This window comes from Xenopus laevis, chromosome 8S (genome assembly GCF_017654675.1).
Source record: "Xenopus laevis strain J_2021 chromosome 8S, Xenopus_laevis_v10.1, whole genome shotgun sequence".
NCBI classification, from domain to species: domain Eukaryota; kingdom Metazoa; phylum Chordata; class Amphibia; order Anura; family Pipidae; genus Xenopus; species Xenopus laevis.
The window spans coordinates 27,575,543-27,718,510 of record NC_054386.1 but is presented as its reverse complement, the minus strand read 5'-3'; the positions used below and the strand labels follow the sequence as shown (position 1 = coordinate 27,718,510).

The 142,968-nt window shown below is 44.4% G+C and overlaps 8 protein-coding genes across 13 annotated transcripts in view; 7 read left to right on the top strand and 1 right to left on the bottom strand.

Annotated features, from left to right (window-relative positions):
* Nucleotides 1–2,595, top strand: part of fcn1.S (ficolin 1 S homeolog) — a 4,477-nt gene extending 1,882 nt beyond the window's left edge. Inside the window, exons 4-9 of one of the 2 annotated variants that reach the window (XM_018231823.2) lie at nt 1–22; nt 209–242; nt 473–602; nt 1,077–1,206; nt 1,469–1,603; nt 1,933–2,595. The exon at nt 1–22 is cut by the window's left edge and continues 14 nt beyond it. In XM_018231823.2, the coding sequence (XP_018087312.1) occupies nt 1–22; nt 209–242; nt 473–602; nt 1,077–1,206; nt 1,469–1,603; nt 1,933–2,183 (702 nt within the window). In that variant the 3' untranslated portion in view covers nt 2,184–2,595. 2 annotated transcript variants of the gene reach the window in all.
* A 1,332-nt stretch (nt 2,596–3,927) lies between these two features.
* On the bottom strand, nt 3,928–14,972 carry tesk1.S (testis associated actin remodelling kinase 1 S homeolog). Of its 2 annotated transcripts, none has more exons than XM_018232540.2 (9): nt 14,748–14,972; nt 9,036–9,229; nt 7,286–7,407; nt 7,010–7,058; nt 5,414–5,563; nt 5,158–5,331; nt 4,873–4,956; nt 4,576–4,662; nt 3,928–4,463 (listed from the first exon to the last, which is right to left on the bottom strand). In XM_018232540.2, exons 2-9 carry the CDS (start codon nt 9,213–9,215, stop codon nt 4,362–4,364), a joined length of 948 nt encoding a protein of 315 aa, XP_018088029.1. In that variant the 5' UTR covers nt 9,216–9,229; nt 14,748–14,972; the 3' UTR covers nt 3,928–4,361. The 2 variants fall into 2 exon arrangements, with proteins under 2 accessions (XP_018088029.1, XP_018088028.1); XM_018232539.2 differs by having other exon boundaries at nt 14,672–14,971.
* An 18,143-nt stretch (nt 14,973–33,115) lies between these two features.
* On the top strand, nt 33,116–38,588 carry LOC108699886 (suppressor APC domain-containing protein 2). 3 transcript variants are annotated; one of them, XM_018232537.2, is made up of 6 exons: nt 33,124–33,589; nt 35,460–35,593; nt 36,328–36,462; nt 36,636–36,734; nt 37,555–37,668; nt 37,754–38,588. In XM_018232537.2, exons 1-6 carry the CDS (start codon nt 33,220–33,222, stop codon nt 37,880–37,882), a joined length of 981 nt encoding a protein of 326 aa, XP_018088026.1. In that variant the 5' UTR covers nt 33,124–33,219; the 3' UTR covers nt 37,883–38,588. The 3 variants fall into 3 exon arrangements, with proteins under 3 accessions (XP_018088027.1, XP_018088026.1, XP_018088025.1); XM_018232536.2 differs by having other exon boundaries at nt 33,129–33,589; nt 37,552–37,668; XM_018232538.2 differs by lacking the exon at nt 36,636–36,734 and having other exon boundaries at nt 33,116–33,589; nt 37,552–37,668.
* Nucleotides 38,589–56,321: 17,733 nt separating this feature from the next.
* Nucleotides 56,322–65,023, top strand: entpd2.S (ectonucleoside triphosphate diphosphohydrolase 2 S homeolog). 2 transcript variants are annotated; one of them, XM_018232532.2, is made up of 9 exons: nt 56,322–56,728; nt 59,198–59,315; nt 59,675–59,825; nt 60,907–61,066; nt 61,767–61,994; nt 62,581–62,850; nt 63,464–63,583; nt 63,673–63,807; nt 64,175–65,023. In XM_018232532.2, the coding sequence occupies exons 1-9, from the start codon at nt 56,330–56,332 to the stop codon at nt 64,376–64,378; spliced, it is 1,785 nt and encodes a 594-aa protein (XP_018088021.2). In that variant the 5' UTR covers nt 56,322–56,329; the 3' UTR covers nt 64,379–65,023. The 2 variants fall into 2 exon arrangements, with proteins under 2 accessions (XP_018088021.2, XP_018088024.2); XM_018232535.2 differs by lacking the exon at nt 62,581–62,850.
* A 4,765-nt stretch (nt 65,024–69,788) lies between these two features.
* On the top strand, nt 69,789–105,100 carry npdc1.1.S (neural proliferation, differentiation and control, 1, gene 1 S homeolog; the record flags this gene model as incomplete). The annotated part of the gene is made up of 9 exons (XM_018233704.2): nt 69,789–70,032; nt 89,631–89,771; nt 100,189–100,284; nt 100,485–100,625; nt 101,769–101,835; nt 101,934–102,018; nt 102,146–102,225; nt 102,433–102,532; nt 102,884–105,100. Coding segments are annotated over 9 exons (1,029 nt in total), but the record flags the coding sequence as incomplete, so codon positions are not given.
* Nucleotides 105,101–110,296: 5,196 nt separating this feature from the next.
* pou5f3.1.S (POU class 5 homeobox 3, gene 1 S homeolog) lies at nt 110,297–115,857 on the top strand. Its single transcript, XM_018232531.2, has 5 exons — nt 110,297–111,311; nt 112,009–112,120; nt 113,183–113,313; nt 113,900–114,064; nt 114,283–115,857. The coding sequence occupies exons 1-5, from the start codon at nt 110,652–110,654 to the stop codon at nt 114,556–114,558; spliced, it is 1,344 nt and encodes a 447-aa protein (XP_018088020.1). The 5' UTR covers nt 110,297–110,651; the 3' UTR covers nt 114,559–115,857.
* Nucleotides 115,858–130,898: 15,041 nt separating this feature from the next.
* Nucleotides 130,899–134,484, top strand: pou5f3.2.S (POU class 5 homeobox 3, gene 2 S homeolog). The gene is made up of 5 exons (XM_018232529.2): nt 130,899–131,944; nt 132,493–132,604; nt 132,699–132,829; nt 133,309–133,473; nt 133,644–134,484. Exons 1-5 carry the CDS (start codon nt 131,255–131,257, stop codon nt 133,917–133,919), a joined length of 1,374 nt encoding a protein of 457 aa, XP_018088018.1. The 5' UTR covers nt 130,899–131,254; the 3' UTR covers nt 133,920–134,484.
* Nucleotides 134,485–136,266: 1,782 nt separating this feature from the next.
* pou5f3.3.S (POU class 5 homeobox 3, gene 3 S homeolog) lies at nt 136,267–140,853 on the top strand. The gene is made up of 5 exons (XM_018232530.2): nt 136,267–137,132; nt 138,300–138,411; nt 138,733–138,863; nt 139,254–139,418; nt 139,513–140,853. Exons 1-5 carry the CDS (start codon nt 136,509–136,511, stop codon nt 139,777–139,779), a joined length of 1,299 nt encoding a protein of 432 aa, XP_018088019.1. The 5' UTR covers nt 136,267–136,508; the 3' UTR covers nt 139,780–140,853.
* The last annotated feature ends 2,115 nt before the right edge of the window (nt 140,854–142,968 follow it).

The window sequence follows — 142,968 nt, the reverse complement described above, 5'->3', positions numbered from 1 at the left end:
TCTGGGCCAAAAGGACAAAAGGGTAAGTAAAGGGTCCGACTTAAACAAGGGCAGACTAAAACTAAGCAGCCCTTCTGCCTGTGGGTTTTATAGCATTGTCCTTTCTGGATTGGCTGGTTGTTTCTTTAGAGTGTGACTGATTGGCTGTTCATGGATAGAGAGAGATTATCACGTGTATTAAACAAGGAAATGTCATTTCCATCTATAGGTGACAAGGGGGACCCCGGAATCCCAGTTGTGGGAAGAGAGTATCCACTTATAAACCTCAACAAGTTGTGGGAGTCTCTCCCTGAAGCAACGGTACTAGCAGAAACATTATGTAGCTTCAAGGAAAGGCCAGATGTCTTTTTAGCAAGAGGGAGTATGGAAGGCTGCTTCACACAATTGCTGGAGTGCTATTATATGAGAAAAAGACTGAACTCCATGGCCATGACCCTCAGCTACAAGAGTGCTAGTGTTCTTTCTCTTCCCTAGTGGCACAGAACTGTAAGGAATGGCTTGACCAAGGAGCTTCAATCAGCGGCTGGTACACTATATACACCACCAATGGGCTTTCCCTCACTGTACTCTGTGATATGGAAACCGACGGAGGGGGGTGGATAGTAAGTTGGGGCTTTGTCTCAAATACATGTAAATTTGTGAATATTCTCATGCTCTGATTGGCTACAGATTGCCCTAGCCTTGCCAGTTTTCTCATGCTCTGATTGGCTACAGATTGTCCTAGTCTTGTCAATGTGCTCATGGCTACAGATTGTCCTAGTCTTGTCAATGTGCTCATGCTCGGATTGGCTACAAATTGTCCAAGCCTTGCCAATGTTCTCATGCTCTGATTAGCTACTGATTGCCATAGCCTTGTCAATATTCTCATGTTCTGATTGACTACAGATTGTCCTAGCCTTGTCAATGTTCTTGTGCTCTGATTGCCTACAGATTGTCCTAGCCTTGCCAATGTTCTTGGGCTCTGATTGGCTACAGATTGTCCTAGCCTTGTCAATGTTCTCATGTTCTGATTGGCTACAGGTTGGTGATAACATCTAAAACCAAGTGTTTTGGGGGTTCTCTCTTTACCCCCTCAGGTGTTCCAGAGACGCATGGATGGCTCGGTGGATTTTTTCCAAGACTGGATTTCATATAAGAGAGGTTTTGGCCGACAAGACAGTGAGTTTTGGTTGGGGAATAATAATCTCCATCTCCTCACAGTAACAGGTGAGTGACACTTATGCTCCCTAGTCTGTAACCCCTGTAATAAAGTGGGCAGATTAGTCAGAGGATCAGTTGGGCTTTAACTGGATGTCATCAGTATGTAGAGGAGCCTTATAGTAACACCCCCACCTCCTGTTACCTGTAGAGATGGGTTAGGGTCCTGTAAGAAGCCGAGCTAGTGGCCCCATGGATAATGTCAGCAACAGGGGAATAGGGGCCACATATGCCCCCATTATGTTTTCTTTTCTTTTCCCTACAAACACAGGGAGTTTCCAGCTGCGGGTGGATCTGACAGATTTTGACAACAATCGCACTTCTGCCTCATACAGCAACTTCCGCATCGCCGCAGAGGCTCAGAACTACACCCTGAGTCTGGGCACTTTCACTGGAGGAGACGCAGGTACACATAACCCCCCCCCCCCCGTTTTATCTGTTCTTCTTCTATCCACTGCCATTCTCCCATAAGAGATGGGGATTTACATAAAACTATGGCAACATAGGTATTCCCCTGTACTAAGCATAATTCAGCAGGAACAGCCCCCTAAATTTGCTCATAGCCTGTATAGAGAGATCCCATAAAACTATGGCAGCATAGGTATTCCCCTGTACTAAGCAAAACTAAACCCCCTATCAATCCCCATTGTTAGCACTTATACCTATCACCCAATTACAATGATCATTACCAGTAGGTGGCACTGCTCCGTGACATGACTATTCCTGCCCCTACAGGTGACTCCTTGTATGGCCACAAAAACAAGGGATTCAGCACCAAGGACAGAGACAACGACTCTTCCCCCGCCAGCTGCGCAGAGAGGTACAGGGGCGCATGGTGGTACACCTCCTGCCACTCATCCAACCTGAATGGACTCTACCTGCGGGGCAATCACAGCAGCTTTGCCAATGGGGTTAACTGGAAATCAGGCAGGGGGTACAAATACTCCTACAAGGTATCAGAAATTAAGTTTCGTCCCCAGCCCTAATGAGATTCCTGGGAAACCATAGGAAAGAGTAACGGGAAACATTCATCTGCAGGAACAATACAACCTACTTCCCCTTTAACTAAGGGCAGGGTCTGCAACTCAACCTGAGCAGCTGCTGCTGTGCCTCTGGGAAATGGAGATTTAATTCTCTGCTGATGAAAAGCTTTTGATCTTGGGGATATTATTGGCTGTACTTATATGGAGTAAATTGCCCTGTTCTAGAAACCCATAGCAACCAATAAATGCTCCCTGCTGATTGGCTGGTAAAGGTTACTAGACCTGTACCAAATGTTGAACATTATGTGTGTTATTATTATCATTAGTATTATGTGTTTCCAGCCCAGTCATCATCATTTATAAACTTTCCTTAATGGATTTTCTCTGTTTCCAAATTATAAATAAATTTTTTCATTTAAAAAAAACAAAAAAAAAACTCATTCTAGTTTCTATGCCTTAATATGCCATACATTTAGCAAATACGCCCATGTTATGGTTTTGGCATAATGACGTAAAAGAAGGAAAACTATGGGGAAAAAAAGTTCTCCTTTAAATCATTGAGTGATTCATTGATGGGGAGGAAAGGAGATATCACCATCAGCATAGGGGTTCTTTATTGTAAGGGCAGTCAGGTTATGGGGTTCCCTACCAGGAAAGGGGGAGTGAGTGATTCATTGGAGGGGAGGAAACCCCCCTTTTCCACCTAAAGTGTCAAATAACAACACACACACACACACACACTTGCCACCGTATTCTCCAAAGTGGCCACTAGGTGCTAACCTTGCCTTTAGGAGAATCTTTCCTCCAAAGTTGCTGGTTTCCAGATTCTCCACCAGGCAGTGCCATTATGATTCTGCGACGGATAAAGCAGAACATACACAACTGCCTGAATACAGATACAGACTGCAACCCCTCTGCCCAAGAACCACTCTAAATTGAGATTTTAAAAATTGCTTTATTTCCTTAATTGGCCACTATGCATCATGTTTGCCTCTGTATTTCTGTAACGTGCCTAATCCTATATACTTTTATGTGCATATATATAATATATTACATTCTCTTGTGGAGAGGCATAGATACCAACCTGGAGGCTTTTGATCCCTTATTCCCTTGAAGAGGAGAACAGGAAAAGGAATAAAGAGCCAATTATATCAAATAAACATTGGGTTTCGTCTCTAAGGCAACAGGTTCAAATGAAAAAAACAAATAACCAGGTACCCGGTGCTTTGATCGAGATTAAAGGGAAAACGACCACATGAAAGGAAATTATTATTCTCAGCAACTTTCCCATCCACAATCATTACACAGTGCCATCCCTTTCTTCTCTCTGCTTTTACTCAGGAGCAAGAACCAGCAGTGATATATATATATATATATATATATATATATATATATATATATATCTCGAAACGGCACCATGCACGAATAAATATATTTTGATACACAGCTGATGGTCATGGCCGTGAGTGCTTTCTCTGGACTATTATATATATATATATATATATATATATATATATATATATATATATATATATATATGAATAAAGTACCCCCTCTTGTAAAATATAAGGATATTATAAGTTACCGAGGAGTTTCATGACCATATAAAAACACGAGGCCGAAGATCTTACATTTAAAAAAATTTGTGAAATGGTAATACATACAAAAGAAATTGATTTTTAATGTAAAAAAAAAAAGTTGCCCCATGGCAGATATTGAGTATGAATTAAGTCAAACAACCACCATGTCTATTATTTTTTTTATTGGAGCCATTAGAACATATATTTTCAACAAAGCTGGGAGCTGCCATGTTGCTTCCCTGAGCCGAATCTCCACAATCATCAGTGCAACAGCTGCCCCTGGTGGTTGTTGATGGAGATTGATATTTTACAGACAAACAACTGGGAACATTAAGGCCACAGATAATTCTATTGTTTCTTCCCATGGATCCATCAACAGCCTCTGGATGAAATCGCAGCAGCTTGGCGTTTAAGAGGCTCCACCCCTGCAGAGCCGGAAAACAACCACATCGATGCGCGAGAAGCGCAAGGAGGGAATTTATTCACAAAAATAAAATCCAATTTGCTCAATAAATACCAGTCCTTATTATACACAAAGGGGGGCTCAGATGCCGTCTCTGGCCCCAGTCTGTACACTATATACAGGTGAATGCCAGTCCATTCAGCAAGAGTTCTGATTGGACGCCTGAGACTCCAGCACTTCGGCCAGGTCTTCCAATTGGTCGAGAATCTCCCCAAATGAGGGTCTTTTAAAAGCTTCAAGCTGCAACAACCCAAGGGAAAAAGCATTAGAAAAGAAGTGTAAATCTGCCCCAGTGAGGGGCCCAATCCCAATTAATATACAAGGTGAGGAACCATGGGAGAACTTTCCTTACCCGGCAACAGCTGGCGGCCAGGTCCAACACTTGCGTGGGGCACCCTGGGAACATCTCCTTGAACGCCACAGCATCCAACCCAAAATCCTAAGAATGGGAAGATTGATGTCACAATGTCTTTCATTCTCACCCCATTGTGGCGTCATATACAACAGGAGAATGGGGGGGGGCTGGAAGTTCTAGCACTGCAAGCAATAGATCACCCCCCCCCGGGGATATTACATCATAGGCAAAAACATTTATTTTTGCTTGTTCCTTGTCCTACTATCGGCTCAGGCAGCAAAGGAGGGGTCTTACCCGCGTGCGCGGCAGGATCTCTGGGTCGGCAGGGATCCGGCCCAGGATTTCACACAGAACGATCCCGAAGGAAAAGATGTCGACCTGAGAAAGACAAAAAAATTGCAGATTTCAGCGCTGTCAACATAATGGGTTCTAACATGTGTAAGGGGTGCCAAATTGGGCCCCTTAGATGCATGTCTACTCTATGTAGGCTGGCAGTGAGTAATGAGCACCTTGGGCCTTCTGCGCCCCAAAGCTTGTGTATCCAAATGGCGTAATGACCAGCTTCAAAGTGCCGCCTACCTTTCTATCATAAGGCTCCCCCCGCAGCATCTCTGGCGCCATCCAAAAGGCGGATCCAACCAGGGACAATTTGCGTTCCCCATTCTTCAATGACATCTCCCCAACCTCCCGAGCGAGGCCAAAATCCGTGACCACAGCCTCCCTGCCTCGTGGGGTAACCCTGATCAGGCAGTTCTGTGAAACAATCAGAACAGAGGATAGAAAAATGTGGACATCCATAATGGGGCAACAGAATGTCCTGTGTAGGCACCCGTACCTTGGAATTGAGGTCCCGGTGGTAGATATTTTTGGAGTGCAGATAGACCATCCCCCTGCTGATGTCACAGGACAGTTCCACTTTGTGTCTCCAGCTGAGGGGGATCTCTTTAGTCGCCAATAGCTCTTCCAGGCACCCCCCATTAACATACTGCAGAGAGAGCAAACGGGGAAGAAAGTAAGCTAGAAAGGTAACTGGGCGCCCCAGTCTGTTTGACCCCCAACACATTATTATAGGACACAGGGCAAGGCCCTTTAATTATGGATTGAAGGGTAAGTTGCAAGGGGGGTTAGACATTGAATAAAGCCAAGTGGGGTCCTCATTTCTCTACAGCTTTGGGATGCCCAAAAAAAAAAAAGATTTCGCATCGGGGACCCAAACTTTTCTGATGCAGCCGAGAGAGATGATCTAATACTTTGTATGTAGCAATTACATGACACTTAGTGGAGGAAACAACAGAAACCCTGCATCTCTTAAAGGAGAACTAAAGAAGTAGCTAGAAATGTTGTACAATATGTTTTGGGCTTCTGTACCAGCCCATGGCAACCACAGACCTTTAGCAGTAAAGATCTGTGTCTCCAAAGATTCCCCAGTAGCCCCCATCTACTTTTCTGCCGATTCACTGTACATGCTCTGTGCTGCTGTCACTTACTGAGATTAAGGACCCACTCAGAATATACAGTACACATAGAATAGAAATGTCACAATATAAGGCTATGTAATAAATACAGATAATTACTACATGGTAGCACAGAAACCAGTGCAATTAGCATCAGAATTTAATAATCAGCCCTGTAGCATCAGCTTATATTACAGGCAACCTCATTTTCTGCTGGTTAATTTGTGACGACCCCTAAGCTTAGCTTCTCAACAGCTGCTCAGAGCCCACTGAGCATGTGAGTGTCACAGACACTTTCCAAGATGGTGACCCCCTGTGACAAGTTTGAAGTCCTGGATCATTGCTGCTATTGACAAGCTGAAACTTTAGGCTGGTGCAATAAGTTCAGTATATAAAATATGGCATTTTTAGCCACATTCATTTTTAGGGTTTAGTTCTCCTTTAAGGGCAATTAGCTTCAAAGCGAGTGAAATTATCTCAGTGACCAAATCCCTCCCCCCTCCCATAAACGGAAAACTCATTTTAGGGATTTGGGTTTGTGCAATTGCATACCTCCCAACTGTCCCTTTTTTCGGAGGGACAGTCCCTCTTTTGACAGCTCAACCCGCAGTCCCTCATTTGTACTGGAAAGTCCCTCTTTTCTCTGCACTGAACAGCCAGAAAAAGAAACAAAGTTTCTCACTTAATTGGCTTTTAGCAGAGAGCCCAGAACACCTAACAGGTGCAAATAAGATACTTTGTAACAATTTTGAGACACAAAAACACAGTTTAGATAAGGAGAAATATTTTCAAACTTTCATAACCTGCCAAATTTTGTAAAACAAACATGGTAATTAGGGGGTGTGGCCACAGAAGGGGTGTGGTCAAAACATTGCTGCTCTAGAGAGAGTAGGAGCAGAGGCTGCATTAAATACATCTAAAAGGTGTGAAAGGGGTAGAACAAAAACAACCATTTAAATTTCTCCCTCATTTCCCACCTCCAATATCGGATACAATTTCTCATCCTTGACGCATATTCCAAGATACCTAGAAATGAACAAAGCAAATTAGCGTCAGAATGACCCCCCCATGATTACTGGGCTCATGGGGGGCAAATATATAACGGATAACGGATACAACATAACAACTTTATGAAACACTTTGACCACTAGGGGGCCACCCCCACCCCTTTAAATCTGAACTATAATTACTTACTAACTGCCGGCTTAGACAATACAGTCTGTCTATGAATGCTGGGAACTGTAGTTTCTTACCTCACTATATTAGGATGAGACAATTTTTGAAGCAAAGTGATCTCTTGGACAATTCCCTCCTCATCGACATAATTTTTATAAATTTTAACCACCATCGACTTGGATCCCACGCCATTTGTCACCTGATAGACAGACAGAGCGACAGGGGTGAGTTAAAGCCACCCAGGTCAGCTATAAGCAATATGGCACCTCCTTCCTCCCATATGTATAAATACAAATATACACAAAAGGAATGTTCTGGGCACACAATAAGATATACCCTCATACTGTACTGTCTAAGGGAATCAATATGACACCTCCCTCCTCCCATATACCCTCATATTGTACGATGTAAGGGAAACAATCAATGCCAGGGTGGTGCAGGGCACAGAGAGACAAAGCTACAAACACACAGTCAGCAGAAGTGAGTTTCAGTTCAACAGTGGCAATGCAGCAGGAATTATACAGGGAGGCAGCACAGAGATCAGCCCTGTAAGTGTCAGTGACAGTGAGGGCCCCGGATTAGCCTACTGTCGGCATGGGGCCAAAGTGGGACAGACAGACAGACACAGATCTCTCAGTACAACACCGGGAATGACGCAGGGTCGGCTCAGTAGTAATCTGCATGGAGTTGTTTCCTTAATGGAGCGCAGGGTCACCCACCCATTCCAAGGGGCAATTATAGGCTAAAGAGCACCCAAAGCATTAATCCCACTAATCACCTAATGATCCCAATCCCACATTAACCACTTATTAACCATGAGCCCATGAATCCCACATTAACCACTTATCAACCATGAGCCCATGAATCCCACAATAACCGCTTATTCGCTGTGCTCCCAATACTTTGGGGTTGACTACAGCCGAATAGTGAATTTGGGGGTCTGAAACGTCCCTGAGTAAAGTTTCCTTCCCAAAGTATGGCACGTTCCCAGCCAATCCTGGAGCTGAAAGCAGGAAGGGCAGGGATAGGTCGGAACAGACACCCCACTCACTCACCAGGGGCCAATTAAAAGCTTTTCTTGTTTCTTCCAGAGATGCCCAGGCCTGATACTGTACAGTCAGTAGGTTGCAAAGTGCTGGGGGGGAACGATTAAAAGATGGGGGGGGGGTGCAGGGAGTTTCTTACTGCTCTTGTTAATATTCTATAAATGGGATATTTTGCCTGCCAGCTGGGCTATTAAAGGGACAGTAGCACTCACCTGTGCATGATTTAGGTGTAAAATAAGCCCCCTAAGCAGCAGGTCATTTTAACCTTTTCATTATCCAAACCCCCCCCCCCCCCAAGTCTTCAGGTATTTTAGACCTGCCTCTAGGGATTAACAATGACCCAATCTCCCAGATTCCTGGCTCCACCCCCTTTATGAACCGGAATAACAGCTCTAACTGCACTGAAGGTACAAGAGAGGGGCAGGTATTGCCCCCAAGCTGCCCTTGTGTTTCCTGGTGTTATTGGCCAGGAATGTCCGACACCTGCAAGTGACCCCCTAAGGCTCCTCTCCCTCATTACTTGCTCACTGCCTGTCCAAGAGCTATATGTGTATATATATATATATGGAACACTGCACCTACTCGTGAAGTCATCATGTAACATGCCCAGAGCATTCCCAGCAGGGTTCCAGTTCTCCTGGTGCATAAGTGTGGCTACAATGTAGTGTTACAGAGAGAACTGGCCTACTGAGTGAGGACATGTTATATTCATGGAGCAGAGCATAACGGTGGGAGGTTGTAAAGATAGCACAGGTGCCCCCTACTCCCATTACCATCTTACCTTATAGACCTTGGAAAAGAATCCGCTGCCGATCAGCTCTGCGGTGAAGCTTTCCCAGAATTCCAGCTTCCTGACTGCGGTGCGCAGTTTCTGCCAGCGGTCGACATGGAAATAGGTGTCCGAAGATTCCCCATAGAATGGGCTGGCGGGCGAGGAGGGGAGGAGGGCAGACTCACACATCGCTGACACCGCCACTAAAATGCAGAGAGAGAGTGGCATAGGGGTTATGGTGCAGTAGCTGCCATAATGATTCACTTCATACAGTCACAATGCCACCTGGGGTGTATGGATGGGGGGGGTCTTTGTCATGTTACCGTCATCATTTCATTCCATAAAGATGCTGCAGAACATCTTTTTTTTACGCTTAGTTATGAAATGTGTGTCACTCCCCAGACTCTCAGAAGGAGAACAGACTGACCGAACCATCACTCCCAGCACAGAGGGGCATTCTGGGAAGGGGCAGACTGGCCACGGGGGTGAGAAATCTCTCACTATTGTATAAAACAAAGTAAAGGGTGATAGGGCACATTATGACATCACTCAGTATACTGACCCCTCTGTCCTGTCTGTGCCACCCTCCTCCCAATCCAGTGTATTGCTCACTGCCTCTCCATCCAGCGACCAAATCCCCCCCCCCAACTCCACAGGAAGTCCAGAAACATCCACCTGTCTGAAATGACTTACTGTACATGGGCTTATTCTTTATTTGTAGGTTATCTATATTATATATATATATATATATATATATATATATATATATATATATATATATATATATATATATATATATATATATATATATATATATATAAATATATATTTATTTTTTTAAACAAACAAGCTAAAATGCCACTCCTCGCCTTTCTTATTGGGTGCACGTGGGCAAGGCTTAATTTACATACTAAACAAGGTAGCCCCAGCACTCTCAATATATAACCCCCTGAAAAAATATTCTTCCACAACTGAACTGTAACTTTCTTAAAAAAGACACTTTTAATTACAAAGTTTGTACAAAGCATGCATAAGCTGACGCGCCCCATCAAAGCAGTGTCCATGCGTCAGTCCTATCCTAAGTGGAAAAAATAAAGTGTTACCTTTGGGGGGGAGACAGACCATACCTGCTTTTCTCTTTATTTAGCATGATCTCTTCCAAAGACACCATTAGGCGGGGGCAGGTCTAGACTGAGAATTTATTAGGCCCTGGCATTTCAGGTACACAGAGGCCCAAACAGCCCCCACCAGCCTTACTGACTTTCCATGGCACCTTATAGCAGACCCTCTGGCATTTGACAGAACCCACAGATTGCCAGTCCGGGCCTGGGCGGGGGTTGGGAGAGCGAGCATTTAAAGGGATACTGTCATGGGAAAACATTTTTTTTTCCAAAATGAATCAGTTAATAGTGCTGCTCCAGCAGAATTCTGCAATGAAATCCATTTCTCAAAAGAGCAAACAGATTTTTTTATATTCAATTTTGAAATCTGACATGGGGCTAGACATATTGTCAATTTCCCAGCTGCCCCAAGTCATGTGACTTGTGCTCTGATAAACTTCAATCACTCTTTACTGCTGTACTGCAAGTTGGAGTGATATCACCCCCCTCCCTTTTTCCCCCAGCAGCCAAACAAAAGAACAATTGGAAGGTAACCAGATAACAGCTCCCTAACACAAGATAACAACTGCCTGGTAGATCTAAGAACAGCACTCAATAGTAAAAACCCATGTCCCACTGAGACTCCTTCAGTTACATTGAGAAGGAAAAACGGCAGCCTGACAGAAAGCATGGCAGGCACAAGTCACATGACTGGGGGCAGCTGGGAAATTTACAAAATGTCTAGCCCCATGTCAGATTTCAAAATTGAATATAAAAAAATCTGTTTGCTCTTTTGAGAAATGGATTTCAGTGCAGAATTCTGCTGGAGCAGCACTATTAACGGGTGTGTTTTGAAAAAAACATGTTTTCCGATGACAGTATCCCTTTAAGGAGAGAGCCACCTCTTATATGTTGAGAGTGCTGGGGCCAGGCCTGGACTGAGAATCAAAATAGGCCCTGGCATTTGGGTCCACAGACCAAACAGCCTCCACCAGCCCACTAAATAGTGACAGTCTATGGCATCTTACAGCATCCCCTCTGGCATTTGCCAGAACCCACAGATTGCCAGTCCGGGCCTGGCTGGGGCTACCTTGTTTAGTATGTAAATTAAGTCTTGCCCGCATGCTCCCAATAAGAAAGGTGAGGAGCGGCATTTCAGATTGTTTGTTTAAAGATTTTATATTTTTTGGGGAGGTGGCTCTCTACTTGTGTGCCCAGAACATTCCTTCTCTGACTTTACACAGTCTAAGGATGGGGGGGGGGGGGGGGTGCATTTCCACCCTAAACATTAGGAGAATCTCTGTTTATTGTCCTGTTACCAAGGCATTGTCCTTGTTCTCCCCAGTATCACTAGAGAATAAATCAAACCCCCGCCCCCGGCACAACTTGGTGCCCAGAAGCTACATATAGAGCAGATGAGACATCCATAATGCTGTCACTGCACAATACCCTGGTCAAATTCTACCCTTTATTAGTGCAAGTAAGAGATGAAGTTGCCATACCACCAACACTGCACTTACACTGCATGAACCTGCCTCGCTCATCTTCTACCCATTCTGCTGCCAATGGGAGAGACCCCCGCACTGCTGCCTGGGAAGCTTAGGGAAGGCAGAAGAAACAAAACCCAGCAGTGGAACCATGTCTATCATGGGGGGGGGAGTCAGTGTGACATCCCCCTGGTACTGCTGAGGCCCCAATTGTCCCTTTGTGGCGGAGAGAATTCCAGGAGTTGCATCACACAATGGAAGCTGCATTCTCGGAGTGGGGCAATCAGCATGGCAGCTCCTACTTGTGAATAAATACAAATATGCAGAGTGGATGTACATCCCCCCTTTCCTGCCCCCCATGAGCATTGATATTATTCCTTACGCCACAGAGCAAGGACTTAGGTTTCACCCTGCAATCGGATCCCTCAGTTATAAGGTGCCTACAATTGTGACGGCACAATGGGCTCCTCTGTGCCCCTGGAACTCCATTCATTATTCATTGGCTCTTCTTGCAGATGATTGTGGCTAACAGAGTTTGATACACAGCCAGTTCCCCACGTGCCTCCACCTTGGCACTGTACAGTCACCCATCTGCGCAATATTTACAGGCTGGAGACTCTCCAAGAAAAGCAGGAGGGCCCGGGGGTATCACAGACAGCGCTGCAGCCATTAACTGATAAGGTGCTGATATCCTAAGCTAACAAAAGCCTGTACCCTGTGACGGTGCTGCATGCAAAGGGCAAATCTAATGACTGTGATACACGGCCTATGGCGTTCAGCCTTAAAGTGCCCTCCTGCAGCCCACCCTGGGTTATTAGCATATTACAGAGTATTTGCCTGAACTCCCACTCCCCCTAATGTAAGGTTACTGTAACTCCCAGCAGATCATACAGTTTGTGTCACAAAGGGAAACTGCTCCTGTTCCCCTAGTGTAAGGCTACTATAACCCCCAGCAGATCATACAGCAACCAAACCCAGTTATTTGCATGTCAGGTTGTTATGTCACAATCACTTTAACATCCTCTCCCAGTGACCTGTCTCCCCCCCCATACTTGGCCCCTAACACTTACCATGCTGGCACACATTTCCTACCAACGCCCGATGGGCAGAGTCGCCCAGAAGCATGGGGGTATATCTGCCCTGGGAAATGTGCCCACTCTCCTGTGGTTGGGAGGAATTTGCACCATCTGGTGGTTTCCCACAGTTCCACCTGCTTGAGTTCACTATTACTCAGTAGTGCAAGACTAGAGGTGGGTGAGTTTTCATTTTGTGCAGTCTGGTCGCTATTTGTACTGAATGAAGGCTATATAGTAGAGATGTAGTAGAACTACCTCGACAATTGCCCCCACGCAGCCCTGGAGCCCAGGGAAGGTGACTCCATGGAAGAGAAGGAACTTGGCTTTTTAATAAGGGCAGACGGGATCATGGGAGGAAAGAAGGGGGGGGGGGTTAATCCTGGGGTTATCCAGGGATCTCCCTAAATCCCACCTCCCGGGAACCTCTCCATCTGTTTCACTCACTGCCGGGTGCTACTGATTCAGACACAGTAGGAAAAAGTTGCAATCGCCAGTGAAGGAGGCAGTGGGGAATGATGGGGGCGGCTCATATGCAGAATTAGCTATTCTTATAAGAGGATTAGTTCCCCTTTACAGCACTGCTGGCTTGATAGGCTGGGACAGGTTTAACTAGCAGACTGGCACATAAGAAAGCTTGTCTGAGGCAAAGCAAACAAAACCACCAACCCTTTAAATTACACAGTTCTGACTTTGGGTCACTCCATGTGTGGCTCCATATCCCCCCCCCTCTATAACCCTCATACAATGTCTTTTTATTTACCCTGCAATTAACCCTCTCAATTCCCTGTTTATAGTGAGAGACAATGTGATAAGCAGTTAAAGGCCCTTCTATTCCAGGCCGGACAGTGAGGTTCTAGGGGCAATGAAAGGGGGGGGGTATTTGTTTGGCCTACCCTGGGCACTCAATTCTAATATTGTTACGGCAGGAGACAAAAGACCCTCTGCAGTCTGGTACTTTGTTTACTAATCTGCCCTGCAACCTGTTCATTGTATGGACATAAACACTCACTAACTCTTATTGCCCCAGACAAATACCCCCATTAACATTCAATACTTCCCTCTGCTGAAATAAACAACCTATTGTTATCCAGAACAGGGCCAGCCTTAGCAAACAACCACTCTTTGTGACCTCAATAGCTTACACTCTAGCCCTTAGTGATGGGGTTGGGTGGTTATTTGGGTAGCAATGTATATGGGACAGATGGAGCAGGTGGCTGGAACTTTCTGGTCCCAACTCCAACAACCAAAACACCTGTGTGAGCAGCCGCCTGTTCCCCCTGCAGAGCCACATGGCAGCACCGGCACACTAGGGAACCAATGGACAGTCAGGTTGACCTGTGAACTTACTAATTATCCTTAATAGGAATTCATAGGACATAGCCCTGTTAATGTGCAAGGAGTAGAATAATCAGGGTATCACTGAGAGGGGGTTAAGCCCATTATGGCTGGGGAATGTTCTATCCACATTGGAGTCCCCCCCAATATCACGAATACATAATTAGAAACTCCCTGCCGCTGCCTGCACTGCCTCCCAAGTACCATTGCTGTAAGGGGGGGGGAGGTTTAGACTCATTAGCCATCAAAGGCTCCTTGTTTGTTTCTGCTGCTCTTAGGGTTACTCTTTAATGCAGGTCTCTCCCCAAAACACAGCAAGAGTCACCCCCTCCCCAGTATGTGCCCAGGGGCTATCCTGGCCCCTGGTACCTAGTGGGGCGCTGCCGCCTGAGGCCTCAACTTGCCTCATTGGCGAAGCACCCCTGTATGTGCCCCTGATTTCCCAGGGGGAACAGTCAGCTCTTGGGGTAATTAGTCTGGAGGGGCAACTGGCACCTGCTCCACAGCAGAGACTGACAAACAATATTAGCTCAGCTGGGGGGATCACAGAGCAGTTGGGGGGCAGAAAAAAAATCCTATTATTAATTACCCCACAGACAAACAGGCAGTTGGACTCCCAGTCAGGGAAAGAAGCAGAAGGTACCTACTTGGTGTTTGTAGGGGCACAGCCAGCCCTGGGGAGTGCAGGCAGCAGGTTCAGTAGGAAGTGGAAAGGAAACTCACATGTTTCTATACAGCAGGTTGGCACTGAGTGGCAGAGCACCCCTGAAATAAAGCCCCCTTAGATATAGTGAGTTGGGGAGCAGTGTGTGTGTCTCTTTATTCAGAGCTGGCAGTTGGCACTGAGTGGGTCTGTCCCCTTATCCAGAGCCGGCAGCAGTGGGCACCATCCTCTCTCCCTCAGTACAGACAGCAAGTGACCAGCTCTGGCTGGGAGTGAGTAGGACAGAGCAATAAACACCCTCCCTCCCTGAGCATTGTGGGAACTGTAGTCCTTCTTTCCTCCCAGCAGGGGGAGACAAATCTCAGTGTTTCCTAAAGTCACCCAAAAAGCAAAGGCAGACAGAGCTCACTAACTGCCCCCTGCTTCTACTAAAGGGGAAATTCTCCCAGGCATTAAATTGTTCAGTAAGAAGTAGTTGCCAGGGTCCCACTTACCCTAGAAACCAAGCAAAGCTCTGCTGACAGTCTGGAACAAAATCAAACATAAGGGATCCAGTGACCACCTCTGACATCTCCGATGGGGGCCTCGATTTTTCTGAACTAGAACTACGAGCATGCTGTAACCTTAGTTTTTATGGTGACAGTTGTAGTCCAGCAACCTCTGGGGCATAATTAGCTGAAAAGTTCATTTTAAAAGACAGGTAAAACTATAGGGAAGTCGTTGTGTCCAGCAGAGGCTGGATGAGACGCAGTATGGCAGCTCCCACTCAGGTAGGTGTATATTAGTGACAGTCAGGCTGCAGGCTCAGGTGAGTCAGTGGATGCAGAATTTGGGCCCAGGCCAGGCAAGTGGAGTCACATTCCAATACGCATTGTTGGGATGTCTGGCCACTTACAACCTCTTGTATCAGGTGAGAAAACAATGTTTAACAATACTCCAAGCTGCACGTGACTCCAGAGCAACCGGCACAGGGACAACAAATGTGCCTTTAAAGGGCAAATAAACCCAAAAAACAAAATGTTACCTAATGAAAGCAAACCCCATTGTAATAATGATACAAATCTTATTTTAGCTGTAAGTTTCTTATGTCCCAATTGAATGTGGGGGGGCGTTCTTTGTGTATAAACAGGCAAACAGCTGTCACTGGGGGGGAAATGACACACGTAAACAGCAGTTGTTACTGGGCCAGCGCTGGGAGTTGCAGGAGGGGCCTTGTGGGTTCCTGATCCCATATGACACCCCCTCCCCTTTGTTCTCAAATGTGGTCCCAAATATGCCCATCAGTGTCACAGGACCCCCCCCCCCCATGAGTGGGAACATCATTTCCTGCATTCTGATTGGCTACGAGGGCCATTGCCTGTATGTGTATATGTTATTATAACACACATATATATGTGCAACTCCCAGATACCCTGTATATACACAGATGGGAGTACCTTTTCTTAGCACCTTAGGTGCCACTTTTGTTGGAGCCGGAGTGAGAAACCGGAGTCTGAATATGTCTCAATGCCTCTGGGCCACAGCTGGGCAGGAGATGGGTTGGTGGGGGGGTTCTGCCCCTGGCCTCAGGTTTTCTATATAAAGGGTCTTTCCATAATTTAGACACAGAGCAGGTACCTATAGGTGTGGACACTGGGCCCCCTGGGCCCTATATGGAGTACCCCCAACCTGCTCCATAGACTAAACCCAGTGTGTGTCAGTCTGTTCCCCTGCTGGTGCATGAAAGAGCCAAATTCTCAATTGGATATTATGGGTCACAACTGCTTCACCCACCCTGCATGAATTTACAGGGTTAATCCAATTGCTGAGCCCCCCCCCAGTCCCAGATCAGGAGTGAGTGGGAGTTTGTCAATATTTCAATTGAATTATTTCCCAGGATCCTCCTATTCACAACGTTTGTTCTCTCTCCTTCCCACAATTAATTTAACTTGATGAATCCGGATATTCCATGAATCAATTATACAGAGACAGTGGGAGCACTCTACTCTGTCACTTCCGACTACAGAACAGCTTCTGACTACATACATTGGTAGGGAAATGGGGGTCCTGCTGGAAAGGGGAGTGTGTCATAATAAAGTAGGCCAAGATGGATAAAATACTGATCATTCCATAACTCAAAGCCAATAAATATACAGAGAAGGGAGCTCTGGGCACACAATAAGCTATACTCTCATACTGTACTGTCTAAGGGAATCAATATGGCACCTTCCTCCTCCCATATGTATTAATACAAATATTTAGAGAAGGAATGTTCTGGGCACACAATAAGCTATACTCTCATACTGTACTGTCTAAGGGAATCAATATGGCAAATACAAATAATATAAATATAAATATACAGAGAAGGAATGTGTTGTGGTAGGCTAATGATTAATATATTAATGGAGTAGGGGAAACTGACCTGGTGGAGGTTCCCCAATGAACACTTAGTTGTTACAAGAAAAGGAAACTCTGTTGGAAAACCATGAAGGCAGAGGCGAGAGGTAACCTGCAGGTTTCCCAGGTCATTCCAGTTCTACATACCAGTGACACACCCAGTGACAGACTAAGGATGTTGGAAGTTGTGGACCAATTACTAAGTTTAATGATAAGATAATGTGTCTCTGTACAAAATTATGTTTATTACATGACTTAGGGGAAATACTGTTTGGAGGCCACTGTGGAACCAGGACAGTAGAATGACTTACCTCATTTCATCTCTAATCTCCAAATACACTCCTTCACGAAACCTACGCTCTGCTTCAGATCTACGCCTCACTTCTCCTCTGGTCACTTCTGCCCATTCTCGTCTACAAGACTTCTCTCGGGCTTCTGCTTTTCTCTGGAACTCTCTGCCACAAGCTGTCAGACTTTCTCCTTCCTTCCAAACTTTCAAGCGCTCCTTAAAGACCCATCTGTTTAAAGAGGCCTATTCGATGTACCTTAATTAATCATTGCTGTATCAAAAATGACAAAGTGTTTATATAATCCTAATGTCTCAATTGTACCCTAACCTTTAGTTTGTAAACCCTATTGTACTCTGTTATCCTTGTCTGTTATCCACCATTTATTCCCTGTTTGCTATAACTGCAGTAAAGCACTGCGTATCTTGACAGCGCTATATAAATAAATGATGATGATGATGATGATGATTTGATGGATGTTTCCCTGTTGAGTCAAATTGGTTTTGCCCTCCGAGAATGAACAGGAAGTCATTGATGAGCGCAGCACAATGATTATAGACTGGCACACAGTTCAACAAGTTCCAACCACGTGCTCCCACCTTGGTCTCCAACGTAGATACTTCCACAGACCCCAGACTCAGATAACCAGCAGCCTCTCTGTGCTGGACGTAAAACTGCACATGATAGCTAATAGCATCTTGTAGGTATCTGAAGCAGCTTGAGTCTGTTTTCATGATGGACATCTCCTTAACCTGCTTCTGGTGGTCTTCAAGGGGAACCGTATGTGCCTAAGGACATCCTCTGCCTTGACAACGCTTGAACTATCAAACCTCAGCCAAGCCACAGCAAAATTAAACTCGCTATATTCCACCATACCCTTCCTATCCAGCATCTCACAAAGGATGGTCTTGTCTACCTTGCCAAGATTTTGTCAGTAATGTTGACCACCGCATCCAACAACCTTCTGCTTTAAGTCTTCTGGGCCATGCTTCTTGAACAAATTTAAAGGGGAACTATCGCAAAATTCATAATGCTTAGAGAGCACCCTTAAAGTAAAGTTAAGAATTTCTCTAAATACTTTTCTTTAAAAATTCTTTATCGTTTTTTAAATATTTTCGTTCTTTCTTCCTCACACTGCTCTGAGCTTCCCCTCTCAAGCAGCCTGGCCTCTGAGTCATATGCAAATGAGTGACAGGTACAGCTCCTGTTTTATTGGCTAGTCTGCTTGTCACTCAAAGGCAATGTTGCTAGACTGATCATGCCCAACGACTTTCCCTTCAGCAGCTCCAACGCAGGCTTTGCTTATCAGTGGCAGCAGGGACAGAGCTGCACAGTCACAGCCAGCAGCTCCACAAAACCCTTAGATGAGCGCCTTTCCCAAAGTTCAGCTGCACCTCTTGGTTTCTAACAGCACGACTGATCGGATTACATTACATCTTTCATATACAGATATTATTGCTGCAGCTTTGCAGGCAGAGAGGCAACTGATACAAAATGCATGGAGTGAAATAGGAATGATCCTGGTGAGGGTTCAGGGAAGCCTTAGAGAAGGGGATCGGGTGATGATGTACCTATCTCCTTCCTGTTTTCTGCACGAATCTCACAATAAACCAAGGTATTAGTCACAGTAACACTTGGCAATACAGACCAGAATAATGAATGTACTGTATTCCAAGTAGTATACACAGTTATGCGATTACATGAACGGTTCTAACCTACTAGCCTGGTGTTTTGGGAGATTAGGGGTTAAGGCTGCAGGATGTCGCCTTATAAATTTAAAAATGAGTGGTGTGTGGGGATCCTGCAGGTTTGCACATTAGTGTGTAAATCATTAAATAATTAAATAAATAAATCATTCTTATCCATAAAACTCCTGTTCTATAGTTTCTAATTTGAGTTTGAAGCAAACTTTGCATATTTCTTTCCACTAATTTCTTGTTCTAAGAAATGTAATGGAAAGGAATAATTCCCAGTGGAGATATTGGTGAGGGGGCGGCAAGAAAGGACCCCCCCCCCCATAAAATATGTTTCAATGTTTCTCTGTAATTTGAGGAAATATAAGAGAAATCACCTGGAAACTGCAAAATTCATTTGGACCATGTAGGCCACAGATTAGAAGCGAAGGCTTGTGCCGTAGTGGGATCTGATGGACGCTCACTAGAATAGTATCCTGAGCAGGTACCAGGCCCGGACTGGCAATCTGTGGGTTCTGGCAAATGCCAGAGGGGCTGCTATAAGGTGCCATAGAAAGTCACTATTTAGTGGGCTGGCGTGGGCTGCAATGTGACAGGCAACACATCTAAAAAGTGTTGTAAATGCAAATTTCTGAGGAATTTAGCATAATAGTCAGGATCCACTTCTGACATTGTGGTTGAGAAATATGAAATAAGCAGGGTACAGAGTGTGTTCAGGACAGCAGCCCGTTTCCCTGCCAAAATCAACACAATTTACTCAGAGAACAGAACCTGTTTTCTTCAGATCCATCACATGGCGAAGGCAGACTGGGCGTCAGGTGGTTTCTCCTAAAACATAAACTGGTTTTCACTTCTTAGACTCCATTTTACCCGTCTCCGAGCAGAAATCTGAGTTTGGGATTGCGAAAGACAAGGTCCAGCTGCTAATATGGTACATCCTTTTTCAAATGAAAGGTAAGAAACTGGAACGCATGAGAAAGTAATTTCAAATTAATTGAATCTGATTTGTAAAGATCTTTATTTCTCTGGAATCACATGGTACAGAGAACCGGACATATTTCTTAAACACTGTATATCACCTGGCTTATACACACCTCAATTACATTATTTTACATATAATAAAAAACACCTCTCTTCCAAAGGAGCCTATGAACTAGTCAATGAACCTCAAATCTGTCCCAACGCTGGACTGGATATAAAAAGAACATATCCTCAATCCTCAATCTTGAACAAAAATCCGGATATCATCTATTCTTGTGGGTCCAGGTTCAAAAATATGTATTACTTAATTTGTCACATAGAACTGCACTCCAGTTTTGCAGTGAATCAAATCACTTTTATTAGCATGAATATATGTGTCCAACGTTTCGGCCCCCCTTGGGGCCTTTTTCAAGGATAAATACATGCAACAGCGATAACATATTTATACCATCACCTTCCCCAGTGTTTTTGGCACCAAATCTGACGTCATACATTCCAAATACCCACGTCATTAATTGTCCATTTCAATAAGGCATTTTAAAGAATATACAGTATATATAATCTCACCCCTTGGTGTCACTGTTGTACAGTGAAATAGAAACCAGTCCATTTAGATACACTTTCTGCCAAAAAATCTTGTGAAATGTATACAAATAAAAATCTTAGCAACATATGTAACAGTGTTATCTTATTATGTGCAAATATACAAATAAAGCAACAATTTATTTTCGCCTTTATCAGGGTTAAGGGCTGCCCTGATACTAGATCTATGCATGCCCATGCGCTCATTTAATTGCCGGATGGTTTTCCCACAATATATTAAACCGCAGGGACATTTGATAATTTATATGACCATGGAGGAGGTGCAGGTCATTCTCTGTCTGATGTCATATTTTTTACTTGTTTGCAGGTGGGTGAAACTGTCCCTTACAATTAGGCTGCTACACAAAACACAGCCACTACATTTGTATACTCCGGGATGTTGTGTCACAAAATGCTGTTTTTGGGTAACCCTGTATTTATCGATGAGGTCAGACGGACTAAGACTTTCTTTTAGATTTCTTTTAGATTAGATTACTGACCCGCTGATAAAGGCAAAAAAGAGAAAGATAAAAATAAAAAAACAAGAGATATCACAACTAGTGGCGAAACACTGGGTGGAGGCCAAGCACAGCCCAGCATCATTCAGATGCATGCCCATTGAGCAGATCTTGATAAGAAAGGAAGCTGATTGGATAAATGAACTTGACTGTGTGGCTCCCAAAGGTCTCAACGGGCAGTTGGTTATTAATTGTTTTTTGCATTAAATTCCCATGTTGTGCGGCTAAGGTAAAAACCTGAAACACAGTGTTCTAAATATATTGTAAGTAAATGACAAACAAGGTTCTCTTACAAGTTCTTATTGTTTTTAATTACATTGTTGCTTTATTTGTATATTTGCACATAATAAGATAACACTGTTACATACGTTACTAAGCTTTTTATTTGTATACATTTCACATGATTTTTGGCAGAAAATGTATCTAAATGGACTGGTTTCTATTTCACTGTACAACAGTGACACCAAGTGCTGAGATTATATATATATATATATATATATATATATATATATATATATATATATATATATATATATATATATATATATTCTTTACAATGCCTTATTGAAATGGACAATTAATGACGTGGGTTTTTGGAATGTATGACGTCAGATCTAAAGCCAAAAACACTGGGGGAGGTGATGGTATAAATATGTTATCGCTATTGCATGTATTTATCCTTGAAAAAGGCCCCAAGGGGGGCAGAAACGTTGGACACAGATATTCATGGTAATAGAAGAAAAACCGGCACTCAGAGCTCGATGCATGCGGGCAAAGCCCTGCGTGTTTATTACAATGTAACGTTTCGGGAGCGGGCCCCTTCGTCAGACAGCAAATCACACCACAAAGTGAACAGGCAGCTAGGATACCATTCACCACTGTATTTGATTCTAATGCTAAAATCATTAAGAACACTGTGTTAAAGTATTGGGGGGTGGTAAGTGCTGATGTAAAATATGGGAATCTTTTCAGTGCACCTCCATTATTTTCATATAGGAGAGGACGATCAGTGGGGGACCTGGTAAAACAAAAGGCGGTTCAAGGAACCACATTGCAAAGTACCCTTACAAGTATCAAATTACAGGGTACCCACCCTTGCCATAATTGTGGACACTGCAGTGGGATCATTGCAGGTGACACGGTTACACATCCCCTTAAGGGTTCTAAGATCAGGATTAAGGGTTGGTTCACTTGTGATACTAAGGCGGTAGTGTACTGTATAAAGTGCCCTTGTGGACTCGCTTACGTCGGACAGACGAGTAGAGCAATAAAATTACGCTTAAATGAACATAAAAGTACAATACGCAATTACCATCCCCCGATAGACCAAAAGGATGTAAATGAAAGTAATAAAAAAAGAAGGGAAACTGCTTTGGCCAGACACTTTTTTGAGAAAGGTCACAGGGTGTCACAACTAAGATGGTTGATTCTCGAAAAAATTACCCCAGCAGGACAATAAAAAATGATTATTACAAAGGGAATGCCACTGGATCTGGGCATTGCAGACAAGGGTCCCACGTGGACTGAACGAGGAATTCAATCTAACTTGCTATCTCTGAGATCCCTTGCCACTTTCAAATATCAAAAAGTTGTTTAAAATGTTAATATGTTGCTTCTCCTCTCTATTTTTGCAGATATTGAAAAATTGAATCGGTTTGTTGCAAAGGGCAAGGTAAAAAGTAATCTTTGCGATAAAGATAAGGGCGAGATAATGTTTCAAGCTTTGGCAGAATGCCACAATGTTTTTAGGTGTTTTAGCTTTATTAAAGGAATGTTTTAATGTTTATACTGAAATACTATTTAACTTTGTTCACAGGATTTGCTCTGTATCGAAAATAATTTTTCTACATTTTTTCTATTTGTTTAAGGTCTTGGGAACTGTATTTGGACTTTTTTTGAACTTTTTTTGAACTTTTTTTGAAGTCTTTGTGTATGATATTTTCACTGCTGATGTTTTATCCACGAATGGAGTTGCTAATTGTAGTAACTATGGGTTAAATTACCAAACATGTGTGGGTTAATTTATGCATAAGTAATGTTTAAAAGGTTCACTTTGTGGTGTGATTTGCTGTCTGACGAAGGGGCCCGCCCCCGAAACGTTACATTGTAATAAACACGCAGGGCTTTGCCCGCATGCATCGAGCTCTGAGTGCCGGTTTTTCTTCTATTACGCTGACTACAATTGGGGTTGCCGATCCCTTCTGACTGTGCACCGGGCCAACTTATGCTGGAGAGGCCAGGGTGTGCTGGTGGGTTCTGGAAATTACACAGATATTCATGCTAATAAAAGTGATTTGATTCACTGCAAAACTGGAGTGCGGTTCTATGTGACAAATTATATACATATATATATATATATATATATATAATATATATATATATATATATGGAAAAAGCTAGCACTCTCAGATCTTAACAATGAATATATTGGTGTTTATTAGAAAACAAAATTGACTAACGTTTCGGCAAACACTCAAGCCTTTTCTCAAATATATATATGGTACAATTTTCACAATGTTTCCTAAGAAAAAGTGGTTTGTTGAAATGGTGGCCCTTTCTGTAGGCAAGATTATGCTGTACCTGTTTCCCAACATGACTTACATATCCCACCCCCTCTCGGAGCTGATGATTTAACCAATACATATATCTCTAAAACCTACAGAGCTCTAAGTCCTGATAATATTGTGGTCTGTTTCAATGTGATCCAACAAGACATTGTTATAATTCACTAACAGTTTGGTTTTCACCAGACAATGGGCATGTGTACCCTATGTGTTACATGAGTGTTATAGCATGTTTATAGTATGTTTCTAATGCAACACATGATTAAGACAGGATACGACCCAGAAGTGTCATTGGCTTGTCTCCATTTCTACCATTACTGCCAACCCCAGATTGGTCTCCTTCATAACAAATCAACCCATGCTCAGTTGTCCAATTTAGATGTTTGTAGTTTTCAATGGTAGATGGGGCTTGGCCTCTGGACGTATGGGATTTGCGTAGCCCTCTCTGGCCACAGGTTTCAAGCAGCGCCACATGGAGTAAAGCAGGACGTCCAGGAACAGTTCAAAGAACTCCGCCAACATGCAGAAAGAGAAACCCACCCAAAGTCCAACAAGGCTGCCCATGTTAGAGATTAGTTTGATTTTGAGAAAGAGGAAAACATGGATTGAAATGCAACGTAATCAGTCCTTAAACCTTCTAGTACTCCAAGTAAAAGGGAGAAGAAACAGCATTTGAACCAACAGGAAAAGTTATTAGAACCTTCAAATAATTCCTCCTTACCGTCATGGAAGGCTCTTCCTCTATCAGTTCGAGGTTGAGCTGCTTGAAATAAACCACAATTTTCACAAAGTTATCCCTGAAGGAGAAAGATTACACATATATATTTATATTTAGTAACATCTGCCTAGGTCTACTAACCCATAACACAATGGCACTCAGGTCGTCCTAGGTGTGATCCTAGCCAAGATACTTTGGAGTTTCTTGGCTCCCTACCTGATCATAAAAGGATTGTCTGCAATCTCTCTCATCTCCCCCCCCCCATCTCCTTCAGCTCCTGTGAAAAATGTTCCTGAAACATAGTAGAGAAAAAATGTTTATATATTTTCCATTGGAATTATTTTTCAATGGTGTGGAATGAACTGAAAAGGAACAGTCCCAAAAAAATAAACCTTTATTTGAGCATAAACAAACCAAGGTAATTCAGATCCACTATCTCCCCAAAGCCTACACATTAGAAGAAGTGGGTGCACATGATTTATATGTTATCTAAACAATAGCTCAATGGTGCCTGTGTGTTCTGAATGAAATCTTCTTTACTTACAATAAATGGTGGACAGCCATTGGGATCCAGACATGGGTAATCCATACAGTTCTTCGCTGAAGAAGAGAATGACCTTTGGTTAGTGCCGTCAGTGGACAAATGGTTAATGTTCCCTAAACTTATACATATTGTTGAACTACAAGATGAGCTCTGGGACCACCTGTGTTTCAAGTACCTCCTCCTGTCTCCCACCCTTTCACCCACACTACAGAACACAGAGCATACTCTGCATGTACAAGTTTAGGGATCGATATTACCCTTATATCTTTATCCGGTAATTTTAATATACACCACAGCTTAAGGTAGTTAACAATGCCGATATTCTCTGTTCTAGAAAATTATATTTTCACCTGCTGAGCTCAGCTAAAAACAGCTCTGATGGGGTGTATGTCTATCCTGTTCAGGGGTCAGTCACATCATGTGATCCTGAGATTGGTTTTCTGGCTCAGGGGAAACGGCTTGGGGGAAATAGATACTTCCTTGTCTTGTGCATCTGAGTCATGTACAGAGCTGTTCTGTGACAAGGATGCTGGGGCAATATCCAGAATACATTGCACCCATTTAGATTGTAAGCTGTATAGGAAATATACATTAAAAGCAGTCACATTGCTGGTCAGATTGAATTAGGAAGCAATGGCTCTGTGTTTCCCTTTGAGGTGTCAGCTTTGCTTAGCAGACCGTGCCCTGTATGACTATGTGTCACTCTCTCTAATCTGTAAGGGTTAATAACCATGTAATGATCAAACGAAACCCAACACCTTGTTGATGTCAAACACAAGGTCTCCCCCTTCCCAGAGAGAGGGGGCAAAGGTAAAACCAGACTTACCTGGTATCAACTAACCGCCTATGAACATTGCAAGGTGCACATTCAGACCTCCTCTCAATTAGTCTTCCGCTCTGATATAATAATCTATATGTATCCATAAAGTAACTGCTACCTAAATAGATTACAACCACCATCGTACTCAGTTTGTCTGTTTGTGTCTTTGCAAGTTCAAGAAAACCAAGTAGTAACTCAGAGATACTGTATCTGCAGCACTGCAATGCCCTCTGCTGGTAACAGAACAGCAATGCACCAGGTGTGAAAAGCATAGGGACAGGAGTCATTCTGGGTTTAGATGTCAATAAAATGTTGTCCCTATAGTAACATTTATCCCTCAGCTTTGTTAATAACTTACTCCTTGGCAAACATTTTACCATTAAAGGAGAAGGAAAACTAGCAAAGCAGTTTATTGCCAATAGATTAGCCACAATAGTGCAAGCTATAACACTATTTATTCTGTAGAATGCTTTACCATACCTGAGTAAACAGCTCTAGAAGCTCTCTCTGTTTGTTTAGTATAGCAGCTGCCATATTTAATTGGTGTGACATCAATTCCTGTCTGAGTTTCCCTGCTCACTCATAGCTCTGGGCTCAGATTACAGCAGGGAGGGGAGGAGGGAGGAGCAAACTGAGCATGCTCAAGCCCTAGGCCTGGAGGTTTATGCTGAAAACAGGAAGTCTGATGCAGAAACCTGTGAGTACACAATAGTAGGAAAGAAATGTGGTGTTTCTTTTGACAGAGGACTCAGAGCAACATTACTTTGGGGGTTTACTGGTGTATTTATATAGACCTTTCTGATAAAACATACTTAATTTTAGCCTTTCCTTCTCCTTTAACATTTTCATTTGAAGAATGGGCCTAAAGCTACAACTCCCAGCACCCCCAAAGGTAAAACTCGAGTAAAGTATTTTTTCCTACTGTCTCCATCTCAGGGTCTGACTGGGCCCAGACCCGCTCCATGCACCAAGACGCTGCTGTTGTTTCTGACCTCCCTACCTTGTCCTCACTGAGGCCGCAAGAAGAAAAGGATACACTCTGGGGGCCACAGGGGGGTTGTGATTCAGGCAGTGGGGGCTGAAGCAGGGGGTCCGGGGTTCCTGAGGCAGTGGGTCCAGGGCCCCCAGTTCTACACTGTTTCATCTGCTCCAACTGTCTCCATCTCATCCTGCTGACTCCATCTTTTCCTAGTATCTCCATATTGTCCTATTGCCTCTTGTTCTACTGATTCCATCTTATCTTCATGTCTCCACCGTGCCTGGTGTCTCTATCTTGCCCTGTTGTCTCCATCTAATCCCACTGTTGTTACCTTGCCCTTCTTTCACCATCTTGTCCTAACCTCTTCACCTTACCCTGGTGTCACTACCTTGTACTTCTGCCTCTATTTTGCCCTGTTGTCACCATCTTGCCCTACTGTCTCCAACATGACTTACTACTTCTGTCATGTCCCTGTCTCCCAGGGCTTGTCCTAAAGCCACTCATTTGGCATAGCTGGGAAATTACCACTCTTTCTTTTTCAGCTTGTCCAATAAATCCATATATAAAGCCATATATCTGAATGACCACATACAGATGAAATCAGTCTGAGCTTCTTTTTATCGTCTCTTATCAATGTTTATTCTCATGATCGCCTCATTCTCATTGACCATGGCTGGATACATGACTATAGAGAGGTCCTATTCATAGAACCTGTTACCAGTCTAAACAGTCGCAGTGTGTTAGATCCGGGTTTAATTGTCATTGCTATGGGGAGATCAACCAGTTAATTTATTCTAAAGCCAAACTCATTGGTTCCCCTAATTTGAAAAAAGGTGATGTGGCAGTTTGAAATAACAACATTTTGCATGTTAAATTACCAGCTCAGCCCAACCCTACTCGAGCCTCCGGCTTCATAAGTTGTGTTTCTTCCTATGCAAGAAGGATGAAAAATTGCAAAAACATTTTTTAAAAAATACAATTTTGCTTGAATATGACGTTTGCTATAGAGTATGTATTCATCTCTAAGTGAGAGGGACCAGCAACGGCTGCCCGACCACACTGCGTCCAGTCATAATATTTACAAAAAAAAACCTTTCCAAGAATATGTATTTATATTTAATAAGCACAGGGAAAACTGTCACGCTATGTACAGCGGGTGCTTCTAACCATGCCATGTCCTCATTAATGTAGCAAGAGAACCGGCAGTCTCCTCATAGAATATTAAATGCATAATACAAATATACAGAGAAGGAATGTTCTGGGCACACAATAATCTATATCCTCATACTGTACTGTCTAAGGCAGGGATCCCCAACCTTTTGGACCCGTGAGCAACATTCAGAAGTAAAAGGAGTTGGGGAGCAGCACAAGCATGAAAAATGTTCTTGGGGTGCCATTTAAGTGCTGTGATTGGCCATTTGGTAGCCCCTATGTGGATTGTCAACTTATATTGAGACTCTGTTTGGCAGTACACCGGCTTTTTATACAACCAAAACTTGCCTCCTAGTCTGGAATTTAAAAATAAACACCTGCTTTGAGGCCACTGGGAGCAACGTCCAAGGGGTTGGAGAGCAACATGTTGCTTATGAGCTAGTGGTTGGGGATCACTGGTCTAAGGGAATCAATATGGCACCTCCCTCCTCCCATGTGTATACAAATATACAGAGAAAGAATTTTAAGCACAGGGGGTACCTTCATAATGCCAATCTCAGTTCCTGGAGGGACAATGACACCTTCATCCTTAGGAAAGGGCATTTGGGCCTGGTCATGGACAAGGAATCAGATGCCGGCAGCGTGGGTCATATCTCGCACATACTCAACCTGCTGGATAAACAGCTCAAGTTGCAGACCTGTTGGAATGACCATTTAATTATCACCATGTCATTTTTCACCCAAGTACATAGAAGTACTGGCAGCCATTAGAAATCAAGCTGTATAGGTTTGTTAGTAGGGATGCACCGAATCCACTATTTTGGATTCGGCCAAACCCCCGAATCCTTTGAAAAGATTCGGCTGCATCCCGAACCAAATCTGAATCCTAACTTGCATATGCAATTAAGGGTGGGAAGGGGAAAACTTTTTTTACTTTCTTGTTTTGTGACAAAAAGTCACGCGATTTCCCTCCCCGCCCCTAATTTGTATATGCAAATTCGGATTAGCCCACAGATTTGTCAATTACCATAATTATGTGCGATTGCCTGATTCACTGCTGCCCGACTATTGTGTTCTATGGGGCAGAACTGTGCAGCACTCTCCAATACCATTTCTCTCCAACAATCCAGATGGTATTACACACATTATATAACCACTTGGGGGGGGGATAACTATTTCCTATGCTGAAGCAGGCAGCGTCGTTGTGGTTCTTGCCGTATATAAAACCAGCCTTGGTGATGTTGAGTGGATCTACCCTAATCTGGTTCCCTCGGATATCTATGGACTTCTGGGAGTTGAACGTATAACAGTTGCTGAATTAGTTAATGAACCCAGTGAAGAAGCTGCAAGGGAAAAAGGAGAAAGAAAAAGAGAGCAACATCATTTCTATTCCTGCCAGCAGGGGGCGCAAGCACAGTACTGATCAGATTAAAGATACTGATTACTGGAGCAAAAATGCAGATCCCAGTAGAGTTCAGCTTGTCCTCAAGCCACTCCCCAACAGTGCCTATTTTATGGACAGGGACTAAGGGGAATCAAGTGTGTGTGTGTGTGGGCGGGGGGGGTTGTATCTCCAAAAAAAAAAAACTAGCCCAATACTATCTCCTCCTGGAAAGATGTAACACCATCAGTGGGGGGAACTGAGGACAAGCTTGGAAGCTGTTGTCCTTACTAACAGAATTAGAGAACCAGAAAGGAACATTCTAGAAAAAGCAATTTGCAGATAACATACTCATCAATCCCTTTGGTGCAAGAGTCATCTATAAGTAATGAGATTACAATGCAATTAGGCAGGTGCTGCAGGAGGAGCTCTCACAAGGTGTGGGCACCACGGTATTAAATGTGCACTAGAAAATGTATCTGTCATAGAATCCCCACTGTATAATGATGTCCTATTTACTGTATACTAGTTGCACTTCAGATGGACCCCAGTGAGTTTCCACCTAATTTGCAGCTTTGTTGGTATCACTACCATTCCTTGGATAAAGGTTCTATAACTCAGCTCCACTTGGGTGCACTATAGGATTTTAGTAGGCACTGGTTCTAAGAAAAGAGATGACTGGTATCCACTCAAACCTCCCAACATTAAATACAGTGGTACAAAAAAACCACATAAAGAAGCCAAGAGAGGAAACATTTGGGGCTGCAAAGTCACTCACTGGTTTCATATTGTTGACATCAGTGGGCCCCTTAGATTGGCTTTGCCCCAGTGTACCAATTATATTTACAACCCACCAATTTTCTTTAGTGATGTGTTTGTGATGTGTTTGTTTCCAACTTAAAAGTTTATAATAGGTGGACCTAAGGTAATTCACCTTCAAACTCCACCATATTGGAAGTAGGAAGTCTAAGGGGTAAATTTATCAGTGAAGAGTGAAGTTCCACCACTAGAGTGAAATTCCGCAGCTCTCAATTCCTTTCTATGGGATTTTGAAAGGCGTATTTATCATGGGTGAAGTGAAAGTTCACCCTTTGATAAATACGCCTATAAAAATCCCATAGAAATGAATGGAGAGTGGCGGAATTTCACTCTAGTGGCGGAACTTCACTCTTTGATAAATATACCCCTTAGCTTCCACCATATCCCAAAATGTAGCAGGTGCCCCTAAGTATATCACCAGGTAATTGGCTTCCCAATTCCACTAGTTTTCAGATATTGACAGCACCAGTCATGGATTCCTTTGCTTAAAATGTCTTTATTGAGACATGGGTTCAGACCCCAATACACTTGGCAATGTTTCAGACCGCCATCGGTCTTTTATCAAACCCAAGTTACAAACATCTCTATTTAACTAAATAACTTACCAAATTCCTGAATATCAACCCTTGAAATAGATATTCCTGAATTTTTGTGTAATATACATGGCAACCTAAAGTATATGGGTAACTGCCTGCCCCTCAACAGCTCAGTCCCAACCCAAGGGGGTTAATATGCAATTGCCCCTCCCTTTGCGGCTCTAACTGCCCCGGCACTTCTGGAAAGGTTCCCACTAGATGTTGGAACATTGTTGCTGGGAGCTGTTGCTGCTGGGAGTTGCTTCCATTCAGCCACAAGAGCATTAGTGAGGTTGGCCACTGATATTGGGGATCAGGCTCACAGTTGGAGTTCCAATTCATCCCCAGGGGTCCAGTTGCGATAATTTCTACTAGTCCCATCTCAGCAAATCTATTCTGTATGGACTTGGCTTTGTACATGGAGGCATTATTGTGCTGGAACATGAAACTGTCCCCCCCCCTTAACTTCTTCAGCCAGGGCTAGGGGGCAGCATTTGCAGGGAGCACAATTGCCCTCTCTGCCCTAAAAGAATCATATTTCTGATTCATGAAGAAGTGGATGACTATTTACCTACTTGCCCCATTCTCCTCTTCCTCTCTGGGGCCCCCACATACAGAATTGGTGTCTTCACTGGTTAACAAGGATTGTCAGTGTGCCCGGCCAGGGAAGTGCATTAAACTGAATATGAGAGTAGGGGATTAACAACACCAGCGCCTGTTCCAGATGAGGAAGAAATCGGTTTATCAGAGAGGCAGGCGGGGGGGGGGGGTTACCCTGAGCTCTCCCAGGAGATTACCCACCCTTTCTCTGAAACAGAGCCAACTGGGTCAGATACCCAGCAACCACCTTCCTCTTCATTAGATGGAGATGTGGATCTTAAGAACAATGCCAGACCCTTGCTCCTATGAATAAATCAGGCTAATCGTTGGGTGGCAGTGCCCTCGTTAGATACAGACCCAACATAATCAATTTTAAGCTGCTGCTCTCTGTCTATTGGGTGCAATTGGCAAACACTGGGACTCTGTGGGTCTGTCATTATGTATGTTTCCAGTAAGATGGAACTAGATGGGGTTAACAGATAATCAGGGGGTCCAATCAGCAGAGTTGAAACTGTGGGGGGGGGGAGGGGCTGCCTATAATCCACAAGCACCATTGCTATATTAGAGTAATCTAGAATGTGTAAGTGAAATAACCTGAATTTAAGCATGTGACATTGTTTAGATTTTCCTCAAGCTTCTTTAGAACCTCTGCACCCCCACACAAATTTCTAGGGCCACACAAGCAGCTAATGAAAGGGGCGGACACCATTTCAACCCCCCAAGTGGCAAATTTGTAGACAAACTACAATAAATTGTTTTGTAAGTGGGAGGTTCAACAAACTATGACCGGGGTGGTCCCAGGCACAGCCTTGATGGACAGTAGATGGGTTTATCCTCAGAGGTGTGCCTGTTAGCGATCCATTGTGGTGTCAACACCAAGGTGGGGAAGAGCCAAGCAGAGGGTAGAATCAGGCCCGGACTGGCAATCTGTGGCTTCTGGCAAATGCCAGAGGGGCTGCTATAAGGTCCCATAGAAAGTCAGTATTTAGTGTGCTGTTTGGGCCTCTGTGGGGGCTCATTGGGCCTCTGTGTACCTGAAATGTCAGGACCTATTTTGACTCTCAGTCCGGACCTGGGTACAATCATCATTTTTCAGTTGAGTGCAAGATGCAGCCCCCCCCCCCAAGACCTATTGAGAAAATTCCATAAAAGCCCATGGATGTGGCCCCCGCAGAGATTTTAATATTATTACATTTGGGTGGGGACTGTACCTGTAGCAGCTGGTTGGAATCTGAGGACACGGATAGTGTTACTGGCAAATATGCAGACGTGTCCGGATCTGCTAAGCCTGGATGGTGCTGGGCTGCTGGTACTTAGACTGGCACTTGAGGTCCAAGGCTGGTGCAGATAGAAATAACTGCCAGCTTGATCTATTGGTAGTAATAATGGGCAGGAATGAGCTAAAGCCTAGAGTGCAAATCCCATCTGTGACTTGCTGGACTGCAATTCCCAGCATCCTCTGTTAGCCACAATAGGAGAAAAAGAGAGAGGGAATCTCAGCATTGTAAGTGGTGGGTGACAATAATCAGGTAACTATGTAATTAAAGGGACACACTCAGACACACACACACACTGAGCGCTGATTTGGTTCTCAATCCCTTCTCCTTTTAGATTGTAAATTCTTTTGGGCAGGGCCCACTTTACACACACACAGACACGCACAGTCCTTTCCCAGCTCCCCTGTACCCTGAAAGAGGCCCTTTGACTGCAGGCTGGCAGTTAGTGCTGGCAGGGGACTGGGAGGGAGAACCATATGGATCCCATTTCATTCACTTCCTCCTGCAGAAACAAAAATCAAACTGGAAGGCTCCTGCGGTCTGACCAATCAGCGCAGGATGGGGTGTAGCGGCAGCCAATGAGAGGCGGGAGGGGCAGAGTTACAGCCAATGGGAGGCGCTGGGTGCTGGTGTCCGGAGGAGTGAGATTCAGTCCGGCCCGGGGATGGAGCGGAGTGGGGAGGCAGGTACCCTGGGGCTGCCCCGGGCCTTTCTGCACAGTTTGCGAACACTCTTCGATATCCTGGATGACCGGCGGAGAGGCTCGGTGCACATCGCGGAGATAGAGAGCCGCTGGCAGGGTGCGGAGACCCGGGATCTGCCCCCAGGGGTACTGCAGTGTCTGCGCAGGGTCGCGCCCCCGGATGGATACCTCACCTTCGATCGCTTCGTGCTGGGGCTTCGCGCGTCAATGCTCCGGCCTCCACCTGGAGCCAACGCCGAGAACTACAGGGAACCGGGGGGCCAACCTGCCGGCAAGAGCTGTGCCTGCAAACCTCCTCCTCTGGGGGTGCGTTACCCAAATGTGCAGCAGGGTAGGTATCTGGGGCTGAGGCCAGTGTTGGTCCTGGGGAGGAGGTGTTGGGGGGGGGGGGTGACGGGGCTGGGGGCAAGCACATCACTTCTCCTCGATGCCCAGTCTTCTTCCATTGACCCTATAGAAACGAGGTGCCCCAGTGTCAGCACTGAGCCCATATAATATATCCCACAAGTCTCTGCTCATACCATCCCTCACATTCCTCTTGTGTTGGGGTTCTTGTTGTCCCCCCAACTCTCTGATAGGTGCCATGATGTAGCCTCCCCCTGGCACAGCAGTAGCCACCCTGTTCATTGCAGATCTATACAGTTGTGCCACGCTGCCCTTGCCCCAGTGTTATACCAACTAGCCATGAGAAGTCATTGGCTGCATTGGTCACTGAGTGGCAACTAGAACTGCCCTAAGATTTCAGTACCTGCAGGGGTGTGGGGCTCAAAAGGGCACAATTTAGATCCAAGCCCAGCTTGGAAGCAGCAGATTGTGTTTGGAATAAAGGAGCCGGTATCATCTGGTCCATAATAGTCATGAGGTTGGCATGGGTATAATCCCTACAGCTGGCATCCCTTCTCAGGGCCTGATTGGAGTCAGATGTTTCACTGCCAAGTGTTACTGTGCCATCTGGCCTGTGTTTCAGCTGAGCCTGATCTTTCCCTTTCCCTAAAGCCGTGAACTCAGGATTATCCAACAGTAGGGAGGGGGGTACTGCCTCTTGTGAATGCCTGGCATTCCTCTCTCCACTATTCCAAGTGTAAGTGGATCTTATCTCATTAGCAAGGAGGAGAAATACTGTATGCCCCTATCCTCCACTCTGCACTCATCTGCATAGAAAGCAATGGCTAAACTGGAACCTGCCTCCCACGCCAATGAGCTTCAGGGGATGCTGGGAATAGTAGTACATCTTATTGACAAGAGGCAAGCTTCATTCTTTCCATTAGCTCTGTGAGACCTGACGACAGAGATATAGACTGTTGTTTCTCCGTCCCTTCAATAATAACAGGGGATTGTGCAAGGGAAGGGCAAATATTTACTTTGGGAAGTGGTGAACAGGTTGCGAAAAGGTCCACCCTGGGGAGACACTAAGGAGGGGAGGGTTCCAGACAGAGACAATGGGTTATGGGCAGGTACAGAATTGCTTTTAAACCGATAGTAATGTACAGTTGTTGAAATACAGGGGGTTGATCTCATTCCAGTGGCTTCCGTCTTGACCATGAGAAAGAGAGCAGGAGCAGGAAGTACAGAGAATCAGAGCTCTGGGTAGGTAGTGGGGGAGATTGGATTTACTTACTCAGGGGGAAGCTCCTGTGTGGCCATGGGAAAGAGAGCAGCCTAGGAGCAAAAAGTACAGAGAATCAGAGCTCTGTATCTGGGTAAGTAATGGGGGAGTTTGGATTCACTTACCCAGGGGGAGGCTTCTGCCTGACCATGGGAAAGTGAGCAGCCCAGGAGCAGGGAGTACAGAGAATCAGCCCTGTACCTGGGTAAGTATTGGGGGGGGGGGATTGGATTCACTTACCCAAAGGGAGGTTCCTGTCTGACCATGGGAAAGAGAGCAGCCCAGGAGCAGAAAGAACAGAGAATCAGATCTGTACCTGGGTGAGTCCAGTGGGAGATTGGATTTATGTACCAGGGGGGGTACTTTTTATGTAATAAAGAGAACATTTCTATCAGTTCTCTTACAGAGGCGGGTCTGGGAGTGAGCGTTTTGTTTTAATTGGCTGGATCCCACTGCACCTAGACTAAATTTCCCAGGCTAAACAAATGTCCCACTCCCTTGGGGGATCAGGCATATCCTGAATTCCTGTCAATCCATCACATGTGCTCACATGAGTCCATTTATCTCTTCTCTTCCATGTTCCCTTCTGTATCAGGTGGGGAGGTGAAGGGAATGTGCCGGTCCCGCAGCGAGGCCACCAGAGACGGACTGACGGACCAGTGCAAACACCAGCGCGGCCGAGGGGAGCCCAGGAGACACACCATTACCAATGGGGTAGATTACAGCTTGGTGAGTGCGACTGTTTCTCTCTCTGTTCTGTAATTGCATTGTCTGCTCTACCAGACAGAGGGGCCCCACAGGGTGTCCAAACTCTGTGCATATGGAAGATCCCTATTAGCATATGAACAGGGCCCTTTGTATGCAAATGCTTCATTATCATGCATGACAAGCCTCATGTCTGGCCTGTGGGTGGTCCCAAAGGGTGGTGTCTATGCCAAAACTGCATTACAAGAGACTTGGCGGCTTGATTGTCCCCATGCTGTATCTGAAAAAACCCTTATTTACCAGTTGCAGTACCACTTGCCACCAATATAAGCCAGTGATGCGTTTTATCAATAAGGCTGCAATGGAACAGCGCCAGGACCTGCCCAGCAGAGTAGACTTCGGTGCTTGAAATGAAATAAATTTGAATTCCCAAAAAATAACGGGACCCTGAAAGATGCCTTTTTTTCCCAATGGTTCATATTGATCTGATATGTCTTATTCTGTTTTTACTGATGTTACCAAATAGTAATCCCCTGTGTGGCAACTTTCCGTAACCTCTACATTCCCAAAAGTTGATACATTTAGGAAGCACTTTACTCTTATGTGTCAGTAATGTAACTGACCGCAAGGAACTTGGTAACTGAGTTTGGGCAAGACTGAGCCTCCCACAGCACCACTGACAACATTGGGGAAACTTGTATTGAAGAGAAAAGGAGAGTCACTGCCAGATTCCACCTGAGATTCCTCTGTTTTCGCAGCTGAAGAAGATGAAAGAACTTGAGCAAGAGAAGGACTTCCTACTGCAGGGGCTGGAGATGGTGGAAAGAGCGCGAGACTGGTACCATCAGCAGATCCACATAGTCCAGGAGCAACAGAGGAACCTTGGCAAAACTGTGAGTGTCACTGGGGTATATAGACTCAGGGCTATTGTCTACCCCCCCCCCCCCAGTACTGCCTTATGTCTGTCCTATCTAGTCCTGTTCCTTTCCCTAAGAGAGTGTCGGGGGGTAGTTACAGGGGGGATATACTGTATATTATTCTAACAGACCATTGCATTATATTCCAGGATTATAACTGTGAGGTAAAGTCCAGTTCCCTAAACCAGCGACTCCCTAAATTACAGGAGGTGAATCGTTGCCTGGGGGAGCTGGTTGCCTCTGGGAAGGTAAGTTCCTACACACCCTCTATACAATAAGAATAGTGACATGTACCCGGGCAAATGTCTATTGCTGTTTTGCCTATTGTATTGATGTCCAAACAATCGCATTGTACAGAGCAGATGATAGAAGTAGATAAATAGAGGCCCCATGTCATTGCTTCTATATGTTTAGGGAGTGTTAGTTGTTCCGCTGCTGTGCAGGTGATTGTATAGAACATCTCTAAAGTAACCCCCCCTCCTCCTTTATTCAAACACGTGTCCTGCAGGTTTTCCTTTGGTGGCTGGATCCTTGTGAAAAACCTTTGCAACCAATAAAGCACCTTATCAGCACCCAGGGAGAGGCCTGTGCCAATTCCTTCTCTCGTTGGCTGGTTTGAAATAGTCGTCAGTTGCACAGCCAAAGTGCACTGAGTAGGGCGTGTATATTATTATTATTCTTATGTCCTTATGTTCAGGTTGAGCAACACAAAGATAAAGTGCTGCTGTCTCCACCTGCCCATGATGCCAACTCTCCCACAGTCCTTGCAACTACAGTGGGCATCACTTATATGGACCCCCCAAAGCACAGTTCTGAGCTGTATCTTTATCTTGAGTTTCCTTAGGGCAGGGATAGGCCACTCCAGATACCTTAGTTGTACAGCTCCCAGCATTCCTCCAACAGCTCAACTCATGAGGCATGCTGGTAGTTGTAGTCTAACAGTGTCTAGGAGGCATGAGGAGCAGAGCCCTCTAGTGGCAGGTCTGGATTGCAAACCTCTTTTCTTGAATCCTTCTGTTCTGATCCAAAGTATCTTTATAATTTGTACTTTTTCTGTGTGTCCAGCAGAGCAGTGCTCCCTCCCCACCTACAAATACAGGACAGGCAGTGGTTCCGGGTGCATCGGGTCAGCAAGTGCAAGCGGTGACCATGCTGAAGGAGCAGAACCGGCTTCTCACAAAGGTACTGGGATCTATTTCCTATACAACCTCCTGCAGAACCATAATATATGTGTGTCTAAATGGCTGGTCTGTCCCTGTGTTCACAGGAGGTGTCGGAGAAGAGCGACCGGATCACCCAACTGGAGCACGAGAAGTCAGCCCTGATCAAGCAGCTGTTTGAGGCCAGAGCTCGTAACATCCCGGAGTCAAACCCAATGGACTCGACATTCATATGAACTGCGGTGGGACTGGCGGAAATGACTGTACCTAGTGACATTTGATTGGTTGTTGAGCAGCTGCTTTAGTGATTGGCTCACTGCATTCCCATGATGCACGACTTGGCCCCACTGATGCCCCTCTCCTTTGTACAACATTGGTCCCATTGCCGGTTGCATTCAGCGGTACAGCCCGTCGGCCAGAGCCTTTCTTGCACCGTCACACTCCCATCTGGTTTGAGACCCAATTGGACCTCACTGATCTTCTTTTTACAGACTGGCATTCTGTATCCGCACAAACTGTCGCCTCCCTAACGATATGGAGGGTCCTTATACAATGTTTACACTACACTTGGACTTGTTTTTTAATCCCTAGAATTTCCGGTATTGAATCGCTAGCAGAAATGAGTAGGCGGAGCTTTGCCTGTGTAAACGGCACAACTTAACTTTGCACTGAAAAACCAAGAAACTGCCTGATCTTAGTTACTGACTTCCTAGCATTGGGGTGATATGGGGGCACCGACCCCCTGTCCTTTCATGGATTCTACAGTATCCCCTATGGCCCAAACTTCACACAGGATCACCATGCTTGGGAGCCTGAGAACCCCATAAACTCTCTGCACATGGACACAATTTCCATCTTTCTACTTCCAGTGGCTTCTGCATTTGTGTTTCTTTGTTTTCTTTTAGACTCTGTTTAACTGATTCTCATAAATATCTCTTTCTACTTGTATCACCTTCATGGTCACACGGGGGCCCAGCCTGAAGGCCAGTTAGGGTGGGGGAATTAGGGGTGTGCTTATTTGTACCCTGGGTACCCCTGGAACTATAGCAGGGTGACTGTTACCCCAATGTTTCTATATATCTGTAACCTTGTTATGAGCTAAAGGGAACCAGCCTGAAGGCCAGTTAGGGGGAGATTTGGGGTGAGAGCTTATTTGTGCCCTGGGTACCCCTGGAAATATAGCAGGGTGACTATTAAGCTGGCCATAGATGTAAAGATTTTCAAAAGATCCGATCGTCATCGTGAGACCACGATTATCTCAAAACGATTGTACGATCACCATTTCAGGCGATATTGCCAGGAAAACAAAGGGTAGCTGCCTGCTTGTCCCTGCAAACATAGATAGATTGCACTGGGGCTGATAAAGATTTTTTTAAATCAATTTTCTGACAGATGTCGGCCGAAAAAATCGTAAGATGTACAGTCGTTCGAATCCCACTAACCGCACGATTGGTCGGACTTCGCTAAAATCGGTCCTTTGGCAAGAGAAATCTTTGCGTCTATGGGAACCTTTACCCCAATGTTTCTATATATCTGTAACCTTGTTATGAGCTAAGGGGGCCCAGCCTGAAGGCCGGTTAGGGGGAGATTTGGGGTAAGTGCTGATTTGTGCCCTGGGTACCCCTGGAACTATAGCAGGCTGACTGTTACCCCAATGTAGGGATGCACCGAATCCAGGATTCGGTTCGGGATTTGGCCTTTTTCAGCAGGATTATGATTCAGCCGAATCCTTCTGCCCGGCTGAACCGAATCCGAATTTACATATGCAAATTAGGGGCGGCAGGGAAATTGCGTGACTTTTTGTCACAAAACAATGAAGTGTTCGGTATTCGGCTGAATCCAAAATAGTGGATCAAGTGCATCCCTACCCCCAATATTTCTATATATATATCTGTAACCTTATGAGCTAAGGGGCCCAGCCTGAAGGCCAGTTATGGGGAGATTTGGGGTGAGTGCTTATTTGTACCCTGGAACTATAGCAGGGTCACTGCTACCCCAATATTTCTATATATCAAGAAGTAGGCTGACCACATTCCCTCATATTCCTGATACTGACCAGCAGGGGGAGCTGTTGTATTCCATTTAAATTCCTCCCAAAAAGCATTGGTTCCCTTGTCTCCTCCTTTACCCATAGTGAATTTGGGAGTTTTCTGTGTGTTACATGGTACTGTCTGAGCCTCTTCTCTACTTTTTAACCTTAGCGTAGGGAAAGGAAATGGATGCTACAGTTCACAAAGGAACATGATTTGTAACCTGCCCCAGAGGCCTGTTATAATGGGCTGGCAATTTCCTTTTACACCCCTCTTCTTCACAAATGTCTATACCCTGCCAAAACAAATGTATTGTAAATACTAACTGTTAATCTCTGGGATTCTCTCTCCTGGTTTAATCTCTTGCTGGCGTCTCCAAGTTGTCAGTTCTCTAAATCATCCTTCTGGCCAAATTTTGTACTGTTTTTTTATTTAAAAAAAAAAACATTTTGTAAATTTGTAAAGGGAATCTCTGTAAAGGAATGTGCTGGCGGCCATAACATGTTCCAGAGCGTTACATCAGTTCCATAGCACATTTAACAACACTATTATTCTTTACACAAGAGCAAGTGTCTGTGCGGCTCTCGTTGATTAGAGGCACGAAATCAAAGCGTTTGTGCCCAGTTCTCAAACCCCCAAAGATGCAGAAAAAGGGATTTTCATGCTCCAAACTGGATTTCTCGATCCCCCTTAACATGTAAACGTCACAAACCCAATCTAATCGTGCTCATTCCCAACCCAAAGAGGTTAATGTGCAGTTGCCCCTCCGTTTGCTGCTATAACTGCCCCCCGTGCTTCTGGAAAGGTTCCCACTAGATGTTGAGACAACGTGGCTTGGAATTCCATAAACATTAGTGAGGTTGAGCGGTGATGTTGGGGATCAGGCTCACAGTTTTGGTTCCAGTTCATCCCACAGGGGTTCAATTGGGGTGAGGGCTCTGGGTTGAGGTTCTTTTTATCACAGCAAACACATTTTGTATGGAACTGGCTCTGTGCAATGGGGGCAATATTGTGCTGAAACATGAAAGAGCCCCCCAAACTGTTCCACTAAGTAGGAATCACAGCATTGTCAGGAATGTCATTGTACTATGTAGCCTTAAGGTTTCAGTGGAACTCAAACCAACAGCCCCAGACTGTTATTCCTCCTCCTCCAAATATTGGCATTATGCATTCAACCACTCCTGGCACTGCCCAACTTTTCCATCAGACTGATAGATGGGGAGATGCCATTTATCCTTCAGATGAAGGGTTCTTATTGCTCTAGAGCCCAATGGCAGTGCCTTTACCGCCCCTCCAGCCTACACTTGGGGTTGCACATGGTGATGGTAGGTTTGTTTGCCTCTGTTCATGCATAACCCCCCCCCCCCACTCTCCCTACAGATTTCTCTTGGCATTTTATATGGAACATCTGGATACTTTGTCCTCTTCTGGAACCTGCTGTTTTAATGGAAGACCGGGAAAGTGACCTTTGAGATTTTTCTCCTGGGCTCTGATAAATAGAACCAGCACAATCAGGAGGGAGATATTGAGGACATTACTACTTGTAGTAGGTAGTAACATAGAGTAGGTGCCTTAGCATTGCTCGGTCCATTCTGCTTTTTCTGTTCTGTATCTGCCCTCAACTCTTTAAATATATATATATTGTATTTTTTGTCCTTTTTCCTTTTATGATATACCCCCCCCCCTTCTCTGGGGATTTGCTCTATTATCCCATACTTTCCAGGTCTGGGAAACTTTACCTTTATGGTTTTTTGCAGCTGTGCCTTATGACCCCTTACACTTTCCATAAAATCAATTGGTGTCTGATGGCTGGGACCTCTGCCCTGTGTTTTTTGTTTCTTTAAGGGACCAAATGGGCTTTTCAGCTGTGCCGGTGGCTAGAACAATACATTCCTCATGCCCTGTATCATTCATGCACTGACATGGTTAAAGAAAGGCCAGGCGAATCACTGTATAGGCTGCCCTATACATAGGCTCTGGTCTTCTCAGCCACTGAATATTTGTTTCAACCATAGCAATTGGAGTAACCCTACACGTTCCTGTGCCAACTAAGATATGTGAACAATTTCAAAAATCCCATGTACTGTATATACTGTATATATGTAACCCACTTGAGATACGGGACACTGGATGTACAAATATCAGCGGGAGATAGGGCCAGTCAGGGGCCCAGATGGGATAGAGGAGCAGTGATATAAGGAACTTCTTCCTTCCCCTCCCAACCCTGATTGAGTTCCTCTGGGATGGGGGGTTTGTGGCTGAATATAGCAGTATACCATGGATACGCATACTGTTTCAGCTTCCTTCCTTAGCAAAGACCCCTATACTCTTCTATACATATATATATATATGTCTGCACTCAACCCATTATCAATATATTTAAGACAGAGACATTTTGTGCATACTGCTACTGAAAAATGCCTTACCCTATAAACAAAACAGGGATTATTTGTCCATATATTGCAATATATTTAAGATGGCCAACTACGTCAAAGTCATCCCATATCTGGCCAGTCCTACGCTTAATTTTCATCTGATTAATTAAGAATTCTATTGCTTCATTACACATTATACACAGGGACTGTGTTTTACCTGCAACTTACTAGCTGCTTTCAACAAGGCAGATACAGTAGGGCAAGAAGGAGGCAGTAGGGCAAGATGGAGACGGTAGGATAAGATGGAGACAGTAAGGCAAGATGGAGACAGTAGGACAGGATTACTGTAGGACATAGTGGAGACAGTAGGACAAGATGGAGACAGTTGGACAAGGAGATACAGTAGGGCAAGATGGAGACAGCACATGATGGAGACAGTAGGAGAAGATGGTGACAGTAGGATAAGATTAAGACTGTACGACAAGATGGAGACAGTAGGACATGATCACTGTAGGGCATGGGGAGACAGTAGGACAAGTTGACTGTAGTGCACAATGGAGACAGTAGGGTAGGATGGAGACAATAGGACAAGATGGCGACAGTTGGTCAAGGAGATACAGTAGGGCAAGAATGAAACAGTAGGATAATATTAAGACATGACAAGATGGAGACAGTAGGACAATGCAAAGACAGATGAGCAGAACGCTGACATTAAAGTAAAACAAAGCGATTCAGTGTCAGTGAACTTAATGGCTACGCTGCCCAAATTGCAGTGCTTGATGTTCTCCTCCCTCCTTTCTGATGTGTGTGTCGATCTAAAATAGCATGCAAGTGAATTACACTGCTCTTTCAGCACTAATGTGCACCTAATTCAATTGTAGTATAATGGTTCTTTGTTATAAACATTCTTCCTTCTCTTCTCTGGGGTTTCTGTTCCAATAAATACCATCCAGAGGGGCTTTTGTGCACAGCCAATGGCAATCTATTTCTCCACTCTTTCTACCCGGAACACAAAAGGTCCATAGATCAAGGATTTGCCGTCATGTCATGCTCCTTTCTTCTTCTGTACTGGTGGCATTCTTTTTAGTCTTGGTAAATGCTTCCACATCGGTAACCCATGCCAGGGCATTGTACCATCTTAAACCCAGCACTTGGCACTGTAACCAGTACATTCCCAGCATCTGGCATTAACAGTCCCAACAGAGTTAACATAAAGAAAATGACAATGCATTGCCCCATCAGTCTTCCACCAGGAAACCCAGTCTTGTAAAATGAGGATACTCAAGGGTGTGCTCAATGGGCACCTATTTTCCCTGGTGTTGGTGACAGTATTGCTCTCTGGGCTGCTGTAGGTGATTACAGGGCACCCTCTCTCTCTTGTGTTGGTAGTAGTGCTCCTGCTCAATGTTCTTCTACTGACTTACAGGCCACACCTTCTCCTTATTATAACATTCATAACCCCATCCTTGATCTTCAATATCATGAAACAGACCCAAGACATCAACACCATCTAAACCTCACAAAAAATTGTATTTTATGAAATGTGACTACACCTATTCTTGTCAAGCCACAACAAGAACAAGAACCTGGCTGACAATTTACCCATAAAGGCTTTACAAGGTTGGTTTCAATTGTAACCTGTATGAAAAGACCCATCTGTCTTCTTTTTCTAAAGGTCTTTTTTTCCTGCTCACAAATGTTTACTCTCAGTCGCATACTTCAGATATAATGAATCTGACAGAAATATGAATGAAGGGATTTCTGTGTGTGACATGATACCTATTTTTTGTCTGTAGTAGTAAAAAGTATCATTAGAATAACATTGGATGAGAAGAGGAATGGAGATCCTTAGTTGAGAGAAGACCTTTGGTTCTACAGGTGTTACTTTTATTTCTAGATATTGTAACACAGTTGATCCATTCTCTATAATGAACAAAACAATCAATAAATGGCGTGGCTGTTGACATAGGCCATTGGCCATTTTCTACTGTCCGAGCCCAGGGGCCTGGTCTTACTGGTTGGAGTGAGGAAGGTTGGAAGCAGCAACAAGGCAGGCAATGGTAGACACAGGGACAAAGCAAGACTTGCAAGGGGTTAGCAGTCTCAGAGTCCAAGTTCAGGCAGATGGTCAAGGCAGGCAGGGTCAAGAACAGGCCAAAGTCTTAACCAGGACATCAAGGAACAGGGCTGTTACCCATGGACAGCAAGTGGACCTACTACCAGCAAGGTGGGGTTTGTAGGCCTTTTAAATACAAATTTGGTGCCACTTATTGGTGTGCTGATGTCATATATGCACCCCTGGTGTCTAGAGAAGAGTCTGAGCCAGTCCCGGCTTCCAAGAATGGTAAGGACCTTCCTTATATTTGTGTGATTCTTCCATATGGGACATTTATATTGTGGGTATATACAGTCAGCCCTAACATGGCATCTGGCTAATGTGAAAGAGTTGGAGCACCCCCTACACCCATCCCTTTATGGGTCTTATGCCTTTAAAAATGAATGTTAGACCCCTGCCCTTATAAACATTGGCACGTAATGATTACTGACCCTTGAAGGAACTTGTTGTTGAGCAACTGAAGGAAAGTTATTGCCGCATCTAAGTCACGCCGTTTCAAAAATAGACTCTAAAGTGGAACCACTGTTCTTTCCTTTGACCTCTAAAAACTTCTCCTTCTGATAAAGAATGTCAATGGTGCACCAAGGCAGAGGCTTTCCTATCAGTAACACTATTTGTATTGGGCATTGAAATCATAGTCCTGAGTTGGAATATACTTAGTGCGGAGGGGAACATTTTTTACTGCTCAAACTCAGTCTTTAGACTCTGCAACTATATCTGAACCCTTTTTTGGACGTCCAATTGAAAATAATAGATGCCGGATACACACTAGCCTCTAACATAAAATAACAGATGGGAATAATATCCTATATGCAACCAGCTACCATGCACCTAATATAATTAAAGCCATTCCTAAAGACCAATTCTTAAGGGCACATAGGATTTATTCCAATAACCGACACTTAATTAATAAATGCAGCTGACAACCTGAAAGAAAGATTCACCAACAGAGGGTATAATCATAAGTCCATTAACAAATATGCCACTGAAGTGTCACAGACAGTCAAAAGTGAAATGTTAACCTATAAGAAAAAAGATATAAATACACAATTGCCTTTTGTTTCCACATTTGGTGCCCAAAGTAAAGAAATTCAATGAATAATTAGGAATTTCTGGCCTATTATACTACAAGACAAAGTTTTAGGAAACTTACATCTCATCAAGTACCCATGTGGAATGGCCTACATGGGGCAAACTACACGACAAATTAAAACAAGGATAAAAGAACATTGTGGTAACAGAACTTTAAAAAATATACATATGCAGAAAATCTGTTTCAAGACATTTCTCAATAACGAAACATAATATAAATCACCTAAAGTGGCTGGTATTAGAAGTTATTAAAGCGCCACCTAGAGGTGGGGACTTGCTCCTAAAGATTCAACTAAGAGAAATGAACTGGATTAAGAAATTAGATACAGTCACTCCGAAAGGTCTTAAAGAAAATTGGAGAATCCAATGTTTTTTGTGAATGCAATATTAATGGATACAATTTTGCTTTCACAGATCTTGAACTCTTGGCCTAGTTGCTAGCTGAATAATGAATCCAACTAATGGTAAAGTATGGTCAAGCGTTATCTATTGTTCTTACAAATAAGCCAGAGCCTCAGATCTAACAGAAATGTAATGAATGGCATGGAAGGGAGCAGGTGAAATACAGAACTGACAAAGCAAGTGGCATGTTTGTTTGCCCGGGGTAACCATGGAGATGCTAAACCCCAAAGACAGAAATGAGAGTAGGGGAATCATAAGCATTTCCTTTAGGTTTGCACAACTGCGAGAACAACACAGATATACTCGCCTCTTCTTCCTCTTCTTTGTATCTCTGTAACCACATGTGCAGATCACTATGTATAAATATATAAGGGGGGCAGTAATGAAATAGAGAAAGTACAGAGATGAGCAATTAAGCTGATAAAGGGAATGGAAGTTTTCCCCCCTTCAGAGACACACAGATCCAATGGAAATGTGGCAGCTTTGATAAGGACAATAGTCTGAACATGTAGGGGCTGCTGTGTAACCTTGTGCTCTGTGTTACTGTGTCTGCCCTCCTGCTCCTACTGAATATTTCTAGGAAAGACAAATGGAATCAAACCCAAGGTAATTCCTTACTCCCTGTGTCACCGTCACCGGGCAAATCCACTCTCCCCTATTCTCTGCTCACAACCTGCCTTTTACTTCCCATAACCCCCCTATTGTGTTCAAAAGCAAGGGATGTAGTGAAAGTCCAAGCAATGAAATTCGAATGGAATACTATGGTCAGCGCTGCAACAGGAATAGCCTTTAGTTGCCTCATAGCCCATAAAGAGAGTCACAGAATTGTTATACAGTAGAACCCCCCATTTTAGGTTTTTCATTGGACCAGGAAAAAATGATGTAAAATCTGGGAAAATGTAAAATCAGGGCAATATGTTAAATAACTTTTTCTTCAAGTACTGAAAGGATATAAGCACAGTAGTCTGTTTTGCTTTGAGATACATTATTTACTGTGTTAATAACAAGGGTTAAGCATTGCAGTGTTAATGTTACACTACGGGGGGCCTGTGCAAGTCTCTCTGTCACATACACAACCTAAAGCAATGTGTGATTTGTGCAGGACTGTGCAGGGGCAAACTAATTGGAATTGACCATTTACAGGCAGAGCCATGGCAAAATATACATCGGGTTAATATTTTAAACCTTTTTATTACACAAATAATAACATTTATAGAGGAAAAAAACAGTTTTTGGGAACATCAAGACAAAAGTTTGATGTAAAATCCGGGAAAACATTACTTAAAATCAGGGAAATGCACCCATTGAAATGCATTATAAATTGTTGGGAACACAAATAAAAAATGTAAAATGAGGAAAAACTTAAAATTAGGGTACTTAAAATCGAGGTTTCCCAGTACTTGTTTCCTCTGAGCTGGTGAGGAAGATAAGCTGTGTATAGGGGATCCCCATCAGCCTGTATGTAGCAAGCAGTACTCTAATTGCAATTCCATTTAATTGGGATTGTGACTTTCAATGTCCAGGGGAAGGGGAAAGCGCAACTGTGCTTTTTTGTGGAGGGGGGTCCTATTAGGTGAGATGTTCCATGGATATAACTATTTCCTTATGATTAGCTCCCCTGCCTGCATCTGCTTAGCATCATTACCCACACATGCACAGTGGCGGAAACCTACATATTCCCCTTTGTTCCTACAAACTCTAGTGAAATCCAATCTCCTTCTTCTTGGTCCCTTGTGTTTAGTGCCAATTTGCCAACTATGCACTAATGTTCCCTTCCCGAATCATCTCCCCACCACACCACCTTCCCAAGCCTTGGAAAAGGCGCCCAGACCTGTTTTCTAGCTTATTGTGTGCCCATAACATTCCTTCTCTTTATATTTGTATTTATACATATAAAAGGAGGATGGTGTCATATTGATTCACTTAGACTGTACAGTATGAGGGTTTAGCTTATTGTGTGCCCAGAACTTTCCTTCTCTGTATATTTGTATTTATACATATGGGAGGAGGGAGGTGCCATATTGATTCCCTTCAACAGTACAGAATGAGAGTATAGCTTATTGTGTGCCCAGAACGTTACTTCTCTGTATATTTGTATTTATACATATGGGAGGAGGGAGGTGCCATATTGATTCCCTTCGACAGTACTGTATAAGGGTATAGCTTATTGTGTGCCCAGAACATTCCTTCTCTGTATATTTGTATTTATACATATGGGTAGATGGTGCCATATTGATTCCCTTAGACAGTACAGTATGAGGGTATATCTTATTGTGTGCCCAGAACATTCCTTCTCTGTATATTTGTATTTAACATATGGGAGGAGGGAAGTGCCATATTGATTCTCTCATACAGTACAGTATGAGGGTATAGCTTCTTGTGTGCCCAGAACATTCCGCCTCTGTACATTTGTATTTATACATATGGGAGGTGCCATATTGTTTCCCTTAGACAGTACAGTATGAGGGTATAGCTTATTTTGTGCCCAGAACATTCCTTCTCTGTATATTTGTATTTATAAATATGGGTAGATAGTGCCATGTTGATTCCCTTAGACAGTACAGTATGAGGGTATATCTTATTGTGTGCCCAGAACATTCCTTCTCTGTATATTTGTATTTAACATATGGGAGGAGGGAAGTGCCATATTGATTCTCTCATACAGTACAGTATGAGGGTATAGCTTCTTGTGTGCCCAGAACATTCCTTCTCTGTATATTTGTATTTATACATATGGGTAGATGGTGCCATATTGATTCCCTTAGACAGTACAGTATGAGGGTATATCTTATTGTGTGCCCAGAACATTCCTTCTCTGTATATTTGTATTTAACATATGGGAGGAGGGAAGTGCCATATTGATTCTCTCATACAGTACAGTATGAGGGTATAGCTTCTTGTGTGCCCAGAACATTCCGCCTCTGTACATTTGTATTTATACATATGGGAGGTGCCATATTGTTTCCCTTAGACAGTACAGTATGAGGGTATAGCTTATTTTGTGCCCAGAACATTCCTTCTCTGTATATTTGTATTTATAAATATGGGTAGATAGTGCCATGTTGATTCCCTTAGACAGTACAGTATGAGGGTATATCTTATTGTGTGCCCAGAACATTCCTTCTCTGTATATTTGTATTTAACATATGGGAGGAGGGAAGTGCCATATTGATTCTCTCATACAGTACAGTATGAGGGTATAGCTTCTTGTGTGCCCAGAACATTCCGCCTCTGTATATTTGTATTTATAAATATGGGTAGATAGTGCCATGTTGATTCCCTTAGACAGCACAGTATGAGGGTATAGCTTATTGTGTGCCAAGAACATTTCTTCTCTGTATATTTGTATTTATACATATGGGAGGTGCCATATTGTTTCCCTTAGACAGTACAGTATGAAGGTATAGCTTATTTTGTGCCCAGAACATTCCTTCTCTGTATATTTGTATTTATAAATATGGGTAGATAGTGCCATGTTGATTCCCTTAGACAGCACAGTATGAGGGTATAGCTTATTGTGTGCCAAGAACATTTCTTCTCTGTATATTTGTATTTATACATATGGGAGGAGGTGCCATATTGATTCCCTTAGACAGTACAGTATGAGGGTATAGCTTATTGTGTGCCAAGAACATTTCTTCTCTATATATTTGTATTTATACATATGGGCAGGCCCGGATTTGTGGAAAGGCCACCAAGGCCCGGGCCTATAACGGCAGGATTTTAGATTTTGCTGCCCAAGCATACCCACATTGGTTCAGAAACACTGGAAATACAATCGTTTTTTAAATTTCCCATGCACCAATCCGAATTGCTCCAGTCCTGATTATGAAAATTTGAGAGAATAGAAGGGAGGTGACGGGGCCTAGGGGCGACAGCTATGTATATCCTGCCCTGTATATGGGAAGGAAAATATCACCGCTGATATTAAAGTGCTGGCACATTTAAGGCAATCTTGTAGTTTCTCAGACACATGTTCATGATGGCCGCACCCCTAGTGACCCTTTCCAAGAGGTCTAAGGAACATCTGCCTCCAGGTGCAGCCAGATCTCAGCAAAGAAGGGCTGCGGCCAAAAACACACACAGTGTTGGAGCGCTCCCTTTCTGCTTTCTCTAGCTAGTGGAAAAATCCCTTTTCCATGACATATCCATGAACAATAACTGGATGGGGGGGGATAGAGAAGGGACCACTTTGTTTGCATACCATTGGCCACAGCCACATAAGAGACTATGACACAGTCTTGTGTCCTCCACTTCTCCTTTCCCCATTCCTGTGCCCTTATTCTCATGTTATATATAAATATGGGCAGATATTGTTCAGGCATCAACTCTGTTATTATTATGTTTATTGATAAAGGGTTGATCTTCTCCTGCGATGGCTGATGCATCTCCTCACTGCTCTTTGCTGCATAATTGTAATAGACAAAGAATTCCTGGAGGATGCTAGGCTTTAGGAATGGTTGTGGATACTCCGGAAGTCTGGATAATGACCTCAGCTAATAAAGCAATAAAGATTCCCAGTAGATTTCACAATGAGGAAGAGTTGTCCAGAGCATGCCATTAATGCATATTGCAAGGAATAGGGTTTCCCTGCAATCCCATTGTGATGAAAGGTTGTCCACTCTGAGCAGTCACATGCCCATGGCTGTATATAAGTGTACCTGCCTATATATTGGGCAGATGACTTTCTCTGGCCCCAGATGATTATTTCTGAAGGACTCTGATGTAAGTTGCTACTTGCCCTTTAAATTGATGCTGTGATGCAGTTTCTCTAATAGAGTTTGGCCTGAAGTGAACACCCCCCCCCCTCATACCCACAACATTCAAATTTGGCAGTATTAGGACAGTATCCCCTCTGATATCTCTTGGACTGCAGACGTTTGGCCAGAACCCATGTTGGAAGAATTGGTTGGGAGGTGTACCATTTGGGGGCTCTTAGACATATTTAATTTACCATCCAGCTTGGCTCACCCTCAATCTCAACCCCCACCCCCTCTGCTCAATGAGCTTGTAATGAACTAGTCTAGTCTAGTCCAAACCTGAGGCAGATATACATGGGCTTCCTGGGGCAGCACCTTCAAGCATCCACCCCCACCAGGGGAAGGAACCAGACTTAAGGAGAAGGAGATACAGCAAGATATCAAAAACCCATTGCAAAGGGGCCCCAAGAGACTTAAAATGTTATGGGACTTGTAAGGGAGTTGGTGGGGTTTGGACAGATTGTATAATTGGCCAGTATCTACTTGTTGTCAGGGTTGGGCCCTGCTAACTTAATAGTATGGGGCCCTGATGATGGTCATGGGTTTAGGGCAGTTAGCACCAGTCATGATGGGTATCACTGAGCACCCAAAAAGATGGCGTTCATCATTTCGCTTCCATCCAGTTTAGGGACAGCTATGGGCTCCAACGATGCGTGAAACACAGCTTTACCGCGCTGCCGTGTAGTGACCAAACAAGTCCTTCAGGAGAAACAAGCCCTAAGAACCACCCCAAGCAGAAACAGGGCCCTTCAGATGGCGCAAGAGTGCTTTCCAGGAACCTGATCCATATTTCACCTGGTGGGAGGACAGCGGGGTACTATTCATAAAATACAATTCCGAGATACACTTAAGTTTTCTAGTTGTGTTGATTGGGGAGTTGTCACATTTGTTTGTTAGTTGTGTATTATCCCCTGTCCTGTGCAGTTTGTTTTTGATGCCCAAGTATGTGATTGTTGGAGTGTCATTCCAGTAACTGCTGTGTCCAACCTTCATCTGCTCGAATGGGGGGGGTTATTGTCTTGTTTATTTGCCCTTTCCAAGGGGGGGTCCAACTATTTGGTTACTTGAGATGAGAACAGGGTCGCAGATATGAGACACACTGACACCAGGAATCCCTGTATCGTTTGTTGTATTAGTTTGTGTGTGATTACACATACACCCAGTTGTGGTTCAGTGCTATGGAATATGTTGAATGATAATGACAAGGTTACAAATATCCTGTAGGGAAACAATTCAGGCTCGGCTCCAAGAATAATTAGGGCTAATTATTGTTTATCCCGAATCTCACCCCAACTGACCTGGAAGAGGGGCCGGTATGTGGATCTAGGAGAGCCAGTAGCATTCTCTCCCAATATGACCCCAACTGACATTGGTACTGCCTCTGCCCCCACTGTTACTGATGAACTAATCAAAAGACTCTACTATAAATATGGGTACCACCTCGCATGCCTGTAAGCAGCTCTGTAGGTGCCACACATTGGCACTGGGGGTTTCACTGATTATCACCCATTTACTGTAATGAATCATCTCTAAACCACATTTTCCTCCAGTTTCATCTGTGACATCTTATTTCAGTCTCTCTCTCTTCTCAGAAACAAACTGCTTTTCATAAGAAAGGTAAAACTTCCCCTTTCACAAGGGAAACAATATTACAGTTCCCTCCTCCCACATGTACAAATATACAGAGAAGGAATGTCCTCGGCACACAATAAGTTATACCCTCATACTGTACTGTCTAAGGGAATCAATATGGCACCTCCCTCCTCCCATATGTATAAATACTAATATACAGAGAAGGAATGTTCTGGGCACACAATAAGATATACCCTCATACTGTACTGTCTAAGGGAATCAATATGGCACCTTCCTCCTCCGATATGTATAAATACAAATATACAGAGAAGGAATGTTCTGGGCACACAATTAGCTATACCCTCATACTGTACTGTCTAAGGGAATTCATATGGCAGTGCCTTCCCATATGAATGAATACAAAGAGCAGATGCTCTTGCGCCTGAAATTATATTTGAACTGCAGGATTCCCTAGGGAAATAGAGGGATAGAAAAGAAAGTCAGTGGATAATGATATTAATGGATCAGTGTGTATAGAGAGGGAGAGGCTGGAGATTGTAGGCAGACTGATTTCTGAGTGAACATTAATGGACTTTACTCAGTTCCAGGCCTCACTATTATACTACAGACCTGCCATAACAGGTGCATGGGAGAGAAACTCCAACTTTGGACTCCATGATGTTTTGTCTTTCTTGTAGAAGCCCGGGGTCCCCTTTTGCAGATACTGGGGAACTACAAGTCTCAGCACTATTTTGTAGTTCAGCAAAAGCTGTGGGGATGGCTGCTGATGTATTGAGATCCCAGGCACTATATTATGCCACAAGTATATATATATATAACAGTCCACGAAAAAAGACAGCACTCACGATAAATAGTATAAATTGCCTGGGTGTAGTATCCAAATTTTTCGATATACAACCAACAGAAAAGATCCGCACTCACAGGTCTTAGGTAAAAAATAAAAAAGTTTTATTGCAAAGATGTAAGCCTAAAGTTTCGGCCTCCTCCAAGGCCTTTCTCAAAGTGACAAATTGTTTGTGAGAATGCCCTAAATACAAGAGTTGGCGGGAAACTATAACTATCTATATATATATACCTAACAAGGATTCTCATGTCATTCATGTCAAGGCGACAGGCTGGCCGAAATGATGCAGGCTCTGGGCACTGGGCCCAAGAGATAAAGGACAGGGAACCCTCCTGTATTCAGGTTGGGTTAGAGGGGGGTTAGTGAGTACCAGTTCTACTGAGTGATAGAGTCAGACAGAGAGGTACAAGAAGAAGAGAATGGAGAAGAGACTGTTTGTGACGCTTTAGATTAAGAGACAGACACAAACAGATATAGAACCAGTGCAAACAGAAGGGCCATTGAGTTCTAGAGCTGGGTTCAAACAAAAAACCTCATTCTAGTTAGACCTAGTGTGTGCCAGTTCTAAACCAAGTAAAGTACCAGCCTATACAATTTCTAGACCTAGTGAGGGGATACAATTCCAATTGTAGCAGTTCCACACCTACTGGAAGGCAAAGTTTCTGTTCTAGACCAACACAGGCTAAACAATTGCGCCAGTTGTGAGACAAGAAGCCAGACAGTTCTGGACCCAGCAGGAGACAAAGGGCCTAGGTTAACCAGTTCTAGATCTGGCTATGGCAGTTTTAGACCTATTGGGAACAAAAACCCACATGTTGCAATTATACCTAGAAGGAGGCAATGCAACAGTTCCAGACCTTGTAAAGGCCATTGCTGGGCCTAATAAGTGACAAAAAGACAAAATATAGCAGTTTTAGACCTAATTCGAGACAGACTGTGTCAGTTCTAGTGCTAGTTCTAGAGCCTGTAAGGAGCCTTGATAGACCCAGAGCATGGCAAAAAGCCAGTAGCAGTTCTAGACCTCGTTTGTGTGAGACAGAGAACTAAATTGAGGCAGCTCTAAACCTAAAAAGAGAGGTGGGGCCCATGCCAGTTCTAGACAGACCATCAATATAATAATAATTATAATAGTAAAGTGGACCTGTCACCCCATCATAAAAAGCTGTATAAGAAAAGTCATTTTCAAATTAATTTTCAAATTCTTTTTTGTATTAAAGCATTCATAGTTGTTGTAAATGCATTTTAATCTCAGCTGTCAATCAAATAGTGCCTGCCCCTCCTCTATGCCTTAGGCATAGAGGCGGAGCAGGCAATTACTTTCACTTTCCATTTCGCACTTACTAGATATCACTGCAATCCCCACATTCCCCCTCTCTCTTTAACATTTAATTGTGTAGCCAGTGCATGGGAATGGACATCATCTCCCCCATTCTGGTGCACAAACAAGATTTTGAGATTTTGAGCAAGGCTTAAATTATTAACAGTGTCCACAAAATGGCGCTTGCCTGCTTGCTATAATTATGAATTCCCAGACCAAACAAAACAAGATTCAGATAATTTATATAGTAATTAAAGTTTATTTTGCTTGACATTTAATAAAATAGTATTTGGAATTTTTTTGGGCGACAGGTCCCCTCTAATTTGGAGAGAGAAAGAACAGATGAATGATGTAAAAAGAAAGAAGGTGTGTATCACATGTATTTAAAGCAAGAAAGAAAAGGAAGAATAGGAGAAAAGCCCAGGATCCTAACTCCTCCCCCTTTAGCTCCCAGGTACATGAATAGGTGGAACTTTCAGCACCGTTATGCTCTCATACCACAAGGTGGTGCGGAAGCCATTTTGTGCTTTAAGTTCCAGTGTAAGAGTGTGAGAGGGCACTAGTATGACTTTCCTTTTGTAGGGACCCCTCTATCCATTTAGGGGTTACCTGCAAAAGGGTAGTGAGTGTGCAGTTTGGGAACCCATTTTGGCCCTGGATTGTCTCCCGGTTTTCCTGGCTGTGTGTATTGTGTTATGTTTCAGCTGGCAAGTTGTGCTGTGGCTTAGGGTTACCACCTGGCCTGTATTTTACCTGGCCTGTATTTTACTGGACAATGATGAACTTTTAGTGTTTTTCTTAGTCTCCCTGATACAGGTATGGAAAACCGAACCTGGTTAGGGTGAGAAGGGCTAAAAGGAGTCAAAAAGCCCTTCACTAGCATTTTACATGCAAAGTGAAGCCTTCTGAAATCAGAAGGTATTTACTTGTCTCATGCTGTACACACACAGCACTGGGTATGGTATGGGATCCTTTATCTGGAAACCTGTTATCTAGAATGCTCCTAATTATGGGCCGTCTCCCACAGAGAATTCTTTTATTTCCTCTGTAATAATAAAACCTTGTTCATGAACACTGCAGAAATACATAGTGGAAGCAAAACAATCCTATTGGGTTTTACCAGTTAAATGAATGGACTTAAGCAGGTCCGGACTGAGAATTAAAATAGGCCCTGGCATTTCAGGTACACAGAGGCCCCCACCAGCCCCCACCAGCCCACTAAATACTGACTTTCTATGGGACCTTACAGCAGCCCCTCTGCCATTTGCCAGAACCCACAGATTGCCAGTCCGGGCCTGGACTTAAGGTATGGTGATCTCTTATCTGGAAACCTCAGGTCCTGAGCATTCTGGATAACAGATTCTAAACCTGTGCTAGATCCCAGATCCCAGAAGCGCATTAGTAGTGCAGCTTCCCTTTCGCCAGGAGATGAATGATGAGTGTTCCAGCCTGTTGTAAATCAACCCCTCCTACTGGTGAAGAGGAGAAACCAAAGTGCTGCCCCTTTCCTACTGGCTCTGGGAGGGGCAAACAGTGTTTTTGGTTGAAAAGGGGATAACACACTAAATAACCCTGTAGGTTGGGGGAGCTGACAATGAGAAAGACTTGGACCCCCAAAAGACAATACTTTATGCCAGATGTTTCCAGCCTAAAGTGCAAGGTTCCCATAACCTCTGTATGTAAATATTTACTATTAACTGCCCCCCCCCCGTATTCTGTTGTTGTTTTTGCCTAACATGCAGGAGAGCAAATGCTTTGTGGGGGGTGTCAAGGCTGCTGATCGCTGACTAAGAATGTGAGTTTGTGCTTGGGGAGGGTCTCCAGAAAAGAATACTGTAGTGAATATGAATGCAAGAGAATTCTCTATTTATAGGGTCCAGACCTCTACAACAAATGGTAAATGAAAAGCCAGAACATCCTGGAACTGAAAATGTGTGTGTGAGCTGCCATGCAGCCTGCTCAGTAGAAAATGGACATTTGAATTCCTCCCCATGATGTCCCTTTTCTTAGCTATTAATGGCATCAGGCACACATTTCCCTCTCATGTGTCTCATTAATTCCATAACAAAAGCACTCCAGGGGTGCGGAGGGGGGGTGTCTATATATACAGTAGATACAGTAAAGGTGCTCAAATGAGCAGGTTCATCATCGAAATGACCACATTGGGGGCCAAACAATCAGATGCAATCCTTAATCCAACAGGAATATCATTAATAGCTACAATGTTACATAAAAACTTGCCCTTTAAACTGAGTTACAATGTTGCTATGAAAAGAATCTGCTTTGTTACTGTGTATCGCTATGACATACACCAGCCCTATGCACCTTCACAGCCAATGAGAAGTCAGGCAGGGCCCCTGTGTCCCCACCCCTCTGTGCTCCTTGTAAGAAGAGCTGGAGCCCTTGCAGCCCTCAGAGGCACTCAGAAGCTCAACATGGCCAACAAGTTCCTAGTCGTGTGCCTGCCCATCCTCATCTGCCTGGTGGGGCTCATTGGGATCCTGTTGGTGTCCCTTCCGGCCAGAGATGTGGGGGAGAAAACAAAGTTTAAGGTAAGTAAATAGGGGCAGAGTGCAGGGGAAACAGGCATGTAGCACATTGCTGGACCCAAATATTCACTATTCTATTGAATGAAAAGTTTCTTGGCCACTCGCTGACAATCACGCTGACAGTGACTGCAGCTTCTTTTTTTGCAATGAGTTCTGCCTTCTGCTACCCCCTCTTATCTCATATCAGTCCTTTAATGTTTAAATATTCATCTCTGCAGTGCTGAAGCTACAGAGGACTTATGCTCAGACCGCAAGCAAAGAGTTAATGCAGCCACAGTATAAAATGTGCATGAGAAGTTCCATCCCTCTTGTTACACCGGAGGTGAAGGTGGTTAAAGTGATTTTACTGCAATAATACAGTAAAGAAATGTTTCTCTCTGGAGTGGGCAGTATTAACCCCTGCATTGCAAGCAGTGACAGCACCCAGGACTGCAGTGGGATCATAGCACAGAAGCCCCTATAGTAACAGTGGGCTAATAGCACAGAAGCCCCTATAGTAGCAGTGGGCTAATAGCACAGCAGCCCCTATAGTAGCAGTGGATAATAGCACAGCAGCCCCTATAGCAGCAGTGGGATAATAGCACAGCAGCTCCTATAGTAGCATTTGACTCATAGAACACCAGCCCCTATAGTAGCAGTGGGCTAATAGCACAACAGTCCCTATAGTAGCTGTGGGCTAATAGCAGAGCAGCCCCAATAGTAGCAGTTGGCTCATAGCACAGCAGCCCCTTTAGTAGCAGTGGGATCATAGCACAGCAGCTCCTATAGTAGCAGCGGACTCATAGCAGAGCAGCCCCTATAGTAGCAGTGGGCTCATAGCACAGCAGCCCCTATAGTAGCAGTGGGCTAATAGCACAGCAGCCCCTATAGTAGCAGTGGGCTAATAGCACAGCAGCCCCTATAGTAGCAGTGGGTTAATAGCACAGCAGCCCTTATAGTAGCAGTGGGCTCATAGCACAGCAGCCCCTATAGTAGCAGTGGGCTCATAGCACAGCAGCCCCTATAGTAGCAGTGGGCTCATAGCACAGCAGCCCTATAGTAGCAGTGGACTCATAGCACAGCAGCCCTATAGTAGCAGTGGACTCATAGCACAGCAGCCCCTATATTAGCAGTGGGCTCATAGCACAGCAGCCCCTATAGTAGCAGTGGGCTAACAGCACAGCAGCCCCTATAGTAGCAGTGGGCTAATAGCACAGCAGCCCCTATAGTAGTAGTGGGTTAATAGCACAGCAGCCCTTATAGTAGCAGTGGGCTCAAAGCACAGCAGCCCCTATAGTAGCAGTGGGCTAATAGCACAGCAGCTCCTATAGTAGCAGTGGACTCATAGCACAGCAGCCCCTATAGTAGCAGTGGGTTAATAGCACAGCAGCCCCTATATTAGCAGTGGGCTAATAGCACAGCAGCCCTATAGTAGCAGTGGACTCATAGCACAGCAGCCCCTATAGTAGCAGTAATTAATAGCACAGCAATCCTAGATACATCTAGGACTAGAACCCAACAGCTGCAGCAGAACTTCCATTCCCAGCCTCTCATCATCCCAGTTCAGTCGTTACTGGCACAGGGTGAACTGGTTTTGGTGCCAATCACTTCTCTGAGGATAGTTAAGCTTCACAATGATGTATCACCCACCTATGTGCCAGATTCACCATGAAATAGACGCAGGCAGTGTAATTATAATGTTGCCTTGGGGGGGCAGTGTTTGTCTGGCATGGACATCAAAGCTGTGCCACCCTCTGTTGGGGCACATGTAGCAGTTCTGGGGCCCAGGGCAAAACAGACTTTGTGTTTGTATGTAAGGAGTTGCCCTTTAAATATCTCTGGTTATATACAAATGTTAAGATTAACATGCCCTTTAATGTAATCAGCCCAAAGATAATGTGTGAGACCAAGATGAAACATGCGGGTTATTTATTCTAGCAGGGGAAATGACTCCTCTCGGGGGTGCAATACAGGCTCAATGTGTGAATTCTATAGGGTTGCCCCCCCCCAGTATGATGTATTCATCTTCCCTATTGTGCTCCGTTAACCAACATCGTAACTGTGTGATCACAAGTCGGAATCAGCAGTATCAATATCAGCTGGTGGCGTTGTTGCACTCTATAGATGAGCTCCAGTATCACTGAGCAAGCAATGAGTAAGGAGCCTGTTTGGTCGCTATGGGCAGGGGCATAACTATAGAGGAAGCAGACCCTGCGGCTGCAGGGGGGCCCAGGAGGTATAGGGGCACCATGAGGCCCTAATTCATATACAATTTCAATAAATATTGGTCAACCTCTAAACATTTTGGGGGCCTGAAAAATAATTTGCTGTGGGGCCCAGTAATATCTAGTTACGCCACTGGCTATGGGTTACAAGACTTGTGGGTGTTGCTTCCCCTAGTGTTTGTTGATGGTACTGCAGTTGTAAGAGAACAAGAGACCCCTGTAGGCAATTTCGAGCTGGTTCTGATTCTCTCCTCTCTGTCCCTGGCAGTATGGAGTCGTGCTGGACGCGGGTTCCTCACACACAGCCCTGTTTGTGTACAAATGGCCGGCGGATAAAGAGAACGACACGGGCATTGTGACTGAGCACAGCATGTGTGATGTGCAGGGTAAGTACAAATGAGCAGTCAGGCAGCTCAGTCTAGATTCAGGGCCCTCGCAAGCAGATCCGGACTTAGAATTAAAATAGACCCTGGCATTTCAGGTACACAGAGGCCCAAACAGCCCACATAGAGGCCCTAACAGCCCCCACCAGCCCACTAAATACTGACTTTCCATTGGACCTTATAGCAGCCCCTCTGGCATTTGCCAGAACCCACAGATTGCCAGTCCAGGCCTGCTGGGGGTACAGTATTTTGTCAATATAATATAATGTGCTTGAAGGTGCCTACAAGGTATTCCAAGCAGCCATGCTGCGCAGGAGGAATGTAGCAGCTGATGCACTTGCAAGTGACCTCTCCTCCCGCAGGTCCTGGGATCTCAAGCTACTGGCAGGACCCCCCCAAAGCTGGAAAGAGCCTGGAGGAATGTTTGAACCAAGCAGTGAGGGACATTCCAGCTGAGAGGCACGTCATGACTCCCATCTACCTGGGAGCCACAGCCGGCATGAGACTGCTCAAGTAAGAGTAACCCCTATACCAGGGGAGCAGGGGGGAACGTCCTTTTGCCTATGCATTTAGCCATTGCAACCTTGTGTCAGTTTACTGACACTTCTCCTTTAAGAGCTATATGGTGTGTGGTTAAGAAGGGTTTAATGTGACCTGAGTGCTGGAGGGCCTTTGGATGTGATGCCAGTCTGTGTAATGGGGAGCAATCAGATCTGCCAATCAGCTGTCACCTTCCTGCGACTGAACCCTGTGACCCTTTGTTAGGGAGATGCACTTTGTTGCTGGGGCATTGTGGGAAAGGCTCCCGCCCCGGGCAGGTGGGTGCATGGGAAAATATTTAACTAAAATCCACCACCTGCACACGAAAGGGTTGTTTTTCAGATTTTATCCTACAGAAGTTAATCCTCCCTGGTTGACTTCAAGGTCAACACATGAATGTTTTTCAGTAAGTACACTTGTAATAGGGGTAAGTCCATTAGGCCTGATCTCTTCCTCATTGTTAGACCAAAACCACCCCCCTGAGAAAGTGAATCCAATCTCCCCCCAGTACTTACTCAGCTACCTAGCTTTTACTCTATATTCCCTGCTGTTGGGCTGCTCTCTTTCAAATGGTCAACCAGTAACCTTGCCCTGGGTACGTGAATCCAATCGACCCCCCCCCCCGTACTTACCCAGTTAGAGAGCTTTGTATTTCCTGCTCCTGGACTGCTCTCTTTCCCATGGTCAGACAGAACCAGAACCTCCACCTGGGTAAGTGAATCCAATCCCCCTTAGTACTTACCCAGGTACAGAGCTCTGATTCTCTGTACTTCCTGCTCCTGGGCTGCTCTCTTTCCCATGGTCGGTACTGGTGGGAGATTGATGGGGAGGAGAGCACTACTGGGGATACCTGGTACTCAATGGAAATAACAGGACCCTCAGATACAGAACTTTGTGTCTTGAGGCAAAATGACCACTGGGACATTAAGGGGATTTTGTTGTCCAGATTCTTTGAATTGTGTCATTAAAGGGACAGTGTATATATGAGGGATAGTTCCCCTTGTAAAGGCTGTTGGAATCTCCGCCCTCTGAACCTGTGTTCCCCTTCCTGCAGTTGGACCGACCAAGCTTCTTCTGACAAAGTCCTGGATGCGGTCAGTGCCACCATTAAATCTTATCCCTTCAACTTCCGAGGGGCCAAAATCCTATCGGGGCAAGATGAAGGGGTATTTGGCTGGGTCACAGCGAACTACCTGCTGGAGAAGTTCATCAAGGTACATTCCCCCTTTTTTTATCCCGTGGGAACATTAGCCACTGGTGCCCAGAGCCAGGAGGGGCCCTATGGATACAAAGCAATTGAAAGGATGCCACCCCATTCTATTGGCAAAACTGGCAGGCTGCTCGCTCCCCTGTGCCAAGCAATAAGTGCAGAACAAAGCCGGGCACGCCCAAGCAGCACAATGCCCCTTTCCTGTATAGAATTGTCCCTGTTATTCCCCCATTGATACAGTGCCTCCTGTCTATCTACTACCCATTGTGCCCACCTTAGTGTCCTGGGCGTGTACCATGGGGCATTGTGGGAATCTTATGGAATCTTTGGCAAAGTTCTCTCCTCTGTGATGTTTGATCCCACCCCGGTCTGGAAGCTGCTTCCACTTTATTTACTGACCCTGTGCCAAAGAGCAAACAATTATTTATACCTATGGCATGTGCTCCCTGCTATTGGATCTACTGTTAATGCACTGCTGGCTCTGACTCCTGAAACAATGTAGCAGTTTCCAAGACTCTGGAGGAGATCTGGCTTCAGCTACACTGTTGCAGGCAGGGATAAATAAACGCTTACTAGGCAAAAAAGTGTTTGGGGTGGAGTTTAAATGTAGCAATTTATAAACCAGTTGGTTTGGATCTTGTTCTCCAGACCCACAATCCTTTGCAGTGTGACCCAGAATGCTTTGTTGTGCTTCCCCCCTGCAGTATAGTTGGATAGGACAGTGGTTTCAGCCCCGTAAAGGGACATTGGGAGCCATGGATTTGGGCGGAGCTTCTACCCAGATCACCTTTGAAACCACTGATAAAATTGAGAATTTTGAGGACGAGGTGAATCTGCGGCTCTACGGGCAGTCGTACCGGGTCTATACCCACAGCTTCCTCTGCTATGGGCGCGACCAGGTGCTCATGAGAATCTATTCCAAAGTAATCAAGGTAAGAGATCCCTGTCCTTTCTTTTCTCTTGTTAAGCTACAACTCCCAGCACCTTACTGCAGGCTTTAGCTGCCTGTAGGTACAGGAAGTGTTGGCATCTAACTATAAAGATTTATAACAGAGCGTCTGCAGCAGTCCTGCCCTGCTTTATGGTAGCTGAGATTCTAGCTATCTGTATAACAGAGCCAGGCCCGGACTGGCAATCTGTGGGTTCTGGCAAATGCCAGAGGGGCTGCTATAAGGTGCAATAGAAAGTCAGTATTTAGTGGGCTGGTGGTGGCTGTTTGGGCCTATGTGTGGGCTGATTGGGCCTCTGTGTACCTGAAATGCCAGGGCCTATTTTAATTCTCAGTCCAGGCCTGACAGAGCATTCTGTCCCAGTGACTGCACAGATCCTATCTGATGCTCATTGGAGGCAGCAGTACTGCCCTGCTTTATGGCAGCTGAGATTCTAGCAAGTGTATCTGTAAAACAGAGCATTCTGTCCCAGTGACTGCACAGATCCTATCTGATGCCCATTGGAAGCAGCAGTACTGCCCTGCTTTATGGCTGATAAATGAATTCTGATTATTCCATTTCTGTACAGTCACAGGGATACAAAGCAGCCATGAATAATCCGTGTTGGCCAACTGGCTACACCGAGAAAATCCTGCTGTCCAGTGTTTACGACTCGCCTTGCACAGCCAATGAGAGGCCCAGTCAGTATGACCCAGCAGCGCAGGTTAACATGACGGGCACAGGGAATGGCGCCGAGTGCAGAAAACATGTGGAATCCATATTCCAATTCTCCAGCTGCAGCTTCTCTTCCTGCTCCTTCGACAATGTTTTCCAGCCTAAAGTCACTGGGAATTTCATTGTAAGTAGCAGAACTCACTCCGGCTGAAACAGCCAATAGCCTCTAGGTGATAGGGGATGCTGGGAGTAGTAGTCCAACCAAACACAGAGAGAACTAAGACCTATTAGGGCAGGTACTTCCGTTAACAATCTGCTTTAATCTTTTCTCTGCCAAATCCAACTCAGCTCTCTATGAATGTGCACCAGTGCCCCCTTGTGGCTAAATAATATAACACATGTGGGAGCTATAGCTGCTAGATCATTGTATCATGTAAGCCAGGGGTCCCCAACCTTTATTAACCGTGAGCCACATTCAAAAGTAAAAAGAATTGGGGAGCAACAAAAGCATGGAAAAAGTCCCGTGGGATGCCAAATAAGGTCTGTGATTGGCTATTTCATAGCCCTATGTGGACTGGCAGCCGGCATGAGGTTCTACTGGGCACTATACTTAGTTTTTATACAATTAAAACTTGCCTCTAAGCCTGGAATTCAAAAATAAGCATCTGCTTTAAAGCCACTGAGAGCAACATCCAAGGGGTTGGAGAGCAACATGTTGCTCACGAGCTACTGGTTGGGGATCACTGATGTAAGCATTGGTTAATCACCTTCTGTTGTATTTTATATATAAATATCAGGCCTTTTCGGCATTCTTTTACACTGTGGACTTCATGAGGACGGTGATGAAGTTGCCGGTGAATAGCATCACTGATCTGGACACCGCAACCAACACCATCTGCAATTCCACTTGGGATGAGGTGAGGGTTGTGGGCGACTGAGACCTGATATGCCCATTTCTGGATATTGGGCACCTATTGATTCAGTGTTAATCTTGTCTTTCCCCCAGCTCATGGCTAAGGCCCCCACCCTGCAGAAGCTGCTGAATAGTTATTGCCCCACGGCCAATTTTGTCTACGAGATCATCAGCCGAGGCTACAAATTCACTGAGGATTCCTTCCCCAACATCTCCTTCCAGAAGAAGGTTTGTCCTCTCCTTGGGTAGAACATTAATGCCATAGGTCCAACCTGATCCAAAGAGCCACACCCTTGCTCCCATCCATTCTCCACTAATCCCAGCCCCTCTATTTGTACTGCCAGTCAGAATTACAGATCAGTGGCCCTAAGCAATGCATAAAGGGGCCCACCGTTTCACCCAGTTTTTAACATTCCCTATTCCTAAAGCAACGATATGTGGCCTTTATACAGTATATGCATACAGGTAATTTATTGGTAGAACCTGAATGAATAATTGAACAGTATGGGGGGGGAGTATGGGGGGGGGCTACAGCAGAGTAAAGTGAACCATATAATATGGGGGGGCACTGGGTGACTGTACTTATGTTTTGCAGGCTGGCGACACGTCCATCGGTTGGGCACTTGGTTACATGCTGAACCTCACTAACATGATCCCGGCTGAGCAGCCCTCCATCTTGAAAGGCATTGAGTACAACTCCTGGGTGGGGGTTATCTTCCTCTTTCTCCTGGTCATCCTGCTCTCCTTGGGGCTCCTCTGTACCTTCATCCGGTTCAAGAAGGCTGGACAATCCCTTTGATTGAGGCCAACAATGGAGAATCTTATTCTTAGGCCTCCGCGGCCAGTTTTAGGAAGGTGGAGGGATCTAGTGAAATGTAACCTACAACGTCTCAGGGAAAATATGTTTCTTTTTGGGAGAAGTGACCTCAGCTTCTAAATTGTGGCTTCTTTTAGCCGTACAGGGTCTCATTTTTACTTTTTTTTTTTCCTCTTGTTTTGGGGGGATTTGTTTTTATTTCCTCTCCCTGCCCCTTTGGGTGCACAAACCTGTGTATTTCACTTGTATTCCATTACAAAACATCAGGGGTTTTAGCTGCAGCTTATCTATAGTTTGTGGCCATGTCCTACTGTGTCCATAGAAGAGATACTTTGCCACCAGCAGGTGAACAATGGTATTGCAAGTCCCATTCTAGACTAACTAGTCCACTCTACAATATATTCAGCTTCGGGAGCCACTCACCTGGGAAGCACTCCATATCCATGAGATCCATACTCCGTAAGATGAAACATTCCTTGAAATCATAACTGGATATTTATTTCATAGGTCCAATATGTTTGCTTAGTAGGGATCTTGGCCCCAAGCTGTAGCTAAATCTCAACTGAACACAATGATTAGGAGGCCAAGAGGGTGGGAGTTGCAATATAAAACTGGCTCCATAGAAAACACTGTTCCGGGCAGGACCGCCATCAGAAATCGCAGGGCCCTGTACGACAAAATTTCCCGGGCTGCGCCCACCGCAAGCCCCGCCTACAGGTCCCCCCTCCCCACCACACAGTAAAAAAACAAAAAAAATATTGGTGGCTAGGGTTCCCACATGTTAATAAAAAAATAAAAAGATATTGGTGGTCAGGGCCCCCCATAAAAAAAACAGTTGTGGCCAGGGCCCTCTATCAAAAAATATTGGTGGCTAGGACCCCACATGAGAAAAAAAAATTGGTGGCCAGGCCCCCCCCCACATTATAAGAAAATTGGTGGCCAGGGCCCCTTAAACGTCCATGCCTTCTCAAAGTCAGCAGTTCTCAGAAAGATTGGGGCCCGGCTGATCAAGTAAGTCTGGCATGGCCGGGCCCCCCTTACCCTTGGGGCCCCCTACAACTCTCCCCCCTGTCCCCCCCTGATGGCTGCCCTGGTTCCGGGTACTTGATAAGAACAGCTGCTATGGCAATGCTGGTGGTTACTGGATTTTGAAGAAAAGAATACACTGTTACACTGGTTCTACAGCAGCCGGCCGGGTGGGGGGGTTTACAGGGCATCACTTGCCTTATTACACACAGGCAACTTTTTAATCTCCCCAGGGAAGGCACCCACCATTGTCTTTCTATAAAGGTGCAGTACTCACTTTGTGCCAGTAGGTGCGCTTATATTCTACAATGAGAAACCCTACCTAGGGCTGAAGCAGGTGCAACAAAGCAATGCACAATAAAGAGTGACAGCTTGTGCCATAGCCATGTCCTTCAAGACCAGAAGATGTCCATGTTGGCATGACCCAGCCAAAAACACTCGCACTGAACATTTGTTTACAAGGATGAAGGAAACCAGTGCATTTGCTGTGAAATCAAGTGTTTTTTTATCATGAAAAAAAGAAAAACTTAAATAAAATTAAATGTATTCAGCCAGTGCCAATGTCTGGTTCCCTTTCTGCTACAACTTCCATTAGACAGTACAGTATGAGGGTATAGCTTATTGTGTGCCCAGAGCATTCCTTCTCTGTATATTTGTATTTATACATATGGGAGGAAGGAGGTGCCATATTGATTCCCTTAGATAGTACAGTATGAGGGTATAGCTTATTGTGTGCCCAGAGCATTCCTTCTCTGTATATTTGTATTTATACATATGGGAGGAGGTGCCATATTGATTCCCTTAGACAGTACAGTATGAGGGTATAGTTTATTGTGTGCCCAGAAAATTCCTTCTCTGTATATTTGTATTTATACATACGGGAGGAGGGAGGTGCCATATTGATTCCCTTAGACAGTACAGTATGAGGGTATAGTTTATTGTGTGCCCAGAAAATTCCTTCTCTGTATATTTGTATTTATATATATGGGAGGAGGGAGGTGCCATATTGATTCCCTTAGAGAGTACAGTATGAGGGTATAGTTTATTGTGTGCCCAGAACATTCCTTCTCTGTATATTTGTATTTATACATACGGGAGGAGGGAGGTGCCATATTGATTCCCTTAGACAGTACAGTATGAGGGTATAGTTTATTGTGTGCCCAGAACATTCCTTCTCTAAATATTTGTATTTCTACATATGGGAGGAGTGACTATGAAGATTTTCATTCATCCAGGTCATGGTATATCTAGTATAGGTAAATCTAAAAACAACTGGACTTGCTGAGTAATCAATGAAGACGTTTCACTACTCATCCGAGCAGCTTCTTCAGTTCAACTGACTGGTGTGGGAAATTCTCGGCATATAAACTCTTCTACTAATCCAATCACAATGGCCCATTGTAACTCTTCAAAGAGGTAACATCTGAAGAAACTCACAGGGGTGTAGATTCTGTGTAGTTACTGTGATAGGATTATCCAATGTGTCATGCAACTCCTAGAAACGGGTGTTACTTGAATGGACGTGTGAAGTGTTCTGAAACCGCCGGGGTACAGATGTTAGAACAGCATTGTATGTAGCAGACAGGTGGTCTCAAAGGCCCCGTCTCTGTTCAGGGATGGTTTCTCCACCTTGACATGAATGAATTGCCTCTTTCATGCCTCGTTCAAACCAGCGCTCTTCTTTATCCAAGATTTGGACCTTGCTATCTTCAAAGGAGTGTCCCTTGTCTTTAAATGTAGAAAGACAGCTGAGTTTTGCCATTAGAGTTCGCCCTCCTATGCTGAGCCATTCGCTTTGTGAGCAGTTGTTTTGTCTCCCCAATGTATAGATCTCTGCATTGCTCGCTACACTGGACTCCGTATACCACATTGCTTTGTTTTTCTTTAGGGGTTGGATCCTTTGGGTGTACCAGTTTTTGTCTCAATGTGTTGCTAGGTTTGAAAAACACAGGGACGTGGTGTTTGTTAAAAATCCTCCTGAGTTTCCTCCTGAGACACTCCAGCTACATATGGGGTAACTATGTTTCGCCTACTATGTGTCTCCGGGCGGTTACTTCTATTGGTGTTCCTGTTGGGCTTGGTTGCTGCTGTTTTGACAAAGGCCCAGTCTGGGTAGCCACACGCTTTCAAAGCATCTCGAAGATGTTTTTGCTCTTTGTCTTTGGACTCTGTATCAGTTGTCACAACTTCCGCCCTGTGGTGCAGAGTTCTAATGACCCCCAGTTTGTGTTCCAGCGGATGGTGGGAATCAAACAACAGATATTGATCCGTATGAGTGGGTTTCCTGTATACTTCCATCTTCAAGTTACCCCCCCCTCTTGGATACATATCAAACAGTCCAAAAAGGCAAGTTTGTTCTCGTGGACATCTTCCCTTGTGGACTTGATGTTATTGTCCACTGAGTTAATGTGTTCAGTAAAGGCCGCCACTTCATTGGATTTGATTTTAACCCAAGTGTCATCCACATACCTGAACCAGTGACTCGGTGTAGTTCCCTGGAAAGTAAGTAAGGCCCTCCTTTCCACTTCCTCCATGTACAGGTTTGCTACAATAGGAGAGACTGGAGAACCCATTGCACAGCCATGTTTCTGTCTATAAAAAAGGTTCTTGTACATGAAGTATGTGGTGTTAAGACACAAATCTAGCAACAAACATACTTGGTTGGGACTGAGCTTCGTTCTGCTGCTGAGGGTGTTATCTTGTTGCAGTCGATTTCTTACAGTCTCAATTGCCTCTGTAGTAGGTATTCATGTGAACAAAGAAGTGACCTCATATGATACCATTGTTTCTTCTGCCTCTAATGCAGTGGTCCCCAACCAGTAGCTCGTGAGCAACATGTTGCTCTCCAACCCCTTGGATGTTGCTCCCAGTGGCCTCACAGCAGATGCTTATATTTTAATACCAGGCTTGGAGGCAAGTTTTGGTTTCATAAAAACCAGGTGTACTGCCAAACAGAGTCTCAATGTAGGTTGACAAGCCACATAGGGGCTGCCAAATGACCAATCACAGCCCTTATTTGGCACCCCGAGAACATTATTCATGCTTGTGTTGCTCCCCAACTCCTTTTACTTCTGAATGTTGCTCACGGCTTCAAAAGGTTGGGGATCCCTGCATGTAACGCCGTGAATCTTAGTTACAAACTCTTTGGCATTCTGGATATGATGCATTGTATTGCCTACCAACGGGGCAAAGATGGGAGGAGGGAGGTGCCATATTGATTCCCTTAGACAGTACAGTATGAGGGTATAGCTTATTGTGTGCCCAGAGCATTCCTTCTCTGTATATTTGTATTTATACATATGGGAGGAGGTGCCATATTGATTCCCTTCGACAGTACAATATTAGGGTATAGCTTATTGTGAGCCCAGAACATTCCTTCTGTATTTTTGTATTCTTACATATGAGAGGAAGAAGGTGCTATATTGTTTCCCTTAAACAGTACAGTATGAGGGTATGTAGCTTATTGTGTGCCCAGAACATTCCCTTTCTGTATATTTGTATTTAAACATATGGGAGGAGATGCCATATTGATTCCCTTAGACAGTACAGTATGAGGGTATAGCTTATTGTGTATTGCAGTTGAGGCAGAAGAGTACATAGATTTAGGCAGGATTAGGTGTGCCAGGTAGTAAAGTAAAAATACCTTTACAGAGACTTTTCCTAAGACATTTCCCCCCCACGCAGCTCAGGAGTGTGATAATGTTGTTATAAATCATTGTGGGAGTTCCCTGGACTGGAGTGGACTGGGCAGGACTGGGAATATTGGGTTATAAGTGGAAGAATAAAAGAAATAGAGCATAGGAGTGAATTTAGAGAAGGTCCTGGTCCATAATAGAAAATAAAATGTAAATGGCTCCAGTTTCAGTCTCAGTACCCGAATTCTGCGCTACAGTAAGAATCTTCCAGCAGGGGGCGCTGCACAACAAGCCCAGTGAGGTACCTGATACAAGAAGAATTATGATACTTATTAATATGCAGCAGAAAAAAAATTGTCTCCCATTGAAGGGAAGGGGGGAGGGCAATGCGTCACCCCAACATTCTATTTGTGGGTGAAACTGTCAGACTCATGCGCAGAGAACAGAGAATAAAAGGGAATATCTGGGGTTCCTGCTTCTGTGCCACTCATTTCAGCTGTCTCTGCTGGTATGTCCCAGTACAGCGCCACGGAATATGTGGCTGCTCTAAATATACGTTACTAATAATATCAACAATACTACTAGTAATAATAACATGAATAATAATTAATAGTAGTAAATAAGTATAAACATACAGAGATTAAAGGAGGTCCCTTGCCCATAGAGCTTACAATCTACAGAAACTGGGAACTAACACAGCAAAACCAAAATGCCCCTAACCCCTCCCTTTCTTGGTGGGCGTGTCTCTGCTGTGCGCGCTCCAGTTGCGCGCGTGCCCCTCTCCCTGTGCCAGTGCGCGCTCCTCCTCCAGTGGTTGCGCTCTCCTTGCTCAGTGTCAGACATGCTGCAGTGTCTCCCCGTGTTTGCCTGAAGGGATGGGGGCTCCCCGAGTTGCAGGGGCCCGGATTGCAGCCCTACTGGGGCCCATCCTATGCTGCTCCCTACTGCTGTGCCGGGTGGCCCTTGGGGGCCCAGGTGAGTGATGCTCATGGGGAAAACAGGGAAGGGTGGGGGAAGGTGACAGTGTTTGTTCTAATCAGGTGTCAGTGGATCTCTCTCTCTATTCCTGTCTCTGTCTCTCCCCTTCTCTCTGTCTGCCAGGAGAGAGAGATGTCTATATATACATATATATAATGATGGTGTGTGTGTGTATGTATATATATATATATATATATATATATATATATATATATATATATATATATATATATTTATTTATTTATATTATTACTCCCTATAGAGAATGGGCTTCTCCCCCTTCCAGTTCTCCTTGTTCTATAACTCCCAGCACCCCACTCCAGTCAAAGCTGTCAATAGGTTGCTGGGAGTTGTATGTCAGCAGCACTCGTGGGACCCTTGGCTGATGTAGAGGGATTTTGTTACAGTAGTAACATTGTATATTTTTGCCCATTGTTCTGTAAGGAGCCTTTGTGTTCTAGGGCTGTTTTTAGTTGGGGCAATAAGGAAGGAAAGGATATCATGTTTTGGGGGTAGTTTGGTGCTCAAAGGCTTGCAATCTATCAGTGTTATGCTCTGAATGCTTGTGATAGGGGACATTGTGTCTCTCTGGAAATTTGGGGGAGGTACACGAGTCGGGTTATGGTGGGACAGGGTTATATGATGGGTGACGTAACTCTGGTTATGGGGGGTACATGAGTCGGAATATGGTGGGTCAGGTTTATATGATGGGTGACATTAAATCTCTGGGTATGGGGGAACATGAGTTGGAATATGGTGGGACAGGGTTATATGATGGGTGACATTAAATCTCTGGTTATGGGGGGTACATGAGTCGGAATATGGTGGGACAGGGTTATATGATGGATGACATTGTATCTCTGGGTATGGGGGAACATGAGTCGGAATATGGTGGGACAGGGTTATATGATGGGTGACATTATATCTCTGGGTATGGGGGGTTCATGAGTCGGAATGTGGTGGGACAGGGTTATATGATGGGTGACATTGTATCTCTGGGTATGGGGGGTACATGAGTCGAAATATGGTGGGACAGGGTTATATGATGGGTGACATTATATCTCTGGGGGGTACATGAGTCGGAATATGGTGGGACAGGGTTATATGATGGGTGACATGAGTCGGAATATGGTGGGACAGGGTTATATGATGGGTGACATGTTCTTGTCGAGAGAAATACATGAATTCTTGGTTGTATGGTGGGTGACATATTTCTAGGTTTAGGGGGAACACGAGGGTCCTATTGTGGAAGGGCATGAGTGACCCAGTTGTTGGCCCTGGGGCCCAGATGATTAGATGAGCCTGTGTTGCCCCATCAGTTGCAGATCAGACAGAGACCCTGTTGTTGGGCAACAAAAGTGCTGCTCATGACGTACTGGTGCTTCTGTCGCCGCTGCTTTACTAGAAGATGACAGTTAGTCACCTTGTTACACACGGTTCAGATCCCTCCTCTGCCAACAACAACCCCAGCACTTTAAGCCTCCATTAATTTGATTGTCTTTTCTTGTTCTTCTGTTCTCCTTTTCACTGATGTGTGTCCAAGCCACAAGTCTCATGCCGTGTGGCGGGGCAGCTGTTTCAGTGGGCTTTGGCTTGTGTTGCCTCAGTGGCCCTCATGTTACTAACTGTCATCTGCTAGTATAGACTCATTTGCTCATTATTGATGATTAGATTTTTACTGGATTTATTCTGTATCCATATAGTGCACAGCCACAAAGGGTTAACACTCCATTTGACACCCCTACCAACCAAATATGCCGTGACTTCACACAATTAAACAATGGCAGGAAAATGTCTGTGGCCAACAAACTCAGCTCCCCCATTCCCGCTGCGTTTTCATAAAGCGCAACTTTAACCAGTTCTTTATTTCAATGAAGGGGGAGTGGCCACCGGAGCTAATTGCATTTGCAGCGCTACTATCCACCAAGGCACAACCTCTAGTCATACTGATTGTGCACCATGGCGATGGTAACCAATAAGCAACAATTTGTTATGTCAGATCTAACATTAGAGTGTTTGCTTCCCCTTAAATATACCCCTCCCCCCATTTGTGGCAGATACTGCCTACTTTACTGTTGCACTGAATACAACGTATGGCTTTCTATGGCACAAGCTACACTGGGGAGTGGTGGACGTTCTCCTATGTGGCTTAGGGAAGCAAATGGATGTTGGTGGTACTTCCAGGTTTCCCTCATATCCATAAGTCAGGACAGACGCATCGGGCGGCAGTCGCAACTATTGGGCTGCGTTCACTTTTGTGACACTGCACTGTCGGTTGTGGTTGCAAATGAGCCCTTATCTTTGGGGGTCTTTGAATTGTGATAAAACTGGGATCAGAGGATCATTCTGTAAATCAAACTATATTTCCCAGCATCCCCTGACAGCCTGATTACATAAGGCAGGAAGTGAAAGGCGATCCATACAAAGCCAGGGAACTTGTTTATCCTGAACTGAAATGCCATTTCTTCATTGTATCCAGGAAAAGGATGCATTTCCTGCTGCAGGTGACCCCCCCCTTATTAAAGGGGATATAAACCCAAATATTAATTGTTGCCCAATATACATTGATTATACAGAGTTCTTTGCAAGTGGCATTGCTACTGACAGCAGCATCTCAGTTCCCTGGCTACAATGTAGCAGAAGCCAGTGGATTACCAGCACATCAATTCATGGCTTCACCAGCCGCCGATTCACGGCTCTATCAGTGCAGCAGTTTCACCTAAATGTAAATATTGTGGAAAGTAAAATAAGCAGAAAATTCTGAGGGTTGTGACAAGGTGGTTAATCCTCAGACTGGATTTTCGAGCTACGGAAGGAAAAACAAATCACCTTTAACCCTTTCTCTTCTTGGGACTTCATCTTAACAGAAGGTGTTTTTTGTGTCGCTTTGTATATTAGTAACAGAGTTGTTTCTTTGCTCCAAGAAGCGTCTCTACTTCTGGGATTATTTCTAGAAAGTGGGACATTTTTTTTTGTTCCATTTGCAATAGAGGGGGCGTGGCTTTATTGAGAAACATGATACAATATGGCCGAACGCCGCAGAACCGATTGCACACTGAGAAAACCCAAAGTTCATCTTTGAAGAAATTATTTTTTTAATGTGCATGGAAAAAGGTTTTCATGATATTCACTTATTGGATCGTTTTCAGCTTCGGTGGCAGTAGCCATTTCAGTATTGGAACCGTTCTGGTTCTTTCGTTCTATTGGAAACGGGTCAGGAATCGGGGGGGCGGGGACTGTTGATGCCTGTGTGACTCATTGCTGTTATCGGCTTGTAGCCCGTGGCTTAGTCAGAGCAGAGATAAGAGCCAGGTGCTCTGTGTGTTACTCTACTACCCCGCGTGACGCCATAGTCTTCTACTCCCCCAATTAGCTCTTAATTGGTAATTATATATATATATATATATATGCCTCTTTCCTCCCCACCAATGAATCACTCACTGCCCTTACCGTAAAGAACCCCTTTGTATGCTGATGGTGAGATCTCCTTTCCTCTCCCCACCAATAAATCCTTCGTTCTCCCCTCTTGGTAGGCAATCACATAACCTGACTGCCCTTACAGTAAAGAACCCCTTCCTATGCTGATGGTGAAATCTCCTTTCCTCCTCACCAATGAATCACTCATTCCCCCTCTCTTGGTAGGGAATCACATAACCTGACTGCCATTACAGTAAATAACCCCTTCCTATGCTAATGGTAAAATATCCTTTCCTCCCTACCAATTAATCACCCATTCCCCCTTCTTGGTAGGGAATCCCATAACCTGACTGCCTTTACAGTAAATAACCCCTTCCTATGCTGATGGTAAAATATCCTTTCCTCTCCCCACCAATGAATCACTCATTCCCCCTACTTGGTAGGGAATCCCATAACCTGACTGCCCTTACAGTAAAGAATCCCTTCCTATGCTGATGGTAAATCTCCTTTCCACCAATGCATCCCTCATTGATGTGCAAGTCCGTTACTATCCTGGAACACCTCTCTACAAGGTCTACCTTATACTAAAAATATATTTGTAAAGTTAACTTAACATTTTAAGGTCTGAACTATTTCTTTTAGTGGTATTTCAGGCCAGGCTTTTTTTTTTTGTATTAATACACATTCCACCTCACCCCTACTGGGATTCCTTCTGCTCCAAACCAGTCCGACTTGTTGGTCCTCCCTAAACAACAACAAGAGAAAGGGCATTTCTTTCTTTTATGGCTCTACTCTTTGCGTTGGTAACGCCACATCTCCAGGTACCAACCCTACGCACCCGGTTCCACTCACAACATTGCTGACATTCCTGTCCCCTGGGAGTGTTTACTAGATCATTTAGTGACCACTAAAGCACAGGTTACCTAAGGTTTAAGTCAGTCCGTTCTCCTGTAGGCCTGTGAATTCACTTGCTTTTACTACCTTGTTTAATAGTCAGAGCCAGTTTTGCAGAGGCTATAAACAGCCATAATGAATTTTTATATTGGGAAGTTGCTTAGAGTGACATTGTTGGGTGCCGTTCCCCTCTAAGTAGCTTCAATGGCAGTAGCCTGGAAATTGCGAGTGCAGTTGCTGGTCAGAGATTGTTGCTTGGAAACACGGCAGTCCCTAGGGCGTCAGTGGAATATTCAGTGTTTGTGATACAGTTTCCCAATGCAGTCACTCTGTTAACCAGTTCAGGCATACACAGAGGCAATATTGCCATTTAAAGGGGTATTGACATATAGTTGTGTAGTGTTTATGATTCTCGTTACGTATTCTCAACCTGAACTGTAATCAGATTCAGGGTCCTGAGATGATTTATGGTGCCTCTCTTCCCAGTTCTGTGCTGCTCCCTAAGGAGGTTTATTGCCCTAAAGGGGGTTGTGTGGGAAACTGTCTACTGTGCTCACAAAGGCAGCCATGTTATATGTGTTATATGCGCGTTATTCATTCTTTCATTAGATAATCTCCCACCTTGTCCTACTGTCTCCCACCTTGTCCTACTGTCTCCACTTTGTCTTACAGTCTCATGCATGTCCTACTGTATCCATCTTTACTGTCTCCACCTTGTCCTACTGCTTCCACCTTGTACTACTGTCTCCACCATGTCCTACTGTATCCATTTTTATTCTCTCCACCTTGTCCTACTGCCTTCCACCTTGTCCCACTGTATCCATCTTTTCTGTCTCCACCTTGTCCTACTGTCTCCACCTTGTCCTACTGTCTCCTACCTTGTCCTACTGTCTCCTACCTTGTCCTACTGCCTTCCGCCTTGTCCTACTGTCTCTACCTTGTCCTACTGTCTCCACCATGTCCTACTGTATCCATTTTTACTTCCTCCACTTTGTCCTACTGTCTCCACTTTGTCCTACTGTCTCCACCTTGTCCTACTGTCTCCACCTTGTCCTACTGTCTCCACCTTGTCCTACTGTCTCCACCTTGTCCTACTGTCTCCACCTTGTCCTACTGTCTCCACCTTGTCCTACTGTCTCCACCTTGTCCTACTGTCTCCACCTTGTCCTACTGTCTCCACCTTGTCCTACTGTCTCCACCTTGTCCTACTGTCTCCACCTTGTCCTACTGTCTCTATCTTGTCCTATTGTCTCAACTGGTCTACTGTCTCCCACCTTGTCGTACTGTCTCCCACCTTGTCGTACTGTCTCCCACCTTGTCGTACTGTCTCCCACCTTGTCGTACTGTCTCCCACCTTGTCGTGCTGTCTCCCACCTTGTCGTGCTGTCTCCCACCTTGTCGTGCTGTCTCCCACCTTGTCGTGCTGTCTCCCACCTTGTCGTACTGTCTCCCACCTTGTCGTACTGTCTCCCACCTTGTCGTACTGTCTCCCACCTTGTCGTACTGTCTCCCACCTTGTCGTGCTGTCTCCCACCTTGTCGTGCTGTCTCCCACCTTGTCGTACTGTCTCCCACCTTGTCGTACTGTCTCCGCCTTGCCCTACTGCCTTCCACTTGTCATACTGCCCCCACCTTGTCCTGCTGTCTCCACCATGTCCTACTTGTATCCATTGTTACTGTCTCCACCTTGTCTTACTGCCTACTACCTTGTCCTACTGCCTTCCATCTTGTCCTATTTGTCTCCACCATGTCCTATTTGTCTGCACCTTGTCCTATTTCCTGCACCTTGTCCTATTGTTTCCACCTTGTCCTACTGTCTCCACCATGTTCTACTGTATCCATCTTTACTGTCTCCACTGTGTCCTACTGCCTCCCACCTTGTCCTACTGTCACCCACCTTGTCGTACTGTCTCCCACCTTGTCCTACTGTCTCCCACCTTGTCCTACTGTCTCCCACCTTGTGCTACTGTCACCCACCTTGTGCTACTGTCACCCACCTTGTCCTACTGTCACCCACCTTGTCCTACTGTCACCCACCTTGTCCTACTGTCACCCACCTTGTCCTACTGTCACCCACCTTGTCCTACTGTCACCCACCTTGTCCTACTGTCTCCACCCTTGTCCTACTGTCTCCACCCTTGTCCTACTGTCTCCACCCTTGTCCTACTGTCTCCACCCTTGTCCTACTGTCTCCACCCTTGTCCTACTGTCTCCACCCTTGTCCTACTGTCTCCACCCTTGTCCTACTGTCTCCACCCTTGTCCTACTGTCTACACCTTGTCCTACTGTCTCTACCTTGTCCTACTGTCTCCCACCATGTCGTACTGTCTCCCACCTTGTCGTGCTGTCTCCCACCTTGTCGTGCTGTCTCCCACCTTGTCGTGCTGTCTCCCACCTTGTCGTGCTGTCTCCCACCTTGTCGTGCTGTCTCCCACCTTGTCGTGCTGTCTCCCACCTTGTCGTGCTGTCTCCCACCTTGTCGTGCTGTCTCCCACCTTGTCGTGCTGTCTCCCACCTTGTCGTGCTGTCTCCCACCTTGTCGTGCTGTCTCCCACCTTGTCGTACTGTCTCCGCCTTGCCCTACTGCCTTCCACTTGTCATACTGCCCCCACCTTGTCCTGCTGTCTCCACCATGTCCTACTTGTATCCATTGTTACTGTCTCCACCTTGTCTTACTGCCTACTACCTTGTCCTACTGCCTTCCATCTTGTCCTATTTGTCTCCACCATGTCCTATTTGTCTGCACCTTGTCCTATTTCCTGCACCTTGTCCTATTGTTTCCACCTTGTCCTACTGTCTCCACCATGTTCTACTGTATCCATCTTTACTGTCTCCACTGTGTCCTACTGCCTCCCACCTTGTCCTACTGTCACCCACCTTGTCGTACTGTCTCCCACCTTGTCCTACTGTCTCCCACCTTGTCCTACTGTCTCCCACCTTGTCCTACTGTCTCCCACCTTGTGCTACTGTCACCCACCTTGTCCTACTGTCACCCACCTTGTCCTACTGTCACCCACCTTGTCCTACTGTCACCCACCTTGTCCTACTGTCACCCACCTTGTCCTACTGTCTCCACCCTTGTCCTACTGTCTCCACCCTTGTCCTACTGTCTCCACCCTTGTCCTACTGTCTCCACCCTTGTCCTACTGTCTCCACCCTTGTCCTACTGTCTCCACCCTTGTCCTACTGTCTCCACCCTTGTCCTACTGTCTCCACCCTTGTCCTACTGTCTCCACCTTGTCCTACTGTCTCTACCTTGTCCTACTGTCTCCCACCATGTCGTACTGTCTCCCACCTTGTCGTGCTGTCTCCCACCTTGTCGTGCTGTCTCCCACCTTGTCGTGCTGTCTCCCACCTTGTCGTGCTGTCTCCCACCTTGTCGTGCTGTCTCCCACCTTGTCGTGCTGTCTCCCACCTTGTCGTGCTGTCTCCCACCTTGTCGTGCTGTCTCCCACCTTGTCGTGCTGTCTCCCACCTTGTCGTGCTGTCTCCCACCTTGTCGTGCTGTCTCCCACCTTGTCGTGCTGTCTCCCACCTTGTCGTGCTGTCTCCCACCTTGTCGTGCTGTCTCCCACCTTGTCGTGCTGTCTCCCACCTTGTCGTGCTGTCTCCCACCTTGTCGTGCTGTCTCCCACCTTGTCGTGCTGTCTCCCACCTTGTCGTACTGTCTCCCACCTTGTCGTACTGTCTCCCACCTTGTCGCACTGTCTCCCACCTTGTCGCACTGTCTCCATCTTACCCTACTGCCTCCCACTTGTCATACTGCCCCCACCTTGTCCTGCTGTCTCCACCATGTCCTACTGTATCCATCTTTACTGTCTCCACATTGTCTTACTGCCTACTACCTTGTCCTACTGCCTTCCATCTTGTCCTATTTGTCTCCACCTTGTCCTATTTGTCTCCACCTTGTCCTATTTGTCTCCACCTTGTCCTATTTGTCTCCACCTTGTCCTATTTGTCTCCACCTTGTCCTATTTGACTCCACCTTGTCCTATTGTCAGCACCTTGTCCTATTGTCAGCGCCTTGTCCTATTGTTTCCACCTTTTCCTGTTGTCTCCACCTTGTCCTACTGTCTCCACCTTGTCCTACTGTCTCCACCATGTTCTACTGTATCCATCTTTACTGTCTCCACTGTGTCCTACTGTCTCCCACCTTGTCCTACTGTCTCCCACCTTGTCCTACTGTCTCCCACCTTGTCCTACTGACTCCCACTTTGCCCCACTGTCTCCTTCCTCTCCGTCCTGGCTGCACTTTGGACTGGGTGCTATTGCCTGGTTTCTAGCAAACAATGGCGGGTTCCTGGTTGCTGTTAGCGCAGGGATAATATTTTCTTGTTACAGACATAATCCTCGCTTTAGTGCTCACGGCAGAACATAACCCACATCAAATATTGAAAAAGTGGCAGCTGCCGGCTTTGTGTGTCGAGGTTGGGGGGGGGGGGTATTGTGCTGGGACAAGGCCTGTATTGTCTGCACATCATCACTTAAGACAATGGAAATACGAAATGCGTGGGGGGCTAATTACATATATATATGTCCCTGGTCAACAGCTGAACCTGTAGATTGGACTAAGCGGAAATTACTGGCGCCTGGAAGGGTAATTGACTCAAATGTTCCCTTTTCTGCTCTTCCCCAGAACCCTCCAGCTTGTTGTACAAGATATTTCCAACCTGTTATGAATTCTTAGTCAAAGTAGCATTTTGCCCTTGTCGGAGAAGGATTCTGGGAGTTGTAGTCCATTGACAACCGGAATCCGGCCAGTCAAACCTCTGAGTTTAATGCAACTGTGAATGAATGATATTGCACTTAGATCCGCCCCCTGGTCCTGGTACTGATCCAATTTATGACCTTCCCTGTGATTTATATCAGGACCATTCCAAGATCACATATGACAAACAGGGATAGACTGGGTGGGTAATGGCTGGTAATGCCCTTACCGTTATCACATTCTTCCACCAGAGTAGGAAACTTATAGAACGTTAATTTGTGTATGGAATAATTTCCACACAATTCACTGTCTGCCCTGCTGTTGCCATCTTGTCCTACTGTCAACATCTACTTTGATCTTCTCCAAGTGTCACCATATTGTCTTTCTGACCCATCATCTCCTACCGTGTACATCTTATCTTAGTGTGTCCTTCTCCTACTTTGTCCATTGTCTCCACTGTCTGCATATTCACTGTCCCTATGTTCTCCTTCCACCATTGTCTACTTCTGTGTCCATCATTTCAGTCTTCTCCGTGCCTTGCTGTTTTCCCATCTTGTCTTACTGTCCCTATATTCTCTTTCTCCACCATTTTCTACTCTGTTTATGGTCTCCTGCTGTCTCCATCTCATCCAAATATCTTCATCTATGTGTATCTCTCTCTCTCTTGACTTACTGTCTCATTTTGTTCTCATAATGTCCTACTATCCCTATCATCTTCTATCATGTCTACTGTCTTCTACCATGTGTTTCATCCTCTGCATTGTCCACCTTCTTCTACCATGTCCATGGTCCTTTACAGTGTCCATCATCTCTTACCCTGTCCATCACCCTTGTCCTGTTTGGCTCCCGTAGTCTCCAATCTTTACCTTCTCCTACCGTGCTCATTGTCTTTTACCTTGTCCATCTGATACTACTGTCTCCATCGTCTCCTTCTGTGTGACTATTGCTCTGCTCCCTCTGTCTTGTGCAGTGCCCCCTTCTTGTTGAAATGTCTGTATTTTGGACTTCTATACTATTCTTCTATATTAAAACTGCTGCCCTGCAAGGCCCTGTAATATTTGTAGTATTTGCATTAATGAAGGAATTAGACTGAAGAGATGACAAGTACATAGTCCTGGATTTCTCCTGCTGTAGGTGAACAGGACTTGTATTATATTAGAAAGAGCTGTGTAGCAATGCAACCTCTTGTCTCTGTCAGAAACGGGGAAGATCTCCTGTTTGTTTGTCTTAGGCTGACAGTTAGACCGTGGGTTGCAGCAGGTAATACAAGTCAGGAATAAATCAATCGCCAACCATGCATAAAAACAGTTTTGTAGTAAACCTTCCATTTCAATGTGGATTTTTACGCAGAAATTTGTTTTTATTAAATACAGATTCTTATACTGAGCAATGTATGTGTAACTGGGACCTCTTAGAAAGAGGTTACAATCCTCATGAGTGAATTGTAATGAAGGCTTGAGGATGGACCAAGCCTCCACAAACCAACAGACAGGGAGGGGGTATTATTGTCCCTGTATTAATCCTGCCATGGTTTCTGAGGTATTATACATGGGATTGGCACTGTAATTATCCTGCTGTGTGTTGGAGTATTATACATGGAATTGGCACTGTATTTATCCTGCCGTGGGTTCTGAGGTATTATACATGGAACTGGCCTTGTATTTATACTGCTGTGTGTTCTGGGTTATTATACATGGAATTGGCCTTGTATTTATCCTGTTGTGTGTTCTGGAGAATTACACATGCTATTGCCCCATGACATATGTCAGGTACATGACAATATTTATACATGCACAGGCGCCTAAAATTTATCTTTGGCTTTTTTTCTTGAAAACCTGATAGATGTTTGTTAGCGAGAGGGTGTTGCCGGCCGGAGAGCAGTGGAGATATTGGGTAAATACAGAAATGACTGGTTACTCAAATATTTAGTCACTACAGTAGGTAATCCGTAGCTCTGTGTGTGTGATATAAATCCTTTTACTTTGGAACACGACTCTAAGAGGAAACATGGTGAAAATAGAATGGTAATATGTAAATCAGGGCTGTCCAACTGACCCCCCTTTGTGTGACCCTCCACATGAAAGTCTAACTGCTGTGTCTGCTTACCATGTGTACATTTTAAAAGGGATTAACTGCATTGTTTAAACCTCCAATTCACACTGTAATTTTCTGTATTGTTCACACATGTAATCCCCCTGCATTGTTCACATTTCTGACACCTCTATTGTTCACAACCTAAAACCCTGTACTGTTCACACCTGAGACCCAGACTGAAACTGCTCACATGTTCATACTTTATTCAGAATGCTAATGGAGCACCAGCACTGTGTCACTGTATATCTTAGAGTGGTCCTGATGGGTTTCCCTGTCTCCTGCTCTATTCTGCCTTCCCTATGCTCCCTGCGTGTGCCATACTCTTATCTGCCCTATGCTCCTTGTGTGTGCCACACTCTGCCTGTCCTATGATCCCTATGGAACATAAACCTGGTATTTATTCTGGGGGTTTGTTAGCATTCGAAAATTATTGTTAGGGGCCCCTAAGGTGTTTAATCGTATGCAGGGGGTACTGTATTATACACAGGAGAGGATGAGGCATATTGATTTAAGGGTATGTCTTATAAGACTATGGGGCAGATTTACTAAGGGTCGAATATCGAGGGTTAATTAACCCTCGATATTCGACCAGGAACTAAAATCGAAGTCGAACGATTTAGCGCAAATCCTGCGATCGAACGATCTAAGGATTATTCGTTCGATCGAACGATTAAATCCTTCGAATCGAACGATTCGAAGGATTTTAATCCAACGATCGAAGGAATATCCTTCGATCAAAAAAACGCGGGCAAGCCTATGGGGACCTTCCCCATAGGCTAACATTGAGTTCGGTAACTTTTAGCTGCCGAACTAGGGGGTCGAAGTTTTTCTTAAAGAGACAGTACTTCGACTATCAAATGGTCGAATAGTCGAACGATTTTTAGTTCGAATCGTTCGATTCGTAGTCAAAGTCGTAGTCGAAGGTCGAAGTAGCCCATTCGATGGTCGAAGTAGCCAAAAAAACACTTCGAAATTCGAAGTTTTTTTAATTCGAATCCTTCACTCGAGCTTTGTAAATGTGCCCCTTAATATGACTTAATTTTTTCTCATATGAGGGACATCCTTGCAAGGGCCAGGGCCAGGCCAAGGTAGTTTGGCTCCCTAGGCAAGAGCTTCAATCAGTGCCCCCTGTCCTGCATTACCATTTCCCTCCTTACCATGATGTTTTAAATAAAGAAAGCAAGAAAGTGTACGCCACTTTTTCATTTATAGTACTGCCCCCTGTACCTGTACAGGTATAGGATCTGTTATCCAGAATGCTCGGGACCTGGGGCTTTCCATATAAGGGGTCTTTCTGTAATTTGGATCTTCAAGTCTTAAGTCTACTAAAAAATAATGTAAACATTAAATAAGCCCAATACGCTGGTTATGCTTCCAATAGAGATTGATCTTAGTTTGGAACAAGTACAAGCTACTGTTTTATTATTACAGAGAAAAAGGAAATCATTTTTAAAAATTTGGATTATTTCATTATAATGGAGTCTATGGGAGACGATCTTTTCTAATTCGGAGCTTTCTGGATAACAGGTTTCCGGATAAGGGATCCCATACCTGTACTAGCAAGTCCAGCAGCTATCCATAGTACAGTCCCCCCATACTTGTGCCAGCAAGCTCAGCAGCCATCCACCATACAGCCCCCCATACCTGTACCAGCAAGCTCTCTGCCAGCCAACCACATCAGTGACGTCATTGAGGCATTTACGCACATCACGCTGCACCACACAGGAGGGTCTATTACTTGCCAGCAAGAGGGAGAAGGTGAGGGAGGTGGATTCCACCCAGCTGAGTGACCATGATTACTGAAACAAACTATTAAATAAACGCTTAAAAAAAAAAATAAAGTATAAAAAAAAGGGCAAAAAATCTGCTTAAAAGTGCGACCCTCAATAAATGCGCCCTAGGCAGCCGCCTACTCTGCCTACCCCTAGTTCCGGCCCTGATCCCTGCAGTGAGCACCAACCATTTGGTTTTTTTGGTGTTCTATTAATGTGGATATGGTCTTGTGGTAACATGGGTCTAAAACCAGGGAATGGCTAACACTGGCTTCCGTTATCGGCCCATGTAGACCAGAAAAATTCCGGCCCTCGGTACCATAGAAGTTGGACAGCACGGATGTAAATGCTTGCATAGTTTTATAAACAATGACAGTCTGTGGGAGGAGTTTGTGTTAAATCAGCAGAAAACTCATCTAAATTTTACCTTGTCTTTGAGCCAGTCCAGCTGGCAGTTGGATACGCCATCTTTATTAAACTGGCAGAGATACAACCAGGAGATACAAGTTCATCACAATATAACATCCCATCTGCCCATTGCATTTGGGCTGCAGAGGAAGGATCCTAAATTGTGTTTGCTCAGGATTAGTGTGCGATCACAGACTTTAAAGATATCCCTTCCTGAGATCTTCTGAAGAGATAATCTACCCTGTCCTACATCTGGGTCATTATGTGATTAGTGAGGGATAGTCCTGAGCCTGGGCAAGTGCAGAGACTATGGATAATAGAGCTGTTTGCTTGTCTGTATACGAGGATGGGCACATATTGCATGCAGGAATTCTAAATTGCCTCATCTTTATTGTAGTCCATTTTAGATCTTTACCATGAGTGGCTGCTTTAACAAGACCCTTTAAGGGTAGAGCCACACAATGCTATTTGGGGTAGATTAGTCGCCTGGTGACAAAGCACCTCATCTTTGAGCGACTAATCTTCCCGCAATGCCTTCCCGCCGGCTAGAATCTAAATCGCCGGCGGGGTGGCACTTGAAGCGATTCGTTTTCCGAAGTTGCCTCAAGAGAAAATTTCGGGCAACTTCGGAAAACAAAGCGTTCCTAAGAGTGCCACCCCGCTGGCGATTTAGATTCTAGCCGGCGGGAAGGCTTTTCGGGTAGATTAGTTGCCCAAAGAAGAGGCGATTAGTCTTTCCATTCTTATTTACAACTCTGAGCCCCCCCACTAAACGTCTGGCAGCTCCAGAACAACTCCAGCCCAATCTTTGCTGTTCCAAATGATCTGTTTATATCTTTATGAATAATGCAGGCGTGTTCTTTTTCCTGCTGTCCCCAAAGTGACACAGAATCAGACCGAAATCCGCCTTGCAAATCACATTTTCAGCAGATGGATATAAAATGTATCTTCCCAAATTTTACTTGTAGATTTTTATAACCTCGGGAAGAAGCACAGATCTGCCACCGCTCTCCATAAATAAATGATGAGGAAAAGAGATTATTTAAATGCTTGGAACATTGTAACCTGTTTCTTTCCGATAGAAAGGCACCTGTGACCCCTATCAGGGATATTAATTATCACCCAACTTTCCTTCATTAAGCCCCCCACCGGCAATTTGTTATTTGTATTGGGTGATTGCAGCTATTCCTCATAGGTGCAACATTCTTGCCCAAGTGTTTAATTGAGAACATTCCTGCTGCCACAGTGACCAGTATAGTCACCATGAAACCCCCATGGGGGCGTTTTCAGCTTGCAGGGCACAGGGAATACGAAGCAGTAGATTATATTGGCATCTCCTCCGTGTGCCCAGGCCGCGTGTTTGTGTTTTGTTGGAGACTAGGAAATAATAAGCCTTAAAGGATAAGTAAACCTTAAAAATAAGTGAATGTAAGATTGATTAGGGTGCTATTCTAAGCACTTTTGCAATGTACATTCATTATTTATTTTTTTTAGATTCCAAGATATTAAGGGATACATGTACTGTTAATATGAATGAATTTTGTTACAACACTAAGCAGAAAAACATCAGAACAGCCTCTTTATTTCTCCTGACAACTTCCTTGACTACTTGGTGGTCAGACTGGTGGGAAAATGACCAGCAGGTGGTGCTGTTGTAACAAAATTCATTTATGTTTATGTATCCCTTAATATCTTAGAATCTAAAAAAAACAAAAAAAACAATGAATGTACATTGCAAAAGTGCTTAGAATTGTCCCCTCAACAATTGTACATTCACTTATTTTTAAGGTTTACTTATCCTTTAAAGGTTAAGTAAAGATTAACTCTTGGAATGCTATAGATAAGGGGAAATGGAAAAAAAATCTGATATTCATTTTCATGGAAGATCTTGCTGGTTGGTTGCCCTGCGGATTTTAGGGGAAATAAACACCCATGCCATGCAATATTAACTCTAGGGCACCCCCACATAGGGCACCCTATTCCCCAGCAGTGTTGCTGGTATAAACCCTAGGGGTCCCTGATACCTATTCTCCGTAGGCAGAGTTTCTCAGAGGGATTGGCAGCTTCAGACTGCCTAGTGGCAGTTGCCGTCTGTGGGCATGCACATGGGAAACAGGACCAGACAAGGTCTAAGTGCTACCAATGCAGTTGGGGGGCATGTGGCTTACATAGATGCCCCCCCAACTGAGAAGCCGAAGAACAGGCACAAAAATAAAAACTGAAGACCAGCAAGGCCATTGGCCTCTCCTTCCATTTTAGTATAAGTTTTCACTTCCACTTTAATTGAAGCCTTTTCCAGGCAAGTCTCTCCGCAGTCGGCACTTGGCACCTTCGCTTTCGCTCGTTATCCTTTAGAACAAACACAGCTGCTATTTCCCGCCTTCCAGGTGTGAAGACGCACCGAGAACGCCATTTCTGGTTGGCTAATTAGCAAGTCATCTTGATTCCCCCTGTGCCAACTGCTCACTTGCAGCTTCCCCGTCCCGCTGTTTTTCATCTGAGATTGGGCACCGTGGTCCTACGACTCGCTCAGCAGGAGTTTCCAAACACAATGAAGACCAATTGGGTGGGGGTAATGAGTCTTTTATGTCCCTTGCTGCCATACTGTCCCATCCACAGTGACTGAGTCCTCATGCCAGCCTATATAGTTTGGCATCAGGTTGACTGTCCCTGGCATCCAGAGGGTAAGTTTGTAAAGGGCTCGTTCTGATTGGCTGCTTGTACAAGTACACAATGTGTTAAAAGCAAAAGGCCAGAAACGTTGGTTCACAAACAAGTTCAACAAATGATACTTGCCCATAGATTTGGCCAAAGAGCTGACTATTAAATAGCTGTTTAACATGTCCATTTGGTTTGCTGACCTTTTGTCATTCCGATTAGCCTGAAACTTGTATCTACTTCCTTCCTGTTCCCGATGAGACACTCAACAGAGGAAACACAGGGCAGCGCCGCTCAGCAGAGGATGGAGAGTAAAGGCAAAGCAAGACCACAGTTTCTAAATTATGAGATTACACAATCTGCTAAAACCTACAATTACAGTTTGACGCTGGCCTGGAACTGTGTTAGAACAAAACAGGGCAAGATTTATAGGGATCTAGTATGTACCTCGCCCTTTCAGCAAGCTCAGCAGCACAGAGGAACCACCCAGCATTTAACTTGATTCAACCCAAGCAGCAGAAGTCGGGGCAGCGTCGGTGTGCAAGGTGTCGCCCCAAAGATGGATTAGATTGACTGCTTGCTGATTATAATTAGAAATTATACCCAAAAGAGGGCAAACCATCCCCCCCATACCTGTAATTGTGACACATGACTGGGAGCTGCCCTATGGTTTCTCATTAGGGACCCAGTGTTTTTAATTGGCATAAGAATTGGCAGGAAAAGGCATAAATTGTGTTTAAAGGACACAATGTCCCCACGCTGGAGGCAAGGGAAGGGGTATTGGAAGAATAAAGGTTTCCCCATTAGCAGTTGCCAGGCTGTGGGAGAGGGCACATGTGGGTGAGGGCACCAGGGGCCACGTCAGCAATACAAAGAGGAAAAAAGACACCTCCTTAAACAAACAGCTCTTGGCTGGCGCTTCCCTCCTTTCTGTTCCTGAGCTGGTGCCGGTGCTTGTGTACAGTAATGATTTGCCCTTTGTTTGTTATTCTTTCAACAGTGTGGCATGTGGGCAAATAATAGGGCAGCTCCAGCCTTCCCCCCATAGACACTAGAAGTTATACCTCCCTCTTGTATTCCTATTGCTACATTCTCGCCCTGGGGTCTCTCGCTAGGTACAAGACGTGTTCCCTGTAACATAATTATCCCGGTAGTGCCAGGGGCAGAGGCGGCAGCTCTGTGTCTGTGCTGAGACCGAGCACTTGCTTAGGGATATTACCTTAATTCCCTATATGAGCCTGTGGCCTTAATGAGACTTTGTGTCGGAAATGAGAGAAATTGCAGAGACGTAATCAGACCCATGCGTCTGTATGTCTCAGCTGCACAGGGACAGAATAGGGACTCTGCCACTCAATACCCCCCATGGGTTCCTGGGGGTATTGAGTGGCAGAGATCCTATCTGATCCCCATTGGAAGCAGATCTGCCCTGCTTTATGGCAGCTGAGATTCCAGCTATCTGTATAACAGAGCATTCTGTCCCAGTGGCTGCACATATCCTATCTTATCCCCATTGGAAGCAGCAGTTCTTTCCTGCTTTATGGCAGCTGAGATTCTAGATGTCTGTATAATAGCGCATTCTGTCCCAGTGGCTGCACAGATCCTAACTGATCCCCATTGGAAGCAGCAGTCCTGTCCTGCTTTATGGCAGCTGAGATTCTAGCTGTCTGTATAACAGAGCATTCTGTCCCAGTGGCTGCACAGATCCTAACTGATCCCCATTTTAAACAGCAGTCCTGTCCTGCTTTATGGCAGCTGAGATTCTAGCTATCTGTATAACAGAGCATTCTGTCCCAGCTGCAGAGGGAAGAATACAATAGACAGTGACAGACTCAGACCTACTCTGTATGATCATTGGTTACGTAGTTGATATTGGAAGGACCTTCCTCCCCTCTGTCCATCACCGCAGTCTCCCAGGGAGACACATGGCTCGCCAATTGATGCAGACACGTGTTTATCTTATTGACGCAGCTCGAGGCCACGTGAAACCTTCATTCGTGTCATATGTTCCTTCCATATCTTCCATCCCAAGGCTGCCTCCCAGAGACCATTCCTTTCACAGCTTTTGGCGCCTCCTCAATCCGATTATTGCTGCGCGTCTGTAGATGAGATCATTATAGGAATATGGAAGTGTATTGGCAAGGAGACAGCAGGAAATGATGGTGACAGTACGGCACAACAGAGACAACAGGGAATGATGGTGACTGTAGGGCACAACAGAGACAGCAGAGAATGATGGTGACAGTAGGGCACAACAGAGACAACAGGGAATGATGGTGACAGTAGGGCACAACAGAGACAGCAGAGAATGATGGTGACAGTAGGGCACAACAGAGACAACAGGGAATGATGGTGATAGTAGGGCACAACAGAGACAACAGGGAATGATGGTGACAGTTGGGCACAACAGAGACAACAGGGAATGATGGTGACAGTTGGGCACAACAGAGACAGCAGAGAATGATGGTGACAGTAGGGCACAACAGAGACAACAGGGAATGATGGTGACAGTTGGGCACAACAGAGACAACAGGGAATGATGGTGACAGTTGGGCACAACAGAGACAGCAGAGAATGATGGTGACAGTTGGGCACAACAGAGACAAAAGGGAATGATGGTGACAGTTGGGCACAACAGAGACAACAGGGAATGATGGTGACAGTTGGGCACAACAGAGACAGCAGAGAATGATGGTGACAGTTGGTCACAACAGAGACAGCAGAGAATGATGGTGACAGTAGGGCACAACAGAGACAACAGGGAATGATGGTGACAGTTGGGCACAACAGAGACAGCAGAGAATGATGGTGACAGTAGGGCACAACAGAGACAACAGGGAATGATGGTGACAGTTGGCACAACAGAGACCGCAGGGAATGATGGTGACAGTTGGGCACAACAGCAGGAATGATGGTGATAGTCAGGTACAACAGAGACAGCAGGAAATGTTGGTGACAGTAGGGCACAACCTGTCTTTTCTTGTTGATTTACAACTCCCAGCACCCTGTGACAGCTGAAGGAACAGACAAAGGACACACAACCCCACTTTATGCCGAGCACTACTAAACCCTGTGATGCCACTCTCAGCTCCAATCTGCATATCTCCTGGGCTGGGCCCTGTGCCTGGAGTTTATACATTACGAGACCTGCATAATATGCCTAATTGCCCAAATCAATGGCAGAGGAGGCTCCTTGTCTTCTGTTCTGGGAGATGCACCTGCCGCCGCAACCACAGCGGGAAACGTGTGCAGAATCCTGGCAGATTAATGTGGAGGTGACACAGCAGCACTGCTGATTTTTAGAGCCCCTGCCCCAGTGCCCTGTTACTAGCATGATGGTTGTGCTATTGATGGGTGCAGTGTTAGGTGGGGGCAACTTATATAGGATTTCTCTACCTGTCCAGGGCAGTGCAAAATCCCCTAGTGGTCATAGACAGATCACAGGATCCAAACCCATTCCTTCTTTTAACATCCCCGTCCCTGAGAGGGTTAAACAGAGCTGCCGGACAACGTGTGGGTGGTATAATGAGCATAATGCTACGGGCAGCGCCCACGTCACATTAATATGGCGCCCAGCAGTGTTTGCTTTGCTGAGTGCCCTCCATCACTGCCTTTCTGACTTAACCCTTTCTCTCTCTTGTTTTCCAGCTGACCTATGCCCGAGAAAGTTAGACTGCACCATAAAGAGACGGGAAGTCTGCCCCCCGGGCTCGAGCACATGCGGACCTTGCCTAAAAGACTTCAACGAGGGAAATGATGGCGAATGCCGATTAATCCGCCGTAGTGCAGGTATTTCTATTTCACTGCAACATACTTATTGGGTGCACTGTGGGTTCTCATGCGTGGAAACTGGGCGAGCGGGCATGTGTTGTATTGGGGCACCTTGCCCGTCTCTGGCAGAGGCAAAACAAACTCCACGGAATCTTCTATAAACACAAAGCCAGAAAACCGGATCCTCTAATGAAACCACAAAGTGTTCCAGGCTGTGAGCAGTAATTAGATTAATGGGCTAATTATGTGACGAGTGTGTCCGTAGTGTTTCGGAAAAGGGGACCATACTCTGTGTAAGTCACAATCACTGGGGAGGTTTTTTTGGGGGGGGGGAATCCAATCCGTAAGTGCCATTTATATCCCTGTAATTGACAGCAGGTGGGAAGCGCATGTGCTCATTACAAATTCAGGACTGATCAAGGCATTTTCTCATAATTATGCAAATGAGCACAGTGATGAAATGTATGTGAATATTTAATGGGATCGTTAGACTGTATCCTGAGAGTTGATGGTGGGGGCTGCGAATCCTTTGTCTCGACAGAGAGATGCGACTTTCCTGCTCCTTCACATGGGCAAAACTTGTTAGTGCCTGTTACAGTCCAGGAAAAGATAATCACTCTTCTGCCTCTCTCCTTCCCCACTCGCCCCCCAGGCTACAGCGCTCGAATCTTTAATGAGTGATTTCTATTGCCTTGGGAGTAGGGGCCACATTTACACAGCGCTTTGCCCCCTTCCTATTGGATGATTCCTTATGGTTCCAATCCCCGCTATAAAGCAAGGAAGGACTGCTGTGTATTACCGGAAAGGACGTAGAGGCAATCACATGAGTACTGGAAACTCCTCCCATTTAGGCAAGAGGAGGCACAAGTAAAGCCAATCATTCTGCAGGTAGTGTGCCTTTAAAGAGCTGTTGTGTCAGTTGCAGAGAATCCGGTCTCTTCCAGTCCCTACTTTCTCTGTCTCTGGCAGCGCCAGTGATGAATAAATCCAGTGGAGTCTGGATTTAATGTGACTGGATTTGGCCCCAACTGGGAGAATCTCAATGAAGCCGCCCCGTTCGCTGAATGAAATTGATAGAAAAAATCTGATTATTAGCGTTCATAACGTTCCTCTGCCCCCGCCAGGATAATAGGGTGTAACTGCTTCCTATAATTGGTCTCCTGCAGGGGCTGCAAATCCTCTGGAGCTCTAATTAACGTTCCCAAGCGTTACATGTAAATGGGGCGCTTTTCGCCCTGTCTAATAAGACTAGCAGGGCATGCTGGGAGTTGTAGTTTTGTTCTGACATTGCAGGGCATCGGCTTCATACAGTATGAGGAATGGTTGCCCTATGACCCGTGGTTCTCTCTGTGCCCCCCTCTCTTCCCACCTCCTGTACTCAGTGTGGGGCCCTGTCTGCTTAACAGCACGCAGCTGGTGTCATTTGGACAAGTTGGGGAGACTTGAAGATCTATGGCAAAGGCTGTTGGGAGAATGTGACCACCTATAACTCCCTGCTGCTTCTCTCGGGCAAGGTAACGGGGGTTACATGGGCATTTTATTAAAGGGATCCTGTCATCGGAAAACATTTTTTTTTTTTTTTTTTTAAACGCATCAGTAAATAGTGCTACTCCAGCAGAATTCTGCACTGAAATCCATTTCTCAAAAGAGCAAACAGATTTTTTATATTCAATTTTGAAATCTGACATGGAGCTAGACATTTTGTCAATTTCCCAGCTGCCCATGGTCATGTGACTTGTGCCTGCACTTTGGGAGAGAAATGCTTTCTGGCAGGCTGATGTTTTTCCTTCTCAATATAACTGAAGGAGTCTCAGTGGGACATGGGTTTTTACTATTGAGTGTTGTTCTTATATCTACCAGGCAGCTGTTATCTTGTGTTAGGGAGCTGTTATCTGGTTACCTTCCCATTGTTCTTTTGTTTGGCTGCTGGGGGGAAAGTAAGGGGGTGATATCACTCCAACTTGCAGTACAGCAGTAAAGAGTGATTGAAGTTTATCAGAGCACCAGTCACATGACTTGGGGCAGCTGGGAAATTGACAAAATGTCTAGCCCCATGTCAGATTTCAAAATTGAATATAAAAAAATCTGTTTGCTCTTTTGAGAAATGGATTTCAGTGCAGAATTCTGCTGGAGCAGCACTATTAACTGATTCATTTTGAAAAAAATGTTTTTTCCCATGACAGTATCCCTTTAAGGTAAAGGCAGAGCTGATCCTCTCAGATCTCGTGTAACTTTCAATGCTGCTCTCAACTGTTCCATTAACCAGGAGAGGGGGGGGGGGGGTATAGGCGGAACTCCCTGCCACAAGGTCATGTTTATTTTTTCTGGACTCCTTGACTCTAAAGTGCCGACTTTAGTCTCCTATTTGTGTTGAGCAAAGTGTCACCCAGGCTGTTCTGCCTTCCTGCTCCCTGTGTTTATTCTTCATTATGGGCTGCAACAGCGCCCTCTGCTGTTCCGACCCTGCCGTCCCGGGGACTGATTCCTCTCTGGTTTTTTGGGCTCATACATAAAAGATTTAAATCCTTCCATGTCACATTCGAAATGCATGCACTTTTTTATTTCGCACTTTTTTTCCCTTTATTGTGGAATTGTTGATGAAGGCGTCCAAAACCACTGGTTCTTTGGGCAGATAAAGAGATGCAAAGTCTGATATCAATAGAAGCATTTCATGGCTCTTCTCCTGTATCATTAATAAAACTCTGTTTCCCAGCAGTGATCATTATCTCAGCTCCTCCGCCCCCGCGTCACATCTTGTGAATATTGGGAAGTAGGTGTCTTAGGTCTGTTTGTTTTTCTCTTCTGTTATCTCTCTTCTCTTGGCTCCTGCCAACGATATGGACTTCATGTTTATATTAAAGCAGCCGAGATGGAGACGCCTACTGTCACCAGCAATGTCTCCTAGTTAGTTATCTACAACAGGACAAGGTGGAGACAGTAGGACAAGGTGGAGACAGTAGGACAAGGTGGAGACAGTAGGACAAGGTGGAGCCGGGAGGACAAAGTGGAGGAGGCAGTACAAGGTGGAGACAGGAGGACATGGTGGAGACAGGAGGACATGGTGGAGACAGGAGGACAAGGTGGGAGACAGTAGGACAAAGTGGAGGCGGGAGGACAAGGTGGAGACAGTAGGACATGGTGGAGACAGTAGGACATGATGGAGACAGGAGGACAAGGTGGGAGACAGTAGGACAAAGTGTGGAGGCGGGAGGACATGATGGAGACAGGAGGACAAGGTGAAGACAGGAGGGCAAGGTGGAGACAGAAGGGCAAGGTGGAGACAGGAGGGCAAGGTGGAGGCACGAGGACAAGATGGAGACACGAGGACAAGATGGAGACATAAGGACAAGAAGGGGACAGGAGGACAAGGTGGGAACAGGAGGTCAAGACGGGTTCAGTGTTTCCATTCATGTATTTCTGTAGAAGAACTATACTAAAGAAATCGAGGGGCCCCGATTGCTGGTGATGTAAAAGACTGAAGCTGTTGAGTAGGGACAGGAGATCATTGTAGCGCTCAAATGCTCTTTTTGTAGAATTTTAAGGATAAAACACACATTTTAGAATGAGCAGAAATGGGAGCAGGGAATTAAACCCACAATGCAGGTTATTATAGTTCGAATATTCAGCTGTTACACTGCAGGGTTGCCCCTTGCTTGCCATCTTGTGGTGCTTTGATGTATTGCGTAAAGTTCAGCAAAGGGGGCAATTAACAGAATTTAGCTCTTATTCTATTGCAGAATATGGGAGATTTGTACTATTCATGATTCATCTGAATGACTTGGCTGTACTATTATTCTCCTGCTACAGGCAAATCCCCTTCTAAATACTATAGAGTCCTGTGTTTTAACCTTTATTCCCCAGATGTCCCAGGACTGGCTGCTTGCTTGTACTCTGATAATATGATCGAGGATTCTGGGACGTGTAGTCCAGCACTTAAGGTTTAAAATTGGACATTTGAGGGAGGCTCTAAACTTTAAGCCTGTTCCTTTAGATTGTAAGCTCTTGTGAGCAGGAACCTCTAATCCTATTGTCTCATTCTGTAGCCCTGAATTGTTATTGTATTTAAAGGCACATACTGGTGCTGTGTATATATAATATATAGAGGGAGACCCCTGTTACAGCCTGAATGTACTTTGGGCAGTAATTTGGGTCCCATCATGCAGGGAACCCACCATTTTCAGGGCGCCACTGTGTACTCACTGCTGACACTTGCCCTAAAGATGCTTCATCATTCCGCTCTCCCCTGATTGGCTGCTGCCCAGATACAGTGTGTGGGTGGAAGCGAGTACTTCATCCCACACGGCCTTGAGCTGGCAGAGAGGAAGGGACTGCCGGTTTGTGCGGCATTCATACACGTGCCTTATCCCCCCCCCCGCTGCTTCCAACAGACGCTCCGCCAGCTCCCCCCACTCTTTCTCCGTGGCCAGAATGATGATGATGATGAGGGCTCTGGAGGTCTCCGTCCCCTTCCATCTGCTCTGGGCTCTTGGATTGAGTCTTCCCCTACATTATAGAGGCACCTTCTGGGACTATAAGGACCCCCTCGGGCTCCAGCAAGGTAGGATTGGGGTTACAGGAGGGATTCTTGTGCAGCCATTAACCCCCCTAAATAAATACAATGAATAACAGTCAAATTGCAGCCTCACAAGGCTTTTGGTTTCTAGATGTCACTGACCCCCAACTGAAAGCTGGACAGAGTCAGAAGATGAAGGAAAATAACTCCAGAATGTTATAAAATAAACAAGGAAGGCCAGTTGGAACGTTGCTTAGAATTAGCCATTCTATAACACGCTAAAAGTGAACTTAAAGGTGAAGCGCCCCTTTCATGTATGGAGCTTAGAGAACGGGAAGTTCATCTCTACCTGGCGTTGTTTGCGGTTAGTCTTTATTATTTTTTACTATTATGCCTCTCTCTAACCTTAAATTCACTATGTCACTTGTTTTGGGGAGGAGATTAATTACGGGGGTATATTTTGTTCATTATCAGTTTTATCCACTCCAATGTGTTATTCACATCACCCTGTGGTTGCTAGGATAAATAAATCCTTAGCAACCCGACAACAGGTCAAATCATCCACTGGGCAGCTGCAAATGATAAAGTATATGTCTGAATCATGCTAAATGGATATTGTCAGGTTAAAGTGGACCTGTCACCCAGACACAAAAAGCTGTATAATAAAAGTCCTTTTCAAATTAAACATGAAATCCAATTTCTATTTTTTATTAAAGCATTCATAGCTGCTGTAAGGTCATTTAAACATCTCAGCTGTCAATCAAATATTGTCTGCCCCTCCTCTATGCCCTGGGCATAGAGACGGGGCAAACAATTACTTTCATTTTCCTTCAGCACTACCTAGAAATCACTGCTCTCCACACATTCCCCCGTTCTCTTCACTGTTTAATTGTGTAGCCAGGACATGGGGATGGACATCAGGTCCCCCATTCTGGTGCACAAACAAGATTCTGAGATGATACAAGACTTGTCTTAATAACAGTGTCCACAAAATGGCTCCTGCCTGCTTGCTATAATTATGAATTCCCACACTAAAGGAAACAAGATTCAAATAATTTATATAGTGTAATTGAAGTTAATTTTGCATGACTGATGTGATAAAATAGGATTATGAATAATTTTTTTGGGTGACTGGTCCTCTTTAACTTCCCCTTTATAAGAGAATAGGTTCACATTCAGCAAATAATCATGAGCTTGAGCTTCTGTTACACATCCCCAAATAACAATGTGACTCTCGCTGTCTCCACTAGAGGGCAGGCACGTGCCACAGAGTATTTTATGGACCAAAGCCCCGAGTGCCGCAATGAACAGAAACCTGAATACTTGGTCTTTGCGCAGGAAACGTCGTGCTGTTCTGTTCAGTCCATAGCAACAACACTAAACACCAGTCCTTTCAGGTACAGACCCCCAGAGCCAAAGCTTCAGGGCACATCCCATATCGGCTTCTCTTTTTGTAACTGCTTTTGTACCTGTCAACAGTTCTCTCTGTATTCATATAGGGGGGAGCTGTCATAGTGTTTCCCTTAGACAGTACAGGGTATAGCTTATTGTGTGCCCAGAACATTCCTTCTCTGTATATTTGTATTTATACATATGGGAGGAGGGAGGTGCCATATTGATTCCCTTAGACCAGTGATCCCCAATCAGTAGCTTGTGGGCAACATGTTGCTCTCCAATCCTTTGGATATTGCTCCCAGGTGCTTATTTTTCAATTCCAGTCTTGGAGGGGTTGTATAAAAACCAGATTTACTGCCAAACAGAGTCTCGATGTAGGTTGACAATCCACATAGGGGCTACCAAATGGCAAATCACAGCACTTATTTGGAACCCCAAAAACATTTTTCATGCTATTGTTGCTCCCCAACTCCTTTGTCTTCTGAATGTTGCTCACGGGTTCAAAAGGTTGGGTATCCCCCGCCTTAGACAGTACAGTATGAGGGTATAGCTTATTGTGTGCCCAGAACATTCCTTCTTTGTATATTTGTATTTATATATATGGGAGGAGTGAGTTGCCATATTGATTCCCTTAGACGTACAGTGTGAGGTTATAGCTTATTGTGTGCCCAGAACATTCCTTCTGTTGTAGCTTATCATTTAGTGTGTGGTTAATTACATTCTAATGATCATAATTAGGTTCATAGTTTGCCTTGTCCTTTAATACAATTACCTGTACAGACATCAAAGCCCTGGTAATGGAATAAGGGAGATTCCAGTGACTTTGGAGGAAGTTCAAGGTGGGGGCAGAACAGAAAAACAACCTCCTGCCCCTTTCTGCCCAATCAGGGTAGAGGCCTGGGCTGGTGACCAGACTGGGGTTGGAGAGTCAGTAAGAATGTGTATTGGGCGTCTGGCATTATTATAACTTGCTCTGCTTGTGATTCCACCAGTGCAGGGTCAGAAGTTCTTTGTGCAGTTACAGAAGGGGCCGCTTATTACTTAGGGGCCAAACCCATAGGCAGTTTAGTGCTGGAAAGGAAATATCTTATATAAAATATATATGTGCAAGTATCTCCCCTGCAATAAATAGGTGTTGGGTGTCTGAGGAAAGGCTTCACCTTAATCCCTGTATATTTATTCAACCTGTGCTACTGGGGAATGGTAGGATTAGTTTAATGATCATTAAAGGTGGCATATTCCTTCCATGCCACTAGGGGTGCTGTGAGCTTGCAGTTTCTTCTGTCTTCTCAGCTACACAAGCCGCTGCATTTACAGGCTGAATCTGACTATGATAACCTGAACTACACTTCCCAGCATCCTCTTCCATCAACTAGTCTTATTAATGATAATGCCATGAACTTACCCACCCAACCAGCATTTCCCAAATGGATTAGGAGTGGCAGGAATGGGTTAAACAGGTTGGATATGGATTTAGCCCCAACCCCCAGGAGCTTGCAGACCAGTGGATATGTTGCTGGGCAGGATTAATCAGGTATGGGATCTTCAAACAATGATTGACATTCATCCCCCCCCCCCTAGATAAGGAACAGCCTGGTAATGTGATGTACTGGGAGTCTTTTATTAGCTGCTACTCCCTGCACCTACTGCTCCTTTGCCCTCAGTCATTTGGGTATATCGATACGCGCCCTACTGGCACATTAAATTAAGAGAGAATGGCTACATATGGGTGGGAGCTGCCATACTGATTACACAGGACATGAATGGTGATTATTGGGTAGTGCGTTGTCATTTGGGTTCAGTGAGCAGAGAGACTCTCCGTATCCGTGTTGGGTCGGTACATCGGGTTGTAAAATAGGAAGGGGCAGATGATCCCAAGTCTGTTGGTCCCTTTGTACTCAATGAAAAGCAGAGTGCCCGGGGTCTATTGGGCTGAAGTGTTGACAAAACATGTTGCTGAACAGGTGAGGCCCTATTTACCCTCCCCACAGGGGGTGCTGGGCAGCTCAGAGGCTATTGTGCTGCGCTGAGTGGGGCATCTGTGCTGACAATCAATATGGCAGCATCATTAGCATGTGTACAGGCCGGACCCGAGAGAGGAAGGGGCTCTGTTTGCCCATTTCTGGGTGGACAGGGAGTGATGTGCTAATGAGACCTGGGGGGCTGCAGCCTTTAAAGGGACAGGGGTAGCCATTCTCTCCAATCCACACAATTAATTAGCTTTTGGCACCAAAACCAACCAGGTATCTCCCCCTCCTGCCTCCTTGTACCGGGGGGGGGGTTCTTTCTGTCTCTCTTTATTAGCTGGGGGGGGTGGAATCTGATTAAAATATTACAATTCCTTATTCATAGAAGCCCACCAGTCATATATACAGTAGATGGATGGATAGATAGGTAGATCGATATGTAGGAAGATAGATGGATTGATAGGTGGGTAGATTAATAGGTAAGTAGACCGATAGGTATGTAGAATGATAGGTAGATCAATACAGTATGTAGGTTGATAGACTTATAGGTAGGTAGAGTTATAGGTAGGTATATCACTGGGTAGGTATAAAATTGATAAGTAAGTAGGTAAATCAATAAGTAGGTTGGTAGGTTGATCAGTATGTAGGTAGGTAGATCAATTGATAGGTGGGTAGTTTAATAGATGAGTAGACCGGTAGGTAGGTTGAATGATAGGTTGATCAATATGTAGGTTGATATACTGATAGGTAGGTAGATCAATAGGTAGATTTATAGGTAGGTAGAAAATTGATAGGTAGGTTGATAGGTTTGTAGATCAATAGGTAAGTAGATTTATAGGTGATAGATCGGTAGATATATCAATAGGTAGGTAGGTAGACAGACAGACATAAATGCCAGGACCCCAGTATATAAACGACTTGTTACCTGCCCTACCGACCAGGTCCGGACTGAGAATTAAAATAGGCCCTGGCATTTCAGGTACACAGAGGCCAAATCAGCCCACATAGAGGCCCAAACAGCTCCCACCACCCCACTAAATACTGACTTTCTATGGGACCTTATAGCAGCCCCTCTGGCATTTGCCAGAACCCACAGATTGCCAGTCTGGGCCTGCTACCGAATTATATAATGTTAGTGGCACATTTATTTTGTTTGATTCTCTTCAAAGCTTGTTGCCCTTTGCTACTGATCAGCCCCTGACACTTGCCCCTGTGCCCATTGCACCAGCTGCACCCCTGCCAATGGCCCTGTAACATTTCATGGCAACTCATTTGCCGCTCCCTGATGGGCACTTGGTTCAATTCTGTAGGGAGCCCCCCCCATCTCTACTTTCCTGCAGGAGATGTGGGGGAGGGGGGTAGGTGCTGTGGCTCCCAAGTTACAAACCCCACCTTCTTATCACCTGGATTTGCCCACTCGGTGCCATCTGTGAATTATATATATATATTTCATATATTTCATTTTTTTTTTTTTAGCAGAGTGAGTAACAGCCCCTGCCACCCCCGTCCTTTTCCTCTTACCCCTTCTAACTGCCCCTTCCACTTGCCCTGTAGGGGCAGATTCTTTAGTAGTAGTAATTACAAGTGTAATGGCCGGTCTGGAGACAGCGATTCACTTGATAGGCCAGTTCTCTTGCAATGAGAGATTCTTTTTTTTCTCTCTCTCTCTCTCGAGATGATTTCATTAACCCTTTCACTTTCAAATCTCCCCCCGCCCTATCACTCCCTTTATTTTATTTTATTTTTTTTACTGCCCCACCACATTACCCTGTGTGTTTTTGAAACAAGAGAGACCCACCCACCCCAATCCGTAATCATCTGTCACTTGTCCAAATCTCTTGTCATTGGTTCATGGCGATCCTTCTGCCAGCAGTCAAGTTTGATGGATGAGCCTGAACTCCCAGACGGGACCAGGCCCCAAAATCGACAGCAATTTTTCAGTATTACCTGATTTTAACAAAATTCCAGGGATATTTTTTTTTATCTGTTTAATATTTTTGAATATTCATTTTCATATTCAATGGGGGAAAATATATTGTTATGAAGATTTAGAATTTTTGAATTGAGATTTATATTCTAATTGAGATTTTATTTGAGGGCAAATGGCACAATTAGAAAATCACAGTGCTACATGATTTTATGGAATTAATAATAACATTTAGAATTTAGAAAATAGATATTTTTTTTTAATCTGTTAAATTCAGATTAAATTTTAGTTTTTTTAATTCCGTTTTTTTTCTCTCCGCATTTAACAGGGAATGATTTGCGTATGTAAACAAATATAGTAATCTGCCGTTTGAAGGAATTTTTCATAAAATTAGAATTTGTATTGAAATTTAATTGGTCTTTTGTGCAAAAATTAAAGTGTTTACTGGTTTTTTTTTTCTGCAGTTTTTAGTTTCAAGTTTTGCCCAAGTTTGTTCTTTATTTGCAAATGATAAAATGAAGAGGATTTTTGTGATTCTCAAAATAAAATATATATTTTCTGCCAGATCTGGAATTTTAACGTGTTCAATGTATTCCAGTTTCTATTTCATCTAATTCATTTGATCTTCTGCAGGGAAAAATGTGGATCCCATGCTAGACCGTGATATAGATTTTCTGGCCTCCATACTCGCCAATCAAAAAACTGGATCCCTAAATCTGGCTCAAGAGGGTGAGTAGCATTGCGACAGGGTGTAAATGAAAGCAGTGCCCGGGCTGCATTGGAACTGGGTAATTATGATAAATCAAATGTTCTGGGCATTTCAAAGGTAATTGCAGATTAATATTTTTTTTCTGCTTGAAATATTAAAAAAAAATGTAATTTTTTTTTAACAAAAATTATATAAGAATTCTTTTTTTTCTCTTTGACAGTTAGCACGATGCAGCCCCAGTCTCAGCCGCCACCAGATGCTCCTCCCAGCGATCCGTCAGGAAGAAGCGGGGGCAGAGTCGGGAGTACGGAGCTGCCGCGCCGAGGCTCTACCAAACCATTAAGTGACGCCCTCATTTTGGGTGCGTCAATATTATTTTATATATTGTTTGATTAGAAATTGGCTGAATTTAAGGTGCAACTGGCACAATTTTAGGTGTGCTCAGGCTTTAGGACATTAGCCGCCCATGCCTTGGTTGGTGGGTTGGAGGGTGGTTCATTTAATGACAATGGGATTAGGGGGAATTCCCTATTGAAATGCTGTAACATTAGATTGCTAGCCTTTCAGTTTGGGGTTCGGGCAGTGTAAATTTGCCCCAGACCCCTTTCTGTCCCTCGCTGTCCGGGTAGGAAGAGGCAGAGGGAAGTTCTTAGCGTAAGTGGATTTGGCCCAGGAGGAGGACGCAGGAAGGGGACCATTCAGTCCCACCTGCACCTTTTCATGTCTGAGGATAAAGGATTTGCTAATCGCTCGTCAAACAGCAATTGTGCCGGGGACCAGGGGCCACTTTCTGCCCCAATCCCCCTGTTTTGTCTTTTCACTGTCAAGTCAAAGGGAGCCGACTCAGGAGAGGGGTCGGGGGAAGACAAATTAAATTAACAATTAAACCTGGGAAGGGAAGGAGGGACACTGTATAGGACCACACAATGTCCCCAGTGGAGACCTATTTGCCCATTAACCGCAGGACTTCAGCACTTCTGTCCCTGGCTCAGCTCTGACTCTCCATTCACCTCTCCCATGGCCAGAGGGGATGCCCTGTATCAATAGCCAACGGCTCAATGGAATCCATTCCTGTCTTCCTGTATTCTCTATATGAAGTGGGGATTAAAGGGCAAGGAGAGGATTAGCGTCCATTTCTCTCAAAGTAGGAAAATATAGCTCATTGTTATTCTCTGCATATTTGTATTTATACATATGGGAGGAGGTACCATATTGATTCCCTTAGACAGTACAGTATGAGGGTATAGCTTATTGTGTGCCCAGACCATTCCTTCTCTGTATATGTGTATTTATACATATGGGAGGAGGGAGGTGCCATATTGATTCCCTTAGACAGTACAGTATGAGGGTATAGCTTATTGTGTGCCCAGAACATTACTTTTCTGTATATTTGTATTTATACATATGGGAGGAGGGAGGAGCTGCCATAATGGGGACACTGTACCCTTATAATATCTTTGCTCCTATTCAGCCTTAAAACATTGTTGCCTTTGTGTCTCGGCAGGGGTGGTGGTTGGCTGTGCCATCGCAGGCCTGGTGGCATTAGTGGTGGCAGGGATCTACTGGTGCAGGTAGGTTACACCTTATGATATTTGCCCTTGGCCCAGACTGGCAGAGAATGGAGGTGAATAGATCATTTGAGATGGTTTGTGTTTGTGACATTGTACAGAATGAACCGTGAGAAGAAACTGGCCCAGAAGGTTGATTACACTTCATACAAGTCGTCCCCGCCGCCTCCATACGAGAAAACCTCGGTAAGCTTTTTTCCTTCAGCCATTCCTACAGACTTGAGTAAAGGAGGTTTCACAATCAGCAAAGGAAAGGGGTGTTTTTATTGTAAGGGCAGTAAAACACTGGGCTCTTCTTCTCTTTTTCTAACAGCCCGGGGATAAAAAGCTTGCCCAAAGCGCCCAGATGTATCACTACCAACACCAGAAGCAGCAGATGTTATCCATGGAAAAGTGAGTACTTTTTTTTTTTTTAATTGGAACTACATTTCCCAGCATCCTCTTTCCCAACATTGATAGGCCAAAAAGTATAAAAAATTCCAGAGCCACTAGGCAGACTATTTGTATATCACTTTGGGAAGAGGGAGATGTCACTCTAAATGACTATATTCAGGTCACAGGTTGATGTACTTATATTTCAACCCCTCCCCCCCCTTGTAGGAATAAAGATGAAACCAAACACCCGGATTCTGCACTCACGTCGGAAGATGAAAATGAGGATGGCGACTTCACGGTGTATGAATGCCCAGGACTTGCCCCGGTCAGTATCGGTATTTGTTGGGTTCGGTCATGGGGTGAGATAATATTTGGGTGTTCTTTCTATATAACTAGTTACAGCAGAATTACACAAGACTCTTTTACATGCCCTTCCCACAGCAGGGCACCATTTCCTACTCTCTTGCAGCAGTTGCTGGAAATTTGCAGCAAGAATAGTCTATTGTGATGCAATCCTTTTTTTTTTATGATGTCATAATCACGTTGTTTTTTTTTTTTGCCCTGTATTAGTTATATGTATAAAATTCTCCAGCCCTTGAATTAATTTGTTGTTGTTTTCTTTTTCCTACCCCCTTTCCCTGTGGTGCCCCCTCCCAATGGCTCGACCCAACCACAGACTGGTGAAATGGAAGTCAAGAACCCGCTCTTCGATGACTCCAACCTACACCATCCGACCCAGAACACCCCTTAGCCAACTGCATTGGCATTTCCAGACTTGTATAAAAAAACAAAACAAAATGGAATTCGAAAAATTTCAGAGAAAGCTTGGGTGGAAAATTGGGGTGGAACCAGAACTTAATCTAGCACTCTTTGCAAAAAAATACTTTTCCGGTGAACCCCCCACCCCAAAATCCTATTTGTCTACAGACCAAGCGAAGACTGTTACAGCACAGTTTGTATCAATTCAGGGTCAAAAATGTAATTCCTGAATTTTCTATTTTTTTTATTTTTAAATGATACGGAAAATGACGATTTACCAGAAATTGTGGCACCTTTATGTTTATTGGGGGGGGGGGGGGTTTGCCAAAAGTAGTGACCCTGTGATGAGAGGGAAATTTGTACAAAAGAATATATATATATATATATGTGTATAAATTTAATATAAATTCAAAATCCTAATATATGCCTCCCCCAACCTCTGCACTTTCTCTTGAAATATGTCTGCGGGATTTCCCGTTTATCCGTTAATTTCTTCCCCCTTTAATATGTTTTTGGGAACCTCCTCTAATTGTTCCTGTGATTCCTCTTTGGGGGCGGAATTTGAAGGGTTAATGCCAAAGTGGGCGCCAAAATAAAGTGTTGTCTTCTCAAACCAGCTGCTTAATATTATGCGCCCGCCGCCGCCTCCTTCTGTAAATTAATCGAGGTTTAACTTCCCCTTATAAACACAAGAAGGCAAATATGTATAATGTTTGTTATCTGTATATTTGTATTTGTACATTTTGGGTGGCTCTGTATATTTATATTTATACATGTGGGCAGAGCCACCCGTGTGACATCATGGCAGTGATGTAAGAAATACTTGCAGCACCTAAACCTCCATTTAGCAAAAAAGTCAAATACATCGCCATATTTCCCTACAATTTATAGATTCAACGTTTTTTTTGTTTTTGTTTTTTTTTTACAATTCTAGAATGTTTATTTTATTTGTTTATAAACAAAAATTATTTTTGCATGTGAGATCAAAATTGGCCAAAAGCTGAGTTTTTTTGATATCAACAAAAATTACTGAAATATTAATTTAAATGTTTTTTATGTGATTTATGTATTGTGTGTAAATTTGTTTTTTTTTGTTATAATGTCAGTATTAGGCATTTTTTTCCCTAAATCTATACTTATAAGCAAAAATCATTTACTCATTAGAAATACAAAATTCAGAATTTTTTTTTTTTTTTTTTAACATATTTAGCCATTATTTTTCTTTATAATGCATTTAGGCAAAAGGGAAGTTTTTGGGGTTTTTTGTGGCTAATTCTGCTAATTTTTGTAAGAACAAAAAAAAATTCCACCTAAATACTGGGGAAAAAAATCACATTTTTAGAATTGATGAATATTTTTAGATTTGAAGGGATAATTATTAAAAATTGTCAACAGTGAAATTTGGTTTCAGATTGTAACATTTCCCTTCAAATAAGACTCTGAAACTTTCTCTTTTAGGGAATGGACATTAAGAATTTTATTTTTCATCCTGTGGTTTCCAGGCAACAATTTTTAGGCAATGTTTTGCCTAATTCTGATATTATAAAAAAAAAACAAGTCATATGAATTTTATTCCAGGCATATCTAAGCCATAAAAGTCCAGCTGGTCCCTCTTTAAGTCTTTTTCGAGTCTTCTGATGGGTCTTTATGGTTTCCCATAATCTTCCCCTTTTCATATTGGAATTGTATGGTATTAAACATGGCACCATGTCTTCTTTATAATAATGTAACTTATCAGCTGATGTTTTTTTCATTTAGAAGTGGGGGGGAGGCTTAAAGAGACGCAAGCTGATAATGAGTTTCATGTTGTTGCACCACCGTTATTGGTTGGTTCCTTATAAGCCTAGTGGTGGGACTCTGTGGTTGGCATGACTGGGGGGGGGCTTCTATTTTTGGATAATTAACCAACTATTGTCCTCGTTAATATACACAAGAGGTTTCCTGTTTTGTTCTATTGCTGCTTATCTATTGGCCCATGTTGGACAGGACCCAGCTGAGTGGGCAGAGACGGGGGGCCTCCTCCTTGTGCCGAACTGACTGCCACTTTCCAAACGCCAGTCTGTAAAGATTTCCCTCGATTCTAAATCTTCCCCATTTCGACTTTCTTTTAATAAAACACAAATACTGTCCCCAAGTGCCTTGTGTGTGTGTGTGTATCTGTCCTGTTATAGCTCTAGAATTGCCTAAATGCAGGAACATTCTATCTAAGCTCCGCCCCCCCTTGTGAATCTGGTGGTGTCACATAGGGTTGCCACCTGGCTGGTATTTTACCAGCCTGGCCAGTAAAAATTAAGGTTGATCCCAATGTTATTAATAGGGAAAAAAGATAAATATATAGGAAGGCCGGTATTTTTTTCCAGAAAAGGTGGCAACCCTAGTGTCACATGGTATGACGCATTCAGCAGAGTTGAAACCCACCTAGGTCCGACAATCGCCTTATAGACTTGCTTTCTCCATCATTGAACATTGCTTCCAGATTTGTAAAGGGGAAGTTAATTACACCTGTGTCTTTCATTGTAACCTCCATATCTGCATGTGTTTCCTTGTCCTCCCCATTCTCTCTCTCCTGCTTGTTTTCCAGTAAAATCCTTTTCATTTGTAAAATACCCCATCCCAAGGCCTGATCTCTCCCCACTCCCTTTGCCTCCTTGATCAGGAATTCAAAGGCATTCCTTAGGGAGCAGTGCCCCTCATGCTTCTTCCCCACATCAGATAAACACGTGGGCTTTTGTTATAGTTCTGTAATTGCTTTTCTTTCCATTAACATCCATCCCAGGGTGCAGGTAAAGTGCACTCGCTCTCAACTCGCCCTAAGTTGGCCACAATTGCACCCATAAATGTTGAGTACAACTTTCGGCACGTGTACACATGGGCTGACATTCCACTCTGATATCTATGTCACTGATTTGGGCAGGTTTGGAGCTTACATCTGCTGATGCACCACATTGGCCATAGGAAGTTTCAGTATGAGATTTTCCATGCTCTGGGCCACACTTAAAGCGGCTATTCACCTTCAAACAAACAGTATGATGTAGAGAGGGATATTCTGAGACAATTTGCAATTGATTTTTATTATTTTTGTTTTTTGCTGTATTTAAACTTTTATTCAGCAGCCCTCCAGTTTGCCATTTCAGCCATCTGGTTGCTAGGGTCCAGAGTACTCTAGCAGCCATGCACTGATTTGAATAAGAGACTGGAATAGGAGAGGCCTGAATTGAAAGATGAGGAATAAAAGTAGTCAAGTTTTCTTCAGGCCAAAGACACATGCAAAGATTTTTTTGGCACCCGTGGGATTAATAGCTCTATAGGTGGGTGACAAAGACCTGGAATTGCTCCCAATTCATTAGCATAACATTTAGGGGGAGGTGGAAGTTCTTATGTCTCCACCACTTTTACCTTGGGTAAATAATATCATTGTGTCCCACCCAAGCACCCCATGTGCTCCAGGCCCAGTGGCTTGACTAGATGTTACTGGGCCCCACAGCAAATTAATTTTAGGGCCCCCAACATATCCATACATTGCCCAGTTTTACCAAAAAAATTTGAAATTGCTCATTATTTGTGCCTTGTGGGCCCGCTATGCCTCCTGAGCCCCCCTGAAGTCGCAGAGTCTGCTTCCTCTATAGTTTCTCCCCTGCCCTGTCCATTATACAACCAGAAATCTGGAACAGACCTAAGGCTGATAAGGGGGCTTTATGGTGCCCCCATGTGCCTGGGAGGGTGGAGAAGCCAATGCCCAATCTGCCCCCTGTCCACTTGTCCGTTAATTGGAGTGCAGTGTAAAGATGGAAGAGGCAATTAAATTCCACTCGGTTTCTGTCACTGTTGGTTGTGCAGCTGCCGTACACTGGGGGGGGGGGGTTTCAATACCAGCAGTAGTATATACAGTGGGAAGTATAAAGCAGAGGGTGGCCAATTCAATAACAGCCTTGTTAAATGAGACTGTCTGTGGGGTCCCCTGGGGGGTTGGAATCATCTGGAGAGATGTGTGTGAAGATAAAAGGCCCCCCCTATTTGTTGTGTTTCTTTTATATATCTATATATATATATATAGATATATATAGATATATATATATAGATATATATATAGATATATATAGATATATATATATATATATATATATATATATATATATATAGCCGGTAAAAAATGATGGTTAATCTAATAGGGAGAAAAGATAAATGTATAGGAAGGCCGGTATTTTTTTCCAGAAAAGGTGGCAACCCTAGTTGCGGGGCCCTTGGCTGAGCATTGTCACAGTGGGGCCTCCCCATTGGTCAGTGAGGTTCAAAGCCACCCTGAGCTGAGATCTGAAGGAAGGAGACCCATGTCAATGTGGTTAAGCTGGTTTCAAGCACATAGAAGCCTTGTTTTGGGCAATTTGATCTCTCTGGGGGGGGGGACCAGGTACAGTAACAATGTATCAAAGTGAGTGGGGGCCATTGTTCCATTGAAATAATCTCTGCCGACACACGTCCTGCTGGGCCCAGGGGGGTATCAGTCACAGATGGACCCTAGTCCAAATAATTAGCCTTTTCCCCAAATCCAGGCCTTTCAAATTGCACTCAGATCCCCCTCTCCATCCACTCCAGCACTATCCCAACAAGCAACTGTCCATAGGGATTCTCGGAACATTCCATCTCTGTATATTTGTATTTATACATATGGGAGGGGGTGCCATATTGATTCCCTTAGACAGTACAGTATGAGGGTATAGCTTATTGTGTGCCCAGAACGTTCCTTCTCTGCATATTTGTATTTATACATATGGGAGGGGGTGCCATATTGATTCCCTTAGACAGTACAATATGAGGGTATTGCTTATTGTGTACCCAGATGAACTGCCCAGATGCACACAGATGCCTCCCAATATGTGTGTGTGTTTTTTGATGCAGTTGATTCCCTAATGGAGAGTAAGATTCAATCCACCCTATTGCTACATATAATAAATGTAACCCCATTTTGTCTGGCACCCTGCACAAAGCTCATGCTATTGATTGTCAATTTAAATGCAGCCGCCCTAAAGAATGACAATCCCAATTAACGGTTAATCAGCCGGGTGCTTATCTCCCCTGCCCCCCAATCCTATCACTGATTTTTATCTGCAGAGGCAGAAGAGTGAAAAGCAAAGCAAACAACGAGTGGGTGCAGGCGAAGCCTGGAGTAGTTGTACTTGCCCTGTTTGTCTAACTGCCACCTAACAAGATTTTCTGTGTCTGGATCAAGGTGACACTTGCTAATAGTTGTGCTGTGGCTCATCTCTTTAACCCCTTCCCTGCTCCACTCAACAAAAGAGGCAGGTTTCTTACAGTGACTTTTTTTTAAAAGATTACATTGCTTACACCAATAGATTGTAAACTCTTTAATCCAGATTGTAAAATTCAAAAATCATAATCCCTATTGATATTGCTAGATTGCAAGCTCTATTGCTCTAAAGACCAGTGTAAACTTTTAGGGTCATCAATCCCTTCGTCTGCAAGAACCTAGAAATAACTTTTTAGAAAACGCCACTGGATTGTAAGCTCCAAAGATCAACCAATCCATACACACTGCTGCAAGCTCAGGTCACCATCTCCCATCACACCTCTACGCTAATTTCCTATTAATCACATCTCTCAACACAACAATAGATATACACAGGTCAGCATCTCCTATCACACTACTAGACTGCAAGCTCCTTCCCATTACATGAACAGAGGTTCCAAAACTATGGGTCTGGCTTTACCAGGGAAAATGGGGGGGGGGGGTTGGAGGACAGTTAGGGCGAGTTATCCCCTAGATACCCCTGGGAGCTTAGCATGAAGGGCAGTTAGGGAAGGATTGGGGGTGAATATTTATTTGCTGCCCTTGTTACTCTTGGAGTTCCACTGGTGAGCTCCACCCCCACTGAACCTCTAAACTCTCCTCCACCTTATAACTAGTTTGTCCTGACTGTCTCTCATATGTTAATGAGCTTCACTTCCAGGAATACCCATCCTTCGTAGGGGGAGACCTCCACATTACCAGCACAGGCATCATCAGGTCTGATAACAACAAAAGCCATTGGGCTCAAATACTCCTGAGAGGAGCCATGAAACCTGAAAATAAATCTGACCCACAACAATACACATACCTTTAACTTCAGGCGGTAAATCAGAGACACGCAGCACAGCTGCCCCTAGTGACTGAGCTCCATTGATCCACTCACTGCTCTTATTATGGACAACCATGTTATTTGGAGTAGAGGAAAACTCATTCTCTTTCTTTTTGTAGGCTGTTGCCTACATTAGTCCAAAATCATTCCCATCTTGTCCTACTGTCTCCACCCTGTCCTGCTGTCTACATCTTGCGCTACTGTCTTCATCATGTCCTACTGTCTCCATCTTGCCCTACTGCTTTCAACTTGTCCTACTGTCTCCATCATGTCCTACTGTCTCCGCCTTGCCCTAATTTCTCCATCTTGACCTACTGTCTCCATTATGTCCTATTGTCTCCATCTTGCCCTAATATCTCTGTCTTGTCCCATTGTCTCCCTCTTGCCTGTCTCCATCTTGCCCTGCAGTCTCCATATCAAAGCTTGGCCAAGAGGTACATGTGCCTCAGGCAAGGATGCCTACCAGGACTACCTGAAACCTCAAACACCCAGACCCTGTTCCTTTTGCCACCAAATCCGGATCCAAATCCAATACTTACCCACCTGCTCCCAATCCATATTGTATAGCACAGCTTCTGCACATGAAATACCCACAAAGCAGAAGTTAGAGAAGCCAGTAGAACATGTGTCCCAGTGGTGCCCCAGGCACATCATGCCATGCGTCGTACCCCTTCATCCTGCCCCACTTACTTCATGTTATTCTACTGTTGCCATGATGCCCTGCTGTCTGTGAGGCTACTTTTCCATTGTAATTTTTGGGAATTTGTTATGTCTAGTCTGATCCCCTGCTATTTTTCTTCCATACTCCAAACAACTGCCTGGTTACTATGCTAAATCAACCTAGCAACCAAATTGTTTTTAAAGCTAAAAAGATCAAAACGCACAAAAGCTTTAAATAAGAAAAAAAGAAAAGAGTAACTGGGCCCAAAGCATCAATCTTTTTATTGTGAAGAAAGGTTCCCTTAAATTGAGTGGGTGGAGAGTCTGGTCCCCCACTAACATTTTGGAGGTGCAGTGCCTAGTAGAAGGGGGTATCAAATTCCCCACAATAGACAAGATAAGATCCTATTGCCCCATCCCCCCCACCCACCTCACACACACAAACACATCTGGCTTGGACTTGAGTCACTGGTTATGTACAGACCAATAGCCTAAATAGGTTCATTAACATAGTCAACAACCCCACCCACCCTCCAGTCTGCGTTGAGGAATACACTTCATAATCGTTTTAGCAGAGCAGGAGTGAATTGTACCTTTTTGGTGAGTTACACTGTCCCAAAACACACTCTCTCCTCCCAGTCTCCCCAGAGCTGGAGGCCAAACAAGAGATGTGTAGGGGGCGTCCCAGGTGAGTGCCATGGAAAATCTCCCAACCTAGAAGTGGTGGACAAACCAAGCGCTTGATGGAAGTTTTACCCATATGAGACACAATTATGGACAATTTGATTGCATGGATGCCATTGGCCTTTCTAGGACCATCTCAGCTATAGAACCAATACCAACTACATTTGGTAGGAGCAAACCCAGAGTTCTATAGGCGGACAACAGATCATGTTTAATCAACAGGCCTACCCTTCCTTTACCCACAACCCGGCCCTGGTGCCAGATGGCAGTGGACAGTATAACCTGGGTACCTACACTGGCACGGCCGGGGACCATCACCAAGCTCAAGCCTTCTTTTCTTTCTCTGGGGTGAAATCGGACTATGGGGATCTTGGGGGGCAAACGACTAGCGTGGGTCATCTTTCTGCCTGGAACCCCCTAACTTCTCTGGATTCTGCCAACCAGTTGGGCATCTCTGGCCAAGGGAACCCATTTAAGAATTTAAAGAGGGAGAGAGAAGACAAGGAGGAGAAATCGGAATCTCCTGAGCCCAAATGCAGCCCACCCTCTCTGCCACCCGCCGCACCCATCTACACCCACGCATGGAATCCCAACGCAACCTTCTGGTCTCAGGTCTGCTCAGGTGGGACCACGGTTGCGTCCAAGCCTTTACTCATCCCACACCAGCCTGGAGATAAATGTGACCCAGAGTCGACAAATAACATTTTTACCTCCAGCCCCGACAAATCAAAAGAGAGCGGGATCTCCAGCTTGGAGAACAGTCGCTGTAGCAGCGCCACCAGCAGCTCATCAGGTGGAATCAACCTGGGGACCCTGAGAAGCCTTTCCCGGGGAGCTAGTGATGGGCTGACCAGTGACAGTGAGGAGGTAAGTACCCATTATAAAAACTATTGGGGACATTCTAGTTCAATGGCTAGACAATCACATGTTTTGGAGCTCAAGAGCGCAGTAGGCTTGGATATTGGGGGGCAATGGAAGGGTATTGGGTTCCATTTATGTTGAGACATAAGATCCTGCTGCAAACCATTAATTCTACAGCAATAGGGAATAAGCTCCACAGGGGTAACAACCACAGGTTCATGGTGCTTTGAGGTACCTTACCATCTCCCATCATCCCCTATCAAACAAGGACTATGAACTGAACTTGGAAGGTGGAGGTTACTAGAAACTGGCAGGGGTAAGGTATCTTTTTTTTGGATGTTGTGGGTGCCCTCTAGCTGTGATTCAACTACAGGAGCCACAGGAAACCTTTAACAGAGGCTGATGGTAGTGCAGCAGTTAGCATTCCACCAAATTCACCAATTGTTTTCATAGAAGGCTCGTGTTCCAAAATGAACATATTTATAAAATACTTTAATAAACTGACCCAGGGGATTCATCTTCCCTGCAATTAAAATTACTTTAAAAAAGTTGTGTTTGCTCTGCTTCAGCTTCTCTTATCTCTCCTCCATTGTTCTTCACATACTATTATGATGTCTCCAGGCTAGAAAAGGTTTAAGGCAGCCCCTGACTGGTCAAGGGTTTCTGATTGATAACCCTAAAATTACAAGCTGATTCCTTTCAGGAAGCCCCAAATTCTGGAGAGATGGAGCAATTTGCCAAAGATCTGAAGCACAAGAGGATCACAATGGGCTACACTCAGGCGGATGTTGGCTACGCACTAGGAGTGCTTTTTGGTATGGTCCTTTCATCTTCTATTTTCTCTGGTGTTCTCCTTTAGGTGTCCTTTCTATGACTCTCAGTGATCCATAACAACTTTAGACTGTTATATGTAATCCACAGTTTGCCTTGAATGATCTACAACCTATAGTGATACTGACACTAAAAAATTAATTTTTGCATATGAATGTACATTAAATGTTTCCTATAGGTAATGTTGATAATTTTTTGCTGAGAGGTTTGTTTTTGTATATACTGTAATTGTTAGTTGAAGTTCCTAAGCCTGACTCTCTGACACTCTGACACTCTGACTTTGCCAACCTGACTGTCCCATCTCAGCCTGTTAGTTACAGTTTCTAATGCTAACAGACTCCTGCTGCACAAATATGGCAGCCCCCTCATACAGGAACATGGGGGATCAGACAGGTAATGTAAAAGCATCATGCAAATACTTTATGGCAAAGTTAGAAGTAGCTTGCAAAGCCAATATTATAATAGATGTAAAAAAAAGTTTAATTTCAGGTGTCAGTATCTCTTTAAGTCACCCCTTCTAACTGCTGATGGGGCTCCAATCCCTAAACCCTCAGCCCTCCAACATTTGTGAGTCACAGTTATCTCAGCCTGTGGCACCCATTGTTCTAGGAGGTGCTTAGTATCACCTTAGCTGGACATGCATTGCCCTTGGTGCACAATATCTGATGTAGAACAGTAAAGACTGTAAGTGATCAAACACATCACCTTAGCTGGACATGCATTGTTCTAGGTGCACCACATCTGACTCAGAACCTCATAGACGTAGATGGAATTGTTCAAGGTGCTACCTATTCAATCAAGAACCTATATACTATATACTATGTGCTTTCTATCGGATCTAGAACTTATAGACTGTAAACGATCATACACGGCATTTTCATTGCCATCAATTGTTCTCAGTGCTCCCTATCTGATCTAGAACCTATAGACTCTAAGTGATCATACACGGCACCCCAGCTGGCCAGGTTTCCTCCTCAGTATGTCCACATTCTTCTCAACATAGGATTTTGGGTTGGTACTTATCTCTGTGACAATCTCTCCCGTAGGTAAAACATTCAGCCAGACCACCATCTGCCGCTTTGAGTCTCTGCAGCTCTCCTTCAAGAACATGTGCAAGCTGAAACCTCTGCTGCGGAGTTGGCTTCATGAGGTTGAAAACAATGAAAACCTCCAAGAAGTAAGTCCCCTCTCCACTCCACCCCACCACCACCACTGGGCCAGAACATTCCCCTCCTGAAAAATAAGTTTATGTCTCTGTTCTGCTTGCATTGTCAAGTTCAAACGACCCGCTGTATAGAGCAGTTTGCCTTTAGTCTCCAGCTAGTGTGGATATTTACCCTTTAAAGGAACAGTAAAAAGTGCTTTAAAGTAAAGAAAATATCATGTAGTGTTGCCCTGCACTGGTAAAACTGATCTGTTTGCTTCAGAAACACTACTATAGCTCATATAAACAATCTGCTGTGTAGCAATGGTGGAAATTGAAAAAAGGCTATATGGCACAGGATGAATAATGGATAACAGATAACATTATGTTCTACAGAGCTTATCTGCTATCTGCTTTGTAACTTGAGTCTTTTCTCCTTTGAATGGCTGCCCCATTGCTACACAGCAGCTTATTTATATAAACAATAGTAGTGTTTCTGAAGCAAACACATCAGTTGTACCAGTGCAGGGCAACATTGCATTATTTTTTTATTACTTTAAAACAATTTATTTTTTTTATGTTACTGGTCCTTTAACCCAACTGTTTCCCTCCCCAACAGATCATCAGCAGAGGGCAGATAATTCCTCAGGTTCAGAAGAGGAAGCACCGCACCAGCATTGAGGACAACGTGAGACACACCTTGGAGAACTATTTCATGCAGTGCTCGAAGCCCAGCGCGCAGGAGATCGCTCAGATTGCGAGAGAGCTGAACATGGAGAAGGACGTAAGTGCTGAACTCCAGTAAGGGCAAAACAGGACTTTCAATGGTGCAAATTTGTAGCCAGTGGGAGTAACTCCCCTCCCCCTAGGGTACAGATAGTGGGGTAGGGATCCCCAATTATAACACCGGCTTGTGATTGGTCGCTTTTGATATCTGTTGCACCAGTGGTCGGCCATTGAGCTCCTGTGCTTTTCTTATCTTTCGTCTCCTTTTATCTGCAGGTGGTGAGAGTCTGGTTCTGCAACCGACGGCAGAAGGGGAAGCGCCAGGTGTACCCCTATAATATGGAGACTAGTGGGGAGTCTTATGATGCCACCCAACTCTTGACATCTCCCTCCCAAGGTCCTTTTCAACTACCCCAAGTGATGCCTTTGCAGGTTTTTCCGACGGTCCCTCTGGGTCCCAACCCTGCGATCTACGTTCCGACATATCACAAAAACGACACATTCCCCCAAGCAATGCATCATGGGATAGGCATGGGTAATCAAGGCAACTAAACTAGGCTTTGCCAGGTTGCCGCTTACCCATCCCTCCAGTCTGTGCATCTTAACTGTATAGTTACTGTACTACTACTACTACTACTACTACTACTACTGTATAGATCTTTCTCTGATAACAATATAGGAAACAATGGTGCATGGGGCTGATATGTATCACAAAGTGTACATGAGTTCTATGCACGGATGCGAAGTATCAGGCTTTACTTCACCTTTAAGTTGTATGATTTTTCATTCACCGTTTTACCACTACCAGGAACCAGAGCAGAAAGCTGACAATATCTTCCTGTTCTGAACCATTTGGGCAGAAGGAATGCTATAGGCTTATAGTTTATTCAATCTGCCCAGTCAGCCCTTGCCCTCAGTTGACTTTACTGTCTGATGTCTCTATATAAGGCTGTTAGGTTACCCCATCCTATTCCCTCATCAGTTTGCTCTGTACCCACAAATTTCCCTGGCCCTTGTGGTTCTCCTGAGCCTTTATCCCCCTTTTATAAACATTAGGGATGCACCGAATCCACTTTTTTGGATATGGCCGAATACCGAACCGAATCCAAACCCTAATTTGCATATGCAAATCAGCACTAAGTGCGCGGCTAAAAACATTTTTACTTCCATGTTTTGTGACGAAAAGTCACATGATTTTAAGGATCTGGATTCGGTTCGGCCAGGCTCAAGGATTCCGCGGAATCCAAATCCTGCTGAAAATGGCCGAATCCTGGCCAAATACCGAACTGAATCCTGGATTCGGTGCATCCCTAATAAATTTATATGTTATGTACTGCCCAAGCAGCTTCATTAGACTGTAACTTATTTACCCCGTCTCACAGAGAAGCTGATATATGTCCCTTGATTTGCACTAGTGTTCATTCCAGCTTGTGAAATGCTCTGTGGAAGCAGTGGAGCCCCCCACGACCTGACCTCCTGGTATACCTGTCCACCGAGGAGCAAGCAATATTAATGGAGGTCCAGCACTAACCCACCCACAAACTGTGCTGCAAACCCAGAAAGCATCCCCTCACCTCTTGTAAATGGACAGAAATCATTTGTTGGGGTCCTATATTACCCCGTTGCACCCCCAAACTTTATTACATTTTGGATCTCTTATAACTATTGAGATTTCATATGTCACAGATACCCCCTATTGCCCCTGCCCCCCGCACAGACCCCACACACACACATTTTTTTTTTTTTGTAAATTTCCTACTTTCTGTAAAATGTGTGTTGTTCCGTTACTGTGAAATATTCACTAAATAAGACCAAATTTTCCAGGAAAATAAACAATGGCCTGTTTTCTAACTTGTCTGTGTTTTACACTCTGTTACTTCTGATTAATAACCATAAAGGTTTCTGTGAAATCCTATGATGTGGGGTGAGTGTTACCCCAATGTTTCTATAGATCTGTAACCTTGTTATGAGCTAAGGGGGCCCAGCCTGAAGGCCAGTTAGGGCGAGATTTTGGGTGATGGCTTATTTGTGCCCTGGGTACCCCTGGAACTATAGCAGGGTGATGGTTACCCCATTGTTTCCAATGTCAGACTGGCCCACCAGGAAAACTCCCGGTGGGCCCAGGTGTCATTGGCCCTCCTGCTTCTAACCGTTTGGCCTATTTCATGACCATTCCCTATTTCTATGAGAACAAAGAGGCTAAATAGAGAAATAATAGATCATAGTATGTAAAGAAAAGAGACTAGAGAATATAGGTTTAGTGAGAAAAGGAATAAAATAGTACTGACAGTGGGACCCTGGTCTAAAAATATTTGGTGGGCCCCTAACCAAAGGTTTTTTGGTGGGTTTCTGGTGTCCCAGTCCAACACTGAATGTTTCAATATATCTGTAACCTTGTTATGAGCTAAGGGGGCCCACAGGCCAGTATTTGTGGACAGGCCTGGGCCTAGGGCTGCAGGATTTTAGGGGGCAGCATGCTGCCCGACCACACCCACATTGATTCAAAAACACTGGGGATGAGCAGGAGATACAAGAATTGTTTACATTTCCCATGCGCCAATCCCCATTGCTCTGGTCCAGATGAAAATTTGCATGAATAAAGAGCTGGCCGGGTTGCCTGGGGCACCCAGCGGTCCTGGCCCGGCCCTGGGCACAGGTAGGCTAAATGTTTTTAATGGAGTAAAGGATCAAGAAGAGAGTAAGTGCAAGGTGACACATTTTTAACAGGCACTAGTTAGGCTCAAGTTAGAGCACTAAGCAACAAATTGCAACACTGCGGTCGATTGACAATCTTGAAAGGAGTCTTTTGCTCACTGAGCAGGACCTAGCGGGGTCAGATAGTTTGGGGGGAACAGAACAGCAGCAGGATGTTGAGGCAGCTAGCTGGGTGACAGAAAATCTAAGGTGGGCAAAAGGAAAATGGAGGCTGATCCGGAGATTATACATCGCAACAAATTTGCCAGATTGTGTGAAGATGATGGGAGTATGAACTCTGGATTGGCAATTCTAGATGGGGCTGATCTCTCTAACAGCCGAGAGACCAGTTTCTCTAGTAGTGGTGGGGAGGAGAGTAGAGTCAGGCCTAAGCAGATTGTGGTTGTAGGGGACTCAATTATTAGGAAAGTGGATAGGGTAATTTGTCGTCCAGATCGGTACAACCGAACAGTTTGCTGTCTACCTGGTGCCAGGGTTCGGCATGTGGTTGATCAGATAGACAAATTATTGGGTGGGGCTGGGCATGACCCAGCTGTCTTAGTGCATATCGGTACTTATAACAAAATAAATGGTAGATGGAAGACCTTAAAGAGTGATTTCAGGGATCTAGGCTCTAAGATCAAGGAAAGGTCTTCCAATGTAATTTTTTCTGAAATTTTGCCCGTGCCACGTGCAAGTTTAGGAAAACAGCGGGAGCTTAGGGAGCTAAATGCGTGGCTCAATTCTTGGTGCAGGAAGGAAGGGTTTGGGTTCCTAGAGCACTGGGCTGATTTTTCATTGGGGTACAACCTATACAGTCGTGACGGTTTGCACCTCAATGGAAGGGGGTCCGCGGTGCTGGGGGAAAGAATGGCTAAGAGGTTGGAGGAGTGTTAGACGGGGCAGTGGGGTTTGTAATGGGTCATGGGGGAGGAGTGAGGGGGGCATACAGTTTACCAGCTAAAGAGGTCCCTCAGAATAATACTAACTTTACATATAATTCTCCACTAAGTAATGCAAATTTCAAAAGTAAAAGTAGTAACCTACGCTGTATGCTGGCAAATGCACGGAGTTTGTCAGATAAAATGGGAGACCTAGAATTAATTGCATGCTCTAAAAATTATGATATAATTGGTATCACTGAGACCTGGTGGGATGAAACGTGACTGGATTGTGAATTTAAATGGTTACACCCTTTTTAGGAGGGACAGAGGGATTAAAAATGGTGGAGGAGTGTGTTTGTATGTAAAGCCTGAATTAAAACCATGCGCTAAAGAAATAACAATAGCTGGCACTGCTGAGGGTGTAGAATCACTCTGGGTAGAGATTTTGACTGGACAAAGGGTAACAAAAAGAATTATCATTGGTGTATGCTATAAACCACCTCGTATAAGTGTCGAGTATGAAGCCCAGCTACTCTTGCAGATACAAGCGGCTTCACAGCTGGGTCAAGTTGTTGCTATGGGTGACTTCAATTATCCAGACATTGACTGGGGTAATAGGGTTGCTAAGACAGAAAAAGCTAGTAGGTTTGTAAATATGCTGAATGACAACTTTTTATTCCAGCTCGTTCAAGAACCTACTAGGAATAACTCTCTTTTGGACCTTGTAATAACTAAAAATACTGAACTCATCTCTAACATTTGTGTGGGTGAGCATTTAGGGAATAGTGATCATAACATGGTCTCCTTTGAGATTCTGTTACAGAAGCAATTCTATAAGGGAGTAACTAAAACACTAAATTTCAGACGTGCAAACTTTGACAGTATAAGGGCATCTCTGCAACATATTAAGTGGGAAATGCTTTTCACAGGGTTAAACACAGAATAAAAATGGGAAGTCTTTAAAATGCTGCTTAATAAATATACTTGTCAGTATATTCCACTTGTAAGCAAGGAACGTCGTTGCAAAGCAAAACCTTTTTGGTTCAATAGAAGCGTTGGTGTTGAGGTGGGTAAGAAAAGACATGCTTTTAAGGCTTTCAAGTTAGCTGGTACAGCCGAAACATTTATAAGGTACAAGGAGGCCAATAAATCATGCAAAGAAGCTATAAGGCAAGCTAAAATTTATATAGAAAAGGATATTGCAGCAAGCAGTAAAAAAAAATCCAAAATTATTTTTTAAATATGTTAGTAAATAGTAAAAAAATGAAGCAGGAAGGGGTGGGACCCTTACTATCAGAGGGGGGTCAGCTGGTTGATGAAAACAAAATAAAAGCGCAGATTCTGAACTCATATTTTTAATCTGTCTACACAAATGAGGAACCAGTAAGTGAAGGTTTCCTTCTTAACAGTACCAATTCTAGTAATACAACTAATGATGCATGGTTCACACATGATGAAATTCAAAAGAGACTAGAACATGTTAAGATTAACAAAGGTCCGAGGCCAGATGGTATTCATCCTAGGGTAATTAGCAAGCTTAGCTCTGTGATTGCCAAACCTCTTTACTTAATTTTTCAGGATTCATTGAGATCTGGCATAGTGCCGAGAGACTGGCGAATTGCTAATGTGGTGCCTCTATTCAAAAAAGGATCCCGTTCTCAGCCTCAAACTATAGGCCAGTTAGTCTGACGTCAGTGATAGGAAAGCTTTTCGAAGGGTTAATAAAGGATAAGATACTGGACTTCATAGCAAATCATAATACTATGAGTTTGTGCCAGCATGGTTTTATGCGTAATAGATCTTGCCAGACTAACTTAATTTCTTTTCATGAGAAGGTAAGTAGAGACCTCGATTCTGGGATGGCAGTGGATGTGATTTACTTAGACTTTGCTAAAGCATTTGATACAGAGCCACACAAAAGGTTACTGGATAAATTAACCCTTTAAGTGCCAGCAGAATTTCACATTTTGGTTACGCGAAATGCCAGCAATTTTTTAAACATTTGTGCTCTCTCACTTTAGGGGCATTTTCTGAGGGGAAACCTATAGTTTACCTAGGAAAACTATACATTGTTTTTTTCGGGAGAAACTGAGCTTTTTAAATGTGCCTGAGTTTTCATCTATTTCCACCTCTGCAAAAAGATTTTTAGCGCTAAATACAAAAAAAAATGAAAAATTTCTATTTTTCACAATATATGAATTTATACCAGAAAAATATTTCATTTTACGAATGAAAATCCAACTGATTTGGAAAGCCTCATATCTCTCGAACGTGCCAATACCAGATATGTATAGTTTTAGGCAGATTTAGGACTTCTGTACAGCAAAAACTGTCGGCAGTATATTACCGAATTTTGAAAGCAGAAGGCAGAAAATGGCATACTTCAGATTCCAAGGCCACAAAATCCTGAAACATTAGGTTTACCCCAGAAACCCATATATTTTTGAAAAGTACACATTCTGCTGATTCCAAAATGGGTAACTATGTCTCTCTACTCATAACTACCAAACATCAAAGCTTGTCTGAGCGTAGTGGTTTTTATAAAAATCTATCAAAATTCTGAAAAATCACTTCAAAGGTTTTATTTTGCTGCTCCGCATATCCCACACTGTAATAGGTACCAAGAAAAAGCACCCTGAATATGATTGTCAGGGGTCCACTGAACAGTTCGATGCCCATTGTGCATAGCTTTACCAATTTATCTGGCATTTACAGACCCCAATATGAAGGTAGCACATACAAATTGTCCAGGACTTTACTTCAGCTACTGAAAAATCAACACATTGACTGCATTTTTTGTGGGGTAAAAACACAAAAATATATGTTTACCCCCAAAAACCATATATTTTTGGAAAGTACACATTCTACCGAATCTAAAATGGGTACCCATGCCTTTCTGCTCCAAACGACCGAGTCGCAAGGCTTTCCCAAAATTGACGGTTTTGGTGAAATATCTGAAAATCGCCTCAAAGCTTTAACTTTCCAGCACCCTATCGCCCATGAATCATTACTTACCAAGAAAACGCACCCTAAATATTATTGCCAGGGGTCCACTGAACAATTTGGTGCCCATGGTGTATAGGTTTACCAAAGTATCAGGCATTTAGAGGCCCCAAAATGAAGTTAGCGCATACAAATAGTCCTGTGGGTAACTTCAGTTAATGAAAAATCAACACATTGACTGCATTTTTTGTGGGGTAAAAACACAAAAATATATGTTTACCCCCAAAAACCATATATTTTTGGAAAGTACACATTCTACCGAATCTAAAATGAGTACCCATGCCTTTCTGCTCCAAACGACCAAGTCGCAAGGCTTTCCCAAAATTGATGGTTTTGGTGAAATATCTGAAAATCGCCTCAAAGCTTCAACTTTCCAGCACCCTATCGCCCATGAATCATTACTTACCAAGAAAACGCACCCTAAATATTATTGCCAGGGGTCCACTGAACAATTTGGTGCCCATGGTGCATAGGTTTACCAAAGTATCAGGCATTTAGAGGCCCCAAAATGAAGTTAGCGCATACAAATAGTCCTGTGGGTAACTTCAGCTAATGAAAAATCAACACTTTGACTGCATTTTTTGTGGGGTAAAAACACAGAAATATAGGTTTACCCCCAAAAACCATATATTTTTGGAAAGTACACATTCTACCGAATCTAAAATGGGTACCCATGCCTTTCTGCTCCAAACTACTGAGTCGCAAGACTTTTCCAAATTTGTCGGTTTTGGTGAAATATCTGAAAATTGCCTCAAAGCTTCAACTTTCCAGCACCATATCACCCATGAATCATTACTTACCAAGAAAACGCACCCTAAATATTATTGCCAGGGGTCCACTGAACAATTTGGTGCCCATGGTGCATAGGTTTACAAAAGTATCAGGCATTTAGAGGCCCCAAAATGAAGCTAGCGCATACAAATAGTCCTGTGGGTAACTTCAGCTAATGAAAAATCAACACATTGACTGCATTTTTTGTGGGGTAAAAACACAGAAATATAGGTTTACCCCCCAAAACCATATATTTTTTGAAAGTACACATTCTACCGAATCTAAAATGGGTACCCATGCCTTTCTGCTCCAAACAACCGAGTCGCAAGGCTTTCCCAAAATTGGTGGTTTTGGTGAAATATCTGAAAATTGCCTCAAAGCTTCAACTTTCCAGCATTATATCGCCCATGAATCATTATGTACCAAGAAAAAGCACCCTAAATATGATTGCCAGGGGTCCACTGAACAGTTAGGTGCCCATGGTGCATAGGTGCAGCAAAGTATCTGGCATTTAGAGGCCCCAAAATGAAGTTAGCGCATACAAATAGTCCTGTGGGTAACTTCTGCTAATGAAAAATAAACACATGGACTGCATTTTTTGTGGGGTAAAAACACAGAAATATATGTTTACCCCCCAAAACCATATATTTTTGGAAAGTACACATTCTACCGAATCTAAAATGGGTACCCATGCCTTTCTGCTCCAAACTACTGAGTCGCAAGGCTTTTCCAAATTTGTCGGTTTTGGTGAAATATCTGAAAATTGCCTCAAAGCTTCAACTTTCCAGCACCATATCACCCATGAATCATTACTTACCAAGAAAACGCACCCTAAATATTATTGCCAGGGGTCCACTGAACAGTTTGGTGCCCATGGTGCATAGGTTTACCAAAGTATCTGGCATTTAGAGGCCCCAAAATGAAGTTAGCGCATACAAATAGTCCTGTGGGTAACTTCAGCTAATGAAAAATCCACACATTGACTGCATTTTTTGTGGGGTAAAAACACAGAAATATAGGTTTACCCCCCAAAACCATATATTTTTGGAAAGTACACATTCTACCAAATCTAAAATGGGTACCCATGCCTTTCTGCTCCAAACGACCGAGTCGCAAGGCTTTCCCAAAATTGTCGGTTTTGGTGAAATATCTGAAAATTGCCTCAAAGCTTCAAATTTCCAGCATCATATCGCCCATGAATCATTATGTACCAAGCAAAAGCACCCTAAATATGATTGCCAGGGGTCCACTGAACAGTTTGGTGCCCATGGTGCATAGGTTTACCAAAGTATCTGGCATTTAGAGGCCCCAAAATGAAGTCAGCGCATATTCAGCTACTGAAAAATCAACAAATTGACTGCATTTTTTGTGGAGTCAAAACACAGAAATATATGTTTACCCCCAAAGCCATATATTTTTGGAAAGTACACATTATACCGAATCTAAACTGGGTACCCATGCTTTCTGCTCCAAACGACTGAGTCGCAAGGCTTTCCCAAAATTGGTGGTTTTGGTGAAATACCTGAAAATTGCCTCAAAGCTTCAACTTTCCAGCATCGTACCGTGCATGTATCATTACCAGCATAAAGCATCCTAAATATGAATGTGGGGGGGTCTACTAAACAGTTTGATGCCCAATATGCATAGATTTACCAAACTATGTTGCATACAGAGACCCCCAGATCCAAATAGGGCATATGAATTTTCATGTATGACACTCAATATAAGCACCCGGTATGTGTATTATGTGCCATGAGACCCCCTACCAGTATGTAGACCCTAGAAAACCATATATTTTCCGAAAGTATACATTCTGATGAATCTAAAGCAGGTAATGACATATTTCTACTGCAAACTACCAAATCGCAAAGCTATGCTAAACATAACGCTTTTTTTGAAATTTCTCAAAATAGTTACAAAGCTTGCATTTTACCCCATTATATACCCCACATTTTGTAACGTACCAGCAAAAAGCATCCTAAATATGAACGCCAGGAGTGTACTGTACAGTTTGATGCCTGATATGAAAAGATTTACCAAACTAGGTGGCATACAGAGACCCCCAAATGAAAATAGTACATATGAATTTTCACGTATGACACTCTGACTTCTACAATACAAGCACACGGTATTTGTATTATGCACCATAAGACCCCCTAACAGTATGGAGACCCTATAAAACTATACATTTTCCAAAAGTACACATTCTGACGAATCTAAAGCAGGTAATTACATCTTTCTACTGCAAACTTCCAACCTGCAAAGCTATGCTAAACATAACAGTTTTTATGAAATTTCTAAAAATAGTCACAAAGCTTGCATTTTACCCCATTATATACCCCACATTTTGTAACGTACCAGCAAAAGGCACCCTAAGTATGAACGCCAGGGGTCTACTGAACAGGTTGATGCCTGGTATGCATAGATAAACCAAACTATGTCGCGCACAGAGACCCCCAAATGAATATATAGCAGACAAAATTTCCATGGGCAAAACAAAGTAACAAAGAACAGAGCCAAATGGTATAAAATCAGTAAAATCCAACAAAAACACAAAAATCTATGGATTTTTTTTTAGCCTAATGTAATTAGCAGTCAGAATCAAAGTTTGATTATTTTAGCATGGCTAAATAGGTTTTACGGATAGAAATAAGCGAACAACACCTACACAAAACTGAAAATGAAATAAAATGGCTAAACATGCAATAAAATGTCTAAAAAATCACCAATATCACTGAAATTGCAATATAGTCATCGAAATAACATACAAAAGGTATTGCGCAGTGCAATTAGCAAATACGCTATTCGCAATGGCAATAAAACAGTTTTTACAGCCAAAAAAACAGGCAATGCAATAAAAGAAGAAAAAAAACACAAAATAATGTATGTGTGCGTACAATATGCAAATTGTGTGTTGTATGTGTGTTGTATGTGTGTTGTATGCGTGTTGTATGCGTGTTGTATGCGTGTTGTATGCGTATGCAAGCGTGTGTAAGTGCTGCGAATATGTGTGACCCCCCCTGATCCCCCAAAATTGAATGTATGTGTGTGTAAGTGTGAATGTAAGTGTATTAGTGCAATAAGTGTGTGTTTGTGTGTGGGGGGGGGGCACTAACCTGGGGTGGCAGGCTGTAGGTAGTCCAGGAGGCTAACTTGGAACATTTGGAGACCGTCTTCTTTTTTGGCCCTGGTGAGTAGGCGGGGCTTGATGATCAGGAAGCGCAGGCAGCAGCAGGGCACCTCGATTTTCCTTGCCTGCTGCTGCCTTGGGGCCCCTGGGCGATCTCGCCCCAGGGGCCACTCGTTCCCCACTTCCGCTCGTTGCCTAGGGGCTGGGGGACGAGTTGGAACGGAGCGAGCGGCTTTACAAGCCGCTCCTCCGTTCAGTAAATGCAGGCAGCAGCAGAGCACGCACATTTCGCATGTCTGCTGCTGCTTTGGGGCCCCTGGGCGATCGCGACCCAGGGGCCCATCTTTCCCCACCTAGGCTCGTTGCCTAGGGGACGGGGAAGCTGGCAGGGACACTAAGAACGGAGCGAGCGGCTTGTAAAGCCACTCCTCCGTTCTGAAAGTGCAGGCAGCAGCAGGGCACATATGCTGCACGTGCCTGCTGCTGCCTTGGGGCCCCTGGGCGATCGCGACCCAGGGGCCACTTGTTCCCCGCCTAGGCTCGTTGCCTAGGGGCTGGGGAACAAGTCGGAAACGGAGAGAGCGGCTTTAGAAGCCGCTCCTCCGTTCAGTAAATGCAGGCAGCAGCAGGGCACATATGCTGCACGTGCCTGCTGCTGCCTTGGGGCCCCTGGGCGATCGCGACCCAGGGGCCAATTGTTCCCCGCCTAGGCTCGTTGCCTAGGGGCTGGGGAACAAGTCGGAAACGGAGAGAGCGGCTTTAGAAGCCGCTTCTCCGTTCCCAAACCTGCAAATGCTGCAGAACGTAGAATCTACGTTCTGTGGCATTTCAAGTTACTTTGCCACAGAACGTAGATTCTACGTTCTGTGGCACTTAAAGGGTTAAGGAATGTTGGCCTGGAACATAGTATTTGTATCTGGATAGAGAACTGGCTAAAAGATAGACTACAAAGAGTGGTGGTAAATGGAACATTTTCTAATTGGACCACTGTTGTTAGTGGAGTACCGCAGTACTCTGTACTAGGTCCCATGCTTTTCAACTTGTTTATTAATGACCTGGAGGTGGGCATTGAAAGTACTGTTTCTATTTTTGCAGATGATACTAAATTGTGCAGAACTATAGGTTCCATGCAGGATGCTGCCACTTTGCAGAGTGATTTGTCTAAATTGGAAAACTGGGCAGCAAACTGGAAAATGAGGTTCAATGTTGATAAATGCAAGGTTATGCACTTTGGCAAACATAATATAAATGCAAGTTATACACTAAATAGTCAACTACAAGAGGTCCCATTATCAATATATTTAAGACAGAGACATTTTGTGCATACTGCTACCAAAAAATGCCTTACCCTTTAAACAACACAGGGATTGTTTGTCCATATATTGCAATATATTTAAGCTGGCCAACTACGTCAAAGTCATCCCATATCTGGCCAGTCCTACGCTTAATTTTCATCTGATTCATTAAGAATTAAATTGCTTAATTATACATTTTACAAAGGGACTAAGTTTTACCTGCAACTTACTAGCTGCTTTCAAAGTAAAACTCCCAAACTTGGCTGCCCTTTTATTAGACACCAGTGGGATCACCTGACTATAGCTGGGAAGGGTGGGAGCTACAACATGGAGCTGGTCACTGCTCCCTGTGTTGTTTAAAGGTTAAGGCATTTTTTAGTATCAGTATGCACAAAATGTCGCTGTCTTAAATATATTGATAATGGGTTGAGTGCAGAGGACTCTTGTAGTTGTCTATATGTATTTTGTGGTCACACCCTCATTGCACCCCCGCCTAATGGTTTTAAAAAATAGTGGTGAGCACAACTTTCCCTTGTTTGTTATAGTTATACACTAAATGGCAGTGTGTTGGGAGTTTCCTTAAATGAGAAGGATCTAGGGGTCTTTGTAGATAACACGTTGTCTAATTCTGGGCAGTGTCATTCTGTGGCTACTGAAGCAAATAAAGTTCTGTCTTGCATAAAAAAGGGCATTAACTCAAGAGATGAAAACATAATTATCCCTCTTTATAGGTCCCTGGTGAGGCCTCATCTGGAGTATGCAGTGCAGTTTTGGACTCCAGTCCTTAAGAGGGATATAAATGTGCTGGAGAGAGTGCAGAGACGTGCAACTAAATTGGTTAGAGGGATGGAGGACTTAAATTATGAGGGTAGACTGTCACGGTTGGGGTTGTTTTCTCTTGAAAAAGGCGCTTGCGAGGGGACATGATTACACTTTACAAGTACATTAGAGGACATTATAGACAAATAGCAGGGGACCTTTTTACCCATAAAGTGGATCACTGTACCAGAGGCCACCCCTTTAGACTAGAAGAAAAGAACTTTCATTTGAAGCAACGTAGGGGGTTCTTCACAGTCAGGACAGTGAGGTTGTGGAATGCACTGCCGGGTGATGTTGTGATGGCTGATTCACTTAGTGCCTTTAAGAATGGCTTGGATGATTTTTTGGACAGACATAATATCAAAGGCTATTGTGATACTAAGCTCTATAGTTAGTATAGGTATGGGTATATAGAATTTAATTAAAAGTAGGGAGGGTGTGTGTATGGATGCTGGGTTTTCATTTGGAGGGGTTGAACTTGATGGACTTTGTCTTTTTTCAACCCAATTTAACTATGTAACTATGTAACTATGTAACTATGTAACTATGTAACTAACCTTGGCTTTGCAGGTAAAACACAGGTAACAGATGCCTTCAACAGGGAATATTACAGGATCTGAGTATTTTCACAACTTACCTGCTTTGTTATAAAGATCTGGGGGGGCAGCATTTGTACAAATTAGTGCTTAGGCTAATAACAGTGACAATTATATGGACAACATTTGAATGTGACCCTATGGCTATATGTACAGTCATATGAAAAAGTTTGGGAACCCCTCTTAATACTTTGAAGTTTTGTTTATCATTGGCTGAGCTTTCAAAGTAGCAACTTCCTTTTAATATTCAACATACCTTGTGCGGCCATTCCAGAATATTGTACTTCTCCCTCTGCATAAATGCCTTTGTAGATTTTGAAGTGTGTTTAGTGTCATTGTCTTGTTGGAATATCCAACCCCTGTGTAACTTCAACTTTGTGACTGATGCTTGAACATTATCCTGAAGAATTTGTTGATATTGAGTTGAATTCATCCAACCCTTGACTATAACAAGGGTCCCAGTCCCTGAACTAGCCGCACAGCCCCCACAGCATGATGGAACCTCCACCAAATCTGACAGTAGGTAGCAGGTGTTTTTCTTAGAATGCCGTGTTCTTCTTCTGCCATGCAAAGCCCTTTTTGTTATGCCCAAATAACTCCATAATGTCTCATCAGTCCAAAGCACTTTGTTCCAAAATGACTGTGGTTTGTCTAAACGAGCTTCTCATCACCCTGCCATACAGATGTTCTTTGCGCAAATTGCACTGAATTGTAGAACAATATACAGATACACCATGTGCAGCAAGATGTTCTTGCAGGTCTTTGGAGGTGATCTTTGGGTTCTCTGTAACCATTCTCACAATATGTCCTTCTGTATTTTTCTTGGCCTGCCAGACCTGGGTTTTACAGCAACTGTTCCTGTGGTCTTCCATTTCCTGATTACATTCCTTACAGTTGAAACTGACAGTGATACTTAACAATCTTTGTTTTCAGATCTTTTCAGAGTTGCTTTGAGGATCCCTTGCTGTCACTCTTCAGAGGAGAGTAAAACAGAAGCACAACTTGCAATTGGTCACCTTAAATACCTTTTCTCATGATTGGACACACCTGCCTATGAAGTTCAAGGCTTAACGAGGGTACCAACATTTTTACACAGCCAGTTTTTCACATTTGATTTAATTACATATCACTGAATACTGCTTCACTAAAAATCTTTGTTCAGAAAACACCACAGTACTCAGATGTTCCTGGGAAATGAAAGACATACCACTGTTATCTTTTTTGTTGAAAGTGGAGTCAATTATCATCCAGGCTGAGAGGGGTTCCCAAACTTTTTCATATGACTGTTAATATACCACATTCCCCCCTCCCCACAAAAAAACTGTGGCCCCACAGAAAAGAAATGAGGTGGGGGGGTGTTGGGGTCGCTGTGCCAAACAAAAGGCAACTATTTATACACAAACACAGGAGGGCCCAGCATGGTGACACAGGGCTATTCGGGAGTTTCACAAAAACACACCCCACTTTCACTGATTGTGCCCCGTGTCACCTGACCAGATGCCCATTGTGATGCGGGAAGTTGCTACACAGAGTATGGCGCATAATGACAAAGGGGGCCCAAAGTGTGTGTGTAAGGGGGGCAAGGATTGGAACAACTGATTGATACAATGTATCCAGTGTCGGACTGGGACACCAGGGGCCCACCCAAAAACATTAGACCAGGGGCCCACTCTCAGTACTATTATTCTTCCTCTCCTCACTCAACCTCTCCTAGTCTCTTTTCTTTACATACTATAATCTATTATTCCATCTATTTAGCCTCTTCGTTCTCATAGAAATAAGGAATGAACATGAAATAGGCTAAATATTTAGCACTGACACCTGGGCCCACCGGGAATTTTCCTGGTATCCCTGTGGGCAAGTCTGACACTGAATGTATCTACATTTATTCGATTCCAACTTGAGATCTGGGTCTGGGGGGTCTCTTGTACTTACACACAGGTGAGTAACTATAGAGGAAGCAGGGGGGCCCAGGAGGTATAGGGGGCACCATGAGGCCCAAATTAATCAGCAATTTAAATATATATTGGGCATACTCTGGATATTTTGGGGGCCCTATAAAAATTCGCTGTTGGGCCCAGTCACACCTATTTATGACACTGATTACACAGTAGGGGATGGCACCCCCTTCAAAAATTATTGATGTACAATAAAGGGGGTCAGACCCCCACGTGCCGGTTATTTAGACTGTATGCTGCTCCTTTACTATTTCGCCCAGTTCGCCACAGTTACAGACAGAGTGGGGGGGGGGGGCACAGCACCAGGCAGCTGCAGTAAAGTGATGTGCTGTAAAGACATCTGGCCCATCTCCCTGTACACAGGGGTGCTTCGCCAATGAGGCGAGTTGAGGCTGTCGCCTCAGACGGCAGCGCCCCACTAGGTACCAGGGGCAGCAAAAATGCTGCTCCTGGTACTTTAAGAGCGAATTTCCAGGGGGGGGGGCAGCAGCTACTGCTGCTGCCTCAGGCAGCGGAGGGGCCAGGATCGCCCCTGCCTGTACACGTAACAGGTGTTTTGCAGCATTTAAAGCTCTATATCCTTGTAGTAATAATGGCTTGGTGGGGGCTCTGTGCCTAATAATTACCTGCCTCCCCACCCAATCAAATAACAGCAGTCTGGCCTGGGTTTATAGCAGAGCTTTTACTGCACAGACATTACGGGGCTGCATTGTGCGCACATAAAGGTTTTAGGGGTTTATGAAGCCCAATTCTTAGAATCAAGGTACAATACACAAAGTGCCATAGAGGCCGGCGTGTTTATGGACCATAAAAGCAAGGAAGGCTTCACATGGGGTTATAGGGGCACTAAATCCCAAGGGGTCCCTAGAGATGAGTGCTTTGGCTTTCCTGGGGGGGTCACCTCTGTACCTCTGCAACCATTTAATCTAATGCTTTTAGTGTAGGTATCTATAGATACATTCAGTATAGATACATTGTACCTGTATTCGGAACTCAAAGGCATAGTAATCAGTCTGTGATACATTGTAACAAAAAAACTCATGGGGACACTGTGCTACAGTTTGCTGCCAATGTAGCCTGCCCCATAGACAATACTTAAACCTATTATTGGTGCTCTCTGTAACAACCAATCAGGTGCCTGGCAGGGGCTTTTACGAGGCAATGAGTTTGCTATTAATGAGCAGATTGATGTTAAACTGAAGCATTCGCTCCCCCTTATCTGGAATAAGGCCACATGCCTGAGTTCGCTTTGCAAATGGTTTTATTGCATGTGACAGTTAGGAAATGGCCCCTGCACATGCCCCTGGTCAACAAGGGAGAGTTTGGAGCAATCAGAGGCTGAATGAAAGACCTGCTGAGTGTTTAATATGGTGATATAATGGCCCAACAGCAGCACCCATGCATGTTTTTGGCAGAGGAACATTATTTATGCATGTGCATAATGTAATCACTTGCTAATGCCCAGGCTCATGTGTGTTTTGGGTCCACTTCCACTAGGATGTTGGATTCATTAGCCAAATAAAACTTTCACTTTCTCAGTTTTTTTCTTCTTTAAAATTTCATTTTTACAAAGTTTGATCTTAAAAAAAATAAATGAAAAAGTGTATTTACCTCCTACAGCTGGAGGGGTGGCTTTATTTGTTTCAAAGAGGCCAATGAATGTGGAGGGCAATTAGCATGACCATCAGGGGGCGGGGCTAGGCTGGGCCGAACTCAGGGTAAATACTCCCTTATCCAGAGGTATGGAGTAGACTTGATCTCACAGGATCAGACTCATCGCACTTGTCCTTGTCCATCCTGCTGAAATCCATCTTCTCTGCGAAGCCTCCTGAGATGCGACTGTACTAGAAAGAAGCCCCCCCACAACATCTTCACAACTTCAGCTTATTTGGCTAAAAAGAGACTTTTATGGAACTTTTCACTTAAATTGACCCACCTCCGATCCAGATTCGAAGGTTGTAGCGCCGTTGCACGGATGGCAGATTGATACACTTGTTGCATTTGTTCCACCTCAACGACTGGGACTTCACTCTAGTGACAAGGTCAGTGCTGGTCATTCTAGGGTTCAGCACCATCTGACTGCGCACCCCTCGACACCATGTACAGCCAACAGCCCTTCCCAACGTTTGCCTTTAACGCCGGACTCGTGCAGGACCCCGCTAATTGCCATTTTGGGGGTTACACAGGCCTAGGACACCCCCAGCCCTTCTCATTCGCCTTCTCTACGCTGAAATCGGAAAATGGAGACTCCGGAGTACATGGTATGGGGGACTGCACGACTCCTGTTATGCCCTGGAACCCCCTGGCATCTTTTGATCACCAAGGCCAGATGGAGAACAACCAGCAAGAGAATCCGACCAGAGCTCAAAGCCCGAGCCTCAGCGACTCCAGGATTAAGGTGAAAGAGGAGGTCGTCCAAGAATCTGACAGCGGGGAAGAGTCCCCAGAACCCAAATACCCCAGCCCCCCTAATCCATCTCTCTACTACCCCAACGCATGGACTGGCACCCCTTTCTGGCAAGTGAACCCAGCGCCAAGCAGTAACTCCTGCTCCACCAACCCCATGCCCAGCCAGACCCTTCTGAAAAACTGCAGCCTACCGGGAAACACCACCTTCCCCACCCCAGCCAACCAAAGCCCCAATACTCCAGTAGACTGTGTGGTCTCCAGTATGGAGAGCAGCCGGTGCAGTAGCACCAACTCTTCCAATGGGGCAATTAATGAACGGGCCACCACTATCCCTAATGGTGGGATAGTTGATGGAGGACAATCCAGCGACAATGAGGAGGTAAGTGCGCCCAAGAATCTCTTTTGAAACAACAATATGGGAAGTGCATAGTGGTTTGTAATGGGTTTCGACTTCTATGGAATTATTCAGTGATTCTTAACGACGCTGCGAGTGTCTCCCGTTTGTCTTGCTGCATTTACCCTAATGTGCTTTATTTTATGACCTCGCTCAGCTTCTCTGTTGTGTGTGTCCACCTTTTCTGTAATGATATTGTGGATGATATAGTTGGGGGTAAATAAATTACTTGTGATGCTAGTTTGAAACCCCCCAAAAAGGAAGTGGCTGTTGCATAAGAGACACTCCTACCTTCCCAAATGCAGTAACCCATAGCAACCAGTAAGATGTTTTCTTTGAACAGGGGACCAGTTCACCGCTGGAACCCCTGTTTAGCTTATTCACGATTATTATACACATGCTGCAGACTGTACTGCGTTCTATACAGCCATGCAGTGCCACTGTAAAAGTGCATAATTAGCAGCTTTTGTGTGGTGAATGGGGTGGACAAGACCCAGTTGGCACATTTTTGTAACTTTTTCCTCCTCTTACAGGAAATTCCCAGCGAATCAGAAATGGAGCAGTTTGCCAAGGATTTAAAGCACAAGCGAGTGTCCATGGGATACACACAGGCAGATGTTGGCTACGCCCTGGGGGTCCTGTATGGTAAGTGTCACTCCCAACCTAAACTCAGGGTCTCTCTGTCCCTATGATATGGGTGGAGCGGTCATTAATGTTTCTATGTACCCTTGTCCCGCAGGAAAGATGTTCAGTCAGACAACTATCTGTCGCTTCGAGTCGCTGCAGCTCAGCTTTAAGAACATGTGTCAACTCAAACCTTTCCTGGAACGCTGGCTGGTAGAGGCAGAGAACAACGACAACCTGCAGGAGGTGAGAGCGCAAACCTTTATATAGAAAGTATGGATGGGAGCTGCCATAGTGCTTATATCCTAGATAGTTATATATGGGGAATAGTGTATAGTAGGCCCCTCTATATTGCTTGTACCTTATTTAACTAAGAAGAGGTACCCAGTGGTGTAAATAGAGTGCGTTGCCCCCCCTGCAAAAGAAAATCTACTTCCTCTCCCCCCCCTTCAAAAAAATCTACATCCTACCCCCCACACCCCCGTACCGACTTGCACCCCAACATCCCTGCCGCAGGTAAAGAGAGCGGCTGGGAAAGGGGGTTTTCCTTGTTAGCTATAGAGGAAGCAGACCAGGCCCCTGACTGCAGTAGAGTTTAAATTACCATAACAGTGGCAGCAGTATGGCAGCTTCCAGGGAAGGCTATTTGCTACACACAGAGTCATCTCAGAATAATACATGCAGTTGGTCAGTTGCTAATACATTTCTATTTAATTGCATATCAGTTGATCAACCGGGAGCAGGTCATTGCCCAAACACGGAAAAGAAAAAGGAGGACCAACATAGAGAATATAGTGAAAGGGACCCTGGAGAGTTACTTCATGAAATGTTCCAAGCCGGGTGCCCAGGAGATGGTGCAGATCGCCAAGGAACTCAACATGGACAAAGATGTAAGTACTGCGTTTGTCTGCTCTGCTGCTTCTGACTCATGAAATAATGTACCAGCTGGTGAAAAGACATAACTTGGCTGCATTGTTTCAGAACTAGGGATGGGAAAGTGACAGACATGAGGGTATATTTGAGCTCTGTAATTAACCCTTTCCCTCTCTTTTCCTATCAGGTGGTCCGGGTCTGGTTTTGCAATCGGCGGCAGAAGGGCAAGCGCCAGGGAATGCCCACCATAGAGGAAAATGACGGCGAAGGCTACGATGTTGCACAGACCATGGTGTCGCCCCCTGTTGGACACTATGCGCTGCAGCAGGTGGTGAGCTCACAAGGTTACATGACCACTCCGCTCTCTTCAACGGCACCAATTTATGCGTCGGCTTTTCACAAGAACGAACTGTTCCCCCAAGGGGTTCCGCACGCAATGGCCATGGGGGGCCACATCTGCTGAAAATGAAACTTTCTTAGAGACTTAAGATTCCATATTTCACCTTTTTGTTTTGCTTGTAACAGCGGGGGGCTCTTCAGCGTCAACCTCTGCGCCCTCCATCTCCCACTTTTTAAAAATACTTTTTTTTTTATAAAACCCTTTATCTCCATGAACAGAAAATTAGCTTTTTTATTCCCCCTCCACATGTCCAACAGCTGCTGGTGCTGGGATATGCCCCTGCCTGCACCCTAATACTCTGTCTGACAGACATCCAATTAACTTATTAACTGGTTTAACTTTTCCTTCATTAGCCCTAAGTTTTTGGGGTGTTGCATATGCAACCAGACTCCCTGTATCCAATTATGTGAGAGTTGCAGCCCCCCGAACTTGTAGGCATTCAATCTGCAGGGCCTGTGGGACCCCAGAAGTTGGAGGCTGCTCATTGTATTATAGATCCAATGTAAATATTCCCACTTCCCAGTATTCCCTAACACTTTTTTTTTTTAAAGAGATTTTATGCTTCCTGGTTGTAAGCGTCTATTTATGTATATTATCCACAATGCAATGAACTCACATTCCCAACCTTCTTTATCTTCTGTTTTATGTTGTTGTGTATTATAAGGGATAATGTACCCTCTACTGTAAATGATAAGGATATTAGAAGTCACTGAGGGGTTCTGTGACCATATAAAGGCACAAGGCTGAGTTATACAGGGAACTCTGAGTATCACTCATGTATTATAAGGGATAATGTACCCCCTACTGTAAATGATAAGGATATTAGAAATCACTGAGGGGTTCTGTGACCATTTCAGGTGAGACAAAGCAAATCATGGGGTATGAGTTTGTGATTGCAAAAGAGTGAAAATTCACTGTTCTGGGTGTGACTTGACATCATTGTTGAAAAGTGTGAAACCACAACATGACACTCCATTGTTTTTCCACTAGTGCAACACTTCTATTGTGCAAAAGTGAGACAAGAGAGTCCAGCAGTAAATGGGTGTGATACTTGGTCATTATTATGGGAGGCTGTTTATTTAGACTCTATTTCCTTTTTATTCACAGTGGACCAGAGCCCCGACACTACACAGTGGGGGGACACCCTCCAATACTGAGCAGCAGCCCAACACCATCTATATCTTAAATATATAATATACAATGTTTTCTATAAGGAAGAGCTGCGATATGTGTTACAAATTGGCAGAAAGTTGCCTCTGTTCCGCCATTAATATTTATAGCAGGGTGACTGTTATCCCACTGTTCCTATATATCTGTAATCTTGTTATAAGCTAAGGGGGCCCAACCTGAAGGCCAGTTATGGGGAGATTTGGGGTGAGTGCTTATTTGTGCCCTGGGTACCCCTGGAACTATAACAGGGTGACTGTTACCCCAATGTTTCCATATATCTGGAACCTTATGAGCTAAGGGGGCCCAGCCTGAAGGCCAGTTAGGGGGAGATTTGGGGTGAGTGCTATAGCAGGGTGACTGTTACCTTGATGATTCTATAGTCCCAAGGGCAGTGTTGGGGGGGAGGCAGAAATTAACTGTTGACCTGCAGACTGACCCACAGAGACCAAAGTAAAGCAGTGCTGGACAGTAAAAATTAGAACAGTTTTCAAGGGCACATATTTTGTTGTGCTGCGGTTCAGCAACACCAGAATGCTGGAAAGCCCTAATTATATAAGTCTGTGGCACAATGATGTTTCGGAGTTCTTCTCCAAACACAAAGCTGACTAGAGCTCCCCCTACTGACAATGGATTGGCTGTACAATAATTTTGATGAACTCTCTTTTGCACATGCTCCATGCACTCATGGTTTCTCTATGTGACTGGGACCAACTTAACCCCGTCTCTTCATGGATGATTCTGGGATATGCAGTTCTGTTACATTCCCTCAAGTTCGGTAGGGTATGCTGGGAGCTGTAGTTTAATCACAGCCAAGGCATCTCAAGGTGCAAAGCCCTTATTGTTAATCCTTAGAGGTACCAGCCCATTATTGTTACTCCGGCTCCTGATACTCACGGCAGGTCAGAGAATAGCAATGCCCTTTTAAATGCATTCTTCATGGTTATCCCCAGTTAATAGAATGATCTGGGCATGCTTCTGCCCTCTACAGGCTGGCAGGGTCAGACAGCCTTTGGACTACACTTCCCAGAATCCTCCTACAATTGCAGTTGATGCAGGCAGTGTAGCTGTTTGTTTTATTGTAGATAATAAGGGGTTACAATGCATTGGACTCCTGAACCCCAGGGACTGAATGGGTTAAATGCATTGCCTGCAGCTGCAGGGGGGATGAAAAGAGTTAAATTTTCCAATGAGGGAGAAGATTAATGAGTGGGTCCATGTGACTGCAATGGCCCATTAAGAACAGAACCTATAAGTGTTCCTAGGGGGCATGTGTGGAATTTATATCACACACAGAATCCAAGGCACTTGCTTGTTTTGTGCGTCCCTGGTTCACCCCCATATTTCCTATATCAGAAGTTGCTTTTGATCAGTTTATTTTCCCTCCTGGTTCTTCTTTGGTTTTGGGAACTTCCCCAGTTGTTCACTTACTCCCAGGCCTTGGATTGAAGGGGTTGGTGCTTTGGGCCTGACCAAGTGCTGGAAATGGACCAATCCATATTGTACAGCCAAAGTGCCTTCCCCAACTTCAGCTACAGCCCAGGCATGGTGCAAGATGGCACTGGCAATTACCAGTACTTTGGCAACTACAATGCCCTGTCCTACCCGCAGTCCTTCCATGTCCCTGCTATAAAATCAGAAAATGGTGCCCGGGAGGAGGCAAGACTGGGGAGCTGCCATACTGCCCTGTTTGACTGGAACCGGTACCCCCACATACAGTTCTCTAACCAGGTGGGCGCCCACAGTTCTGGAGATCCAAGCCCAGAGGGAAGAACTGAGGAGGAGGATGTCTCTGTCAGTGAAGGGAGGCCCTCCAGTACCCCTTCCCCCAATTCTCCCATGATGCCTTCCTATGGCCAATACTGGCATCATCCCTCTTGGCAGCAGGGGAACCCAACCAACCAAGCTCACACTCTTCCAAGCCAGACTCCTTCTGATGGGGGTGATGAGAAACCCCAACAGTCTCATCACAGTCCAACTGCCTCGCTAGAGAGTGGGGTGTCCAACACTGAGGATGAGGAGGTCCCCAGTGCCATCTCCAGTCAGGCAGAAAGAGGCCTTACTAGTCCCTCTCTCACTAATGCTTCCATTGGCCCTGGAACTGAAGAGGTAAGTGACCCTCTTGGGTCTATAATCATAGAGTAATGGGTTTTTATGTGTGTGTGAGCTGCCATATCTCCCCTTTAAGCTGATGACACATGTTGGGGGGGGGGGAATTCCCCTAAAGTCAGGTTGCATCATGGGCCACAGAGCTGCTCCTGCGTGGAAGTGAGTCTGATCATTTATTCTGACCGTGCAGAAAAGTGAGTCTGCTTAGTGCACAGACTGCGTCGCAGGCAGTACCAGGTGCTAAAATGTGACTGTAGGAACTTTGCAGTCTCAGCTGCTGAAATCTCACTTTTTGCTACTTTGTGTTTATTCCAATTATTCTGAGCTTCCGCATTACCCTAATTAACCTTCCCCCCTGGGTTTCAGAGGTGCTCAGCTGGGGCCATGAAAAGCGGGTGGATCTTTCTAAATAAGTCAGTCTTCCTTGGAGGGGGTCATAGATTTTTGGGTTCGTGGGATTGGGAACTCTGTAAGTGCCCCTCACCTTCCCTCTGTCTGGGCAGGCTCCATCTGTGGGTCCTCATTCTTTATATAATGTAATTTCTCCTACCGCACACCTGTAGTTCACCAATCCTGCAACTGGTGGTGCGTTTCTTCTGTTGACCCAGCCGGGTCCCTTAGTAACGCATGTGTATAGAAAACGGATCCGCACACACACTGGTTAATGCAGTCGGGGAGTATCCCCTTTTATTCAGCCACCAAACCTTCAATGTTTCGGGGGGGAAAACACCCACCCTTCGCCCTGATGAAGGGTGGGTGTGTCCCCCCCCCCAAAACGTTGAATGTTTGGTGGCTGAAAAAAAGGGGATACTCCCCGACTGCATTAACCAGTGTGTGTGCAGATCCGTTTTCTATACACACTCATTCTGTATATACCACTCCCCTTCCCTTCTGTCTGGGCTGGGTCCATCTGTGGCTCCTCATTATGGGTCTATTTCTATCTTGACCCAATAACAGAAGTGACCTGGGCTACTCATGCCTCATGATACAGGACGTCTATTGTATGAGCCGCGTTACTTTCACTAATATTTTAGCCTTTAAAATTCTAGAATTTAAGTCTCTAAAATCTTTTATTTATATGTGGTGGGAGCTGCATGTTGGTTCCTATATGGAGCAGTGCGGTTACGGTTTGTGGGGGAGTGACTTGTATCTTTGTTTCTCACTCAGGATGGAATGACCCTCGAGGAGATGGAAGAGTTTGCCAAAGAGCTGAAACAGAAGCGGGTGGCACTGGGTTATACCCAAGGGGATATTGGTCATGCTCTGGGAATATTATACGGTGGGTTGGCTGTAGTGGAGGTAAATCCTCTTCCATAATGTGTTTTTGTTTTGTTTGTTTTTTCTTGTGTGTTTGCTGCAGTCGAGTGGCTTTACTTATATTATGGGTTTACTTCTCCTTTAAGACAACTCCTTAGAACAGCCCTGCTCCCCCATACCTGATCTGAAAAGGCTGGATATCAGGAAGCAGGTTTCTTCTGAAGAATGTTCCAGTAGTGCTTGTATGTTTGGCTGAAGTCTTACACTCCCATCATTGAGGGGCAATACCCCATATGTTGACACCCGGCCCATATGTTGACACCCGGCTTTACTTGTCCTGTAGGGAAGATGTTCAGCCAGACAACTATATGCCGCTTTGAGTCCCTGCAACTGACCTTCAAAAATATGTGTAAACTCAAACCCCTATTGGAGCAATGGCTGGGAGAGGCGGAGAATAACGACAATCTGCAGGAGGTGAGTTATTGGCTCAAAACATAAGGACTCATTCTGTATGTGCCCCTCACTTTCTGCTCTGTCCAGGCAGGTTCCATCTGTGGTTCCTCAATCTGTATGTGTCCCTCACCTTCCCTCTGTCTGGGCAGGGTCCATCTGTGGTTCCTCATTCTGTATGTACCACTCACCTTCCCTCTGCCTGGACAGGCTCCATCTGTGGTTCCTCATTATGTATGTGCTCCTCCCTTTCCTTCTGTCTGGGCAGGGTCCATCTGTGGTTTCTCATTCTGTATGTAACACTCGCCTTCTCCTCTGTCTGGACAGGATCCTTCTGTGGCTCCTCATTATGGGTCTGTTTCATTCTTGACCCAATAACAGAATTTTAATGACAAGGTTTGTGTTCTGTTATAGATGATCCACAAGGCCCAGATTGAGGAGCAGAACCGTAAGCGGAAAATGAGAACCTGCTTCGATAGCGATCTAAAGGGCCGGTTAGAGGGCCACTTCATGTGCAATCAGAAGCCCGGCACCAGGGAACTGACCGAAATTGCCAAAGAATTGAATCTGGAGAAAGATGTGAGTTTGGGATTGGAGGCTAAATTGCCATTATTAGCAGAACAACCCCAGGACCCAGCAGTAGTAACCAAGTCACTATCCTGTTTCCCATTAGGTGGTGAGAGTCTGGTTCTGCAACCGGCGGCAGAAGGAGAAGAGCAAATACAGAATGTCCAAGGGTCTTGAGCTTGTGGGTGGTGCCAGTCCTGGACCTTTTCCATCTGATCACATCACTTTTGCACCCATTCCAGCTAATTCCCAGGACTATGGCTTAACCTCTCTGCTCCCCAACCATGCCCCCTTCTATGCACCACCCTTCCCCAGGAACGACCTGTTCCCTCATATGGCTCCAGGGATATCTATGGGGGTACTGACCGGTTGAGCCACTGATTTTATTTAAGAATCCACAAAACTGGACTTACTGGGGACACTGCTTTTATTATTTTACATGAGGAGAAGGTAAGGGCAGTTGAGATTACAGCAATCTGTTCTGGTTCAGTAACAGCTGGAGTCTCTGGTTTAAGGGGTGTGGACTTGGGCTCCTCTACTGTATAGGGCTGGGAGGGGGTTCTTTAATAGTGCCCAGAACAGGGCTATTCTGATATAACCAGCACTTGTTAATTTGCACTGCATCATGGGATGAGGGGTTATTTCTACCAAAGAGACTGGCATAGGTTTATAGTGTAACTTGTATTTGATACAATTTGGCAGCAGTTGGTTCTGTTTATCCGCTCATTTGCTACATTGTTCCAGGATTATCTGTCTGCACTGCTGGGTCTCACTCCGGAAACACAGCCAGACAGAACTGCTTATAAGCCACTGACATTGCCCGGCTATGGGGTCCAATAAAGGAAAAATACCTTTTTGTTCCTCTAATGCATGATTGCATGGATTGCAAGCTCTTGTGGCTCTTCTGCTTTCAAGAATATCTGTTGTAGCTGTAAATGTTAAGAATTTTCACCTTCCTGGATTTATATTTGCAGTGTACCCTGACAGTCCCCGGGGAGATGAAAACGTTGGGAGCAATGGGCATCTTTCCCTGCCTGGCACTGTGGGAGTTTCAGCTCCTTGCATTGGCACACAGAGAAGCCTATATCTCCTGTATTTATCGCTGCACTGCTCTTATCCTTTTCAAATTGTGCTAAAGGCCTGGGGCAGTACCATCTAAAGCCAGACTTTTCTACAGGAGACGAAGGGATCCTCTGATCCATATTGAATTGATATTGCAGTTATTGATGATTAGGAGGCAGTAACAGCCTGTGATCTGTACATTGAGCCTGTTCTATGTGTGTAGGTGCCCAGAGCATTCTCTTGGGGGGGGGGGGGGGGGAAACGATGATTTATGTTTCAATTTAAGTGACGACAACTGGGAATTGGGCCGTACAATCCCCAAAGCTTTTGTTCCTATAACCTGATGTCAACTGATTTTCTCTAATAAAACTGCCTTGTTCTTCCATTGCTCCATCTGTGGCTTTTATTCTCCCTTACAGGATGTAAGCTCTTGTGAGCAGTAACCCTCCCCCCCCCTCCCCATTGTCTTAAATTCATTTTTTTTTTTTTTATATTTTACTTTTTATTATTTTTGAGAAAGGACAAACACAGAAAAACAACATTCGTTATACACAACATTTTTAGATAGAAAAGAGACAAAGAAGAGAGAAGAAGAAAAAAAAAAAAAGGGGGGGAGGGGGGTTAGCTGTTGTCAGGGAACAGGGCTATTACTGTGAGTAGTGCATGTAATAGGACAAACAGGTGTCAGGGAGTGAGACTGTTACTGTAATTGGTGCATATAGTAAGGCAAGTGTACAGAGCTGCGACTGTGACTAGTGCATGTAGTAAGACAAGAATAAAAAATTGTATCTGAGTAGTGCCTGTAGTAAGGTGAGGGTACAGAGCTATAACTATGAATAATGCATATAATAGAACAGACTAATGTCAGCGCAGTAGCTCTTATTAGTGCATGTAAAAAGGCAAGCTAGTGTCAAGGGGCGGGCTGTCACTGTGATTAGTGCATGTGATGAAACAAGCTGGTGTCAGCGCTGTAACTGAGTAATGCATGTAGTGAGACAGATTGGTGTCAAGGACGAGCTGTCACTGTGAATAATGCCTCTAGTAAGGCAAGGGTATAGGGCTATTACTGTGAATAAAACATGTGGTAAGGCAAGCTAGTGTCCACACTGTAAGTGTGAGTAGTGCATATAGTAAGGCGAGCTGGTGTCAGGGGCGGGCTATTCCTGTGAATAGTGCATGTAGAAAAGCAAGCTAGTGTTGCAGAATGTGTCTAAAACTGTGAGTAGTATATCTATTTAAAGTAGGCGCCCTATAAAGGTGTGAAAAGAAAGGAAGAAGAGAAAGAGAGAAAAAAAAAAAGAAAAAGAAAAAAAAAGGGGGGTTTTAAAGAAAAAAATCCATTAATTAACTAAAAATAATTAGGAAAAACTAAAAACAGTGAAAGTACGAATATAGATAAGAATAAGATAAGATTATTTTCCCTCTACTCTTTTTTCCATATATATATAGAACCCATAATGCCACACCATTATGCTCTTTGGGCTCTCGATTACAATCTAGATTCTTACTCGGTTAGATAGTATCCCTTTTTCCAGCTTTTACATAGGGACATAGTGTTCACTATTTCTACCTGGTTTCTGTGAACCTATCGACATTTGTTCGAGCATGAGATTGGAGTCGATTAACAGAATTAGTTCTTGTTTTTTAGGGGTTTGTGTCAATTTCCAATAACGTGGGATCAAGAGTCTAGTTGCTGTTAAGATATGAAATATAAGATGGTGTAGTGTTTTCGGATAGTCCTCCAAACCTTTGTTCAATAGTGCCAGAGGCAAAGTTAACTTTATTGGAAGATGAGTGGTTTGTGTTAAGATAACTTCAGTATATCTCCACAGTGTTTTTATTTTCGGGCAGTGCCACCAGATGTGGCATAGATCCCCAACAAGATTACAATCTCTCCAGCACAATGTAGACACATTTGGGTAATACTTATGTAGTACATTAGGTGTTTTATACCACCTGTAAAACAATTTTCTAGCATTCTCGATGTGATTTGTACACTTCGAGTGTTTATAAGACAGGTTTGACATCTTTATCCATTGGTAAGGATCCAGGTCGATATTCAGCTCCTGCTCCCATTTCAGTATGTGAGTCGGTTTCTCCATAATTTCTTCGTCTATTAGCAGCTTGTATATTGTTGCTATCCCTTTAGGGTTTCGTGGGGTTTGTGAGGCTAAAGTCTCAAATTTAGTCAATTGTGATAGTTGCTTCTCGCATTTACTACCCAGCAAATGTTTTATTTGTAGATATTTGTAAAAATCTTGTTTTGGTAAGTTGTATTCCTTCATTAGTTGGTCGAAGGTTTTTAAGGATGTATTCTCATATAGCTGAGCTATGGTCGTTAGGTGATTATTCCGCCATTTCGATAAGTTGAGGTGGGGAATAGAAATTTCTAATACTTCCAAATTCGCAGTTCGTGCCGGAAAGACTATTAACTGCCTCTTTGCATTGATTTTCATCCAAAGATTAATAGTTGTGACCGTCGTATGGTGGGCTTTTGAGT

Bases quoted from the DNA above. Each gene is read 5' to 3' on its own strand.
- pou5f3.1.S (XM_018232531.2), top strand. From the start codon at position 110,652: ATGTTTAATCAACAGGCCTACCCTTCCTTTACCCACAACCCGGCCCTG. The intron at 113,314-113,899 runs GTAAGTCCCCTC...CCTCCCCAACAG, and splicing joins ACAATGAAAACCTCCAAGAA to ATCATCAGCAGAGGGCAGAT. The intron at 114,065-114,282 runs GTAAGTGCTGAA...TTTTATCTGCAG, and splicing joins AGCTGAACATGGAGAAGGAC to GTGGTGAGAGTCTGGTTCTG.
- pou5f3.3.S (XM_018232530.2), top strand. From the start codon at position 136,509: ATGGACCAATCCATATTGTACAGCCAAAGTGCCTTCCCCAACTTCAGC. The intron at 137,133-138,299 runs GTAAGTGACCCT...TTTCTCACTCAG, and splicing joins TTGGCCCTGGAACTGAAGAG to GATGGAATGACCCTCGAGGA. The intron at 139,419-139,512 runs GTGAGTTTGGGA...GTTTCCCATTAG, and splicing joins AATTGAATCTGGAGAAAGAT to GTGGTGAGAGTCTGGTTCTG.
- LOC108699886 (XM_018232536.2), top strand. From the start codon at position 33,220: ATGGAGCGGAGTGGGGAGGCAGGTACCCTGGGGCTGCCCCGGGCCTTT. The intron at 35,594-36,327 runs GTGAGTGCGACT...CTGTTTTCGCAG, and splicing joins ATGGGGTAGATTACAGCTTG to CTGAAGAAGATGAAAGAACT. The intron at 37,669-37,753 runs GTACTGGGATCT...CTGTGTTCACAG, and splicing joins AGAACCGGCTTCTCACAAAG to GAGGTGTCGGAGAAGAGCGA.
- pou5f3.2.S (XM_018232529.2), top strand. From the start codon at position 131,255: ATGTACAGCCAACAGCCCTTCCCAACGTTTGCCTTTAACGCCGGACTC. The intron at 132,605-132,698 runs GTAAGTGTCACT...CTTGTCCCGCAG, and splicing joins CGCCCTGGGGGTCCTGTATG to GAAAGATGTTCAGTCAGACA. The intron at 132,830-133,308 runs GTGAGAGCGCAA...ATTGCATATCAG, and splicing joins ACAACGACAACCTGCAGGAG to TTGATCAACCGGGAGCAGGT.
- tesk1.S (XM_018232539.2), bottom strand. The intron at 7,059-7,285 runs GTAAGAAACTAC...GTTCATTTCTAG, and splicing joins TCTCATCCTAATATAGTGAG to GTATCTTGGAATATGCGTCA. The intron at 4,663-4,872 runs GTAAGACCCCTC...TCCCATTCTTAG, and splicing joins AGATCCTGCCGCGCACGCGG to GATTTTGGGTTGGATGCTGT.
- entpd2.S (XM_018232532.2), top strand. From the start codon at position 56,330: ATGACCACATTGGGGGCCAAACAATCAGATGCAATCCTTAATCCAACA. The intron at 61,995-62,580 runs GTAAGAGATCCC...ATTTCTGTACAG, and splicing joins TCTATTCCAAAGTAATCAAG to TCACAGGGATACAAAGCAGC. The intron at 63,808-64,174 runs GTTTGTCCTCTC...TATGTTTTGCAG, and splicing joins ACATCTCCTTCCAGAAGAAG to GCTGGCGACACGTCCATCGG.